Genomic DNA, 144,179 nt, shown 5'->3' on the forward strand with positions numbered 1-144,179 from the left:
TGCTGCAACTTCTATCCACACAATGTGGTTCAATACTCAAGTACAATATAAAATAAAAGACAAAATACAATAGCGCAATACATTCAACATAATAAAAAAGACAGCCCACACTTCTATTTAAGAAATTCTTGGGAAAATAGTATTGATTATAGCCTTTTCCAGACAGGGAAAAATAATACATCCACCAGACATCAACTGATCTACCCTTACTTAATTTAATTTGTATTGAAAATTAGGCCTTCCTAAACTATATCTCTTTATAAAAAGAATAAAATTCAATTTAATTTGTATTGAAAATTAGGCCTTCCTAAACTATATCTCTTTATAAAAAGAATAAATAAAAAAATCTACTGTAGTGCAAAAAAATAATTATCAGCCAACACTTAAGGTAGGTTAACATTGTGTTTTTGCCTAATGGTGGTACCAACTAGACCACTTCCTACAGACCAAAATTATCCCAAAAATACCCAAAATACAGTGTACACAGTCACTATGTCAAATACTTTTTATGTTCTAAACCAGTGATGTGAAACCTTTGTGCCTCTAGCTGTTGTTGAACTACAGATCCCAGCATGCCCTGCAACAGTTCTGCTATTTGACCATGCTAAAACTGTTGCAGGGCATGCTGAGATGTGTAGTTCAACAACAGCTGGAGGGCCAAAGGTTCCCTATCCCTGTTCTAAATGATCCTTTCGATTTCAAATAAACTCGCCGATATAATGTTTCCACACAAGAGACATTGGGTCGAGATCCATACATACTGCATTTTCTGAATGATATCAAAATGACATGAATGACATAGTGAGTGTAGCACTCACTATATCGGGAGTAAGAACAACAGCTTTTTGACTGACCATCGGTTCCTGCTGCTGTGTACACACTACACAATTATCGTCCCTGAGGGTCAGATATAACCACGTTATGGCAAAAATTGTATAATGTGTGCCCATCTTTAGTATAAAAATGTTAGAATCTTTAATTGCTCCACTCACATTTTTACATTTGAAGATAAACTCAATTAAAGTGATTAAAATTTTGAGCAAGTAAACTTTTTGCTTTCACGAACAGGGCCCTCTTCCGTCATGCTCTTTTCCGTCTCTTACTTAACCTATCTTCTTTTTAATACTCCCTTTGATGGTACCAAATCCTTCTGGTATTCCGCTGCCCTGATATTTATTTCAGTGTCGTCTGCTGATGCAGCTATGTTTATATACTGTACCTCATACTTGCCTACTCTCCCGGGAAGGCCAGAAGGCTCCCAAAAATCGTGTGGCACTCCCGCCCCCCATCCCGGGAAAGTGGGCAAGTCTCCTGCATGGCGCTCACCCCCCACCGCACCCCACTGCACGCCGTATATCATGGTCACAGCAGCATCTCATCACAAAGAAGGGGGTGGGGCGATGACATGATTCATGTTAAATCGCGTCATCATAGCCCTGCCCTCAGCTTTACTATGCCGGTAATGTGGGCATTGTAAAGTGGAGGGCTGGGCTACGATGATGCGATCGCAGTACCATGCCACATACCGCCTCCTCCACGCCTCCTTACATCTTCCTCCACACCCCCTCCTAAGTGATCAGCCACAATGTAGGCATGCAAGTCACTGTTTTCTTGTTTTGCTTATTTGTTTATGTACTCTGTAATTAGGTGCTGCGGATCCCATGTGGTGCCATAAAAATAAAGGATAATAATAATAATAATAATAATAATAATAATAATAATAATTATAACATACACGCACATTGATATATAGATATACATGTTCAATTGTTCATACAAGTGAGATTCTTTACATGGTATTTGTATTTTACAACCTTAAAAGCAAAAGTGAAACTCAAGTGTTGAGTTTATCTTCCGGATTTGAACATTAGCTGGGTGAGTGCAGACGAGGGTCAGTGTAGATATTAACTGTGTATTTCCAGCACTGATATCTTCAATGCTACAGGAAGACTTTCAACAGGACAAACAATGAACTGTGAGTAAAGAAAAATTATCATTGAATGGGCTGTTTATGAACTTTTGCTGAAAGTACTATATTGAACAATGTTTTCACATGTTATTTCAATAGAATATTTCTAATAGAGCTAGAAACATCATTTATATAAATGTAATTAAGGCAAATACAACATACAACCATGTAAAATAAGTAATTTTACCATATATAACAAAAAAAAAATTGTTTTGTAATTTAACTACTTGAACAATGCAATTTACAGCACACTGGCAAAATGAAAATAAAACAAAATTGACATAAAAAATGTTTATACATACTACTGTTAGTGTATTCTTATGTACAGTGTATGATGCAATGCTGTGTATGGGATTGTGAATGTAAATAAAAAAGCAGAAAAGCTAATCCCCAGCCTGACTGCTGTGCAGCCAGATCTCTGTCAGACTCTACGTATACATATACAGTACTGTACGCATAGCCAGATTAAGGGGAAATGCAGGGCATACTGTGTCCCAGGCTCCCGTTTGTTAGGGGACCCCCTGGCCTGGCCAGAGCACACTGACATCACTAGCTTTCCCTCTTAAACAGCAGCAGAATCAGCAGCCAGAATGCGAGCAGGACAGTATGCAGTGAATGCAGAGACACAGGAATATCATGTTTCATGAGCTACCGACAGAGCTTTCCAACTAGAGGAGAGATAGGAGGGTGGAGAGAGCTGCAAGTAACACAGGGATCCCAGCTTCTCCTCTTCCCTGCTTGGGTGTTTGAGTGTTTTCTAAACTGTTACATACCCTCCAACATGACCCATTCCATTAGGTACAAAATGCTCTGTTCCTGGGCTTCCTTACCAGTGGCAGCTCCAGAGGAGGGTCTGCAGCATAGTCCAAATTTCATATAGGGGAGCCACACCAACTGAGTGAACAGAAATGACTCGGGTGGAAGTTCCGGGTCTACGACCCTGCTCTCTACCAGGGTTTTTCCCGTGTACGCCCTGGGTTGTCTGTAGTGTGAATGCATCCAACCTGGGTTTTTAGACCCATATTGGAAGAAAAGTTACATAGTTACATAGTTGTTGAGGTTGAAAAAAGACACTTGTCCATCGAGTTCAACCTATAGTGCTATATACTGTATTATCTCCAATTTACTTATAATCTTCGATGCTATTTTTCCACTAAAAATTTCTCTTATTCTTTCTTAAATGCCTCAATTGAATCCGACATTACCACTCTCTCTGGCAGTGAATTCCATAAACTCACTAGAAAAAGAAAAGGCAATACTTCCCTGCGCTGGAAGTGGAGAGGCTGCAAACGAGTATATGTTCCGGAGTTATCAACTGGAAAAACAAACAATATCACAATACAATATATACAGAATGCGCTTCAACACTGGATAAATGGAATGCTTCAGACCGTTTTTTTTCCCCAAAGTCTTAGAGTCTCTGATCGATGTCTCTGGGAATTTTCTCCGAAAAGCAAGTACATAGAGGAAAAGACAAGAGAAAATTTCCAATGTGTGGTAATTTCTTTCAGATGTGACAGATATCATACGGAGGAACTATGGGATATAGAATTTCCCCTCCTTGGTGTCTTTAAAGAATGTTCTGGGATCACCCGGAAAGTGTGTCAATCATAAACGCAGAATGCTCACTTTCTTGCTTACTTCAACATACGTGTGTGGACTCCTATAAAGGTATCTTTTGGATTTTCAGGTAACACTTCACTCCAGGGGGTTCCTAATTCACCGTTTTTTTCCCCCTCCAGCATATGGGACATGGCGGGGGGGGGGGGGGGGGGGAACAAAGATAGAAAATCCAATATGTAGTGGTTCTTTGCAACCGTGAAAATGAGGATATAGGGGATATATATAGATGAATAAAAATAGACCCCTTCTCCTCTGTCGTTGTATCACGTTAGGGGACCACCCAAACAGATGTGTGCTGATCACAAATGGGAGATGCTCACTTTGAGGCTTACATAAAATACGGCCTTTGTAAACATGTAAAGGTATCTTTCAATGCTCACTTTCTTGCTTACTTCAACAAACGTATGTAGACTCCTATAAAGGTATCTTTTGGATTTTCGAGTAAAACTTCACTCCAGGAGGTTCCTGATTTACCAGGTTATTCTCCAGCATACGGGACATGGAAGACTCTGCCGGTACAGTATGCCGGCTGCCAGGCAGGGAAGAGCTGTAGGAGCTAGTAGCTGCTGTGACCGATAACTTGGTCCCCGAGACAGGAACCTGTGATGTCTGGAAGAACCACCACACATTGGATTTTCTCCCCTTGCTTTCCCTTCCATGTCCCGTATGCTGGAGAATAACCTGGTAAATCAGGAACCTCCTGGAGTGAAGTTTTACTCGAAAATCCAAAAGACACCTTTATAGGAGTCTACATACGTTTGTTGAAGTAAGCAAGAAAGTGAGCATTGAAAGATACCTTTACATGTTTACAAAGGCAGTATTTTATGTAAGCCTCAAAGTGAGCATCTCCCATTTGTGATCAGCACACATCTGTTTGGGTGGTCCCCTAACGTGATACAACGACACAGAGGAGAAGGGATCTATTTTTATTCATCTATATATATCCCCTATATCCTCATTTTCACGGTTGCAAAGAACCACTACATATTGGATTTTCTCTCTTTGTTCCCCCCCCCCCCCCATGTCCCATATGCTGGAGGAAAAAAAAACGGTGAATTAGGAACCCCCTGGAGTGAAGTGTTACCTGAAAATCCAAAAGATACCTTTATAGGAGTCCACACACGTATGTTGAAGTAAGCAAGAAAGTGAGCATTCTGCGTTTATGATTGACACACTTTCCGGGTGATCCCAGAACATTCTATAAAGACACCAAGGAGGGGAAATTCTATATCCCATAGTTCCTCTGTATGATATCTGTCACATCTGAAAGAAATTACCACACATTGGAAATTTTCTCTTGTCTTTTCCTCTATGTACTTGCTTTTCGGAGAAAATTCCCAGAGACATCGATCAGAGACTCTAAGACTTTGGGGAAAAAAACCGGTCTGAAGCATTCCATTTATCCATAAACTCACTGTCCGCACTGTGAAGAAACCTCTCCTACGCTTGGTCTTAAACTTCCTCCCCTCCAACCTAAGGGGATGACCCTGTGTCCTGCGTACAGAGCTCTTAATAAGTAAATCGCCTGAAAGTTCCTTATATTGCCCCTTGATATATTTGAAGATATTAATCATGTCCCCTCTTATGTGCCTTTTTTCCAGCGTAAACATATCCAGCCTAGTAGTCTTTCCTCATAATCTAATGACTCTAGCCCTTAACTAATTTTGTAGCTCTCTTCTGAACCCTTTCTAGTTCAACTATGTCTTTTTTTATAGTGCGGAGCCCAAAATTGTACACAGTATTCTAGATGGGGCCGTACCAATGCTTTATACAGTGGCAGGATTACACTTTCATCCCTGGTCTCTATTCCCCGTTTTATGCATGCTAGTACCCTATTGGCCTTTACTGCAGCATCTCGACATTGCGGACTGCTGCTGAGTCTATTATCTATGCTCACCCCTAAATCTTTCTCCAGTAATGATTTTCCAAGAATTACCCCATTCAATGTATAGACTGCCTGTTTGTTTTTGATCCCGAAATGCATAACTTTACATTTCTCTATATTGAACCTCATATTCCACTTTGTTGCTCAACCCCCCAGTATAGTGAAATCATCCTGAAGAGAGCCAATGTCCTGATCTGATCTAATTATCCTACACAGTTTAGTATCATCTGCAAAAATTGATACTTTACTCTCAATACCATTTCCTATATCATTTATAAATATATTAAACAGCAGTGTGCCTAGTACAGACTCCTGAGGTACACCAATTAATACTTTAGTCTAACTAGAAAATGTTCCATTGACTACCACTTGCTGTTCTCTATTTTCCAACCAATTTTTGACCAAAGTACAAATCCTGTTACCAAGCCCCAACTCTCTTAATTTAAGACACAACCTCGTGTGAGGTACTGTGTCGAAGGCTTTTGCAAAATCTAAGAAGACCACATCACAGCATTTCCATTGTCTAAATTTGCACTTCTTCATAGAAGTTAATGAAGTTAGTTTGACATGACCTGTTTTTCCCATGCTGGTTCGCGCTAATTATGTTAAGGCATCCCAAATACTCCTGAATCCTATCCCTTAACACTCCTTCCATTATTTTCCCCACTATAGATGTTAGGCTTACTGGTCTGTAATTCCCGGGATTAGGTTTAATTCCCTTTTTAAAAAGTGGCACCACATCTGCAATTCGCCAGTCCCTTGGAACCTCGCCTGTCAAGATGGAAGCTTTAAAGATGAAATGTAATGGCCTTGCTATTTCTGAGCTTATCTCCTGGAGAACCCTTGGGTGCAGTCCATCTGGCCCCAGTGATTTGTTGATCTTAATTTTAGTCAGTCGTTCTTTGACTACATCCTCATTTAAACTCGAGAAGTAATTCCTTAACCTTACTTTTATCTTGTTCTATTCCTACCATTTTTTCCTCTATAGTAAATACCGACGAGAAGAATTTATTCAATAACTCTGCTTTTTCATAGTCACTATTTAACAATCCTTTGCAATCAGTTTTTAATTTTCTATTTTAGCTGCTCTAATTTCCTTTTTGCATAGTTTATTACACTCTTTGTAGTAACGGAAGGTCTCCAGACTCCCGTCTGATTTAAATGCCTTAAATGCTCCCCTTTTCTTGTCCATCAATTCCTTTACATTCTTATTTAGCCACATAGGTTTGAACCTGCTTCTCTTACTTTTGCTGCCCTTTGGAATGTATTTATGCATAAACTTGCACAGCAACGTTTTAAAGGTGACCCACATTTCTGCAGTACTCTTCCAGTAAACATTTGGTCCCAATCTACGCCCTTTATCGATTGTCTGAGCAAGGTAAAATTAGCTTTACTAAAATTAAAAGTTTTAGTCAAACCCTTATAATGCTGTTTTTGATGACCTATTACGAATGTGATCATATTGTGATCGCTATTTGCCAAGGGCTCCCTTACATCAATGTTAGTTATTGTCTCTACATTATTTGTTATCACCAGATCTAGTATTGTGTTGTTTCTAGGTGGTTTCTCAATCACTTGGGACAAATAGTTATCTTTAAGTACATTTAAAAAACGCCCTACCCCTTGCTGTTCCACCTGCCTCCAATAACCAATTAATGTTAGGATAATTAAAGTCCCCTATAATTAACACTTCTCCCATTTTTGCTGCCTTTTCAATTTGCTGGTGGAGTTGTACTTCGTCAGCCATAGTTATATCTGGCGGTTTATAGCATGTTCCTATTAGCAGTTTCTTAGGATATTTACCCCCAAGTATTATTTCCACCCATATCGACTCAATCTTATCACTTCCATCCTCGTAATCAATTTCCCTTAGGTATGGTGTAGGACTAGGCTTGACATAAAAACAAACTCCGCCCCCCTTTTTATATTCCCTGTCTTTCCTGAATAGAGTGTAGCCCTCCAAATTTACTGCCCAATCGTGGGAATCATCCCACCATGTTTCAGTGATAGCTATGATGTCATATTGCTCGCTCATTGCTATTAGTTCCAATTCCCCCATTTTTCCAGATAGGCTTCTTGCATTTACAAGCATACATTTTACATTATTGACTATTAATCTGTGTTTATTTGTTTTTTGATTTTATTGACTTTCCTTGTTTATGTATTGATCACTAGGATTAAGAATTTCTTTAATTTTCTTTTTTGGGGCTGTTATACTCCACCCCCCTTCTCCACCTCCATTTATCTTACTATACCCCTCCTTTCTATTCTCACTGACTCTACCGTAAATTCTTTCTACTCCCTCCCCCCAGACACCTAGTTTAAAATCTCCTCCAACCTTCTAACCATCCTTCCTCCAAGCACTGCTGCTCCCTCCTCGTTTAGGTGCAATCCATCCTGACAAAAAAGATGGCACCTAGCCGAGAAGTCTGCCCCAGGCCCGGCGCAACCCGTTCACCGAAGGGATGCAGTGCAGGGAGGTGTTGGAACGGAGAGGTGCTCCCCCTGCTCTGCATCCCTTCTCTGCTGCTGCGCTGTCCTGTCCCCCCTGCTGCTGCTGCCAGCTGATGTGCCTGTCACTGTATGACAGGCAGCGGCGCTGGCAGCATGAAAAGTCTCCTCCCCTCACCTGTGTGACAACGGCTGTATGGATCAGAGAAAGGGGTGGAGCTACACGGGACGGTAGGGTGCAGGGCTAAACAGGACAGGAGGGGGCAAAGCTACACAGACCAGGCTGCTGTAGAGAGGGACAGCAATTACAGTGGCGGCCAGCCAGACTTAGGTAAGTGGAGGGTGAGAAAGAAATGTGTGTGTGTGTATGGAGGGTGTGTGTGTGTGTGTGTGTGTGTGTGTGTGTGTGTGTGTGTGTGTGTGTGTGTGTGTGTGTGTGTGTATGTGTGTATATAATATGTGTGAATTGTGTGTGCGAGGTATGTCTGTGTGCGCACGCATTATGAATGCTACTACTGGGGGGCCATTACATGTAAGGATGCTACTACTACTACTGGGGTGGGGCAATATGTATAACGACGCTACTACTGGGGGGGCCATTATATGTAAGGACGGTACTACTACTTGGGGGGGGGGCATAAGGTATAACGACGCTACTACTGGGTGGGCATTACATGTAAGTACGCTACTACTACAGGGGGTGGCATTACGTATAACGATGCTACTACTGGGGGGTCCATTACATGTAAGGACGGTACTACTACTTGGGGGGGCATAACGTATAATGACACTACTACTGGGGGGGCATTACATGTAAGTACACTACTACTACTACAGGGGGGGGCATTATGTATAATGATGCTACTACTGGGGGAGCCATTACATGTAAGGACGGTACTACTACTTGGGGGGCATTACGTATAACGACGCTAATACTGGGGGGGCATTACATGTAAGTACGCTACTACTACAGGGGGGGCATTACGTATAACGACGCTTCTACTGGGGAGGCCATTACATGTAAGGATGCTATTACTACTGGGGGGGGCATTATGTATAATGACGCTACTAGTGGGAGGGGGCATTACATGTAAGTATGCTACTACTACTGGGGGGGGCATTACGTATAAGGACACTATGACTGGGGAGGGGGCAGTATGTATAAGGATGCTACTACTGGGGGGCATTACGCATAAGGACGCTACTATTACTGAGGGGGCATTACGTATAACGATGCTATTACTACTGGGGGGGCATTACGTATAAGGACGCTGCTACTACTACTGGGGGGGCATTATGTATATGGACGCTTCTACTACTGGGGGTGCAATACGTATAAGGACACTACTACTACTGTGGGTGCATTATGTATAAGGATGCTACTACTACTGGGGGGCATTATGTATAAGGATGCTACTACTACTGGGGGGCATTATGTATAAGGATGCTACTACTACTGGGGGGCATTATGTATAAGGATGCTACTACTACTGGGGGGCATTATGTATAAGGATGCTACTACTACTACTACTACTACTACTGGGGGGGCATTATATATGAGGATGCTACTACTACTACTGGGGTGCATTACATATAAGGATGCTACTACTACTACGGGTGGGGCATTACGTATAAGATGAATAAGATTTTGCTACTGTTTGGGGTAAATTTAAATGGTTACTATTGTGTGGCCATGCCCCTTACTTGTGAGACCACACCCCTTTTCCTGGAGTGCGCAGAAGGTGCGCGCTGACCCTTTGTCGAACATGGGAGGGCGCAAATTTATAGTTTGCAGGGGGGAGCCTAACACCCTAACACCGGCCCTGGTCTGCCCAATGCCCTAAGAAAATGAATCCCTCCTTCCTGCACCAATCCCTAAGCCACACATTTACCTCCCTAATCTCCCTCTGCCTCCCTGGACTAGCGCGTGGCATGGGTAACATTTCAGAGAATATTACCTTAGATGTCCTTGCTTTAAGTTTCTTTCCTAAGTCCCTATAATCTTTAAGGACATTCCAACTTCCACTAACTTTGTCATTGGTGCCAACGTGCACCAAGACCACCGGGTCTTTCCCAGCCCCTCCCAATAATCTTTCTACCCGGTCCGTGATGTGCCGTACCCGAGCACCCAGGAGACAATAGACTGTACGGCGATCAGGGTCCCGGTAGCAGATTGCCCTATTTGTCTTCCTGATGATAGAATCCCCTACCACCACAATCTGCCTAGGTACCTCACTATCTTTCATCCCATTTGTGCTGGAAGGACCGCACCTCTGGTTGCTAGAGGGAACAGTCTCCTCCAGCTCCATCATTTCCTCACTACCATCCACCGAATCTACGTCCAATCAGGCGAATTTGTTGGGGTTTGGTAGTTCAGAGATGTCGTGCCTCCCCCTCTTTTTCTTCCTTCTAACTGTGACCCAGCTGGCTACCTGGTTGTCCTCCTCTACCGGTGTCCCCCCCTGCAACTCCTCCACTGTCTAAACTTTGCTCTAGATTGTGAATATCCCTCAGTCATGTAACGGTCTGCTCCAGATGAGTTACCTGGGCTTCCAGGGCAGCCGTTCGCACACACTTCGCGCAGATGTATTCACACTAGGTCGGTTGCTCCAGGTGTGCATACATCTTACACTGCACTGAGTGAGCGTTTCAATCACGGCACCACCCATTTGCTTGAAAACTCTAACTCCCTACAACCTTCAGAAAAATAATAAAACAATTACATTCAAGCCATGCGATACAATATTATACTATGGCCTAGCTGTGAAGAGAACAGTATTCACAACAGAACAAAAATAGTAATTCAATAAAGTAGGTAATCAATACTTATCTGAGTGGGGCCCCTCCTGCTTCACTGCTTCTCCTCTTAACAGTTGCTCAGGCACCTCCTTGTTGCCTTGCAGCCGGCTTCCGGCACTTTTCACTTCTCCCCGATCACAGTCCCCTCTTCCAAGGGCTGTTGCTGCAGCAATAGCAGTCCTCACACACAGTCACTCACCCAGCAGCTCACTAACACTCCCACAGCAGCAGCCTTATCCCACTTTCACTCTCTCACACCCACACAAATGTGGCCCCTCTCACATACACAACATGGCCCCTCTCACACAAATAAATGTGGTCCCGCTCACACACACACAAATATGGCCCCTCTCACACACAGGGGACCACCAGTCACATTACCTCCCCCTACATCCCGCACCCTCACAGTCCCGACGGTCAGCATGCTGACCAACAGGGACTGTTCCCACTTCTGGGTGTCCATGACACCCATAGAGTGGGAATAGAACCTGTGGTCGCCACTGAACCCAGAGCGTGATGAGCTTGCAAGGGGCTTGTTGTGCTCACCCCCCTTCATCGGCATACCACTGCAGTAGATCCCAGTAATTGTGTCATAAAGACGTGAGGTGTACAGATGGACCTGATTGCTTGTACATGTGAAACCTGGTGCCTCAAGACTCAGTGATGTTTTTAGTTGTGCAGGGGTGGATTTAGGGGTGAGTGCGCACCTAGGCATAACAGTAATGGCCGCCCCCCCCACCTGCCTAATTTTATTATTTTTATTGATTGCTTATCGGCCCTCATTTGATGATTGACAATTTAATAGAATAATAAAAAAGCCACTATGACATTTATTTTTAATTATGTAAACATATTTACTAAGTAGAACAGCATACAGGAGCAGTATGTTTACACTCCATTCAAGATGCCATATGGTACAGTCAGTACAGTGAAAATATTTTGCAGTTACTGGTATTTTTTGGGCTGACAGCACCAACACAAGCATCCAAGTGCTGCCACCAAACAAGTACCACCCCTAGGCACGTGCCCTGCATGCCTAATGGTAAATTTGCCACTGTAGCTGTGGCCAACACTGATAGCACCCAAAGGATTACGTTATTAATAAGAAAAGTTTAAATTTAGAAAATTACAGAAGTAAATGTTTCATGTTCTTAAAAAACAACAACTTTTTTTCTGTATAGAGTAGTCAATTTCATGGCACCCTCCAAAAATTGCTGTCCCTATCATGCACCCAGAGACTTTCAGTGGAATTGTGCAATGTTGGGATGTGTTAATGTAGCTTGGTCATGTCCTCATCATACTTTTTTTAAATGCTCTAATACATTGACATAGCCAATGTGTTTATCAGTTTAAAATATGCTAATTATCCTATTTCCTTGCATTAGAAAAATATGACAGGAGTCATATGTATATAATTTGCATATATCATGCATTTTAAGTCCTGCTGGAGAAAAGGGATATATAAATAAAATGTTAATATTATTTAGAAATAGACTCAGGCAAAATGGCTGATTGTGTCCTGGTATTATTATACAGGAATTGTACATTGTAAATTGTACATTGTCGTATAACTCTACCACATACCCTCTGAACTTGTGCTAATATTGCTTATACAGTATACAAGTACTATCAACTACATTAGAAAATGTACTTCATTGATCTGTATCTAAAGTACAGCTTTTTGACAAATTGTTAATGTTATATACATGTTAGGTTTATATTTAAGCATGTAAGCTTTTGTAGGGTGTATCCTATGCATATCTGTTAATGGTTAGCAGAATTCCATTCCAACAGAATATAATACATGTTAATGATAAACTTATGTGGTGCTCAGTTTTATTTTTCTAATACTCTTGTAGTGTGTCATCAAGGGTTATTACAGGAGTAATGTTGTTGCTCTCCACAAAGATTTATGATTTGGGGGCCTGTTGCATATGTTAGTACATATGCGATAAGTATCCATGCGGAATGTGGTGGAATGTGACAACTGTCTTAGTACATCCCGCCCCCAACTCTAGTTTCCCTTCACAGCGGCCAGCGGCAGCGGGGGGCACAGCAGCAGCGGATCTTGCCCTGGTGCGGCGCCCTCCGGAAGGCGGCGCCCCGGGCAAAAGTCCTGCTTGCCCGTGGCAAGATCCGCTACTGCCACTAGGCCAACTTCTCTGAGCTGCATGTCACATCAGATTGCTCTTGAACTCTCTCGGCAGCTTCCAGTCAAGGGACGCTTCAGATGAATCTGATGCGATACATCTGAAGTAAAAAAAAAAAAAAAAACACTCCTGTGTGCACCGGATTTCATCAGATTCAGATAAATCCCTGGTGCAGCACCAAAGATCTATAGCTCAGACATATATGAACGTGCAACGGATGGTCGGAGACTTTTCAGCAGATTTTTTGGTCAGATGCGTCAAAATTAGTGATGAGCGGGTTCGGTTTCTCGGAAACTGAACCCCCCCGAACTTCACCCTTTTTACACGGGTCTGAGCCATACTAGGATTCTCCCGTATGGCTCGGTTAACCCGAGCGCGCCTGAACGTCATCATCCCGCTGTCGGATTCTCGCGAGATTCGGATTCTATATAAGCAGCCGCGCGTCGCCGCCATTTTCATTCGTGCATTGGAAATGTTAGGGAGAGAACGTGGCTGGCGTCTTCTCCGTTTATTCATTGTTGAGTTGATGCAAATATTTGTGCTTGCTTATATCATTGTGGGGACTGGGGAGCAGCTTTATATTAATATAGGAGGAGTACAGTGCAGAGTTTTGCTGATCAGTGACCACCAGTTTTATCCGTTCTCTGCCTGAAAAAAACATTCCATATCTGTGCTCAGTGTGCTGCATATATCTGTGCTCACACTGCTTAATTGTGGGGACTGGGGAGCAGCTGTATTATATAGCAGGAGTACAGTGCAGAGTTTTGCTGACAGTGACCACCAGTATACGTTGTCTGCCTGAAAAACACTCCATATCTGTGCTCAGTGTGCTGCTTTATTGTGGGGACTGGGGAGTCGGGACCACCAGTATAATATTATATAGGAGGAGTACAGTGCAGAGTTTTGCTGACACAGTGACCACCAGTATATATAGCAGTACGGTACGGAAGGCCACTGCTGTACCTACCTCTGTGCAGTCATTAGGTATACTATCCATCTACATTCTAATTCTATACCTGTGGTGCATTTTAGTTTTGCAGTTTGCCGACACAGTGACCACCAGTATATATAGCAGTACGGTACGGAAGGCCACTGCTGTACCTACCTCTGTGTTGTCATTCAGTATACTATCCATCTACATTCTATACCTGTGGTGCATTTTAGTTTTGCAGTTTGCCGACACAGTGACCACCAGTATATATAGCAGTACGGTACGGAAGGCCACTGCTGTACCTACCTCTGTGTTGTCATTCAGTATACTATCCATCTACATTCTACACCTGTGGTGCATTTTAGTTTTGCAGTTTGCTGACACAGTGACCACCAGTATATATATAGCAGTACGGTACAGAAGGCCACTGCTGTACCTACCTCTATGTCGTCAAGTATACTATCCATCTACATTCTATACCTGTGGTGCATTTTAGTTGTGCGCAGTATATATAGTAGTAGGCCATTGCTATTGATACTGGCATATAATTCCACACATTAAAAAATGGAGAACAAAAATGTGGAGGTTAAAATAGGGAAAGATCAAGATCCACTTCTACCTCGTGCAGAAGCTGCTGCCACTCGTCATGGCCGAGACGATGAAATGCCATCAACGTCGTCTGCCAAGGCCAATGCCCAATGTCATAGTAGAGAGCATGTAAAATCCAAAAAACAAAAGTTCAGTAAAATGACCCAAAAATCAAAATTGAAAGCGTCTGATGAGAAGCGTAAACTTGCCAATATGCCATTTACGACACGGAGTGGCAAGGAACGGCTGAGGCCCTGGCCTATGTTCATGGCTAGTGGTTCAGCTTCACATGAGGATGGAAGCACTCATCCTCTCGCTAGAAAAATGAAAAGACTTAAGCTGGCAAAAGCACAGCAAAGAACTGTGCGTTCTTCTAAATCACAAATCCCCAAGGAGAGTCCGTTGTGTCCGTTGCGATGCCTGACCTTCCCAACACTGGACGGGAAGAGCTTGCGCCTTCCACCATTTGCACGCCCCCTGCAAGTGCTGGAAGGAGCACCCGCAGTCCAGTTCCTGATAGTCAAATTGAAGATGTCACTGTTGAAGTACACCAGGATGAGGATATGGGTGTTGCTGGTGCTGGGGAGGAAATTGACAAGGAGGATTCTGATGGTGAGGTGGTTTGTTTAAGTCAGGCACCCGGGGAGACACCTGTTGTCCGTGGGATGAATATGGCCATTGACATGCCTGGTCAAAATACAAAAAAAAAAAAAAAAAAAAAAATCAGCTCTTCGGTGTGGAATTATTTCAACACAAATGCGGACAACAGGTGTCAAGCCATGTGTTGCCTTTGTCAAGCTGTAATAAGTAGGGGTAAGGACGTTAACCACCTCGGAACATCCTCCCTTACGTCACCTGCAGCACATTCATCATAAGTCAGTGACAAGTTCAAAAACTTTGAATGACAGCGGAAGCAGTCCACTGACCACTAAATCCCTTCCTCTTGTAACCAAGCTCCTGCAAACCACACCACCACCAACTCCCTCAGTGTCAATTTCCTCCTTACCCAGGAAAGCCAATAGTCCTGCAGGCCATGTCACTGGCAAGTCTGACGAGTCCTCTCCTGCCTGGGATTCCCCCGATGCATCCTTGAGTGTAACGCCTACTGCTGCTGGCGCTGCTGTTGTAGCTGCTGGGAGTCGATCGTCATCCCAGAGGGGAAGTCGGAAGACCACTTGTACTACTTCCAGTAAGCAATTGACTGTCCAACAGTCCTTTGCGAGGAAGATGAAATATCACAGCAGTCATCCTGCTGCAAAGCAGATAACTCAGGCCTTGGCAGCCTGGGCGGTGAGAAACGTGGTTCCGGTATCCACCGTTAATTCAGAGGCAGCTAGAGACTTGATTGAGGTACTGTGTCCCCGGTACCAAATACCATCTAGGTTCCATTTCTCTAGGCAGGCGATTCCGAAAATGTACACAGACGTCAGAAAAAGAGAGTCACCAGTGTCCTAAAAAATGCAGTTGTACCCAATGTCCATTTAACCACGGACATGTGGACAAGTGGAGCAGAGCAAACTCAGGACTATATGACTGTGACAGCCCACTGGGTAGATGTATTGCCTCCCGCAGCAAGAACAGCAGCAGCAGCACCAGTAGCAGCATCTCGCAAACGCCAACTCGTTCCTAGGCAGGCTACGCTTTGTATCACCGCTTTCCAGAAGAGGCACACAGCTGACAACCTCTTATGGAAACTGAGGAAGATCATCGCAGAATGGCTTACCCCAATTGGACTCTCCTGGGGATTTGTGACATCGGACAACGCCAGCAATATTGTGCGTGCATTACATCTGGGCAAATTCCAGCACGTCCCATGTTTTGCACATACATTGAATTTGGTGGTGCAGAATTATTTAAAAAACGACAGGGGCGTGCAAGAGATGCTTTCGGTGGCCCGAAGAATTGCGGGCCACTTTCGGCATTCAGCCACCGCGTACAGAAGACTGGAGCACCACCAAACAATCCTGAACCTGCCCTGCAATCATCTGAAGCAAGAGGTGGTAACGAGGTGGAATTCAACCCTCTATATGCTTCAGAGGATGGAAGAGCAGCAAAAGGCCATTCAAGCCTATACATCTGCCCATGATCTAGGCAAAGGAGGGGGAATGCACCCGACTCAAGCGCAGTGGAGAATGATTTCAATGTTGTGCAAGGTTCTGCAACCCTTTGAACTTGCCACACGTAAAGTCAGTTCAGACACTGCCAGCCTGAGTCAGGTCATTCCCCTCATCAGGCTTTTGCAGAAGAAGCTGGAGACATTGAAGGAGGAGCTAAAACAGAGCGATTCCGCTAGGCATGTGGGACTTGTGGATGGAGCCCTTAATTCGCTTAACCAGGATTCACGGGTGGTCAATCTGTTGAAATCAGAGCACTACATTTTGGCCACCGTGCTCGATCCTAGATTTAAAACCTACGTTGTATCTCTCTTTCCGGCAGACACAAGTCTGCAGAGGTTCAAAGACCTGCTGGTGAGAAAATTGTCAAGTCAAGCGGAACGTGACCCGTCAACATCTCCTCCTTCACATTCTCCCGCAACTGGGGGTGCGAGGAAAAGGCTAAGAATTCCGAGCCCACCCGCTGGCGGTGATGCAGGGCAGTCTGGAGCGAGTGCTGACATCTGGTCCGGACTGAAGGACCTGCCAACGATTACTGACATGTCGTCTACTGTCACTGCATATGATTCTCTCACCATTGAAAGAATGGTGGAGGATTATATGAGTGACCGCATCCAAGTAGGCACGTCAGACAGTCCGTACGTATACTGGCAGGAAAAAGAGGCAATTTGGAGGCCCTTGCACAAACTGGCTTTATTCTACCTAAGTTGCCCTCCCTCCAGTGTGTACTCCGAAAGAGTGTTTAGTGCAGCCGCTCACCTTGTCAGCAATCGGCGTACGAGGTTACTTCCAGAAAATGTGGAGAAGATGATGTTCATCAAAATGAATTATAATCAATTCCTCCGTGGAGACATTCACCAGCAATTTCCTCCAGAAAGTACACAGGGATCTGAGATGGTGGATTCCAGTGAGGACGAATTAATAATCTGTGAGGAGGGGGATGTACACAGTGAAAGGGGTGAGGAATTGGAGGATGATGATGAGGTGGACATCTTGCCTCTGTAGAGCCAGTTTGTGCAAGGAGAGATTGATTGCTTCTTTTTTGGTGGGGGCCCAAACCAACCAGTCATTTCAGTCACAGTCGTGTGGCAGACCCTGTCGCTGAAATGATGGGTTCGTTAAAGTGTGCATGTCCTGTTTATACAACATAAGGGTGGGTGGGAGGGCCCAAGGACCATTCCATCTTGCACCTCTTTTTTCTTTCATTTTTCTTTGCATCATGTGCTGTTTGGGGACAATTTTTTTGAAGTGCCATCCTGTCTGACACTGCAGTGCCACTCCTAGATGGGCCAGGTGTTTGTGTCGGCCACTTGTGTCGCTTAGCTTAGTCACACAGCGACCTTGGTGCGCCTTTTTTTTTTTCTTTGCATCATGTGCTGTTTGGGGACTATTTTTTTGAAGTGCCATCCTGCCTGACACTGCAGTGCCACTCCTAGATGGGCCAGGTGTTTGTGTCGGCCACTTGTGTCGCTTAGCTTAGCCATCCAGCGACCTCGGTGCAAATTTTAGGACTAAAAATAATATTGTGAGGTGTTCAGAATAGACTGGAAATGAGTGGAAATTATGGTTATTGAGGTTAATACTATGGGATCAAAATGACCCCCAAATTCTATGATTTAAGCTGTTTTTTAGGGTTTTTTGAAAAAAAAACACCCGAATCCAAAACACACCCGAATCCGACAAAAAAATTTGTGAGGTTTTGCCAAAACGCGTCCGAATCCAAAACACGGCCGCGGAACCGAATCCAAAACCAGAACCCGAAAAATGTCCGGTGCACATCACTAGTCAAAATCTGATGAAAAGTGCCAAATCGGACTACTGGATGGGTGCCTACTTATAATGTAAAGGCCCCCATCCACTAGGCTGACTTGTCTGTGCTACATGTTGCATCACATTTTTCTTGAACTCTCATTGTAACTTCCCAGGAATCGGATCGTATCCTGGGCTTAAATTTTCACTAGATTCACTTCAGATATATCTGATGCGATCTATCATGTGCCAACAGATCACATCAGATATATCTGATGCACACATGCTACATTTGATCTGATGCGATATTTAAATATAATAGGCTGGGCCAGTGTTTTCCAAACTTTTTGGAATCACGGCGCCCTAGAATATCAGAATTTTTTTCACGGCACCCCTAGGCCAAAAAGGTCTTATTGAGAAATTTAGAAATAAATATTACATTAAGTAGATCGCGTTTATATGTCATCCTTAGGGTCAGTTGTGTGGTGAGGGACGGGATTTGCTTCTCTTTGGCCACATATTTTATGACTGGCAGCCACCAGCACTGGTTTTGTCTATTATATTGACCATAAATAATTTGAATTGGTCCTGGACCACCAACCCAGGGCACCCCTGCAAGTGTCCCGAGGCACCCCAGGGAGCCACGGCACACAGTTTGGGAACCACTGGGCTGGGCTACTAGATGCCAGTCAAGTGACGCTTCAGATGAATCTGATGCGATACATCTGAAGTAAAAAAAAAACACTCCGATGTGCACCTGATTTCTTCAGATTCAGATAAATCCTTGGCACAGTACCAAAGATCAATGGCTCAGACATATCTGACACGGGACCGCACATCGGATTGGAGGAACCATCCGATGTGACACTATCAGATTTTTCGGGTCAGATGCGTTGAAATATGATGTAAAGTTCCAAATTGGACCAGTTAAGTAGGTTTACCATACTACCCCTTTAAACCAGTACACTCACAGGGGGTAATTCCAAGTTGACCGCAGCAGGATTTTTGTTAGCAATTGGGCAAAACCATGTGCACTGCAGGGGAGGCAGATATAACATGTGCAAAGAAAGTTAGATTTGGGCGGGGTGTGTTCAATCTGCAATCTAATTTGCAGTGTAAAAATAAAGCAGCCAGTATTTAACCTGCACAGAAACAAAATAACCCACCCAAATCTTACTCTCTCTACACATGTTATATCTGCCTCCCCTGCAGTGCACATGGTTTTGCCCAATTGCTATCAAAAATCCTGCTGCGATCAACTTGGAATTATCCCCACAGTTTACACAGGTTCTGTAGCTGATTAAAACTGGGTGAAATGCAGGCTTGAAGTCAGCCAGCCACATAACATGTGTATCTTATTAGTATCCTGGTTTAAAGGGATAGTATGGTAAGCCTACTTATAGGCCAGAGGTTCCCAAACATGCTCCTCAAGGCACCCCAGCGGTCCAGGTTTTAAGTATATACATGCTTGGCCACAGGTGACTTAATTAGTACTTTAATCAATTCGATTTAACCATCTGTGCTGAGACATGGATATACTTAAAACATGGATCATTGGGGTGCCTTGAAGACTGCATTTGGGAAACTCTGCTATAAGCTATGCAGACATCTTTAAAAAGAACTATTAGCTTCACAGTCACAAGTTGCATGAGGATTGCAAATTGGACTATTTCAGATTGGGATGAGAGAACAAAAGAGAGACTCATTTGATCTACTAAATAGAGGAATGTGATTACACCTTCCTTTTTTACTATTTTATATTGTAAGCTTAGTCAAAGTGCTAGTGGGTAGCATTACTCTTTTTGGTAAAGTACAAAACTCATTAGAACAAACAACAAATAAACAAACAAAAACAAAAAACTCAAGTATGTGAAATTGCAAGTTTTATTTATAAATATGAAATTGGGATATTTAAAAATCAATTTAATTAGCTGTGAGTCGCCATATGCCGTATTTATGGTAGCCCTGGACTCACTGATTTCTGTTTGCAGACAAATAAGCTCACATACAGTATAAGAATCTGCAAGACAAGTGTAAGATGGGGCAAGATGAGGTACCGTCCCTGGAGTTTCATTGCATTGGCACTTCACTATGCTCGCAGCTACTTGAAATTACCCCATAGTGTTGTCACATATTACATAATACCCAAGAAATATCACTATGCAGTTACTTATACATAATACACAAAGACTCTGGGGTAAATTTACTAAGCTGGGAGTTTTTTAGAACAGGTAATGTTGCCCATAGCAACCAGTCAGATTCTATTTAACATTTGTCTAGCTGCTTCTAGAAGATAATAGATACAATCTGATTGATTGCTATGGACAACATCACCAGTTCTAAAAATCTCCCACCTTAGTAAATTTACTCCTCTGAATCAGCTCAAACAAATGTGAGTTTCTGTTTGTCCTGCTTATCTGGTTGTGTCCTGTCTGTAAACAATTTACCAGGACGGTCACATAAGAATTGTAATTTTCTACAGCAGGCATTCAGCTACTATCAGTGAAAAATGCCATAAAACATACAGTATTTACTGTACTTCATTTTAGAATTCCCACTGTAAGTATTTGAGAATATAAAATGCATGCCTGCATGTATCTTGTCTTTTTACAATCAGAGATGAGCAGCTTTGGTTCACAGAGAACCGGCTTGGGACTTCCCGCCAGTCTCAGATCCCAGAACGCTGTCCGATTCTCGTGGGTTTTGGATTCCATATAAAGAGCCATGCGTCGCCGCCATTTGTGTGCTCTCTAGAGGTGCTGCCCTGTCACTGTGTTGTCCCTGTCCTGTTAGGAGGGCTGTCCTAGTTGTCACTGGTGACATGTGCTGTTAGGAGTGCTGCAGCCAGGGGCGGATTGGGATAGAAAACCAGCAAGGGAAATTTCTGGATGCAGCCCTACTGGAGGTGGAGTCTGTTGAGGGGGTGGAGTCTGTCACACGGGGACAGAAACTCGCTCCTCATAGGGCCTGATTCTGTTGGATGCAGTTGCAGCCTTCCTTGGGTCTTTTACAAACATTGGGTCTGCTACTTTCTGCTAATGCAGCTCCGTAGTGTACATCCGTGCATATGAATGACAAGGACTGAGACGCCGACTGTTAGTGTCTACAGACACTGCAATCATGCTTTGTGCATCATTAGATGCCACCATCGGTCACCCCACTGACACTTTCATCAGCCCTATGCTAGGTGCAGATCATCCGTCTGAGTATGGCCTCCAATGTGAGAAATTCAGTGTCCCTATACGTAACCACTATCAGCAACACGCCCGTGTCACTTCTATAACATGTCCATACTATGTTACAACTGCGTTTGATTAGACAACTGCCTGTAACTGCCTAGGAACGCCAAACAGCAATGTTGGCAGTTATGTTGGGCTTTGTGTCAGTGTGTGAGGTGCTGTGTGTACAGGGAGCTGTGCATCAGTGTGTGTGGTGCTGGGTGCAGGGGGTTGTGTGTGTGTCAGTGTGTGAGGTGCTGTGTGCACAGGGAGCTGTGTGTGTCAGTGTGTGAGATGCTGTATACAGGGGGGCCTTGGTCAGTGTGTGAGGTGCTGGGTGCAGGGGGCTGCGTTTGATGTGCTGGTGTGGTGCTGGGTGCAAGGGGCTGTGTGTCAGTGTGTGTGGTGCTGGGTGCAGGGGTCTGTGTGTGTGGTGCTGGGTACAAGGGGCAGTGTGTGAGGTGCTGGTTAGGGACTGGGTGCAGGGGGCTGTGTGTGTGGTGCTGGGTGCACGGGGCAGTGTGTGAGGGGCTGTGTGTGGTGCTGGGTGCAGGGGGCTGTGTGTGGTGCTGAGTGCAGGGGGCAGTGTGTGAGGTGCTGGCTGCAGGGGGCTGTGTGTGGTGCTGGGTACAGGGGGAAGTTTGTATGGGCTGGGTACAGGGGGCAGTGTTTCAGGTGCTGGTGTGGTGCAGGGAAGCAGTGTGTGAGGTGCTGGGTTCAGGAGGGCAGTGTGTGAGGTGCTGGTGAGGGGCTGGGTACACAGGGCTGTGTGTCAGTGTGTGTGTTGCTGGACATAGCTGGCCTTAGGCATAGGCAAACTAGGCAAATGCCTAGGGCATTTGCTAAGCCTAGGGGCACACGCAGCTTCTGCTGATTAAAATTATATGCAGCATGCCTATACTCTGTGTGTGACAGTGGCTATATTTGCATACGAAATGCTACAATACAGTACATTCCTGGAAGTCACTGTAACATAGCATTTTGTATGCAGATACAGCGACATTTGCACACACAATATAGGCATGCCGCAGATAAGACACATTTTCATAAAAAAAAGGAGCCCGACGTTAGCAGAGCTGCCAGCTGACTCACGCCAGGCATCTCCTGCTGCATTGTGCATCGAGGCAAGATGTATGAGGACACATCTGTGTGTGGAGGCAGAGGTCACAGTGTTAGTGGCCGTGTGAGTGCTGTGTGTGAGTGAGTTGGTTGTGCAATAGTGTTCAGCATATGTGTAAGGGGCATTATGTGTGTCATTACATGTATAAGGGTACTAATAATGTGCGGCATATGTGTATGGGACATTATGCGTGTCATGTGTATAAGGGCATTAATGTACGGCATATGTGTAAGGGACATTATGTGTGTAAGGGCATTAATAAAGGTTGGCATAATGTGTAAGGCGCACTATGTTTATAAGGACATTAATAATGTGGGTCATATGTGTAAGGGGCATTACTGTGTGGTATTAGGTGTATAAATGCATTACTAATGTGTGGCATTATGTGTATAAGGTGCTTTACTTTGTGACAGAACGTACATAAAGGGCACTACTGCGTGGTCTAATGTGAATAAAGAGCAATATGGCGTGGTGTAATTTGAATAAGGAGCAATTCAGTGTGATGTAATGTGAATAAGGGGCATTACTGTGAGGAGTAATGTTTATAAAGGTAAAGTGGTACTGCAGTGTGATGTATCGTGAATTTGGGACACTATCACATGATGAAATGTGAATATAGTTGCAGTACTGTGTGGCATAGGTGTAAGGGACATTATGTGTGTCATTATGTGTATAAGGACATTAATAATGTGCAGCATATGTGTAAGGGACATTATATGTATAAGGGCATTAATAAAGGTTGGCATAATGTGTAAGGTGTATTATCTTTATAAGGACATTAATTATGTGTGTCATATGTGTAAGGGGTATTACTGTGTGGTATTATGTGTATAAATGCATTACTAATGTGTGGCATTATGTGTATAAGGTGCTCTACTTTGTGACAGAACATACAGAAAGGGCACTACTGTGTGGTCTAATGTGAATAAAGAGCAATATGGTGTAGTGTAACGTGAATAAGTAGCAATTCAGTGTGATGTAATGTGAATAAGGGGCATTACTGTGAGGAGTAATGCTTATAAGGTAAAGTGGTACTACTGTGTGATGTAACGTGAATTTTGGACACTATCACATGATAAAATGTGAATAAAGTTGCAGTACTGTGTGGCATAATTTGAATTGGGGGTACTATTGTGTGGCCATGCCCCCTTGCTAGCGAAAACACACCCCTTTTTGGGCTGCGTGTCGAATGTGCGCACTGTTCCTATTTAAAATATAGGGGATAAGAACACCAAAATAAGGACTGCTATGGGTGAAGGGTGATGGTGCTTGGAAAGGGGTGCAGGGTCAGAGGCAGAAGTAGCAGTGGTGCTAGGGGGCACCAGCCAAAATATTGCCATGGGCATCATATTGGTTAGGGCCAGCTCTGGTGCCGGGTACATGGGGCTGTGTGTCAGTGTGTGTGGTGCTGGGTACAGGAGGCAGTGTGTGTGGTGCTGGGTACAGGGAGCAGTGTGTGTCAGTGTGTGTGATGCTGGGTGCAGAGGGCTGTGTGTCTGGTGCTGGGTACAGGTGGCAGTGTGTGTGGTGCTAGGCACAGGGGGCAGTGTTTGAGGTACTGGTGAGGGTCTGGGTGCAGGGGGCTGTGTGTGGTGCTGGGTGCAGGGGGCTCTGTGTGTGGCATAGGTGCTAATTTATGATTTTTGCTGGTGGGTGCTTGGCGGGAGGCGACAGCGGGAATGAACGGACGGCCGCGGCAGTGACTAAGGCCCATTACATATTATGCCACACACCGTAATGCCCATTTCACATTATGCAACACACCATGATGCCCATTACGCAATATGCCACACACCATAATGCCCATTACACATTATGCAACACACCATGATGCCCATTACGCAATATGCCACACACCGTAATTCCTATTACACATTATGCTACATACCGTAATGTCTATTACATGTTATGCTAAACACCGTAACACCCATTATGCGTTATGCCACACACTGTAATGCCAATTACATATTATGCCACACACAGTTATGACCCTGACACCATTTTATATCCCACACACAATAATGCCAATTACAAATTATGCCACACAGTAAGGCTACTAATTACTTTTAAATTACCTGCCTGTTGTCAGGAGTCTCATGCTTATTGCCAAGGGTTTCATGCAAGTTGCCAGGGGTTTCATGCTCTGGGTTGCATGCTCGCAGGGGTCTCCTGCGCATTGCCAGGGGTCTCCTAGCCGCTGCCCCAGTAAAGTTACCGCTAACCCCCGCAGTGTATTGAGATGTACTGGGGGCTGCGGAAGCGCTTCCATCCATTGCAGTGTAAAAAAACTCTTAAAATGCCGCCGCTGAGGAGACAGGCGTCTCTTTGGTGGCGGCCATTTTTGGTGGTCTTTTTACACTGCAATTGGACGGAAGCGCTTCCACAGCCCCCAGCGCATCTCAATTCACTGCGGGGGGTAGCAGTAACTTTAGAGGCTGGTTCTGTGGGTGCTCCTCATTTTCCGTGGGTGCTTGGGCCCGGGAGCACCCACGGAATTGGCAGGGCTGTGTTTCTGGTGCTGGGTGCAGGGGGTAGTGCAGGGTCGGCTCCAGGTCTACTAGCACCCTGAGAAAATTTGAAGTACCACCCTCCCTCCAACGTGCGAACTCCTGGAAAAGTGGGTGTGGCCTCACAATTTTATATCGATATCAAGCTATAAATATATAATCACACCCCCCTCTACACATGCACACACAATTAGCAGCTTTACACACAATGGGGGTCATTCTGAGTTGTTCGCTCGTTGCCGATTTTCGCTATATTGCGATTAGTCGCTTACTGCGCATGCGCAAGGTTCGCAGAGCACATGCGCTTAGTTATTTTACACAAAAGTTAGGTATTTTACTCAAGGCATAACGAGGATTTTTCATCGTTCTGGTAATCGGAGTGTGATTGACAGGAAGTGGGTGTTTCTGGGCGGAAACTGGCCGTTTTATGGGTGTGTGCGGAAAAACGCTGCCGTTTCTGGGAAAAACGCAGGAGTGGCTGGAGAAACGGGGGGAGTGCCTGGGCGAACGCTGGGTGTGTTTGTGACGTCAAACCAGGAACGAAACTGACTGAACTGATCGCAGTGGCAGAGTAAGTCCCGAGCTACTCAAACTGCAAAGAAATTTCTATTCGCAATTATGCGAATCTTTCGTTCGCAATTCTGCAAAGCTAAGATTCACTCCCAGTAGGCGGCGGCTTAGCGTGTGCAATGCTGCTAAAAGCAGCTAGCGATCGAACAACTCGGAATGAGGGCCAATGGGGGTTATTCAGACCAGATCGCTGTGCTGCTAATTTTGCTGTCCTGCATTCAGATAGTCACCACAAAGGGGAGTGTAAATTCACTCGTGCAAGTGTGCGATCACATGTGTACGCCATGCTACAAATGTCCCTCATTCAGCGGACAACTGCAAATCCATACACACCAAACTCACCATTGAATAATTTTACTAGTGTGTGCAGTCTGTGCACAGCCCAGGACTTACTCCTACAGTGCAATGAGAACAGGCTGATCGGGTCTGAAGCTGACGTCACACACCCTCCCTTAAAATACTTGGGAATACCTGCGTTTTCCCTGACACTCCCAGAAAATAGTCCGTTTACACCAAACGGACTCTTCCTGTCAATCAGCATTGTGAATGGCCGTGTGATCGAAATTTTTGCATTAGCCTGTTGCTGTTCGGCGATGCTTGTTGTTTGGTGATACGCGGGTGCATTGCGGTGCATAAGCAGTCTATCGATAATCGCCCGCTATTCGAAAACACACAGCAGCGATCAGGTCTGAATCAGACCCAATGCCCACATAATGTCCCCAGTATACCTATGCTCCCAGTATAGTGCCAGATACACCTATGCCCCCAGTTTAGTGCTAGATGCACCTATGCCTCCATAGTGCCAGATAAACCTATGACCCCATAGTGCCAGATGCACCTATGCCCCCATGGTGCCAGATACACCTGTGCCCCATAGGGCCAAATACACCTATGCCTCCATAGTGCCAGATACACCTATGCCCCCATAGTGCCAGATACACCTATGCTCCCATAGTGCCAGATACACATGCCCCCAATGCCAAATACAGATATGCCCCCAGTAGCACTGCTCACTGGGCTCCTCCTCAGCTGTCACCGCTGGCTGCCACCAGGCTCCTCTTCTCATGTCACTGCCGCTGAGCTCCTCTGCCGCTGGCTGCCGCTGGGCTCCTCTTCTCCTGACACTACCGCTGGGCTCCACTGATACTAGCTGCCGGCCCTGGGGCAGTGTGTGAGGTGCAGAGGGCTGTGTGTGTGGTGCAGGGGGCAGTGTGTGAGGGGCAGGGTTCAGGGGTCTGTGTGTGTGGTGCTGGATGCAGGGAGCAGTGTGTGAGGGGCTGGGTGCAGGGGGCTGTGTGTGTAGTGCTGGGTGCAGTGTGTGTGTGGTGCTGGGTACAGGGGGCAGTTTGTATGGTGTTGGGTACAGGGGGCAGTGTTTCAGGTTCTGGTGAGCGGCTGTGTGCAGGTAGCTGTGTGTGTGTGGTGCTGGTACAGGGGCAGTGTTTGTCTGTGTGTGGGGCTGTTTGTGTCAGTGTGTGAGGTGCTATGTGTGTATAGGGGACGTGTGTCAGTGTGTAAGTGTTGGAGCGAGCTATGTGGGCAGAAGCCAGGGTAGTCCTCTCCATGGTGGCCATGCTCCCTCCCACCTTCCCCCACAACGCTGGGCCATTTCATATTTTCTAAGTACAGCTGCTGCCACAGCGCAGCCACAGACTGGACTCATTGGGAAAGCGGCTATGAAGCTGCTGGGTGCCGCCCAAACCGTCCCGGCATCCCAGCATACCAATATGCCACTGGCTGCAGCTGTACATGGGTGTTGCTGTCCTTGCTGTCACTGTGCTGTACAGGGGCACTGTCCTCATGTATGCTGTGAAAATACAGAGGTGCTGGCCCTGTCTTGTATGCTGTAAAAATTCATGGGTGCAGTGAAAATAAATGTACACTGACCCTGTCTTGTATGCTGTAAAAATTTAGGGGTGCAGTGAAAATAAATGTACAGTGGCCCTGTCTTGTATGCTGTAAAAATGCAGGGGTGTAGTGAAAATAAATGTACACTGGCCCTGTCCTGTATGCTGTCAAAATTCAGATGTGCAGTGAAAATAATTGTACACTGGCCCTGACTTGTATGCTGTAAAAATTCAGGGTGTGCAGTGAAAATAAATGTACACTGGCCCTGTCTTGTATGCCGTAAAAATGAATGGGTGCAGTGAAAATAAATGTTCACTGGCCCTGACTTGTATGCTGTAAAAATTCAGGGGTGCTGTGAAAATAAATGTACACAGGTCCTACCTTGTATGCTGTAAAAATTCAGGGGTGCAGTGAAAATAAATGTACACTGACCCTGTCTTGTATGCTGTAAAAATTCAGGGGTGCAGGGAAAATAAATTTACACTGGCCCTGTCTTGTATGCTGTAAAAATGAATGGGTGCAGTGAAAATAAATGTTCACTGGTCCCGTCTTGTATGCTGTAAAAATTCAGGGATGCTGTGAAAAAATGTACACTGGCCTTGTTTTGTATGCTGTAAAAATACAGAGGTGTTTTTGTTAAAATAAAAGTACACTGACGAAAATACAGGGGTGCTGTTATAATAAAATTAGACTGGCCCTGTCCTGTATGCTTTAAAAATTCAGGGGTGTTTGCAAATAAAAGTACACTGGCCCTGTCCTATATGCTCTAAAAATACAGGTGTTCTGTTGTTAAAATAAAAGTACATTGGCCCCGTCTTGTATGCTGTAAAAATACAAGGGTGCTGTTAAAATCAAGTACACTGGGCCTGTCCTGTATGCCGTAAAAATGCAGGGATGCTGTTGTTAAAATAAATGTACACTGTCCCTGTATGCTGTAAAAATACAGGGGTGTTGGTAAAATAAAAGTACACTAGCCCAAATACAGGGGTGCTGTTAAAATAAAATTTCACTGGCCCTGTCCTGCATGCTGTAAAAATACAGGGGTGCTGTTTGCAAATAAAAGTACACTGGCCCTGTCCTATATGCTGTACAAATACAGGGGTGTTGTTAAAATAAAAGTACACTGGCCCTGTCCTATATGCTGTAAAAATACAGGGGTACTGTTAAAATAACATTTCACTGGCCCTGTCCTGTATGCTGTAAAAATACAAGGGTGCTTTTGTTAAAATAAAATTTTACTGGCCCTGTCCAGTATGTTGTAAAAATACAAGGGTGCTGTTAAAATAAAATTACACTGGCCCTGTCCTGTATGCTGTAGAAATACAGGGGTGATGTTGTTAAAATCAAGTACACTGGCCCTGTCCATTTTGCTGTACAAATACAAGGGTGCTGTTTTTAAAATAAAAGTACACTGGCCCTGTCCTGTGTGCTGTAAAATACAGGGGTGTTGTTGTTAAAATAAAAGTACACTGACACAAATACAGGGCTGCTGTTAAAATAAAAATTACACTGGCCCTGTCCTGCATGCTGTAAAAATACAAGGGTGCTGTTTGTAAATAAAAGTACACTGGCCCTTTCCTATATGCTGTAAAAATACAGGGGTTCTGTTGTTAAAATAAAATTACACCGGCCCTGTCCTGTATGCTGTAGAAATACAGGGGTGCTGTTGTTAAAATCAAGTACACTGGCCCTGTCCATTATATTGTACAAATACAGGGATGCTGTTTTTAAAATAAAAGTACACTGGCCCTGTCCTGTATGCTGTAAAAATACAGGGGTGCTGTTGGTAAAATAAAAGTACACTGGCCCTGTCCTATATGCTGTAAAAATACAGGGGGGGTGTTGTTAAAATAATAATTTACTGGCCCTGTCCTGTATGCTGTAAACATACAAGGGTGCTTTTGTTAAAATAAAAGTACACTGGCCCTGTCCTATATGCTGTAAAAATACAGGGGTGTTGGTAAAATAAAATTTCACTGGCTGTGTGTTGTATACTGTAAAATTACAGGGGTGTTGTTCAAATACGTGGGTGCTGGCCGTGTCCTGTATGCTGCAAAAATACAGGGGTGCTGTTAAAATAACATTTCACTGGCCCTGTATGCTATAAAAATACAGGGGTGCTGTTTGTAAATAAAATTACACTGGCCCTATCCTATATGCTGTAAAAATACAGGGGTGCTGTTTGTAAATAAAATTTCACTGGCCCTGTCCTGTATGCTGTAAAAATACAAGGGTGCTGTTAAAATAACATTTCACTGGCCCTGTCCTGTATGCTGTAAAAATACAGGGGTGCTGTTAAAATAAATGTACACTGGCCCTTTCCTGTATGCTGTAAAAATACAGGGGTTGTGTTGTTAAAATAAAATGACACTGGCCCTGTCCTGTATGCTGTAAAAATACAGGGGTGCTTTTGTTAAAATAAAATTACACTGGCCCTGTCCTGTATGCTGTAAAAATACAGGGGTGCTTTTGTTAAAATAAAATTACACTGGCCCTGTCTTGTATGCTGTAAAAATACAAGGGTGTTGTGAAAACAAAGCGGCACTGTTCTCTGTGCTGTAATAATAAAGGGGTGCTGTCCTGTGAAATGGAGAACAAAAATTTGGAGGATAAAATAGTGAAAGATCAGGAACCACTTCCCAGTTCCTAGTACTAGTGCTGAAACTGCTGCTGCTACCAGTCATGACATTGATGATGCAATTCCATCAACGTCATCTACTAAGGCCAATGTCATAGAGGGCATGTAAAATCCGAGAAGCAAAAATTAATAGTCAGAGGAAAAAAAAAATTATCTGATGAGAAATGTAAAATTGGAAAGACACGAAGTGGCAAGGAAAGGTTAGGGCCTTGGCCTATGTTCATGACTGGTGGCTCAGCTTTTCATGAGGCTGTAAGCCCTCCTCCCTCTCGAAAAATAAAAAAAATTAAGCTTGTTAAAGCACAGCAACCATGCATTCAGAGATATCATAAATCCCCAAGGAGAGTCCAGGTGTGTATGGGAGGCTCCTACCACCATTTGCACGCCCCCCTGCAAGTGCTGGGAGGAGTACTGCCAGTCTAGTTGCTGATATTGAGATTGAGGATGTCACTGTAGAAGTACACCAGGTTGAGGAGGATATTGGTGTAGCTGGGCTGAGGAGGAAGTTGACGATGAAAATTCTCATGGTGATGTGGTTTGTTTGAATAAGGCACCAGTGGAGACAGTTGTTGGCCATGGGATGAAAAAGACCATTGTCATGCCTTGGCAAAATACCAAATAAGCCATGTCTTCGGTGGATCCTTCCTCTTCGGAGGGTCCTTAAGTGGTACGCCTACTGCTGCTGCTGCTTCTGCTGTTGTTGCTGCTGGTAGTAGATCATTATCCCAGAGAGGAAGTCGGAAGACCACTTGTACTACTTCATCTAAGCAATTGACTGTCCAACAGTCCTTTGCGAGGAAGAAGAAATATGACAGCAGTCACCCTGTTGCAAAGCGGATTAATGAGACCATAACAATTATGCTGGTGTTAGACATGCGTCTGGTATCCATCCGCAATTAGTGCAGTGAGATTTAGACAGTTGATGGAGGTACTGTGTCCCCAGTACCAAATCCCATCTAGATTTCACTTCACTAGGCAAGCGATTCCCGGACTGTACAGGGACATTAAGAAAAATGTCCTCAGTGTCCTGAAAAATGCTGTTGTACCCACTGTCCACTTAACCACGGACAAGTAGATAAGTGGAGCTGGGCAAACTGAGGACTACATGACTGTGACAGTCCACTGGGTAGATTTATTGCCTTCTGCAGCAACACCGGTAGCAGCATCTCACAAATGCCAACTCGTTCCTAGGCAGTCTACACTGTTTATCACCGGTTTCCATAAGAGTCACACCGCTGACAGCCTCTTACGGAAACTGAGGGACATCAATGCACAATGGCTTACCCCACCTAGGGGTATATTCAATAACTGTCGGAAGCTGCCGTCTTGTCGGAAAGACGTCAGCTTTCGGCAGTTTTAGGTCGGAAGGGGATCCGACCTATTCATTACGGCCCCGTTTTTTCTGACATGTTGGGAAACCCAACTTGTCGGAATGCACGCTGAACAGCAGCTTAAGCCGCCGATCACCGTGCATTGGTGGTCATTCCGAGTTGATCGCTAGCTGCTTTCGTTCGCAGCGCAGCGATTAGGCAAAAACAAACACTTCTGCGCATGCGTATGGGGCGCAATGCGCACGCGTGTCATACCCTTACAACGAACAATGTAGTTTCACACAAGGTCTAGTGAAGCTTTTCATTCGCACTGCTGGCCGCAGAGTGATTGACAGGAAGTGGGTGTTTCTGGGTGTCAACTGACCGTTTTCAGGGAGTGAGCAAAAAAACGCAGGCGTGCCAGATAAAAATGCAGGCGTGGCTGGTGAAACGTAGGCGTGGCTGGCCGAACGCAGGGCGTGTTCGTGACATCAAAACAGGATCTAAATAGTCTGCAGTGATCACAAGCTAGGAGTAGGTTTGGAGCTACTCTGAAGCTGCACAAAATTATTTTGTAGCCGCTGTGCGATCCTTTCGATCGCACTTCTACTAAGCTAAGATACACTCCCAGAGGGCGTCGGCTTAGCATTTGCACAGCTATTAAAAGTCGGAAGCGGGGACATACCCAATAGATTTTAGCCCCATTTCCGACAAACTCAATCCGACTTGAAAACAAGTCAGATTGTGGTGAGGAGACGGGGAGCGGTGCGGCGGGCTACGGAGATCAGGGATGAGAGGTACCTTGACGGCCGTCCCCTGGCCAGGCACCTCTCTTCCTGCAGTGCCTCCCCCACCGCCACAGACCACCTCCGCCGGCTGTCGTAGCAGCTTCCCCCACCGCACGTAGCCGCCCAGCTCCCCCCGCAGCCATCCAGCTCCCCCCACCACCACAGACATCACCACCATCGGCCGCCGTGGCAGCTCCCACCACCGCACGCAGCCGCCCAGCTCCCCCCGCAGCAGCCCAGCTCCCCCCGCTGCTGCTATCTGCGCATTCGGCAGCCGCTGACAGCAGCGGCAGCACAGGACCCCCGGTACGGCTAAATCTGACAGTCGGATTTGGCCATCCATTGAATAGGGGTTGTTGGGTCCTTTCCGACAACTGCATGTCTGAATGGACCCGACTCTTATTGAATATACCCCTTAGACTCTCCTGGGATTTTTAATATCTGACAATGCCACCAATATTGTGCGTGCATTACATCTAGGCAAATTCCAGCACGTCTCATCTTTTGCACATACAATTAATTTGGTGGTGCAGAATTTTTTGAAAAACGACAGGGGCATGCAGGAGACGCTGTTGGTGGCCTGAAAAATTGCAGGCCACTTTCGACATTCTACGACTGCGTGCCGAAAACTGGAGCACCGGCAAACACTCCTGAACCTGCCCTACCATCACCTGAAGCAAGAGGTGGTAACGAGGTGGAATTCAACACTCTATATGCTTCAGAGAATGGAGGAGCAGCAAAAGGCCATTGAAGCCTATACATTAACCTATGATATAGGCAAAGGAGGGGGGAATGCACCCGACTCAAGAGCAGTGTAGAATCGTTTCCGTGTTGTGCAAGGTTCTCCAAGCCTTTGATCTTGCCACACGTGAAGTCAGTTCAGACACTGCCAGCTTGAGTCAGGTCATTCCTTTCATCAGGATTTTTCAGAAGCAGCTGGAGAAATTGAAGGAGCTAAGATGCAGCGATTCTGCTAAGTTTGTGGGACTTGTGGATGGAGCCCTTCATTCGCTTTGCCAGGATTCAAGGGTGGTCAATCTGTTGAAATCAGAGCACTACATTATGGCCACCGTACTCGATCCTAGGTTTAAACTCTATGTTGTATCTCTCTTTCCGGCAGACACAAGTCTGTAGAGGGGCAAAGACCTGCTGGTGAGACAATTGTCAAGTCAAGTGGAACGTGACCCATCAACAGCTCCTCCATTTTCTCCCGCAACTGGGACTACGAGGAAAAGAATAAAATTTCCTAGCCGACCCACTGGCGGTGATGCTGGGCAGTCAGGAGCAAGTGCTGACATCTGGTGCAGACTGAAGGACCTGCCAATGATTACCGACATGTCTACTGTCACTGCATATCATGCTGTCACTATTGAAAGAGTGGTGGAGGATTATATGAGTGACAGCATCCAAGTATGCATGTCAGACAGTCCGTATATATACTGGCAAGAAAAAGATGCAATTTGGAGACCCTTGCACAAACTGACTTAATTTTACCTAAGTTGCCCCCCCCCCCCCCCCTCCAGTGTGTACTCTGAAAGAGTGTTTAGTGCAGCCGCTCACGTTATCAGCGATTGGCGTAGGAGGTTACGTCCACAAAATGTGTAGAAGATGATGTTCATCAAAATGAATTAGAAATTCCTCCAGGAAGACATTTACCAGCAATTGCCTCCAGACAGTACACAGGGACCTGTAATGGTGGATTCCAGTGGGGACAAATTAATAAATCTGTGAGAAGGAGAAGGATGTACACACTGAAAGGGGTGAGGAATCGGAGGATGAGGATGACATCTTGCCTCTGTAGAACCAGTTTGTGCAAGGAGAGATGAATTGCTTCTTATTTGGTGGTGGGATTGATTGCTTATTTTTTTGTGGGGAATCATTTCAGCCACAGTCGTGTGGCAGTTCCTGTCACTGAAATGATTGGTTTGTTAAAGTGTGCATGTCCTGTTTTATACAACATAAAGGTGGGTGGGAGGGCTCAAGGACAATTCCATCTTGCACCTCTTATTTTTTTTCTTTGCATCATATGCTGTTTGGGGCCTAGTTTTTAAAAGTGCCATCCTGTCTGACACTGCAGTGCCACACCTAGATGGGCCAGGTGTTTGTGCCGCACATTTGTGTCGCTTAGCATAGTCACTCAGTGACCTCGGTGCACCTCTTTTTTTCTTTGCCTGATTTGCTCTTTGGGGCCTAGTTTTTAAAACTGCCATCCTCTCTACCACTGCAGTGCCAATCCTAGATGGGCCAGGTTATTTTGCCGCACAATTGTTTTGCTTAGCTTAGTCACCCAGCGACCTCGGTGCACCTCTTTTTTTTCTTTGCATGCATGATGTGCTCTTTGGGGCCTATTTTTTAAAACTGCCATTGTCTGTCACTGCAGTGCCACTCCTAGATGGGCCAGGTGTTTGTGCCGCCCACTTGGGTCGCTTAGCTTAGTCATCCAGCTACCTCGGTGCAACCTGTTGGCCTAAAAACAATATTTTGATGTGTTTAGAATAGACTGGAAATGAATGTTATTGAGGTTAATAATACTGTAGGATCAAAATTACCCCCAAATTCTGTGATTTTAGCAGTTTGTGTTTTTTTTTCTAAAATCATCCAGATCCAAAATCAAAACCTGAAAGGGTGGTTTTGGCAAAACCAATCCAGATCCAAAACAAGAGCGAGGATCCAGATCCAAAACACGAAAAGTGCCCACCGCACATCTCTGATTACAATATACTGTATGCTTTTTAGTGTTTTATTTAATGAATGTAATGCATTTCAATTTTTACAGGCAGAGGTTTTTCAAAAACATCAATAGATTTACATATGAAGCTTCTACTGATATCATCCATCTTGGCCTCAGGTAAAAATATAAATCAATCTATCTATCTATTTGTGTACATATAACACTGCACACTTCGACAGTTCTAGGAATTGGGTGTATTGAGGATACAGAAGAAAAAATGTAATGTAAAATTGATAAACAAAAAATTCACGAAAACAGCTCACCAAATTCCTTCCCACGCTATGGCAAAGAGCTAAAGTATTCAGGAAAGGTTGGGTTTGTGTGTTCGGCCGTTGGGAGACTGCCGATGGGGGCGAGCACAATGAAGCCCCTTGCGAGCTCACTGTGCTCGCCATGCAGCGGGCTCGGTGGCTCGCTGCACTGGCCACAGGTTCTATTCCCACTCCACGAGTGGGAATAGTCCCTGTTGGTCAGGTTGTTCCCTGTGCGGGATCCTGGCGGTCTCCACATAGCCGCATCCCATCAGGAATATACAAACAAATATACAAACACTCAAAACAAAATTGATAGCAGCCTTGCGTGAAAGAAACAACCTGTAAGTGTTTTTCCAGGAGAGAGACCGTACAGGGGATTTCTACGTGGCAATACCTATCACTTTTTTATTGCATTTATATAGAGCGCTAGTTCTTGGTATTTCTCTTTTTAAATATACAAACACCCTCTGTTCTTTTTACACTTTCATTCCTATATCATTTATCCAAGAAAGTTTACAAAGAATTGAAAAATTCTAGTTTCAGGTATCAGTAGGTCAGAAAATACTTCCATACTTTTGAGTACTAATGAACTAATGAAGATAAAAAGGACTGATTCAGAGGAGGATGCAATGACAATGTTTCTGCAGTTGATTGATTTTTTTTTTGCTACTGCATACACAGGAAATGCCCAGAAAACTGTGCATGTGTCCCCCTCACTGTACGCAGTGACCACTGTTGTGTGCGGAGTCACTGGAATGAGTGTTCCTGGGTGCTGACTGGGAGGTGTCCTGGAGTGAAAGTAAATAAAAGGGCAGTTTCATGAATGTGTTATGGACGCTTCTTGGTCATGTCAGTGTACGCGTCTGCATTCCCAAACACAGATCCACAGCCATAGAGGACATGTTTAGAGGAATTTCAGAAGCAGACAAGACACTGCATGCCATAGGCTGGTGCAAGTATCGATGGTTCACCCGATGGTACACCGATGGTGGAGTGTTCAGAACTGCCAGTGAACCTGCCCTGTACACAGGCATTGATAGTGAGTGTCTCAGGGCTTGTACTCTCCGGCACACACTAGCACACAAGGTGAAGGCTAATGTCAGAATTCGTTTTGATCTCCCAGTGTGAAAACATATTAGCAGGGACTGAGGTTCACAGAAAATAACTAGTTTATTAAAGCAACGTACAACTGTAAACAATAAATATAAAGCAGGAATAACTAGAGAACACCAGTGGCGTGCGGTGAGGTCAGTGGCTGGTGAGGCACTGCAGCCATAATGTCCGCCGAGACCTGCAATGACAACTACCACCGTGGAACCAATGCCTGCTACTTCCCCTAAGCTGATGCCTGCTACCGCCACCATCCCTGATGCCCGCTACCCCTGCCACTAATGGCCACCACCCCCGCCAATGCCTTACAAAATTGCACACCATCAACTGCCCAGGCCCCCTGCCACTAATCCGCATCTCAGACCAAACCGTCGCTGCCAATGCCCGCAGCCTGCCTGCTCATAAGACTTGTGATGAGTAGGCGGCTAATATATTGTACATTTTTATCAAATAAAAGGGTGACAGGAAGAGTGTGATGCCAGGGAGAGGGTGACAGCAGTGGGTGACAGGGAGAGGATGACAGCAGTGGGTGACAGGGAGATGGTGATGCCAGGGAGAGGGTGACACCATCAAGAAGTATGGATAAGTCAAGGACGCAATTATGCACACGCCGAAAGCGCGCGCGTGCTCCAGAAAAGGGGACGTGTCCAGTGTAGTAGAACCCCTTCTACTATCTAGTACTGGTGCCCCTTTCCCTTATAGCACACGGTACGAGCTGAAATTCACATTATAGCACACGGTACGTGCCGAAACTCACATTATAGCACACTGAATGAGCCACTTTCACATTATAGCACACTGAATGAGCCACTTTCACATTATAGCACACTGAATGAGCCACTTTCACATTATAGCACACTGAATGAGCCGAAATTCACATTATAGCATACTGAATGAGCCGAAATTCACATTATAGCATACTGAATGAGCTGAAATTCACATTATAGCATACTGAATGAGCTGAAATTCACATTATAGCACACTGAATGAGCTGAAATTCACATTATAGCACACTGAATGAGCTGAAATTCACATTATAGCACACTGAATGAGCTGAAATTCACATTATAGCACACTGAATGAGCTGAAATTCACATTATAGCACACTGAATGAGCTGAAATTCACATTATAGCACACTGAATGAGGCTAAATTCACATTATAGCACACTGAATGAGCTGAAATTCACATTATAGCACACTGAATGAGCTGAAATTCACATTATAGCACACTGAATGAGCCGAAATTCACATTATAGCACACTGAATGAGCTGAAATTGTGACAGCAGGGAGAGCCAGAGTGACAGCGGGGACAAGGAGAGAGTAACGACAGTGACAGCAGTGAGAGAGTGACTGTAGGGACAGGGACAGTAATGACAGGGAGAGAGGGTGACAGCAGGGGAACATTACCTGACTGTGGTTGACGGAGGCACCCATGAGCAGTGGTGGTGAGGTTCCTCTGACCGCCATTTGTTGCGGCTGGTGGCGGTGGGCGGCTGGCGGCAGCTGGCAGCGGTGAGCAGCGGGCGGAGCACCATGTGAAGCAGGATGGCCACATCCCTCGCCTCCTGCTGCACTTTAATTTCTGGGTCAGTGGAAGAAGTCGCGGTATACCATACCACCGTATACCGCCCCACTTTGACCACTGATTACAGGAGATAAATATCTTAATTTCTTTTCAGAGCCGAGTGATACTTATTGCAGTGAATTTTTATGCTGCTCCACGAAAGAAAGAGAATGGGTACATAGAACATACAAGCACATTGGTCTCTTCCCAATGATAAGGAGCGCTAAAAAATTTTTTAATATCAAATTAGTTTATTAAATAATATAGATACAAGAGACAGAATTGTCTGATCACTTACAGGGCTGGAAACCCTCTGGGTAGTTGCCTGCAGGAGACGCACACAGAGTAAGTGTCATTGGCGCTGGTGTCCGGCACCGCACCGCTTCACAGTACAGGGAAGAAACAGTAGATAAACTACAGCTCCCAGCAACCCTTGCAAGGGTTGCTGGGAGCTGTAGTTTATCTACTGTTTCTTCCCTGTACTGTGAAGCGGTGCGGTGCCGGACACCAGCGCCAATGACACTTACTCTGTGTGCGTCTCCTGCAGGCAACTACCCAGAGGGTTAAACAAGGTACTGCAGCATGTCAGGACGCCCTCCTCTACGCGGCGCCCTACTCACCCGCGTATGCGTTAAAAAGGCCCTCCGGCGGTGTCACAGGGGGAGTGAGGATAAGTCTGATCAAGGTGAAGGTACACTCTCTGGCTGTGCCCTGTTCCTGGTCCAACAGCAGCCCCCTCTACCGTGTATGTCACTGTGCAGGGGGACAGGCTGCGGGATGGGCTGGGGGACGGACGGGAGGAGGCTGCCACATATTTACTAGATGACATGGGGGGGGTATGTTCCTTGGTGCCCCCCTCCCTGAATCGACCAGTGACCAATCAGAACCTGACTAAGTGACAGGGGCGTGCTTTCATATCGGCTGAAAGCACGCCCCTGTCAAAGCGGCACTTGTACTAGGTGCCGCTTACAGGGCTTTTTTCAATGGTTTTTTTTCTGCCCAATTCTTGGCCCTGCCCCCCGCTTCCAGCCCTTTAATACTAACAGCGGGAGGCACCGAGAGCGGTGCCTCTGAAACCTTTTTAAAACAGTTTTTTTTTTAGAAAGATAATGATTCAAATAATATAAAGGCTAAAGAAGATACTTATGACACAGAATATGTGTTATAAGTATCTTCTTTGTATTATTTTAATCATTAATGACAAGGGAGGCACTGCCTCCCCTGACTGCACGTCCCTGGAGAACACAAAAGGGAAAACTGAGGGGACATGGGATGCCAGGAAACTGAGTACATGAGAATGATGTAGACTGTGGTAGAGTATGCACGTACCAGGGTTGCAGGATTGCACTGTAGCCGGACTGCAGGACTGCACTGTAACTGGAACACAGGATGGCACTGATGATTTGCAGACTTGTAAACGGTGACTGAAGATGCTGATGAGTTAAGGAACTTGTGAATGATGATTGAAGACACTGGTGATTTGCAGACTTGTAAACGGTGACTGAAGATGCTGATGAGTTAAGGAACTTGTGAATGATGATTGAAGACACAGGTGATTTGCAGACTTGTAAACGGTGACTGAAGATGCTGATGAGTTAAGGAACTTGTGAATGATGATTGAAGACACAGGTGATTTGCAGACTTGTAAACGGTGACTGAAGATGCTGATGAGTTAAGGAACTTGTGAATGATGATTGAAGACACAGGTGATTTGCAGACTTGTAAACGGTGACTGAAGATGCTGATGAGTTAAGGAACTTGTGAATGATGATTGAAGACACTGGTGATTTGCAGACTTGTAAATGGTGACTGAAGATGCTGATGATTCCAGGAACTCGAGAATAACAATTAAAGACACTGGTGGTTTGCAGAGTAGTACACGGTGACTGGAGACACTGATGATTCTAGGAACTTGAAAATAATACTTAAAGACTCTGAAGCAGACACTGACTCCCAGCACACTGATGACCGAGACACATTAAAGTCCAGAAACTGCTTGAGAACGCTGGAAGCTGTGCAGCAGTTAATGCTGGAAGCACCGGAGACACTGGGGTAGACTGCGGAGAAACTCGCCGGGAACAAGAGCACTGGCAGTTCTTTGGTCTATTTAGCAGCAGAGATCAGCAGGACCAGGACCAGGAGCTGTAACAATCTTGACTCGATGAACTGGCACCAGGGAGCCTGTGTGGCTGGCCTAAGTAGTGAGTACAGGTGCTGCTCACAGCTGTGGTAGCAGCTACTAATCAAGATGCAGATACAGAGCAGAACTCTGAACACCAGAGCAGAGAGCGCCACCCCAGGCATGGAGTAGAAACTACATGGGATTGTGACAGCTAACATTAGCATTTAAATATTATCATTCCCTTAGTTCCAACAGAGGGTGCTATTGTGGACCCAGTAATGTCCACCTCTGAATCCGGCCTATCTACATGTATGTGCCTAGGGAATATAATCAGAGAAGTATTGAGCATTACATGTTTCTAGTGGAAACAGTGTACAGTCAGTGGCATATTTATAATGGGTGCAGTGTGTGCGGTGCACACGAGCCCCTAGGGTCCAGGGGGGCACATACTGCAAACACTGGACCCATTTTTGTTCAATACTTACCCTCCAGAGTCCCACGTCGACAGCAGCAACGATGCAGGAATCACCAGGAAAATGGCGCAGTGACCATTTTCCTGATGACTCACACATGTGCAGTAAGAAAATCTCTGGGAAAATGGCTGCCATGCCATTTTCCTGGAGACCTGTGCATTTGCACTAGACTCTTAGACGTGCTAGGTCCCCTAATGATTCTAGTGCCCAAAATCTACAACGCTGCCGGCACGAGTGGAGGGGACCCAGACGGAATCGGCACACGGGCCTCCTCCTCTCTTGATACGCCCCTATGTACAGTTATGGAAAATTGGAAAACAGCGGAACAGTAATGGATACCCATGTTTTAATGGGCCCATTTATGAAGGATTGCATATTGAATGTGATCTGGGCAAGATCTTACTGCCCAGGATTGCATTGCAATATGCGATTACATTGGGTGAATGTATAAGCCGGTACCTGCAGGGAAAGGGGCTCCAAAAGGAGCCCATCACTCCGATATGCTCTGTGGGCTTTCGGGGATTCTGCGTAAGTGCAGTCACGTGTGCACTGAGGCATTTCTGGCAGAGGGTTCCGGAGAACCCAGCTGGATCTATTATCCGCGATATGTAGCCCATAGGCTACAATGGGCTACCACAATCAAAAGACTGAGGTAGCTGCAGGGAAGCACACTGAAAGAGTAGACTGAGAAACAGGGGTGTATTTAGGGGTCCGAGCACCCCTGGCAAATAAAAGGACTGGTGCCCCCCCATATTTGAATTGGGGAAGGCACGTTTGCCAAAAAAGGGGCGTGGCCACTCAATAGTACCCCAATTTAAATTACACCACAGTAATGTACATTATTCACTTTATGCTACACAGTAGTACCCCTTATACACATTATGCCATATAGTAGTGCATATATATATGGGAAGGCGTGCATGCTCCTGGGAAAGTGGGCGTGGCCTCACAATTATAAATATATAATCACACCCCCTACACATGTGCGCACACACGATTAGCAGCCTTACACACAATACCCACAGTAGTTCTTACACATAATGTCCCAGGTATAGTGTCAGATGCACATAATGTACCACAGTATAGTGCCAGTTGCACATAATGACCCCAGTAGTGCAGTGCCAGATACACATAATGCCTCCAAGTATAGTGCCACATACACATATGCCCCCACAGTGCCAGATAATTGTATGCCCCCACAGTGCCAGATACACGTATGCCCCCACGGTGCCAGATACACGTATGCCCCCACAGTGGCAGACACACATATGCCCCATGTTGATTTTACTATTAAAGGCAGCACTTTTAGGCAGTTTCACTTTTAGAGGCGGCAGCTATTACCCCACCCCCGTGTAGTTCCTCAACAGCAGGGATGCCCTTTAATGATCAAAGAATGCAGCAGCAGCAGCAGCCACTGTAATTGGCGCTGGGGTCCAGCACTGCACCACAATACAGACAAGAAACTCTACATAAACTACACCCCCCAGTAGCCGCTGCGATCATTACTGGGCATCCCTGCTGGTGAGGAACTTCACCGGGGGTGGGGGGATAGCTGCTGCCTCTAAAAGTGAATCTACCTACTGCCCGCGGTTGACACCTCTGGACGACGCCCCTCCTCGTCTGGCGCCCCTGGCGAGTGCCATCCTGGCCAGTGGCAAACGCAGGATTTCTAGAGGGGGGTTTCCAAATGCAATCCACAATCTCCCACTTGGCGGAACATGGAATACAGTATTAATATTTAACACAATATATGGTCTATAGCAGTGATTTTCAACCTTTTTCAACTCGCGGCACACCGGCAAGACTTTACAATTGCCAAGGCACACCATCAGTGCGCCACGGGGGAAAAAAACATTGGCCCCCATAGTAATTAAACAGACACACTGGCCACCACAGTAGCACAAACACATTGGCCCCCAAAGTAATACAAATACATTGGGCCCTGCGGTAATAAAAAAAAATGCTGTCACCCCCACAGACTTATAATAATGGAATGCAGTTAAAATACCGGCTGTCGGGATTCCGGCGTTCAGGAGACCGACGCCAGAATACCGACAGCCAGTGAAAGTGGAAAAAGTGGAATCCCGACCTCTGCAGGGTATTCCCACTCGGGTTGGTGGGTCCACGCCATAAACTGAGTGGGAATATAACCTGTGGCGAGCTAAGCAAGCCATCGGGCTTAAAGTGTGGCGAGCGCACTCACTGCTGGAATTGCAACAGACGGGAAGCCGCTGTCGGTATACTTACAGCCAGCATCCCGTCTGTCGATAAAACATATCAATATTATAATAATGGTACACACTTTTCCCCCAGTAATTCCACTCGCTGCCCCCCATAGTAATTCCACTCCCTGCCCCCCATAGTAATTCCACTCGCTGCCCCCCATAGTAATTCCACTCCCTGCCCCCCATAGTAATTCCACTCCCTGCCCCCCATAATAATTCCACTCCCTGCCCCCATAATAATTCCACTCCCTGCCCCCATAATAATTCCACTCCCTGCCCCCCATAATAATTCCACTACCTGCCCCCCATAATTCCACTCACTGCCCCCATAATAATTCCACTCACATATTAATTCCACTCACTGCCTGTCCGCGCCCGCCCCCCCCCCCGTATTTTCAGACATTGTACTTGCATCCAAACACCTACAGTAATTCCTCACACAAATACATGTTTTTGTTTTTTTTTAAATATACTGTATACCTGCAACTGTGATGAGCGCTGAGAAGGCAGCACGAATTGACGAGCAGCACTGGCCCGTGGGCGGGCGGGCACTCCAGGCAGGAATGCAACGTGGCCTGCGTGACCTATGAGTCACAATAGGTCACAGGCCGCTCGCAGAAGTGCACAGCGCTGGCTGCGCTGCCCAAGCCGGCTATTGATTGCGGCGGCCGGACTCTCTGGCTAGTGGCAGCGGATCTCCCTGGCGGGCGGCGGCACACCTAGAGACCGCTCGCGGCACACAGCGGTTGAAAATAGCTGGTCTATAGTATAGGCTGCATCAAACATATTTAAATAATATAAATAAGATAAGTGGTCAGGAAAAGGTTAAACATACTATAAATAAATAAATACATAAACATAATAGAACCAGTACTGCACTTTCTATGCAAACATTCTCACACCTCATGGTAAGGCTCCTGTCTCTTCTTCCTGGTAGCTACTCTCTGGTCCACTGCACTGATTGAGGACTCAGAAACACACACACAGCAAACTTGGTAGAAGAAGCTTCTATCACTGGGCATGTGCAGCAGCTCTTCTCTGTCCCTTAAATTACATGATGTGGCGGTAGCTCTAGTAATCGTCTTATATACCATTGCTATTTTTGTTATAATTTGCGCAACTTGCCAAGAGGAGGGGGGTTTCTGGGCAACCAGAAACCCCCCCTGCATTTGCCTATGCTGGCCAATAGGAAGATACACCCCTGCTGAGAAATGTGTTAAGTGCATGAGCCACACTGAGCCACTGTAAAACCCTAGATTATAGTGACAAAGTTATATGATTATAGTAAATATATTCTATGTGGTGTTGTTTTAATAATTTTATGTATAACACCTGCCATGTGTAGATTGTATTGTATTTAATGTTTTAGGATAAACAAAAAAAGTTAAATTGGATTGACTGCGCTTTATTTTCTGTATGTTTGTTTGATATTGAGAGCCAGCTAGTGCCATTTATCTTGTTCATGGTTGAAACTTTTTTTTATCCTTAAATAAATGTACTGAGTTCAGTTCTTATATAGAGTCTGCTCTGTTTACATGCAAAGTGTTATTCAATCTATGGAATGTGGAAAACAGAATTGTGGGGGTCATTCTGAGTTGTTCGCTCGCCAGCAGATTTTAGCAGCATTGCACACGCTAGGCCGCCGCCCTCTGGGAGTGTAGCTTAGCAGAATTGCGAATGAAAGATTAGCAGAATTGCGAATAGAAAATTCTTAGCAGTTTCTGAGTAGCTCGAGACTTACTCCTACACTGCGATTAGCTCAGCCCGTTTCGTTCCTGGTTTGACGTCACAAACACGCCCTGTGTTTGGCCAGCTACTCCCCCGTTTCTCCAGACACTCCCGCGTTTTATCTTGGCATGCCTGCGTTTTTCCGCACACTCCCAGAAAACGGCCTGTTTCCGCCCAGAAACACCCACTTCCTGTCAATCACACTCCGATCACTTCAACAATGGAAATTCTTCATTCGGATGTGAGTAAATCTACTAAGTTTTGTGCTAAAATACTTAGCGCATGCGCACTGCGTACCATGCGCATGCGCATTTTCGCCTTAATCGCTCCGTTGCGAAAATCGTCAACGAGCGAACAACTCGGAATGACCCCCATAGTGATGGAAAGTGGACTGCGCATATGCAGAATGAGTACTGCATCCTCGCAGCTCGCAGGCTGCTAACAGTTGGGAGCGGTTGGGTGACTGGAGCTGTCCGGTATGTCTTGCCCCCATTTTCTGGGTGTGGTGAGGCCAGGGTCTGTGTCTTCAGATGCAGATTTCCTAACCCCAGCTGAGCAGTTTTCAGCGGTCATTCTTAATAGGCTTCAATTTGTTCAGATGACTGATGCTACTAACATGGTCACAATACTGCGTCTTCAGCAGTGGCACTGGGATCGCAGATGCTGGCAGGAGGTGTCTTTTTCCTTCAGAGCCTTCTGCAGGCATTAGCAAATTTTTATACGAAATCTGCATCCAAAGACGCAGCTGCTGCCCAAAAGTGTCCACCTCTGAATTAGACCCAAAGGGGGTGATTCAGATCTGATCGCTGGGCTGCGTTTTTTGCTATCCTGCAATCAGATAGTCATCATATCCAGGGGAAGTGTATATTCGATGTGCAAGTGTGCGATCCTATGTGTACGCCGAGCTGCTAAAATCCAGTGTATGCAGTCTGTGCGCAGCCCAGGACTTACTCCTACAGTGCGATCACAACAGGCTGATCGGGGCCGGGGCTGATGTCAGACACACTCCTTGAAAACACTTGGGAACGCCTGCGATTTTCCGGAAAATCCCAATAAATGGTCAGTTACCACCCACAAATGACCAGCGATGCCCGTTGTTGATGGCTGACGTGCGTGCGCATTGCGGTGCATACGCATGTGAGGTTAGTACCAGATTGCCCGCTGTGTGAAATCGCACAGCAGCAATCAGATCTAAATGACCCCCAAAGTCTCTAACCTAAAATAATGGCTTCCACCTGCTTTAGCGCTGATCAACAGAAATAAATATATTTACTGTACATGATAAATACATTTGCACAATTCATGTATCTGGGTAGATCTGCATTGTGTGAGTATGTAAGAAGAATGTGGCTCAGCAGTTTTCCTTCAAGATCAGGGCACTATCTTTAGACATAATAGTAATAGTGGCTAAAATTTAATATTTAAATTAATTATTCATGTCTTGGTGTACTTATTAATAGTGATGTGCACCGGAAATTTTTCGGGTTTTGTGTTTTGGTTTTGGATTCGGTTCCGCGGCCGTGTTTTGGATTCGGACGCGTTTTGGCAAAACCTCCCTTAAAAATTTTTGTCGCATTCGGGTGTGTTTTGGATTTGGGTGTTTTTTTTCAAAAACCCCTCAAAAACAGCTTAAATCATAGAATTTAGGGGTAATTTTGATCCCATAGTATTATTAACCTCAATAACCATAATTTCCACTAATTTCCAGTCTACTCTGAACACCTCACACCTCACAATATTATTTTTAGTCCTAAAATTTGCACCAAGGTCGCTGGATGACTAAGCTAAGCGACCCAAGTGGCCGACACAAACACCTGGCACATCTAGGAGTGGCACTGCAGTGTCAGACAAGATGGCACTTAAAAAAATTGGCCCCAAACATCACATGATGCAAAGATAAATAAAAAAAAGAGGTGCAAGATGGAATTGTCCTTGGGCCCCTCCCACCCACCCTTATGTTGTATAACCAGGACATGCACACTTTAACAAACCCATCATTTCAGCCACAGGGTCTGCCACATGACTGTGGCTGAAATGACTGGTTGGTTTGGGCCCCCACCAAAAAAGAAGCAATCAATCTCTCCTTGCACACACTGGCTCTACAGAGGCAAGATGTCGACCTCATCATCATCCTCCGATTCCTCACCCCTTTTACTGTGTACATCCCCCTCCTCACAGAGTATTAATTCGTCCCCACTGGAATCCACCATCACATGTCCCTATGTACTTTCTGGAGGAAATTGCTGGTAAATGTCTCCATGGAGGAATTGATTATAATTAATTTTGATGAACATCATCTTCTCCACATTTTGTGGAAGTAACCTCGTACGCCGATTGCTGACAAGGTGAGCGGCTGCACTAAACACTCTTTCGGAGTACACGCTGGAGGGGGGGGGGGATTAGGTAAAATGTAGCCAGTTTGTGCAAGGGCCTCCAAATTGCCTCTTTTTCCTGCCAGTATACGTATGGACTGTCTGACGTGCCTACTTGGATGCTGTAACTCATATAATCCTCCACCATTCTTTCAATGGTGACAGAATTATATGCAGTGACAGTAGACGACATGTCAGTAATCGTTGGCAGGTCCTTCAGTCCGGACCAGATGTCAGTTTTCGCTCCTGACTGCCCTGCATCACCGCCAGAGGGTGGTTTTAGAAATTTGATCCTTTTCCTGACGGCTCCAGTGGCGGGAGAAAATGAAGGAGGAGCTGTTGGCAGGTCACGTTCCACTTGACTTGACAATTGTCTCACCAGCAGGTCTTTAGACATCTGCAGACTTGTGTCTGCTGGAAAGAGAGATACAACGTAGGCTTTAAACCTAGGATCGAGCACGGTGGCCAAAATGTAGTGCTCTGATTTCAACAGATTGACCACCCGTGAATCCTGGTTATGAAGGGCTCCATCCACAAGTCCCACATGCCTAGCGGAATCTCTCCATTTTAGCTCCTCTTTCAATCTCTCCAGCTGCTTCTGCAAAAGCCTGATGAGGGGAATGACCTGACTCAGGCTGGCAGTGTCTGAACTGACTTCACGTGTGGCAAGTTCAAAGGGTTGCAAAACCTTGCACAACGTTGAAATCATTCTCCACTGTGCTTGAGTCAAATGCATTCCCCCTTCTTTGCCTATATTGTAGGCAGATGTATAGGCTTGAATGGCCTTTTGCTGCTCCTCCATCCTCTGAAGCATATAGAGGGTTGAATTCCACCTCGTTACCACCTCTTGCTTCAGCTGATGGCAGGGAATGTTCAGTAGTGTTTGCTGGTGCTCCAGTCTTCGGCATGCGGTGGCTGAATGCCGAAAGTGGCCCGCAATTCTTCGGGCCACCGACAGCATCTCTTGCACGCCCCTGTCGTGTTTAAAACAATTCTGCACCACCAAATTCATTGTATATCCAAAACATGGGACATGCTGGAGTTTGCCCACATGTAATGCACGTACAATATTGGTGGCGTTGTCCGATGTCATAAATCCCCAGGAGTCCAATTGGGGTAAGCCAATCTGAGATGATGTTCCTCAGTTTCCGTAAGAGGTTGTCAGTTGTGTGCCTCTTATGGAAAGCGGTGATACAAAGCGTTGCCTGCCTAGGAACGAGTTGGCATTTGCGAGATGCTTCTACTGGTGCCACCGCTGCTGTTGTTGCTGCGGGAGGCAATACATCTACCCAGTGGGCTGTGACAGTCATATAGTCCTTAGTCTGCCCTGCTCTACTTGTCCACATGTCCGTGGTTAAGTGAACATTGGGTACAACTGCATTTTTTAGGACACTGGTGACTCTTTTTCTGACGTCTGTGTACATTCTTGGTATCGCCTGCCTAGAGAAGTGGAACCTAGATGGTATTTGGTACCGGGAACACACTACCTCAAGAAATTCTCTAAGTCCCTGTAAACTAACGCACGTATAACACCAACACAGCTGCCGAAGCCTGAGTTATTTGCTTTGCAACAGGATGACTGCTGTGATATTTCATCTTCCTCGCAAAGGACTGTTGGACAGTCAATTGCTTACTGGAAGTAGTACAAGTGGTCTTCCGACTTCCCCTCTGGGATGACGATCGACTCCCAGCAGCAACAACAGCAGCACCAGCAGCAGTAGGCGTTACACTCAAGGATCCATTGCAGGAATCCCAGTCAGGAGAGGACTCGTCAGACTTGCCAGTGACATGGCCTCCAGGACTATTGGCGTTCCTGTCTAAGGAGGAAATTTACACTGAGGGAGTTGGTGATGTGGTTTGCAGGAGCTTGGGTACAAGAGGAAGAAGGCATTTAGTTGTCAGTAGACCGCTTCCGCTGTCACCCAAAGTTTTTGAACTTGTCAATGACTTCTGATGAATGTGCTCCAGGTGACGTATAAGGGAGGATATTCCTAGGTGGTTAACGTCCTTACCCCTACTTATTATAGCTTGACAAAGGCAACACACGGCTTGACACCAGTTGTCCGCATTTCTGTTGAAATAATTCCACACCGAAGAGGTGATTTTTTTGGTATGTTGACCAGGCATGTCAATGGCCTTATTCATCCCACGGACAACAGGTGTCTCCCCGGGTGCCTGACTTAAACAAACCACCTCTCCATCAGAATCCTCCTGGTCAATTTCCTCCTCAGCGCTAGCAACACCCATATCCTCATCCTGGTGTACTTCAACAGTGACATCTTCAATTTGAATATCAGGAACTGTACTGTGGGTGCTCCTTCCAGCACTTGCAGGGGGCATGCAAATGGTGGAAGGAGCCACCTCTTCCCGTCCACTGTTGGGAAGGTCAGTCATCGCAACCGACACAATTGGACTCTCCTTGGGGATTTGTGATTTAGAAGAACGCACAGTTCTTTGCTGTGCTTTTGCCAGCTTAACTCTTTTCATTTTTCTAGTGGGAGGATGAATGCTTCCATCCTCATGTGATGCTGACCCACTAGTCATGAGGAACATAGTAGAGGGCCTTAGCCGTTCCTTGCCACTCCGCGTCGTAAATGGCATATTGGCAAGTTTACACTTCTCCTCAGACACTTCTAATTTAGATTTTTGGGTCATTTTACTGAACTTTTGTTTTTTGGATTTTACATGCTCTCTACTATGACATTGGGCATCGGCCTTGGCAGACGACGTTGAAGGCATTTCATCGTCTCTGCCATGACTAGTGGCAGCAGCTTCAGCACTAGGTGGAAGTGGATCTTGATCTGTCCCTATTTTACCCTCCACATTTTTTTTATCCATTTTTTAATGTGTGGAATAATATGCCAGCTGCAAGATACAGCAATGGACTACTGCACTGTACTACTATATACTGGTGGTCACCACAATGCAGCACTGTACTACAATATACTGGTCCCCACAATGCAGCACAGATATTGAGCACTGATCAGGAGAATAGAACTGAGTCTGACACGGAGCTGCAAGATACAGCAATGGACAACTGTACTGTACTACTATATACTGGTGGTCACCACAATGCAGCATGTACTACTATATACTGGTCCCCACAATGCAGCACAGATATTAAGCACTGATCCGGAGAATAGAACTGAGTCTGACACGGAGCTGCAAGATACAGCAATGGACAACTGTACTGTACTACTATATACTAGTGGTCACCACAATGCATCACTGTACTACTATATACTGGTCCCCACAATGCAGCACAGATATTGAGCACTGACCCGGAGAATAGAACTGAGTCTGACACGGAGCTGCAAGATAACGCTATGGCCTACTGTACTGTACTACTTTATACTGGTGATCACAACAATGCAGCAATGTACTACTATATATACTGGTCCCCACAATGCAGCACAGATATTGAGCACTGATCAGGAGAATAGAACTGAGTCTGACATGGAGCTGCAAGATACAGCAATGGACAACTGTACTGTACTACTATATACTGGAAGTCACCACAATGCAGCACTGTACTACTATATACTGGTCCCCACAATGCAGCAAAGATATTGAGCACTGATTCGGAGAATAAAACTGAGTCTGACACGGAGCTGCAAGATACAGCAATGGACAGCTATACTGTACTACTATATACTGGTGGTCACCACAATGCAGCACTGTACTACTATATACTGGTCCCCACAATGCAGCACAGATATTGAGCACTGATCCGGAGAATAGAACTGAGTCTGACACGGAGCTGCAAGATAATGCTATGGCCTTCTGTACTGTACTACTATATACTGGTGGTCACCACAATGCAGCACTGTACTACTATATACTGGTCCCCACAATGCAGCACACATATTGAGCACTGATCCGGAGAATAGAACTGAGTCTGACATGGAGCTGCAAGATACAGCAATGGAGAACTGTACTGTACTACTATATACTGGAGGTCACCACAATGCAGCACTGTACTACTATATACTGGTCCCCACAATGCAGCAAAGATATTGAGCACTGATCCGGAGAATAGAACTGAGTCTGACACGGAGCTGCAAGATACAGCAATGGACAACTGTACTGTACTACTATATACTGGTGGTCACCACAATGCAGCACTGTACTATTATATACTGGTCCCCACAATGCAGCACAGATATTGAGCACTGATCCGGAGAATAGAACTGAGTCTGACATGGAGCTGCAAGATACAGCAATGGACAACTGTACTGTACTACTATATACTGGTGGTCACCACAATGCAGCAATGTACTACTATATACTGGTCCCCACAATGCAGCAAAGATATTGAGCACTGATCCGGAGAATAGAACTGAGTCTGACACGGAGCTGCAAGATACAGCAATGGACAACTGTACTGTACTACTATATACTGGTGGTCACCACAATGCAGCACTGTACTACTATATACTGGTCCCCACAATGCAGCACAGATATTGAGCACTGATCTGGAGAATAGAACTGAGTCTGACACAGAGCTGCAAGATACAGCAATGGACAACTCTACTGTACTACTATATACTGGTGGTCACCACAATGCAGCACTGTACTACTATATACTGGTCCCCACAATGCAGCACAGATATTGAGCACTGATCCGGAGAATAGAACTGAGTCTGACACGGAGCTGCAAGATAACGCTATGGCCTACTGTACTTTACTACTATATACTGGTGGTCACCACAATGCAGCACTGTACTACTATATATACTGGTCCCCACAATGCAGCACATATATTGAGCACTGATCCGGAGAATAGAACTGAGTCTGACATGGAGCTACAAGATAACGCTATGGCCTAGGCCTACTGTACTATACTACTATATACTGGTGGTCACCACAATGCAGCACTGTACTACTATATATACTGGTCCCCACAATGCAGCACAGATATTGAGCACTGATCCAGAGAATAGAACTGAGTCTGACACGGAGATGCACGATAACGCTATGGCCTACTGTACTGTACTACTATATACTGTGGTCACCACATTGCAGCACTGTACTACTATATCTGGTTCCCACAATGCAGCACAGATATTGAGCACTGATCCGGAGAATAGAACTGAGTTTGACATGGAGCTTCAAGATAACGCTATGGCCTACTGTACTGTACTACTTTATACTGGTGATCACAACAATGCAGCACTGTACTACTATATATACTGGTCCCCACAATGCAGCACAGATATTGAGCACTAATCAGGAGAATAGAACTGAGTCTGACACGGAGCTGCAAGAGACAGCAATGGACAACTGTACTGTACTACTATATACTGGAGGTCACCACAATGCAGCACTGTACTACTATATACTGGTCCCCACAATGCAGCAATGATATTGAGCACTGATCAGGAGAATAAAACTGAGTCTGACACGGAGCTGCAAGATACAGCAATGGACAGCTGTACTGTACTACTATATACTGGTGGTCACCCCAATGCAGCACTGTACTACTATATACTGGTCCCCACAATGCAGCACAGATATTGAGCACTGATCCGGAGAATAGAACTGAATCTGACACGGAGCTGCAAGATAACGCTATGGCCTACTGTACTATACTACTATATACTGGTGGTCACCACAATGCAGCACTGTACTACTATATATACTGGTCCCCACAATGCAGCACCGATATTGAGCACTGATCTGGAGAATAGAACTGAGTCTGACACGGAGATGCACGATAACACTATGGCCTACTGTACTGTACTACTATATACTGGTGGTCACCAAATTGCAGCACTGTACTACTATATCTGGTCTCCACAATGCAGCACAGATATTGAGCACTGATCCAGAGAATAGAACTGAGTCTGACACAGAGCTGCAAGATAATGCTATGGCCTACTGTACTGTACTGTACTACTATATACTGGTGGTCACCACAATGCAGCACTGTACTACTATATATACTGGTCCCCACAATGCAGTACAGATATTGATTGCTGATCCAGAGAATAGAACTGAGTCTGGCACTGAGCTGCAAGATAACGCTATGGCCTACTGTACTGTACTACTATATACTGGTGGTCAACACAATGCAGCACTGTACTACTATATACTGGTTCCCACAATGCAGCACAATGAGCACATATATTTAGCTTTTCAGGGAGAGAACGTAGCCACGTCCTCTCTGCTCAATCGACAATGCACGAGTGAAAATGGCAGCGACGCGTGGCTCTTTATATGGAATCCGAATCTCGCGAGAATCCGACAGCAGGATGATGACATTTTCCCCCGTTCGGGTTTTGCGTGTAAGGCGGGAAGAACTGAGGCTGCCTCGGACCCATGTATACCACGTGAAGTTCGGGGGTGTTCGGATCTAGACGAACCAAACCCGCTCATCTCTAGTTGAATCACCTGTCTTATCAATTAAATCATTCAACACAGGTGACACCAATCATATATTAAGAGGGAAGTCCAGGTAGAGAGCATTTTGACCCTCCTGGGATGGGTCATGTTGGGAGGTATGCATAATCTTATTTACCCCCCTTCCACCAGGCCCCCCCTGTTTTAAGTGCACTGGGCACCTTCAAGGCTTAATCTGTCCCTGGATGGTCATCGTCAGCACTCTTGGCTTCAGAACCTAGAACCCGAATGTTCACCTACTGGTACTCGTGCACCAGGTGGAGAGTCAACCTTGCACCAGAGTGCAAGGACCACTGTCCATCCAGAAGGAAGGTAGATAGTTAGGAACACACACACATACAGGGACTAACAAACAGAGATGGTTTCACCATTGTCAATCTTGTACTCCACCTGCTTCTCCACTTACAGGTCCCTTAAGGAGACAAAAACACCACCTACATGCAGGGCCTAACTCTACCTTTGTGTAACACCACTACACTAGGGGGTAATTCCAAGTTGATCGCAGCAGGAATTTAGTTAGCAATTGGGCAAAACCATGTGCACTGCAGGGGAGGCAGATTTAACATGCGCAGAGAGAGTTCGATTTGGGTGGGTTATTTTATTTCTGTGCAGGGTAAATACTGGCTGCTTTATTTTTACACTGCAAATTAGATTGCAGATTGAACACACCCCACCCACATCTAACTCTCTCTGCACATGTTAAATCTGCCTCCCCTGCAGTGCACATGGTTTTGCCCAATTGCTAACTAAATTCCTGCTGCGATCAACTTGGAATTACCCCCTAACTTCAACAGCAGAGCCCTCAAATTAACTCTGTGTGTGAGGTGCGACACAATTTCTAAACCTTTTTTCCCTTTTCGATAGACCACTAGCTAACCACAGCTTGGGAAACACTGTGCAGTTGGAGGTACTTCCTTATTCTTCAGAATATAAGGTTCTTCTGAAAACACTTAAATTGTCTCAAAGCAAAAGTGACATTTAGAAACTAATTGAACCATCCAGCTTCCATCTTATTCAATTATTCATATCAATGTCATCTAGATAGGCTGTGGCATGCCCCTGGTGTTGCCTTAGTAGGCGATCCATGGCTCACTGGAATGTCGCTGTGACCCCATGAAGGCCAAAAGGTAACACTTTATACTGATATAGGCCATCAGGCGTCGAGAAGGCAGTCTTCTCCTTGGCAGAATCAGTCAGAGGTATTTGACAGTATCCCTTTGTGAGGTCTAGGGTCGTAAGGTACCAACTACATGCCACATTTTCTACCAGTTCATCCACACACAGTGGCGGGTATGCATCGAACCAGGAAACTTGATTTAGATGTCTGAAATCATTACAGAAATGTATTGCTCCTGTAGGTTTGGGGACTAAGACAATAGGACTGGACCAATCACTCCTTGACTCATCAATGACTCCAAGCTGAAGCATCTCCTTCACTTCTTGTCTGACAGCTTTGCACCATGCCTCAGTAATGCAATATGGTCGATGCTTAATGACCCCCCACTTCAGGGGTATGTATGTCATGCTTCACCAGGTTAGTGCACCCTGGCAGAGGAGAAAACACATCTTGATTGTTGTAGAGCATGAGCTCAGCTTCTTTTCATTGTTTCAGTGACAGTGTATACACCAATGGGACATTCGAAAGTCCAGGTGAACCAGAAAGATGCTCAGGAACCAGATTGAAGCTGTCATCTGTCAGCTGTCCACAATCCAGAATAAGGGTATCTTTATTCTATATTAGTTGCTCAGAGGTTCCCTCTCCGAAGAGGACTGGTCATGTTCTTCCATTCTTCTCCAGTTTATGAGGTATGGCCTTGGAGACTTTAGACTTGCTTTGTTTCTGAGGTTCCTAAAATATAAGCAAAATCAGGGAAATTGCATCCCAATAATGAGTGGATAAGGAAGCTTGAGTCCAACTGCAGCTACCACCTCATAAGTGCGCCTCTTTATGGTATGACTCACTCGCACATGAGAGAAGTTTTCCTTGGAACCATGTACACAGAGCACCTAAACTAACCCTGGCCTGGCTGGGACAGCTTCTGAGATCAGGGTTAGCTCACCCCCTGAGTATATAATAGCCAGTAGTTCTCAGCCATTCAGCAAAACAGACTCGGACATCAATGGGGGTCTGGAGTCCAGTGGTACTATAGTATAGAAGGCTGGATACATTACCACATTTTAGCCACACCATGGTGGTCATTCCGAGTTGTTCGCTCATTGCCGATTTTCGCTATGCTGCGATTTGTTGCTAACTGCGCGTGCGCATGGTACGCAGAGTGCATGCGCTAAGTTATTTAACACAAAACTTAGTAGATTTGCTGGTGTTCGAGCAACGATTTTCAGTCGCACTGCTGATCGGTGAATGATTGACAGAAAAGGGGCGTTTCTGGGTGGTAACTGAGTGTTTTCCGGGAGTGTGCTAAAAAAACGCAGGCGTGTCAGGGAAAAATGCGGGAGTGTCTGGAGTGGCTGGCCGAACGCAGGGCGTGTTTGTGACATCAAACCAGGAACTAAACGGACTGAGCTGATCACAATCTGTGAGTAAGTCTGGAGCTACTCAGAAACTGCAAAGAATTATTTAGTAGCAGTTTTGCTAATCTTTCGTTCGTAATTCTGCTAAGCTAAGAAACACTCCCAGAGGGCGGCGGCCTTGCGTGTGCACTGCTGCTAAAAGCAGCTAGCGAGCGAACAACTCGGAATGAGGGCCCATATTCTATAGTCTCTGACTTCTATGGACAGGCTTGCCTTTTGTGACCTTACTCCACACTCATAACAGATGACAATGGGGTCTTCGTTGGGGTCTCCACGAACAGTGGGTGTATACGGGGACACAGGTCAGTGGGGTACCAACTTAACAGGACGCCCATTCCCTGGTCTTTATTCTGGCCTTTTTGCCATACTTTCTGTGTTTTCATACCGTTCCAATACTGTAATTAACCTCTCCAAGTTTTGAGGATGAGTATGTACCATCCAGCACTGCATACTTCGCCTCAAGGTCCTTATGCACTGGTCGATAACTACTATTTCTACAATCTGGGTGGCAGTGTGGACCTCCGACTGGAGCCAACTCCACCCCTGTCTGACGAGTTCTGCAACTTTCTTCTGAATTGGGACCCCTGGTAGTAGGGCCCACTCATGAAAGCGCTGCACCTTCCCAGTTGGAGTAAGTCCTGACCAGACCAAAATGGCATTTTTACCAGGTTATATTTTCCACATCAGCACAATATATATCAGCATGCACCTTTTAGGCCTCACCAGTAAGATAGGGGGCAAGTTTATCAGTCCAAGAAGCAGCTGCCCATTTTAAACGTTGTGTGACCCTCTCAAATATTAATAAGTATTCCTCTGGGTCGTCTGAGGAAGACATTTTCTTTAAGTGTCCTGCAGCTGTTGTTTCTACTGACTGGGATACCAGCTGTAACAATTTCTCCTCTTTCCTCCGGTAAGAGGCCAACAAATTTTGCTATAGTGCGAAAAACTTCCTCCATTATTACTGCTAGGGGTGTATGCAGAACTTTAAGTACTTTAAGTGCTTTTAAATAAGGCAATGAGATGCCAGTGTTCTCTAACAACAAATATATACAGGTATGGAGTAAGCTTCTATAACTTCTCAAACAAACACTGTTCCCTCTTCCAGCAATGCAACAGTTAACAAAGTTTAGCACAGAAAAATAAACTCTTCATTTTTTCCCCTTTTTAGCAATGCAGTGGTTAATGGAACTTAAATAAGGTGAACATTGCTCTCAGGCAGCATGTGGATTTTAACAATAAAACAAGGGTAGTCCAAAAGAAAAATAAGGTCTGTGATATATTCTTGCTGTCCCCTCCAGTGGAATGAAACACCGTCTCGGGAGACAAAAAAAGAGATAACACAATTTTGTTATATAGACATCTCATAGTCACTTCCACTCATATGGATCCTCCTCTGTGAACTCACCTAACTACAGTGAGATGTGTTTCTATAAAGGTATCATTAAATCCCTCTAATCAATTTGGATGCACAATGGGGTTTAAATTCTGACTAACACAGTCCCCCCTTAAGTAAAAGCTCACCTGGAACAGGTATAGATGTTCACGTAAGGCAGGGTTGGCCAACCCGGTGCTCTCGAGCCGCATGCGGCTCTTTCTTTGTGTTAACGCGGCTCTCGGCTCACTGGCTGCCACTGCTCACCATTACACACATGAAGCCTCCTCTGACTGACGTTCAGCAGTTCAGAGATGGCTTCATGTGTATCTCAGCTCATCTCTGCTCGGCTCTGTGTGTCCAAAGTGACTTCATGATGTCACAGCCGCACAGTGCTTGAGACGTGGAGCCGCAAGGAGGACGGATCCCAGGAGCAGGAAGACTGCAGACAGTGGGCGCTGTCTAAGAGCGGAGGGGGGTAGGGGTGCTGTGTGAGAGCTGGGGGAGGGGGAGGAGAGAGGTGCTGTGTGAGAGCTGGGGATGGGGGGGAAGAGAGATGTGCTGTCGGAGAGCTGGGGGGGAGAGGAGAGAGGTGCTGTGTGAGAGCTGGGGATGTGGGGGAAAAGATGTGCTGAGAGCTGGAGGGGAAAGGAGAGGTGCTGTGTGAAAGCTGGGGATGGGGGGGAAGAGAGATGTGCTGTCTGAGAGCTGGAGGGGAGGAGAGAGGTGCTGTGTGAGAGCTGGGGGGAGAGGAGAGAGGTGCTATCTGAGAGCTGGGCATGGGGGGGAGGAGGAGAGAGGTGCTGTCTGAGAGCTGCAGGGGGGGGAGAGGAGAAAGGTGCTGTCTGAGAGCTGTGGATGGGGGGAGAGATGTGCTGTCTGAGAGCTGGGGGGAGAGGAGAGAGGTGCTGTCTGAGAGCTGGGGGGGAGAGGAAAGAGGTGCTGTCTGAGAGCTGGGGATGGGGGGGAAGAGAGATGTGCTGTCTGAGAGCTGGGGGGGAGGAGAGAGGTGCTGTCTGAGAGCTGGGGATGGGGGGAGAGGAGAGGGGTGATGTCAGAGAGCTGGGGGGAGAGGAGAGAGGTGCTGTCTGAGAGCTGGGGGGAGAGGAGAGAGGTGCTGTCTGAGAGCTGGGGATGGGGGGAGAGGAGAGGGGTGATGTCAGAGAGCTGGGGGGAGAGGAGAGAGGTGCTGTCTGAGAGCTGGGGGGAGAGGAGAGAGGTGCTGTCTGAGAGCTGGGGGGGAGAGGAAAGAGGTGCTGTCTGAGAGCTGGGGATGGGGGGGAAGAGAGATGTGCTGTCTGAGAGCTGGGGGGGAGGAGAGAGGTGCTGTCTGAGAGCTGGGGATGGGGGGAGAGGAGAGGGGTGATGTCAGAGAGCTGGGGGGAGAGGAGAGAGGTGCTGTCTGAGAGCTGGGGGGAGAGGAGAGAGGTGCTGTCTGAGAGCTGGGGATGGGGGGAGAGGAGAGGGGAGGGGTGATGTCAGAGAGCTGGGGGGAGAGGAGAGAGGTGCTGTCTGAGAGCTGGGGGGAGAGGAGAGAGGTGCTGTCTGAGAGCTGGGGATGGGGGGAGAGGAGAGAGGTGCTGTCTGAGAGCTGGGGATGGGGGAAGAGGAGACAGGTGCTGTCTGAGAGCTGGGGATGGGGGGAGGAGAGAGGTGCTGTGTGAGAGCTGGGGGGGGGTAGAGAGATGTGCTGTCTGAGAGCTGGGGGGGAGAGGAGAAAGGTGCTGTCTGAGAGCTGGGGATGGGGGTGGAGAGAGGAGCTGTCTGAGAACTGGGAGTAAGGTAGGAGAGAGGAGTTTTCTGAGAGCTGGGGATGGGGCGTGACCTTGTGCCAGCTGTCGGAGTTGCTGGCACAAGGGACCCATTTTTACTAGGCCACACCCACTTTTGCACGCGTGCCTACGGCGCACGCATGATACCGGCTTAATGTTCCCTCTAGAAATGAAATGGGGCAGGGCGCCGGACTCCGGGGGCACATTTGCGCACGCGACCATGTAAATTAGGGGGCGTGGCTATGCCTACGTCATTTTAGTGGGCAGTGCGGCCCACAGGCATTGCTGTAGGGGGCGTCCGTTGCCGGTGTCGTCACTGTTGGGGGAGTGCCCAGCACCTCCGTCAGTGCTGGGTTTCCCCCAGCTCACTCCCATAGCGTAAATGGATGCCGTGCGCATGCGCACGGCATCTTTACATGCTGGGAGGGCAGGAAGCAGGCGACTGTTCTAGCAGGGCGCCGCAAAAGGAGCAGGGTGGGTTTTGCCTTTTAAAAAATGGGCAGGGAGCGGCGCCCTGCTAAAACAGCCTAGAGTGAACACTACGGCTCTTCAGCTTTCTTGGAGACAATTCTGGGCTATTTGACTCTGACTAGTTGGCCACCCCTGACGTAAGGGTTTCTTTAGCATATGGTCAGGACATTTCGTCCCCTCAGGCAATAGTTCCTTTCAGTGGTATATCAGAAACAGGATCCAACAAATCCACTTTGTTCAACGAATGAACATTTATTCCATATCCAAAAAAAAAGTTAAAAATACACAAAAATGTAAAAACATATTAAGAAAAAAGTCCCCAAGGGAAGGCCCCATGCAGAAGTGAACCTGAAAAAAACAACACAGTACTGCTTCCTCCCATCCGGTCTGAGTGGGGCAGGGCTGTCTTTAGAAGATGTTAATACAGGATCAGATCCAGGTCCACAGGTGCATGGGGCTTCCCTCTCTCCACCAACACGTTTCTGACACTGGTTCTTCCTCAGGGTGCATGTTGATTTTAATTACACAGCATGCAATCAACACTTGGAGAACAGGCTAACAGCATTTGGCTTGAAAATGTGTTTAAGCAACACAGTAAGTAAAGAAAAATAAACTTGTTTTTTTCATTACACTCAACAGATTTCACAGAGCACAGCAATTCATATAAAATTCTATATAATAAAAAACAGCATAAACTGCATTTTTTTAAATCGCCTGCCAGCCATACTCACATATACCGGAATGCTCGGCCTTGTTAGATCCTTTGCCACACTGGAAGACTCACAACAGGTAGGTCCTCATGAAGCAGTGTCTTTAATGGCAGCAGACATTGCACTTTAACATGCATAGACATATGCCTGGACAAACAGGCACATTAAATAAATATACAAACAGGTGCAAAACAAATGTCCCAGCACTAGAGTGCTTAATAGTCAGTCTGCTGCAATGACATGCAGCCACAATCCGCTATGCTCCTCTGGCACAGCTAATAACATCAGTCCCTGACACTAAGGGGACTCTGGCCTACTAACTGACACTATTTGGTGTCAGTGTCCAGATCTGTGGGTGAATGGGAGTTTTAAACTCATCCAGTTCCCTGGTGATGATTCCCAGATGACTCTGGGAAACCTGAAAAACCCACAATTCCAAACCTCCACTGTTAGTGCAGACTGCACAGGTTTTACTTTAGCCTCCATTAGGGGGAGCTCATCCACAGGAATATGGGTAATTCAGGTGAGAGACAACCCGCCTCACCACAATATTTCTATATCCAGCAAATCGGCAGCACTCAAAGTGACTTGAACAAAAGACAAACTGCTCTGCTAATACATATCAACATTTCAGAATTATTATTCTTTCATCAGGATAGAAATGTAAAGTGAAAACAAACTTCCCTTTATAACATAGAACACCAGTGAAAGAGTGCCAGGATCCTGCCGCAGACTCGGATTTCCGACGACATCATAATGTGACAAACCCATCACCACAGCAACACACAGGCAACTAAATAGAAGCCTGCAGGGTACTTAGTTAAATAAAAAGTAATCACATATAGATCAGTGCAGCAGTAAACCATAGGGTTTAAAGTGTATTAAACCTTATTAGAATTCTAGAAATCTCAGTCGTATATAAAGTCATTCATAAAAACTACAAATACTAGATATTATTGCTGCAAAAAGAGACTTCAATCAAGTATGGGTGCTTTTGATAAACGCAATATGCTTTATGAATATAAAACAATGCTTTACAAAGAGCCAGTGCTTGGCCTCAAACTTGATGAGGCGCATCATGTATTTAAACTAGGTAGGGCCTCAGATCACTCATGTGTTAAATAAAGTACTTAAATAGTAACAATAGCAAAATGCAGAAATGAATAACTGATGTCTTACATGTAGTAGTAGATGGTAACTGTAACAAAATACAGAAATGGATAACTGATGTGTTACATGTAGTACTAGATGGTAACTGTAACAAAATACAGAAATGGATAACTGATGTGTTATATGTATTACTAGATGGTAACTGTAACAAAATACATGAATGGATAACTGATGTGTTACATGTAGTACTAGATGGTAACTGTAACAAAATACATGAATGGATAACTGATGTGTTACATGTAGTACTAGATGGTAACTGTAACAAAATACATAAATAGATAACTGATGTGTTACATGTAGTACTAGATGGTAACTGTAACAAAATACATAAATAGATAACTGATGTCTTACATGTAGTAGTAGATGGTAACTGTAACAAAATACAGAAATAGATAACTGATGTGTTACATGTAGTACTAGATGGTAACTGTAACAAAATAAATAAATCGATAACTGATGTGTTACATGTAGTACTAGATGGTAACTGTAACAAAATACAGAAATAGATAACTGATGTGTTACATGTAGTACTAGATGGTAACTGTAACAAAATACATGAATGGATAACTGATGTGTTACATGTAGTACTAGATGGTAACTGTAACAAAATACAGAAATAGATAACTGATGTGTTACATGTAGTACTAGATGGTAACTGTAACAAAATACATAAATAGATAACTGATGTGTTACATGTAGTACTAGATGGTAACTGTAACAAAATACATAAATAGATAACTGATGTCTTACATGTAGTAGTAGATGGTAACTGTAACAAAATACAGAAATGGATAACTAATGTGTTACATGTAGTAGTAGATGGTAACTGTAACAAAATACAGAAATGGATAACTGATGTGTTACATGTAGTACTAGATGGTAACTGTAACAAAATAAATAAATCGATAACTGATGTGTTACATGTAGTACTAGATGGTAACTGTAACAAAATACAGAAATGGATAACTGATGTGTTACATGTAGTACTAGATGGTAACTGTAACAAAATACAGAAATAGATAACTGATGTGTTACATGTAGTACTAGATGGTAACTGTAACAAAATACATAAATAGATAACTGATGTGTTACATGTAGTACTAGATGGTAACTGTAACAAAATACAGAAATAGATAACTGATGTGTTACATGTAGTACTAGATGGTAACTGTAACAAAATACAGAAATGGATAACTAATGTGTTACATGTAGTAGTAGATGGTAACTGTAACAAAATACAGAAATAGATAACTGATGTGTTACATGTAGTACTAGATGGTAACTGTAACAAAATACAGAAATGGATAACTGATGTGTTACATGTAGTACTAGATGGTAACTGTAACAAAATACAGAAATAGATAACTGATGTGTTACATGTAGTACTAGATGGTAACTGTAACAAAATACATGAATGGATAACTGATGTGTTACATGTAGTACTAGATGGTAACTGTAACAAAATACAGAAATAGATAACTGATGTGTTACATGTAGTACTAGATGGTAACTGTAACAAAATACATGAATGGATAACTAATGTGTTACATGTAGTAGTAGATGGTAACTGTAACAAAATACATAAATAGATAACTGATGTGTTACATGTAGTACTAGATGGTAACTGTAACAAAATACAGAAATAGATAACTGATGTGTTACATGTAGTACTAGATGGTAACTGTAACAAAATACAGAAATGGATAACTAATGTGTTACATGTAGTAGTAGATGGTAACTGTAACAAAATACAGAAATAGATAACTGATGTGTTACATGTAGTACTAGATAGTAACTGTAACAAAATACAGAAATAGATAACTGATGTGTTACATGTAGTACTAGATGGTAACTGTAACAAAATACAGAAATGGATAACTGATGTGTTACATGTAGTAGTAGATGGTAACTGTAACAAAATACAGAAATGGATAACTAATGTGTTACATGTAGTAGTAGATGGTAACTGTAACAAAATACAGAAATAGATAACTGATGTGTTACATGTAGTACTAGATAGTAACTGTAACAAAATACAGAAATAGATAACTGATGTGTTACATGTAGTACTAGATGGTAACTGTAACAAAATACAGAAATGGATAACTAATGTGTTACATGTAGTAGTAGATGGTAACTGTAACAAAATACAGAAATAGATAACTGATGTGTTACATGTAGTACTAGATAGTAACTGTAACAAAATACAGAAATAGATAACTGATGTGTTACATGTAGTACTAGATGGTAACTGTAACAAAATACAGAAATGGATAACTGATGTGTTACATGTAGTACTAGATGGTAACTGTAACAAAATACATGAATGGATAACTGATGTGTTACATGTAGTACTAGATGGTAACTGTAACAAAATACAGAAATGGATAACTGATGTGTTACATGTAGTACTAGATGGTAACTGTAACAAAATACATGAATGGATAACTGATGTGTTACATGTAGTACTAGATGGTAACTGTAACAAAATACAGAAATAGATAACTGATGTGTTACATGTAGTACTAGATGGTAACTGTAACAAAATACATAAATGGATAACTGATGTGTTACATGTAGTACTAGATAGTAACTGTAACAAAATACAGAAATAGATAACTGATGTGTTACATGTAGTACTAGATGGTAACTGTAACAAAATACATGAATGGATAACTGATGTGTTACATGTAGTACTAGATGGTAACTGTAACAAAATACATGAATGGATAACTGATGTGTTACATGTAGTACTAGATGGTAACTGTAACAAAATACAGAAATAGATAACTGATGTGTTACATGTAGTACTAGATGGTAACTGTAACAAAATACATAAATGGATAACTGATGTGTTACATGTAGTACTAGATGGTAACTGTAACAAAATACAGAAATGGATAACTGATGTGTTACATGTAGTAGTAGATGGTAACTGTAACAAAATACAGAAATGGATAACTGATGTGTTACATGTATTACTAGATGGTAACTGTAACAAAATAAATAAATCGATAACTGATGTGTTACATGTAGTACTAGATGGTAACTGTAACAAAATACATAAATGGATAACTGATGTGTTACATGTAGTACTAGATGGTAACTGTAACAAAATACAGAAATAGATAACTGATGTGTTACATGTAGTACTAGATGGTAACTGTAACAAAATACAGAAATGGATAACTAATGTGTTACATGTAGTAGTAGATGGTAACTGTAACAAAATACATGAATGGATAACTGATGTGTTACATGTAGTACTAGATGGTAACTGTAACAAAATACATAAATGGATAACTGATGTGTTACATGTAGTACTAGATGGTAACTGTAACAAAATACAGAAATGGATAACTGATGTGTTACATGTAGTACTAGATGGTAACTGTAACAAAATACATGAATGGATAACTGATGTGTTACATGTAGTACTAGATGGTAACTGTAACAAAATACAGAAATGGATAACTAATGTGCTACATGTAGTAGTAGATGGTAACTGTAACAAAATACAGAAATGGATAACTAATGTGTTACATGTAGTAGTAGATGGTAACTGTAACAAAATACAGAAATGGATAACTGATGTGTTACATGTAGTACTAGATGGTAACTGTAACAAAATACAGAAATGGATAACTGATGTGTTACATGTAGTACTAGATGGTAACTGTAACAAAATACAGAAATGGATAACTGATGTGTTACATGTAGTACTAGATGGTAACTGTAACAAAATACATGAATGGATAACTGATGTGTTACATGTAGTACTAGATGGTAACTGTAACAAAATACATGAATGGATAACTGATGTGTTACATGTAGTACTAGATGGTAACTGTAACAAAATACAGAAATAGATAACTGATGTGTTACATGTAGTACTAGATGGTAACTGTAACAAAATACATAAATGGATAACTGATGTGTTACATGTAGTACTAGATAGTAACTGTAACAAAATACAGAAATAGATAACTGATGTGTTACATGTAGTACTAGATGGTAACTGTAACAAAATACATAAATGGATAACTGATGTGTTACATGTAGTACTAGATAGTAACTGTAACAAAATACAGAAATGGATAACTGATGTGTTACATGTAGTACTAGATGGTAACTGTAACAAAATACAGAAATGGATAACTGATGTGTTACATGTAGTAGTAGATGGTAACTGTAACAAAATACAGAAATGGATAACTGATGTGTTACATGTATTACTAGATGGTAACTGTAACAAAATAAATAAATCGATAACTGATGTGTTACATGTAGTACTAGATGGTAACTGTAACAAAATACATAAATGGATAACTGATGTGTTACATGTAGTACTAGATGGTAACTGTAACAAAATACAGAAATAGATAACTGATGTGTTACATGTAGTACTAGATGGTAACTGTAACAAAATACAGAAATGGATAACTAATGTGTTACATGTAGTAGTAGATGGTAACTGTAACAAAATACAGAAATAGATAACTGATGTGTTACATGTAGTACTAGATAGTAACTGTAACAAAATACAGAAATAGATAACTGATGTGTTACATGTAGTACTAGATGGTAACTGTAACAAAATACAGAAATGGATAACTGATGTGTTACATGTAGTAGTAGATGGTAACTGTAACAAAATACAGAAAAGGATAACTAATGTGCTACATGTAGTAGTAGATGGTAACTGTAACAAAATACAGAAATGGATAACTAATGTGTTACATGTAGTAGTAGATGGTAACTGTAACAAAATACAGAAATGGATAACTGATGTGTTACATGTAGTACTAGATGGTAACTGTAACAAAATACAGAAATGGATAACTGATGTGTTACATGTAGTACTAGATGGTAACTGTAACAAAATACATGAATGGATAACTGATGTGTTACATGTAGTACTAGATGGTAACTGTAACAAAATACATGAATGGATAACTGATGTGTTACATGTAGTACTAGATGGTAACTGTAACAAAATACAGAAATAGATAACTGATGTGTTACATGTAGTACTAGATGGTAACTGTAACAAAATACATAAATGGATAACTGATGTGTTACATGTAGTACTAGATAGTAACTGTAACAAAATACAGAAATAGATAACTGATGTGTTACATGTAGTACTAGATGGTAACTGTAACAAAATACATAAATGGATAACTGATGTGTTACATGTAGTACTAGATAGTAACTGTAACAAAATACAGAAATGGATAACTGATGTGTTACATGTAGTACTAGATGGTAACTGTAACAAAATACAGAAATGGATAACTGATGTGTTACATGTAGTAGTAGATGGTAACTGTAACAAAATACAGAAATGGATAACTGATGTGTTACATGTATTACTAGATGGTAACTGTAACAAAATAAATAAATCGATAACTGATGTGTTACATGTAGTACTAGATGGTAACTGTAACAAAATACATAAATAGATAACTGATGTCTTACATGTAGTAGTAGATGGTAACTGTAACAAAATACAGAAATGGATAACTAATGTGTTACATGTAGTAGTAGATGGTAACTGTAACAAAATACAGAAATGGATAACTGATGTGTTACATGTAGTACTAGATGGTAACTGTAACAAAATAAATAAATCGATAACTGATGTGTTACATGTAGTACTAGATGGTAACTGTAACAAAATACAGAAATGGATAACTGATGTGTTACATGTAGTACTAGATGGTAACTGTAACAAAATACATGAATGGATAACTGATGTGTTACATGTAGTACTAGATAGTAACTGTAACAAAATAAATAAATCGATAACTGATGTGTTACATGTAGTACTAGATGGTAACTGTAACAAAATAAATAAATCGATAACTGATGTGTTACATGTAGTACTAGATGGTAACTGTAACAAAATACATAAATGGATAACTGATGTGTTACATGTAGTACTAGATGGTAACTGTAACAAAATACATAAATGGATAACTGATGTGTTACATGTAGTACTAGATGGTAACTGTAACAAAATAAATAAATCGATAACTGATGTGTTACATGTAGTACTAGATGGTAACTGTAACAAAATACAGAAATGGATAACTGATGTGTTACATGTAGTACTAGATGGTAACTGTAACAAAATACAGAAATAGATAACTGATGTGATACATGTAGTACTAGATGGTAACTGTAACAAAATACATAAATGGATAACTGATGTGTTACATGCTGTACTAGATGGTAACTAACAAAATACAGAAATGGATAACTGATGTGTTACATGTAGTACTAGATGGTAACTGTAACAAAATACAGAAATGGATAACTGATGTGTTACATGTAGTAGTAGATGGTAACTGTAACAAAATACAGAAATGGATAACTGATGTGTTACATGTATTACTAGATGGTAACTGTAACAAAATAAATAAATCGATAACTGATGTGTTACATGTAGTACTAGATGGTAACTGTAACAAAATACATAAATAGATAACTGATGTCTTACATGTAGTAGTAGATGGTAACTGTAACAAAATACAGAAATGGATAACTAATGTGTTACATGTAGTAGTAGATGGTAACTGTAACAAAATACAAAAATGGATAACTGATGTGATACATGTAGTACTAGATGGTAACTGTAACAAAATAAATAAATCGATAACTGATGTGTTACATGTAGTACTAGATGGTAACTGTAACAAAATACAGAAATGGATAACTGATGTGTTACATGTAGTACTAGATGGTAACTGTAACAAAATACATGAATGGATAACTGATGTGTTACATGTAGTACTAGATGGTAACTGTAACAAAATACAGAAATAGATAACTGATGTGTTACATGTAGTACTAGATGGTAACTGTAACAAAATACAGAAATGGATAACTGATGTGTTACATGTATTACTAGATGGTAACTGTAACAAAATAAATAAATCGATAACTGATGTGTTACATGTAGTACTAGATGGTAACTGTAACAAAATACATAAATAGATAACTGATGTCTTACATGTAGTAGTAGATGGTAACTGTAACAAAATACAGAAATGGATAACTAATGTGTTACATGTAGTAGTAGATGGTAACTGTAACAAAATACAGAAATGGATAACTGATGTGTTACATGTAGTACTAGATGGTAACTGTAACAAAATAAATAAATCGATAACTGATGTGTTACATGTAGTACTAGATGGTAACTGTAACAAAATACAGAAATGGATAACTGATGTGTTACATGTAGTACTAGATGGTAACTGTAACAAAATACATGAATGGATAACTGATGTGTTACATGTAGTACTAGATAGTAACTGTAACAAAATAAATAAATCGATAACTGATGTGTTACATGTAGTACTAGATGGTAACTGTAACAAAATAAATAAATCGATAACTGATGTGTTACATGTAGTACTAGATGGTAACTGTAACAAAATACAGAAATGGATAACTGATGTGTTACATGTAGTACTAGATGGTAACTGTAACAAAATACAGAAATAGATAACTGATGTGATACATGTAGTACTAGATGGTAACTGTAACAAAATACATAAATGGATAACTGATGTGTTACATGCTGTACTAGATGGTAACTAACAAAATACAGAAATGGATAACTGATGTGTTACATGTAGTACTAGATGGTAACTGTAACAAAATACAGAAATGGATAACTGATGTGTTACATGTAGTAGTAGATGGTAACTGTAACAAAATACAGAAATGGATAACTGATGTGTTACATGTATTACTAGATGGTAACTGTAACAAAATAAATAAATCGATAACTGATGTGTTACATGTAGTACTAGATGGTAACTGTAACAAAATACATAAATAGATAACTGATGTCTTACATGTAGTAGTAGATGGTAACTGTAACAAAATACAGAAATGGATAACTAATGTGTTACATGTAGTAGTAGATGGTAACTGTAACAAAATACAAAAATGGATAACTGATGTGTTACATGTAGTACTAGATGGTAACTGTAACAAAATACAGAAATGGATAACTGATGTGTTACATGTAGTAGTAGATGGTAACTGTAACAAAATACAGAAATGGATAACTGATGTGATACATGTAGTACTAGATGGTAACTGTAACAAAATAAATAAATCGATAACTGATGTGTTACATGTAGTACTAGATGGTAACTGTAACAAAATACAGAAATGGATAACTGATGTGTTACATGTAGTACTAGATGGTAACTGTAACAAAATACATGAATGGATAACTGATGTGTTACATGTAGTACTAGATGGTAACTGTAACAAAATACAGAAATAGATAACTGATGTGTTACATGTAGTACTAGATGGTAACTGTAACAAAATACATAAATGGATAACTGATGTGTTACATGTAGTACTAGATAGTAACTGTAACAAAATACAGAAATAGATAACTGATGTGTTACATGTAGTACTAGATGGTAACTGTAACAAAATACATAAATGGATAACTGATGTGTTACATGTAGTACTAGATAGTAACTGTAACAAAATACAGAAATAGATAACTGATGTGTTACATGTAGTACTAGATGGTAACTGTAACAAAATACATAAATAGATAACTGATGTGTTACATGTAGTACTAGATGGTAACTGTAACAAAATACAGAAATGGATAACTGATGTGTTACATGTAGTAGTAGATGGTAACTGTAACAAAATACAGAAATGGATAACTGATGTGTTACATGTATTACTAGATGGTAACTGTAACAAAATAAATAAATCGATAACTGATGTGTTACATGTAGTACTAGATGGTAACTGTAACAAAATACATAAATAGATAACTGATGTCTTACATGTAGTAGTAGATGGTAACTGTAACAAAATACAGAAATGGTTAACTAATGTGTTACATGTAGTAGTAGATGGTAACTGTAACAAAATACAGAAATGGATAACTGATGTGTTACATGTAGTACTAGATGGTAACTGTAACAAAATAAATAAATCGATAACTGATGTGTTACATGTAGTACTAGATGGTAACTGTAACAAAATACAGAAATGGATAACTGATGTGTTACATGTAGTACTAGATGGTAACTGTAACAAAATACATGAATGGATAACTGATGTGTTACATGTAGTACTAGATAGTAACTGTAACAAAATAAATAAATCGATAACTGATGTGTTACATGTAGTACTAGATGGTAACTGTAACAAAATAAATAAATCGATAACTGATGTGTTACATGTAGTACTAGATGGTAACTGTAACAAAATACAGAAATGGATAACTGATGTGTTACATGTAGTACTAGATGGTAACTGTAACAAAATACAGAAATAGATAACTGATGTGTTACATGTAGTACTAGATGGTAACTGTAACAAAATACATAAATGGATAACTGATGTGTTACATGCTGTACTAGATGGTAACTAACAAAATACAGAAATGGATAACTGATGTGTTACATGTAGTACTAGATGGTAACTGTAACAAAATACAGAAATGGATAACTGATGTGTTACATGTAGTACTAGATGGTAACTGTAACAAAATACAGAAATGGATAACTGATGTGTTACATGTATTACTAGATGGTAACTGTAACAAAATAAATAAATCGATAACTGATGTGTTACATGTAGTACTAGATGGTAACTGTAACAAAATACATAAATAGATAACTGATGTCTTACATGTAGTAGTAGATGGTAACTGTAACAAAATACAGAAATGGATAACTAATGTGTTACATGTAGTAGTAGATGGTAACTGTAACAAAATACAAAAATGGATAACTGATGTGATACATGTAGTACTAGATGGTAACTGTAACAAAATAAATAAATCGATAACTGATGTGTTACATGTAGTACTAGATGGTAACTGTAACAAAATACAGAAATGGATAACTGATGTGTTACATGTAGTACTAGATGGTAACTGTAACAAAATACATGAATGGATAACTGATGTGTTACATGTAGTACTAGATGGTAACTGTAACAAAATACAGAAATGGATAACTGATGTGTTACATGTAGTACTAGATGGTAACTGTAACAAAATAAATAAATCGATAACTGATGTGTTACATGTAGTACTAGATGGTAACTGTAACAAAATACAGAAATGGATAACTGATGTGTTACATGTAGTACTAGATGGTAACTGTAACAAAATACATGAATGGATAACTGATGTGTTACATGTAGTACTAGATGGTAACTGTAACAAAATACAGAAATAGATAACTGATGTGTTACATGTAGTACTAGATGGTAACTGTAACAAAATACATAAATGGATAACTGATGTCTTACATGTAGTAGTAGATGGTAACTGTAACAAAATACAGAAATGGATAACTGATGTGTTACATGTAGTACTAGATAGTAACTGTAACAAAATACATAAATAGATAACTGATGTGTTACATGTAGTACTAGATGGTAACTGTAACAAAATACATAAATAGATAACTGATGTGTTACATGTAGTACTAGATGGTAACTGTAACAAAATACATAAATGGATAACTGATGTGTTACATGTAGTACTAGATGGTAACTGTAACAAAATACAGAAATAGATAACTGATGTGTTACATGTAGTACTAGATGGTAACTGTAACAAAATACAGAAATGGATAACTGATGTGTTACATGTAGTACTAGATAGTAACTGTAACAAAATACATAAATAGATAACTGATGTGTTACATGTAGTACTAGATGGTAACTGTAACAAAATACATAAATAGATAACTGATGTGTTACATGTAGTACTAGATGGTAACTGTAACAAAATACATAAATGGATAACTGATGTGTTACATGTAGTACTAGATGGTACCTGTAACAAAATACAGAAATAGATAACTGATGTGTTACATGTAGTACTAGATGGTAACTGTAACAAAATACAGAAATGGATAACTGATGTGTTACATGTAGTACTAGATGGTAACTGTAACAAAATACATAAATGGATAACTGATGTGTTACATGTAGTACTAGATGGTAACTGTAACAAAATACATAAATGGATAACTGATGTGTAACATGTAGTACTAGATAGTAACTGTAACAAAATACATAAATAGATAACTGATGTGTTACATGTAGTACTAGATGGTAACTGTAACAAAATACATAAATGGATAACTGATGTGTTACATGCTGTACTAGATGGTAACTAACAAAATACAGAAATGGATAACTGATGTGTTACATGTAGTACTAGATGGTAACTGTAACAAAATACATAAATAGATAACTGATGTGTTACATGTAGTACTAGATGGTAACTTTAACAGAATACAGAAATGGATAAAGTGAAAAGAAACAAAACTATCTATGTATTATATACAGCAAAATTGTCAAAAACAGTATTATAAAAAGCACTATAAACCAAGTTGTTCATTAAGACCTTTTGAGACTAGTGTTTCTAGTTTAATAATCCAGCGCAATTCTACTGTAATTGTAGCAGGCAGCATGACCTGTCACTGCCACTAATTAACGGCGGCACTTGATCTATTATCCAGTGCACTGAAAGTTGGTGTTCCCAACATGCTTCTGCGGGACTTGACTCCGCCCAAGTTATGCAACACAATCTGCAGGGAAACCTAATTGCGGCAGAGATTCTAACGGATTGTGGTGCAGGTTTGACTGTATTTCTACCACATATACCCTTTTTCTTTTCAGTTCAATGATCTGCAGTTTTCTGTAAGCATCTGCTTCTCTTTGATTATCAACAAGTCATAGAGGCAAATGCATAGGGCTGCAGACGTAGATCTCAGGACCAGCTGCTCCTCCCATGGGCAGCTGTACGTGGCTTGAATTAGTAGCCCCAAGCATCTTTTTGTGTTAATTCCTGTAGAAAAAGTGGAAATATTGTTTACAATTTTTTTCTGTGCTCAATGTGTACAATATAAAATATACATAACAATACAGGTTGAGTATCCCATATCCAAATATTCCAAAATACGGAATATTCCGAAATACGGACTTTTTTGAGTGAGAGTGAGATAGTAAAATTTTTGTTTTTTGATGGCTCAATGTACACAAAATTTGTTTAATACACAAAGTTATTAAAAATATTGTATTAAATGACCTTCAGGCTGTGTGTATAAGGTGTATATGAAACATAAATTAATTGTGTGAATGTAGACACACTTTGTTTAATGCACAAAGTTATAAAAAATATTGGCTAAAATTACCTTCAGGCTGTGTGTATAAGGTGTATATGTAACATAAATGCATTCTGTGCTTAGATTTAGGTCCCATCACCATGATATCTCATTATGGTATGCAATTATTCCAAAATATGGAAAAATCCAATATCCAAAATACTTCTGGTCCCAAGCATTTTGGATAAGGGATACTCAATCTGTATTAGCTGGCACTACTCTCATTGTAAAATTAGTTCAGCTGAGTAATTACAGACATCCACGTGAGTGAAGCAGTTTGTCTTTTTATTGGGCATGTGAAGGGTGATATAGCACTGAAAAAAAGCGCATGTGTATGGGTGTGGTATTGAAGGTCGACAGTAAACTAGGTCGACAATGTCTAGGTCGACCACTATTGGTCGACAGTAACTAGGTCGACAGGGTGTCTAGGTCAAACATGTTCTAGGTCGACAGGTCAAAAGGTCGACATGAGTTTTTAATGTTATTTTGGTGTCGTTTTCTTCGTAGAGTGACGGGAACCCTAGTTAGTGCACCGCGTCCCATCGCATGGCTCGCTTCGCTCACCATGCTTCGGGCATGGTGCCTTTGCTCCGCTACCGCTTCGCTCGGCACAGATTACCGTTCCAATCATAGTCCACGTGGATTATTAAGTATGAAAAGGTTCAAAAAAAGAAAACAATTGTGAAAAACTCATGTCGACCTTTTGACCTGTCGACCTAGAACATGTCGACCTAAAGACCCTGTCGACCTAGACACCCTGTCGACCTAGTTACTGTCGACCAATAGTGGTCGACCTAGACATTGTCGACCTAGTTACTGTCGACTTAGAGACCGGATTCCCATGTGTATAATGTCTTCCTCTTCTTCTAAAGAATTGAAAACTTCTTGTTTTTCAGCCTCTAGCAACAGAATCGTCACTGGGATTATAGATGAGAATGTGATTCTGCCTTGTACTGTCACACATAAGGAGGACTTTTCATATAATACAGTGAAGGTTATGTGGAGAATGAAAGACCTTCGGGTGCACTATTTTATTTCTGGAGTATTTAAGGAGGACCTTCAGTGTAAGACATTTTCAGGAAGAACTCAACTTTTTCCAGAAGAGTTTCCTAAGGGAAATATGTCACTGTTACTTAAAAATATACAATCATCTGATGCTGGGACATATGATTGTTTTGTACTTCTTCAGGAGTATCCTTTTCATTTTGTAACAAACGTGGAACTTGTGGTTCAAGGTAAGAAAGGCTATATATGGTACAGTATAAACTTTAGAATTGATATCATATCAGTGATAAATTTTGCTATGTATAAACTCCCCTAAATAATTATGGTGCATAAGCAGTGAGTTAAACATAATTTACAGTAGGGAATGCATTATCCTTTATACAATGTATGTATTATTAACAACATATTAACCTTATGCATTTTTACAATTTAATTTCCAATATAAAATATATAGCAAGAGAGTAACTAGATCCATAGAGGTCCCAGTAACTGCTACTGGGTCTGGCAAAACAGGGGGCATGTAATTTGGAAAATAACAATGACAAAATGACTGCATATATAGTTCAGACTAATTTTCCATATTCGCGGCTAATCCGCCGATACCTAAAGAAGTCAGAAAATGCCGTTATTCCGACTTGTCGGAAATTCTGACACTAATTGAATAGACCCATAAAGCAATTATTATGTTGCCATATTGAGTATGCACTGAGATGGAGTAGACATCACAGTTTGTAAGCATTAACCCTTAAAAATGATTTGATTAGAACTTGTCTTGGGTGGTCTTCAGTATGCCGGCTCTTGGGATCCCGGCGCACAGTATACCGGTGGCGGAATCCCGACAGCCGGCATACCAACACTTATTCTCCCTCGTGGGGGTCCACGACCCCCCTGGAGGGAGAATAAAATAGCGTGGCACGCGTAGCGCGCCACCGTGCCTGCAGTGTGGCAAGCGCAACGAGCCCGCAAGGGGCTCATTTGCGCTCGCCACACTGTCGGTATGTCAGCGGTCGGGCTCCCGGCGCCGGTATGCTGGTCACCGGGAGCCCGACCGCCGGCATACCATACTACACCCCTTGTCTTGATAAGTAAAACTTTAACAGCACTAATTTCTCTGATTAAAAAACTGTTTTTGTATTTCCTACAGTTATAGTTGAAAAAAAATAGGGTGGGATTTAACCTGTTATTTCAACAATACAGAGTCAATGATAAAAGTTAAATAAAAAAATTAGGCATTTCATTATTTTCATTCAACACTGCAAGCCCTTGGTTTTGCACTTGAGTGACATAGCGGTCTGCTCGAAACTATCAATGATTCATGCAACTAAAAATGCGTCTCAATGTGTGGAGTTTCAGTAAAACCTTGAATATCTGTGCTGTTTAAGACTTAGTTGTCATATCAAAGTCACTGCTCCATCATTTGGAGGGTACACCACAGTAACATTTACATCACAGAGCTCTGTTCTTGGAGATATGACCAGCACATGACCACAGTTTAATGTCAGCTGCGGCCCTTTCACAATGACACTGATATAGATTGTGCATTGCATTTCAGTTTTATATAACCGTCCCACTGTATAAGTTCACCCTGCTTCAAATTTACAGAGCTGTGATTGAAAGATAATTCTTATGCCACCTCAGTGCCTAGACTGAAGACAATATTGGGGTGTTACCCTAACCCAAAAATGATAACAAATAGGAAAGCTGTAGTACTACTGTAGTATTGGGCCACAGCATATGCAAGTCAACAATAAATGTACATATTACAGAAATACAGAATTTGCTTAAATTAGACAGTAGTCTTCACTTCCAATGTTTCCTTCAAAGAACATATGTCCATTTAGCACCTTCTTCTATGCATTTTCACCACATGGAAATATGGGATGCAAAAGAAAAGTGTCACACCTTAGGGTTGGGTTTGGTTTGGACATGCGTTTGTGGATGGAGCTGACACAGAGGAACTTTAAATGAATTGAGGAGGCTTTAACTAGGTATGGTGCATAGACTTGAAAGAACCGTTGTGTTTTAGCAGTGACAAGCCCAGAGGCAATTATAATAAAGAATAAAACCTTTATTAAAGAACAACATCCATGATTCACTGCAGTTACTGTATGCTGACAGAAGATACCAGGTTAGCCACAGGAAGGATGACTGGAATGAAACTGGATTGGACTGAAGAAACAAAGTTCAAATAACAATAATATCCTGAATTGGACTCAGTGGTGTAACTTCATCCCAGTTTCTCAGAGGCAAGATAAATGTAGTGCCCCCCCCCTTTTACAAAAAATTATTTGTATTTTAACTGACTCCATGCCCTGTGTGAGCCATGTTCCCCTTCCCACTCTGTGAGCCATGTTCCCCTTCCCACCCTTTGAGCCATGTTCCCCTTCCCACTCTGTGTGCCATGCCCACCCTTCTGACTCTGTGAGCCATGCCCACCCTTCCCACTCTGTGAGCCATGTTCCCCTTCCCACTCTGTGAGCCATGTTCCCCTTCCCACTCTGTGAGCCATGGTCCTCATCCCCTGTGTGAGCCATGCCCGCCCTTCCCCTATGTGAGCCATGCCCGTCCTTCCCCAGGTGAGCCATGCCCGTCCTTCCCCTGGGTGAGCCATGCCCACCCTTCCCCTGTGTAAGCCATGTCCCACTTCCCACTGTATGAGACACAGAGACAGGGAGAGGGAGAGAGACACAGAGACAGGGGAATAGAGAGAAAGGGAGAGAGACAGGGAGGGAGATAAAGACAGTGAGAGAGACAGAGATGGAGAGAGAAGCAGAAACAGGGAGAGAGACAGAGATGGGGAGAGAGAGACAGATATTTGGAGAGAGAGATGAGGGAGCCAGAGAGACAGGTAGAGGGAGAGAGAGACACAGAGACAGGGAAAGAAAGAAAGAAAGGGAGAGAGACAGGGAGGGGAGATAAAGACAGGGAGAGAGACAGAGATGGAGGGAGAGAGACACAGAAACAGGGAGAGAGAGATAGAGATGGGGAAAGAGAGAGAAACAGAGATGGGTAGAGAGAGAGAGATAAGGGAGAGAGACAGGGAGAGGGAGAAAGACAGGGACACAGAGACAGGGAAAGGGAGATAGAGACAGGTAGAGGACAGAGATGCAGAGATGGAGAGAGACAGAGATGGGGAGCAAGACTGAGAGAGACAGGGAGAGAGACAGGGACACAGAGACAGTGAAAGGTAGATAGAGGGAGAGGGAGACAGAGAGAGATGAGGGACACAGGATGAGGTGGCCGGAAATGTCTGCCGCTCTGCGGGACGCTGGGAGATGAAGAGGGCACCAGGGGTGCCACACACTGGCGCTCCTCCTAATGTGGTGGATGTGGTCTCACCCTAGAGTTGGTCAGCTTTCTCCACACTTACCCTGCTTGTGTGCCATGGTGCCCACTGGGAGCTGCGCTGATGCTTTCTGCAGTGTGTCTGATGCGGTGCTTCTTCCAGTCTCGCTGTCTGTGCCATGTCCCCCTCTCTCAGGACGGCTGGTCACGGTGGCAGCTCCTCCTCTGTGTCTCCAGTCTCTGCCCTGATCCTCCCACTATTGTTTCCACCTCCCCTTATCTTGCGTATTCTACAGCACTTTTATGTGTCCTCGCTTTCGGAGCCGTGGTTCCTGGGGTGTGTTGAATGCACACCAGCATTGTTCCGTTGTCCCATGTCTCCTATGCTTCCGGGTCTTGCAAGAGGGGGTCTTTTAGTGACGTCTTCCCCTCCACTAAGAATCAAAGTCTCAGAGGGAGAGTGGCCCATTGATGCTAATTGGTGCTCCCCATCTGCTCTGTGGATCTTCTACTGAAGCAAGAAGGGTAGGGTTGGGAGACAATGGAGGAGACAGGTACCCAGAACAGACTCCATTGCCTGCAGGAGTTCCGCCCCTGATTGGACTGTAGAAGACAAATTTCAAGTAACAATAATATCAGAAATGAAACTGGATTGGACTGTAGAAGACAAAGTTCAAATAACAATAATATCCAAAATGAAACTGGATTGGACTGTAGTGCTGACCGGGCTTGATCTGGACTCTTGACACTTGACAGTATTAAAGTAAGACACAGTTCAAATGACAATAGTATCCGAAATGGAACCAGAATGGACTGGAGTGTTCACCGGGCTTGATCAGGAATCTTAACACTGGCAGTATTGCAGAAAGACACTGAAGTAAGGCAAAGTACAAATAGCAATGGTATCCGGAATGGAATCGGGACGGACTGGATCATACAAAGTCACTAGAATGAAGGAGCTCAGCACAGAGCTGTTATTTCCTGGATAGAGACTGTTGTACTGATGAAGTGGTAAGCCCAGGAAGTTACCTTTATACGTTGCAGTGTGTATTCATTGGATGTTGCAGTCAGCTGACGAAAGGAGCTCCAGGATTGGACAATGGAGGATCAGATGATGGCATCCAAGATGGCAGTGCCCATGTCTGAATTTGGTGGGAAACTGTGACTAGGCCCAAGCACCAGGAAGTGAGCACAATGAGAAATAAACACTGAAACAATGGAAGACAGTGCTGTGAAGTGCTATGCACAGAAGACTTAATGCTGGATCAGTGCTGGTGGACTTCTGAGAGCGATGTGTGAATACAGCGTGCATGGACCTTTGCGCCAGCCAGGACAGACATTGCATAGGTAAGAAAGTACTTTTAAAAGTCTGAAGTGTGACAAGAAGATAAATCCAAAAATGTTGTATTGCTGATTAATAACACACCCAGTGCTTGAATTGTGTAAGATAATAATAATAATTATTGTTTATTTATTTGGTTCCACAAGGGTTCCACAGTGCCTAACAAAGTACATAGACAAATGAGCAGAACAAGAAAACAGTGAACAGAAAACAAGACATTGCAGGATAAGGACATGGTTTATAAACATTGCTGCTTCAGTTGTCATACGACTCAAATACACAGCAGGGATACAGCAACCAAGGGTTAGGTGCCATTGTAAGAAGTATGAAGTAGATGATAATGTAAGTAAGAGAAGGAAAAGCACATGAGGAGAGAGGACCTTGCATGTGAGAGCTTACATTCTAAAGGGGAGAGACAGACAGGAGTGACACAGAAGGGGTAAACAGTGAGCATGGAACAGAGGTTTAGGATGAGAGGTGGATGGGTTTGCTGATGAAGTGGGTCTTTAGAGCCTGTCTGTAGTTTTCTCGAGAGGTGGAGACACTGATAGGGAGAGTTAGAGAATTCCAAAGATAGGGAGCAGTAGTGTAAAATCTTGGAGGTGGGAGTTGGAGGAAGTACTTAGTTGGCAGAAGAGATAGTATGCATTTGTGGAGTGAAGAGGGCAGAAGGGAGTGTGAAGTGAGATGAATGCAGATATGTAAATGGAGAGTGATGGGTAAGGGCTTTGTAGGTGAGTGTGAGAAGCTTAAATTGGATTCTAAAGGGGGAAGGTGAACCAGTGTAGGGCTGGTAGGAAAAGGGGAAGCAGATGTAGTACATTTGGAGAGGAAGATGAGTCAGGCAGCAGCATTGAGGACAGATTGGAGTGAAGAGAGACAGTAGTCAGGGAGGCCAGATAGGAGGAGGTTACAGTAGTTACAGTGGGATATGCTCTTCCATCACCCTTTCCTAATGTGAAGTGAAAGCTATGTACATTGGGGGATGGCCGTCCCATTTTCAGTATTACACTCCCTGATTTCAAATGAAGTTGAGAAGTTTCAAGCCTTACCTTATACTGTTGTACACAACTTACCCTTCTTTTCTGGTAAAGCCTCCATATCATAATGTCAATGTAGACAAATTCACCATATCACGGTTTAAGGAGATAAACAGTGCTCACATAAAAAGCAAACCTTAATTAACAATGCAAGTAGAAAAGTATTGCAGTAAAATATAATTGCAGGGTGATCTTCTACCAGAGATAAAGATGTAATCAAAGCTCCAAAAGGTTTCTGTGTTCCCGAGTAAAATCACAGAACCAAGGAGGGAGATCCTTCTGCTGTACCAGACTCTCCTCTCCTAATGTGTTTTCATTCTTGGATAGGTCTTCATCAAGGTTATCCTTGAGGAAAACCTCTCAAAGGTCTAAACACATTGTGGGATGGTAGTCTAGGGCTGTAATTATTCAACTATAGCATGCTAAGGGGCATGATATAGTATACAGTACTTACTATAGTAGTCTTCTTGAATAGAAATTTGAATGTCTATGGTGAATCTTATTAGTCAATAATAAACAATAAATCAGATTTCTTTTGACATGAGGTAAACTATATTTGTGAGATACCACTAAACTGGCATCTACCTGATATACAACAAATACATTTTAAGGGTCTACTACTATATCCCAGCTGTCCGGATCCCAGCACCCAGCATACCGGCATTGGGATCCCAACCACTGGAATGCCGGCAGTGGGGCATGTACAAATAAACCCCTTTCGGCTCACTGCACTCACCATGCTGCAGGCACAGTGGCGCACTACATGCGCCATGCTATTTATTCTCCCTCCAGGGGTGTCATGGACACCCCAAGAGGGAGGATAGTTTTCGGTCTCCCAGCGGTCGGGATCCCGGCGACAGTATGCTGAGCGCCAGGATCCCGACAGCCGGGATATCGAATGCTTCCCACATTTTAACTAGCATGTACATTGTTATCGATGATGCTAGTAAATCAGACTGTTTCATTGTTGTGAAATCACATCCATTTAAATGTTTTGAACAATAATATGGCTGATATACTAAAATACACTTATTGAAGGAGACATAAGTGCAGGTTACACAGAAACTGCAATATATTCATTACACCATGGGGGTCATTCTGAGATGATCGCTCGCTGCCGTTTTTCACAGCCCAGCAAACAGGTTACTACTGCGCATGCATATGCACTGCAATGCGCAGGCATGTCGTACGGGTACAAAGCGGATCGTTGCTGGGTGATGGATTTAATTAAGAATCCATTTGCACAGCCAATCGCAAGGAGATTGACAGGAAGAGGGTGTTTGTAGGTGGCAACTAACCATTTTCAGGAAGTGTTTGGAAAAACGCAGGCGTGTTCAAGCGTTTGCAGGGTGCGTGTCTGACGTCAATTCCGGGACCAAAAAGACTGAAGTGATCGCAAGGGCTGAGTAAGTCCAGAGCTACTCAGAAACTGCAAAAAAACTTTTTTGTCCAGCTCGGCTGCACACGCGTTCGCACACTTGCAAAGCAAAAATACACTCCCCCATGGGCGGCAACTATGCGCTTGCACAGCTTCTAAAAGTATCTAGCGAGCGATCAACTCGGAATGACCTCCCATGTTCCACTAAATTGGGTCAAATGTGGTTGGTTTTGGAGATAGACAGACCTTATATTTGTTAGAAAGATTGTTTCTGACTTAAATATAAGATTGGATGCTCTACCCCCTTAAATTCCAGACACAATTCAGCCCTCAAGCCATCATTAGAAGCCTCCATTTGGACATGAACTGTTAAGAGAAGTCAGGAGGTTTCAACACTGGGCTTACAGAGCAATTGTTTGACTGAGTCTAAAGCTAAGTCACATTCAGGATTTATTTCATAAATTTGTCAAGCTTGCTAGCATCAGTGAAATAACCTGAGTAATAAACCTCCTGTAATATCCTGCCAGTAACAGAAAAAAACACAACTTCTTCTTTGTGGTGGGCACAAGCCTGCATCTTATTTATCAAAGGCTTAAAACAACCCTGCCTGCCATGTAACCCAAGTATTTGGTCTTGTATCATATTGAGACTACAGTACACTCACCTTTCTAAAATCCACACAGAAACAGATACTCCCATCAGCCTTGGGAACAACTCAATGAGGCTACACCATTCACCATTGGACTTTTCTTTTACCCCTACTTTTAACAATTCTTTCACTTGTTAAATAACTTGTTCACACTGGTCAACTGGTAACCTATTATGCCTTTGGTGAACAGCCATCTCAAGTGGGTCACAATGTTATGTTGTATCAAAGTCATTATCTGCCAAGTATCTGAAAATCGTAATATACAGTATCTGGAAAGCCAGATAACTTTTCTGTTCTAATGTTTAAAAAGTCATCCACAACCCAAGTCATTGGCAAAATATTCATGGACAGTTGACCTAGATCACTTCCACCCTCAGCGGGATGAGCCAACAACGGCTCCTGTTCTTTCTATGCCTTCAATCATGGTTTTCCGCTTTGGGTATCTGGTTAGCAAATATCATAATTTTAGTCTCCTATTCTATGAATTGCAGAAAGAGAACCCTGACATGTTACTAATTGCTAATTGACCAACCAAATATAAGCAATTTTGCATGTCCATAATGTACTGTAGGACACACTGTCCTGTCAGCTGTTCCTTCCAATAATGTCGCAAGAAATCTATAACAACACACCCCTAAGGAAACTCAAAGAATGAAAACCTAATAGAAGCTTGGGGTACCTCTCAGACAGCAAACAGCAAGTAAGGAAAAAGTTCATGTCAGTGTCTCTCTGTCTCCATATATTGTCTCAACATGGATTGCCAAAGTCAGTTTCTCCATGTGATGAATCCTGACCTATTATGCCAGTTGTGGTGGAAGTATTTAAATAAACTGCTGTAGCACAATCACCTCCACTAATTGTTCAGGAGTACTATGTGCAGGCTGCAATCACTTAGAAGCATAGTGCATCAATCGTTGTACCAAAGCCCATGGCCTGACGAAGAATTATAAAACTCAGATCGGAATCTCTGGATCAACTTAGAGGTATTACATTATAGTAGTTTTGCAGTATAGTAGTATCATAACATTAGTGGTATCAGCATAGTGGCCCTCATTACGAGTTGATTGCTCGCTAGCTGCTTTTAGCAGCAGTGCAAACGCTAGGCCGCTGCCCTCTGGGAGTGTATCTTAGCTTAGCCGAATTGCAAACGAAAGATTAGCAGAACTGCTACTAAATAATTTGCTGCAGTTTCTGAGTAGCTCCAGACCTACTCCTAGACTGCGATCACCTCCGTCCGTTTAGTTCCTGGTTTGACGTCACAAACACGCCCTGCGTTGGGCCAGCCACTCCTGCGTTTATACCTGGCACGCCTGCGTTTTTTAGCACACTCCTTGAAAATGGCCAGTTTCCGCCCAGAAACACCCACTCCTGTCAATCACACCATGATCACTCGAGCGAGGAAAAAACGTAGCTCGAGCTTGTGTAAATCTACAAAATTTTGTGTGAAAGTACTTAGCGCATGCGCGCTGCGTACCATGCGCATGCGCGCTGCGTACCATGCGCATGCGCATTTTTGCCGTTTTTTTTACTTAATCGCTTCACTGCGAAAATCGGCAGCGAGCAAATAACTCGGAATGACCACCAGTATTAGCATAGCATTATCACAGCATAGCAGGATTCCAGCATATTACTTAAAGATTTACTATATAGGCCTTTTGTCCATCACAGAACAAACACAATTTAACCAATAGCCTTAAGTAGGGCTTGAAATAACAGTCATTTGGTTTTTCTTCTATCTTTTTTTTATTTTTATTTGGCTAAAGCAAAACATTCTAAACTCATATATTAAGATAATGGGGATTATTCAGAGATGAACGCAGATTTGTTCATCTCTGCACATGCTGAGTGCCGCCCAGCACAGGACAAGGTCAACCAGCATGTGTGAGGCCGCCCTCCAATGCGTCTGCAATTAGATTGAGAACGCATTGGATCTAAGGTTGACTGCGCTGTTTTTTATCAGAGCAGCTGCGTGGGATGTCACGAATCTGCCCCATAAAACGGTCCTGGCCTCCCCCGTTCGCCCCACCCCGAACCTCCAACAACATGTCACCGCCCCGCAAATGTCCACCGCTGTCAACCATATTGAGGTCGCATACATCGGGGGATATGACTACAATGTGTGTGTCCGCTGAGCTGATGCGCATGCGACAATGCTTCCATTCCCGCCCCCCCCCCCTCCAGGTCTTAAACTGCGTTCTGAAGAGAATTCAGTTTAGGACCTTGCACATGAGCGTACCGGAGTACGCACATGCACAGATGTGCAAAAATCACTTCATAGCGATTTTCACACATCAGCGACGGGCTCTGAATTAGGCCCTAAATTCTAATGTACCCACTTAGATCAAGCAGAGGTGATCGCAGCCCAGAGATGCTCATAGCATCTCACTGGGCTCCCAGGGTGCACACGCGCAGTCCACAAAAAGATTCAGCCTGCAATCAGTGCCACTGCAGTGATCCAGTCTGAATTAGCCCCATTAACTGCTGGCGGACAGCCTCCCTCTCCCACCCTCTCTTCCTCTCCTACACCGACTACCCTTTCCATCACATACTGTACACACGTGATATATTTTATTTCACTTGGTTTCTTTGCTGTCAGTTCCTTGCTATTAGATAGCCTGTGAATTTGCTGTTCTTCATTTGTCTTTAATGTACTGTATCTTCTATTATTGCAAACTAATAAAGACATTTTGTATGATAATATGATTGTGAAAGTAGTTTATATAATATGGAATGTCATTTTATGAATAACATCACCAGGAAATCATCAGCAGTGTGTCTACTTACTGCAATCTCAGAATTCAGAAGTTTTGTTTCAGTTTTGTATTTAATGGTGGAATAAAGTAAGTTTTATTAATCATCTTACTCACATTTCTCTATCATTTATACTATAATAACCATTTACTGTGCTTTCATTTGCAACACTATAAAAAATGGTGCAACATAAATTTGTGTCCAAGGAAAATGGCTAAAATGGTTGTCTTTTCAATTATTTTTCAGATAAAACATATGGATGTGCAAATGAAACTTCACTTTCACTTGGCGTGGCAATTATCTGTCTTATCCTGGTACTGTGTGTGTTACTACGGAGAAGGAAGAGGAGCAGAGGAAGAACTGGTTGGTAGAGCTTTAGTTCACATTACAGTACATTTATGGATAGTACTAGAAGTTTGTTGTCTCCACACAGAAAAACTGAGCAGGTCCCCCATGTACATGCATGCTGTGTGGAAGCACATTTCTCTGACGTCCTAGTGGATGCTGGGAACTCCGTAAGGACCATGGGGAATAGCGGCTCCGCAGGAGACTGGGCACAAAAGTAAAGCTTTAGGACTACCTGGTGTGCACTGGCTCCTCCCCCTATGACCCTCCTCCAAGCCTCAGTTAGATTTTTGTGCCCGGCCGAGAAGGGTGCACACTAGGGGCTCTCCTGAGCTTCTTAGTGAAAGTTTAGTTTTAGGTTTTTTATTTTCAGTGAGACCTGCTGGCAACAGGCTCACTGCATCGAGGGACTAAGGGGAGAAGAAGCGAACTCACCTGCGTGCAGAGTGGATTGGGCTTCTTAGGCTACTGGACACCATTAGCTCCAGAGGGACCGAACACAGGCCCAGCCTCGGAGCTCGGTCCCAGAGCCGCGCCGCCGGCCCCCTTACAGAGCCAGAAGCAAGAAGAGGTCCGGAAAAATCGGCGGCAGAAGACATCCTGTCTTCACCAAGGTAGCGCACAGCACTGCAGCTGTGCGCCATTGCTCCTCAGCACACTTCACACTTCGGTCACTGAGGGTGCAGGGCGCTAGGGGGGGGCGCCCTGAGCAGCAATAAAAACACCTTGGCTGGCGAAAATACATCACATATAGCCCCCAGGGCTATATGGATGAATTTTAACCCCTGCCAGATTCCACAGAAAAACGGGAGAAAAGGCCGCCGAGAAGGGGGCGGAGCCTATCTCCTCAGCACACTGGCGCCATTTTCTCTCACAGCTCCGTTGGAGGGAAGCTCCCTGGCTCTCCCCTGCAGTTACTACACTACAGAAAGGGGTTAAAAAAGAGAGGGGGGCACTAATTAGGCGCAGTATAACAATACAGCAGCTATAAGGGGAAAAACACTTATATAAGGTTATCCCTGTATATATATAGCGCTCTGGTGTGTGCTGGCATACTCTCCCTCTGTCTCCCCAAAGGGCTAGTGGGGTCCTGTCCTCTATCAGAGCATTCCCTGTGTGTGTGCTGGGTGTCGGTACGTTGTGTCGACATGTATGAGGAGGTAAATGAGGTGGAGGCGGAGCAATTGCCTGTAACAGAGATGTCACCCCCTAGGGAGTCGACACCTGAGTGGATGAGCTTATGGAAGGAATTATGTGACAGTGTCAGCTCTTTACAAAAGATTGATGACATGAGACAGCCGGCGACTCAGCCTGTGCCTGTCCAGGTGTCTCAAAAGCCATCTGGGGCTCTAAAACGCCCGTTACCGCAGATGGCAGATACAGACGCCGACACGGATACTGACTCCAGTGTCGACGATTAAGAGACGAATGTGACTTCCAGTAGGGCCACACGTTACATGATTGAGGCTATGGAAAATGTTTTTACACATTTCTGATAATACCAGTACCACTAAAAAGGGTATTATGTTGGGTGAGAAAAAACTGCCTGTAGTTTTTCCTGCATCTGAGGAATTAAATGAAGTGTGTGATGATGCGTGGGTTTCCCCCCGATAAAAACTGTTAATTCCTAAAAAGTTATTAGCATCATACCCCTTCCCGCCAGAGGATAGGGCACGTTGGGAAACACCCCTTAGGGTGAATAAAGCGCTCACACGCTTGTCTAAACAGGTGGCACTACCGTCCCCGGATACGGCCGCCCTTAAGGAACCTGCTGACAGAAAGCAGTAAAATATCCTAAAATGTATATACATTCACACGGGTGTGATACTGCGACCAGCAATCGCCTCAGCCTGGATGTGCAGTGCTGGGGTGGCTTGGTCGGATTCCCTGACTGACAATATTGATACCCTAGATAGGGACAGTATATTACTAACTATAGAGCATTTTAAAGGATGCATTTCTATATATGCGTGATGCACAGAGGGATATTTGCCGACTGGCATCAAGAGTAAGTGCGCTGTCCATTTCTGCCAGAAGAGGGTTATGGACAAGACAGTGGTCAGGTGATGCTGATTCCAAAAGGCATATGGAAGTATCGCCTTATAAAAGGGAGGAGTTATTTGGGGTAGGTCTAACAGACCTGGTGGCCACGGCAACGGCTGGAAAATCCACATTTTTACCCCAGGTAGCTTCTCAACCTAAGAAGACGCCATATTATCAGGCGCAGTCCTTTCGGCCCCATAAGGGCAAGCGGGCAAAAGGCGCCTCATTTCTGCCCCGTGGCAGAGGGAGAGGGAAAAGGCTGCAGCAAACAGCCAATTCCCAGGAACAAAAGCCCTCTCCCGCCTCCGCAAAGTCCTCAGCATGACGCTGGGGCTTTACAAGCGGTCTCAGGCACGGTGGGGGCCCGTCTCAAGAAATTCGAGACGTCTCCCCCTCGCCGTTTCATAGAGTCTGCTTTACCGACGTCTCCCTCAGACAGGGAGACAGTATTGCAAGCCATTCACAGGCTGTATTCCCAGCAGGTGATAATCAAGGTACCCCTCCTGCAACAGGGAAAGGGGTATTATTCCACACTATTTGTGGTACCGAAGCCGGACGGCTCGGTGAGACCAATTTTAAATCTAAAATCCTTGAACACTTACATACAAAGGTTCAAATTCAAGATGGAGTCACTCAGAGCAGTGATTGCAAACCTGGAAGAAGGGGACTATATGGTCTCTCTGGACATCAAAGATGCTTACCTACATTGTCCCAATTTACCCTTCTCACCAAGGGTACCTCAGGTTTGTGGTACAGAACTGTCACTATCAGTTTCAGACGCTGCCGTTTGGATTGTCCACGGCACCCCGGGTCTTTACCAAGGTAATGGCCGAAATGATGATACTCCTTCGAAAGAAGGGAGTTTTAGTTATCCCTTACTTGGACGATCTCCTGATAAGGGCAAGATCCAGGGAACAGTTGGAAGTCGGGGTAGCACTATCTCAGATAGTGCTGCGGCAGCACGGTTGGATTCTCAATATTCCAAAATCGTAGCTGATCCCGACGACACGTCTTCTATTCCTAGGGATGATCCTGGACACAGTCCAGAAAAAGGTGTTTTCTCCCGGAGGAGAAAGCCAGGGAGTTATCCGAACTAGTCAGAAACCTCCTAAAACCAGGCCAAGTGTCAGTGCATCAGTGCACAAGGGTCCTGGGAAAAATGGTGGCTTCCTACGAAGCAATTCCATTCGGCAGATTCCACGCAAGAACTTTCCAGTGGGACCTGCTGGACAAATGGTCCGGATCGCATCTTCAGATGCATCAGCGGATAACCCTGTCACCAAAGACAAGGGTGTCTCTCCTGTGTTGGTTGCAGAGTGCTCATCTTCTAGAGGGCCGCAGATTCGGCATTCAGGACTGGGTCCTGGTGACCACGGATGCCAGCCTGCGAGGCTGGGGAGCAGTCACACAGGGAAGAAATTTCCAGGGCTTGTGGTCAAGCCTGGAGACATCACTTCACATAAATATTTTGGAGCTAAGGGCCATTTACAATGCCCTAAGCCAAGCAAGACCTCTGCTTCAAGGTCAGCCGGTGCTGATCCAGTCGGACAACATCACGGCAGTCGCCCACGTAAACAGACAGGGCGGCACAAGAAGCAGGAGGGCAATGGCAGAAGCTGCAAGGATTTTTCGCTGGGCGGAAAATCATGTGATAGCACTGTCAGCAGTGTTCATTCCGGGAGTGGACAACTGGGAAGCAGACTTCCTCAGCAGGCACGACCTCCACCCGGGAGAGTGGGGACTTCACCCAGAAGTCTTCCACATGATTGTAAACCATTGGGAAAAACCAAAGGTGGACATGATGGCGTCCCGCCTAAACAAAAAATTGGACAGGTATTGCGCCAGGTCAAGGGACCCTCAGGCAATAGCTGTGGACGCTCTGGTAACACCGTGGGTGTACCAGTCAGTGTATGTGTTCCCTCCTCTTCCTCTCATACCAAAAGTACTGAGAATTATAAGATGGAGGGGAGTAAGAACTATACTCGTGGCTCCGGATTGGCCAAGAAGGACTTGGTACCCGGAACTTCAAGAGATGCTCACGGAGGACCCGTGGCCTCTACCTCTAAGAAGGGACCTGCTCCAGCAAGGACCCTGTCTATTCCAAGACTTACCGCGGCTGCGTTTGACGGCAGGGCGGTGGAACGCCGGATCCTGAAGGAAAAAGGCATTCCGGATGAAGTCATCCCTACCCTGGTCAAGCCAGGAAGGATGTAACCGCAAAGCATTTTCACCGCATTTGGCGAAAATATGTTGCGTGGTGCGAGGCCAGTAAGGCCCCGATGGAGGAATTTCAACTAGGTCGATTCCTGCATTTCCTGTAAACAGGAGTGTCTGTGGGCCTAAAATTGGGGTCCATTAAGGTTCAAATTTCGGCCCTGTCAATTTTCTTCCAGAAAGAACTAGCTTCACTACCTGAAGTTCAGACGTCTGTAAAAGGGGTACTGCATATACAGCCTCCTTTTGTGCCTCCAGTGGCACCTTGGGATCTCAATATAGTTTTGGGGTTCCTAAAGTCACATTGGTTTGAACCACTTGAATCTGTGGAGTTAAAATATCTCACATGGAAAGTGGTCATGTTGGTGACCCTGGCCTCGGCCAGGCACGTGTCAGAATTGGCGGGCTTTATCCTGTAAAAGCCCTTATCTGATCTTCCATTCAGACAGGGCGGAATTGAGGACTCGTCCTCATTTTCTCCCTAAGGTGGTTTCAGTGTTTCATCTGAACCAACCTATTGTGGTACCTGCGGCTACTAGTGACTTGGAGGACTCCAAGTTGTGGGACGTAGTCAGGGCCTTGAAAATATATGTTTCCAGGACGGCTGGAGTCAGGAAATCTGACTCGCTGTTTATCCTGTATGCACCCAACAAGCTGGGTGCTCCTGCTTCTAAGCAGACTATTGCTCGTTGGATTTGTAGTACAATTCAGCTTGCACATTCTGTGGCAGGCCTGCCACAGCCAAAATCTGTAAAAGCCCATTCCACACGGAAAGTGGGCTCATCTTGGGCGGCTGCCCGAGGGGTCTCGGCTTTACAACTTTGCCGAGCAGCTACTTGGTCAGGGGCAAACACGTTTGCTAAATTCTACAAATTTGATACCCTGGCTGAGGAGGACCTGGAGTTCTCTCATTCGGTGCTGCAGAGTCATCCGCACTCTCCCGCCCGTTTGGGAGCTTTGGTATAATCCCCATGGTCCTTACGGAGTTCCCAGCATCCACTAGGACGTCAGAGAAAATAAGAATTTACTTACCGATAATTCTATTTCTCGTAGTCCGTAGTGGATGCTGGGCGCCCATCCCAAGTGCGGATTGTCTGCAATATTTGTACATAGTTATTGTTACAAAAATCGGGTTATTATTGTTGTGAGCCATCTTTTCAGAGGCTCCTCTGTTATCATGCTGTTAACTGGGTTCAGATCACAGGTTGTACGGTGTGATTGGTGTGGCTGGTATGAGTCTTACCCGGGATTCAAAATCCTTCCTTATTGTGTACGCTCGTCCGGGCACAGTATCCTAACTGAGGCTTGGAGGAGGGTCATAGGGGGAGGAGCCAGTGCACACCAGGTAGTCCTAAAGCTTTACTTTTGTGCCCAGTCTCCTGCGGAGCCGCTATTCCCCATGGTCCTTACGGAGTTCCCAGCATCCACTACGGACTACGAGAAATAGAATTATCGGTAAGTAAATTCTTATTTTCACATCATAATCCAGAGCTCAGATTCCCTATTACTTATTTGCAGTCACAATTAACCTTGTGTTTCATTGCCAGTTCCAGCACACCTTTTAGTGTATGATCTGCATTCTGTAACCTCCTGGTATAATTTGTTCTGATTGCAGAAGACTATTCTGTATATGTTTTCTTAGTCCTGCTATATACTAAATAATCTTCTCTATTGCTGACGGTCCTTTCCCTGGGGGTAATTCTGAGTTGATCGCAGCAGCAAGTTTGTTAGCAATTGGGCAAAACCATGTGCACTGCAGGGGGGGCAGATATAACATTTGCAGAGAGAGTTAGATTTGGGTGGGTTATTTTGTTTCTGTGCAGGGTAAATACTGGCTGCTTTATTTTTACACTGCAAATTAGATTTCAGTTTGAATACACCCCACCCAAATCTAACTCTCTCTGCACATGTTATATCTGCCTCCCCTGCAGTGCACATGGTTTTGCCCAACTTGGAATTACCCCCATTGTCTATTACACAATGAGGTAGATTTACTGAAACATCTAAAATGAAAAGCAATGATTCAGATAGCAACTAATCAGATTCTAGCTATCATTTCTCTATTGTATCCCAGAAATTCATAGACAGAATCTGATTGGTTGCTAAGGGCAACAACACCACTTTTCATTTTTAGACGCTTTATTAAATCTCCACCTCATCAATCTGTATGTTCATTCTGAATCTCCTGGTGACTGGCACTGAGTGCAGGAGTGGCAGGAAAATATAAAGCACTACATGAGGGACTTGATGTAACTTATTCAATTATTTGGGTACCCACAACATTTTGTCTCTCTAGGTTACCTAATGGTAGTACCAGTCCTGACTGAACAATGTTGAGGATAGGTCTAAACACTTGGACAGTAGTCCATAATGTCACCTATATGCTACCCAGGGCACCTAGCGATAACACAACTTTGACTGAGAATTCTAGAACTGAGATTATTATTATTATTCTTTATTAACAGTTTCTTATATAGCGCAGCAAATTCCATTGCACGTTACAATTGGAAACAACAGTGATAAAACAAAACTGGGTAATAACAGACAGTCATTGAGGTAGGAAGGCCCAGTTTGCAAGCTTGCAATCTACAGAGAAATAGGCATTGATACACAAGGGTAGATGTTATTCATTTCATAATGGTCCACCAGATTGCAAAGGTTCTTGGTGGGTCGTATGATATAGTTACACAGCAATGTTGGCCTGGGGTTGGGAAAGTAAACAAAGAGAAAATGTGAGGATATGTGTGGAATGTACAGTAGAGATGCAATTGGATAGTAAAGTTTATGAAGGTTATGTGGGCAGTTCTGATATTTGCTAAGCTTACCTGAAGAGGTAAGTTTTCAGGGAAAGCTTGAAGGTGGGGAGACTAGAGGAGAGTCTTATTGTGCATTGTAGGGCATTTCACAAAGTGGGGCAGCCCAAACACAGTCTTGCAATCGTGGATGGGAGCAAATAATGAGTGTGGATGAGAGACGTAGAGCTTGTGAAGAACAAAGAGGTCAGGTTGTGAGATATTTTGAGATAAGCGAAGAGATGTACGTTGATGTAGTTTGGTTAATAGACTTGTGTGTGAGTAAAAGTATTTTATAATTAATACAGTAGAATGCAGGTAACCAAAGGAGGGACTGACAGAGTGGATCCGCAGACGATGAACATCTAGCGAGGAAGATTAGCCTCGCAGAGGCATTCAGAATGGATGGTAGTGGGAGATAATGAGAGCATGGATCAGAAATTTTGCAGTGTCCTGTGTAAAGTATGGTCATATTCTGGATATGTTTTTTAGATGCATGTAGCAAGATTTAGAGACAGAATGAATGTGGGGAACAAAGGACATTTTAAAGTCAAGGATTACACCAAGGCAGTGAGCTTGGGGGTAGGAGTGATTGTTAAGTTCTCGGCAATGATAAAGATATCAGGTTGGTAACTACCATTGGTCGGTGGAAATAAAATTAATTCTGTTTTGGAAATATTAAGTTTGTGGTAGCGATATGACATCCAAGTTGAAATGGCAAAAAGTCATTCAGTGACAGGGAACAATATAGATGGTGACAATTCTGGGGAAGATAGGTAGTATTGAGTATCAGCCGCATACAGATGATACTGAAATCCAAAAGAGCTGATTAGTTTGCCAAGAGATGTGGTGTAGATTGAGCAAAGCAGATTGCCTAAGACTAAGCCTAGTGGCACTCCAACTAATAGAGGTAGCAAAGAAGAGTTGGATACAGAGAAGCAGACATTGAAAGAGCCATTAAATAGGTAGGATGAGAACGAAGAATGAGCTGTGTCTGGAAGATCTAGGGATTGTTGTGTTTGTATGAGAAGAGAGTTGTCAACAGTGTCAAAAGCAGCAGAAACATCTAGAAGAATATGAAGTGAGTAGCGGCCTTTGGACTTAGCAGTGACCAGATCATTCACTACTTTAGTTAGTGCTGTCTCTGTGGAATGTTGGGAACGGTAGCCTGATTGAAGTGGGTCCAGTAAGTTGTGTGAGTTAAGAAAGTGTGTGAGGCGAGGGTAGGCAAGTTTCTCAAGTAGCTTGGAGGGGCATGGGAGCTGACAGATGGGACGGTAGTTTAAGAGACAGTGTCAGAATTTAGTTTTTTCAGAGTGGGAGTAATCATTGCATGCTTGAACAGTGAAAGCGAGAGAGAGAGAGAGAGAGAGAGAGAGAGAGAGAGAGAGTACAGATTTTAGATAAGGTTGGGAAGAGCACAGGAGACAGAGCTTTAGTTATTTGTGTGGGTACAGGATCAAGAGGAGAGGTAGTAGAGTAGGATGATGAGAAGAGCATAGATACAGTACTTCATTTTCATTTGTGAGATCAAATAAAGTGAAGGTGCCAGAGGGTTCAGGTAGGGAATTGATCCGGTCACTGGCTGAGGAAGAGCATACCATTGACATTGAATGAGAGGGTTCTTTCAGCACATTTACTGTATTTTGGCTGTATTCAGTGAAGGGCAGAGCTAGTGTAAGAGGTAGCTGCTTGTGTTTTACAATTTTTAAAGATCATACAATTTTTCACTAAATGCTGCTTACCGTGAAGTGATCGCTTCTTAACTTTTAAGACCTATAATGTTATCTTGTTGGTATAGTCACTGAAAAGTTAACATTATTTGTTTTGTTTTCAGGAATATCATTAGGTAACGAGAAACAAGAAATGAAAAAGACCTTGTAATTGCACATTATACAACACAGATTATCTACAACCCAAACGAAAGAAAAAGGATAAAAGGAATCTCAAAATATGTTGTGCAAGTATTCTGATGAATAAATAAAGGAAACAAAATTTTTTAAGGCCCTTTCAATGCCCGTTGAGGACCCTTCTACTATGTCATCTATTGGAGCTTGATTTGAAGTGAGTGAAGCTCTCCTCACCCGATTTTTGTGATGGGCGTGTTGCTCACCATTGAGAGAGCTCCGCTCTGATCTGCTCCAGAGGACAGATGCTGGCAGGGAGCAGGTGCTGTCAGCTCTGATCCTGGGAGTGAAATCTGTCATCCCTGCTACCCATGTGCCCTTCCCTGATGAGTTCTGCTTAGTGCTGGGCTCCCCTGCCAGGCTGCCACTACACCCAGGAGGATGTTACCTTTTCACTGCTAGACCTTGTCCCTGCTAGGCTTTCCTGACCAGCCCCTATAGCAACCTTACCTATGGGGAGCTTGGTGCCATCACAAGCAGGTAATATACACTGCACACATTAATCTTGCTCTGCTTAGCGTGCAACATAAATAGATAGATAGATAAATAGATAGATAGATAGATAGATAGATAGATAGATAGATAGATAGATAGATAGATAGATAGATAGATATGCCTCCTGGTCGCACTATCTGTCCAGAAATCTTTGAATCTTCCATACATTTAGTTTAGTTTAGGTCTTTCTTCTGATGTTTCTCCTTGCGCTCATCCCTACTTTCCAACATATTCAATGTGGAATTGATAATTGGTAATTCAGAGCAGAATATTCCTCATATCAAAATTTACAAAGAAATAAAATTGAAACAAAAATTAATATTCATGTCTTGAAGCAAACTAAGTAAAAGAACATGGCAGGTCCATTTATGCTAAATCACTTTCTTCAAAATGCATGGAACCTCACCTATTATAATATGACTTTCATTTAGAATAATCAGTGAACAGAGGTTAAAAACCTTCTTTAGTATTCCCACTGAAGTATCACTTGAAATAGAAGACTGTCTTAGTTTGTTACATTCACACATTCATAGACTCGTGCTTGCGCTGTAACACAATTTTAATTTACATATACAGTATTTTAGTCAATCATTATCAACATAGTTCACATATGAAACTTTTATGTACTTAACATTTTATTTACTTAACATTCATGCATGTGCTTACCCTTACATGGTGTTTTAGGGGGCATTAGTTATAGTGTGCACAGAGCAAGGTGTCTCTTGTTTCACCTGCCTGAGGCAGGTGAAACAAGATCCCCAATAAGCCGGTGTGAGGCGCTGCCTTATCGAGGTTAATTGTCCCACTGGGGGCTAACCAATAAGCCCAGATAAGGCCGTGTCTCACGGTTTGGTTTTGCCTCAGGCAGGCAAAACCAAATCCCCGGGAACAGCCCCATTTTCTGTTTCTACCGGTAATTAAGTGCCGATAATTGGATACCCCCCTATATCTCTCCAAGACTTAGTACATAGACCCCTGTGTCTGAGATGATTCCAAAATGTAATTTGAGGCCTGATTCAGAGACAGACACAATGTCAATGTCAGGTGCAGTGGTTTTATGCCACGGAGTATGCGCCACACCTGCCCCTGTGCCTGATGGTCTTTCTAGGGTGGTTGTAGTGCGAATGTATTTGCAAAGTAATTAACAGTCAGGTACAGTTTGTGGGCGGTAATGGGTTTGGCCACTCACACACAGGCATGACATGACCGTGTCACTGGCGTATCACAGTACAAATCCTGGCTGCTGCCACATTGCATATTTGAGATCTTAGCTGTGACAGCATTAGCAGCCATCTCTGAATCAGGCCCTCAGATGGATAGACATAATCAATAATGGGCAACAATGACTGAAAGTAAATATTACTGAGCTATAATATTTGTGAATTAATTTGAAGTACAAGGCCACAGATAAGCAGGTACTCTACTGTACCCCTCAAACACTATGTTGTAAGCCACAGTATATGTCAAACCTAAGATTGTGTACTGAGATTAGTGCAACTAACACAGATGAAAGCTCAAAGCTAAAAGTTAAGAGGCAGCAAAGGAAACTGATGGGATTCCATCAGAACAGACTAGTTCTATTCTCTGAGCCTCACACCACCCTTATGTACAGATTTGTCCACCAATGGAGTCACTAGGGGTTTGTGGACCACATCCAAGTGTCCCCCTTCGAGGAGATGACACCAAACTGCTGGCTCCTCCTCAGTGACAGGAAGCCAGGTGCTGCACTGTGAGATTATGGTGCAGTGCCTGGTTCCTGTCACTGAGGAGGAGTTGGCAGTGTAGGCAGAGTCTCCAGGGGCAGCTTAGCATCTCCAGTCATACCCTACCCACTTGAGGTCATGCCCCTTCCCTGATGCCATGCCCCCTTTTTGGGCACTGAGGGGGTTTGTAGTGCAATACTTCAGATGGTGTTTGTTATCAGAACCCCATTCCTTCTTATGAGAAAAAGTTTGGGGGATGCGAAGAGGGATTTGAGGAGGATGGAATTGCATTTCTACCATTCTGCCAGCTCTGTGGAGTTCAAGCATCGCCAATGCTTGCAACTTGCCTGATGCAAAAAAGCTGGCGATCAATTGTGCAGGAGCTAGCAGCCAGAGTGCTCAATGCTGCAAGAGATAGTACCTAGTGCCTGCTCTCAGAGTGCTCAATGCTGCAAGAGATAGTACCTAGTGCCTGCTCTCAGAGTGCTCAATGCTGCAAGAGATAGTACCTAGTGCCTGCTCTCAGAGTGCTCAATGCTGCAAGAGATAGTACCTAGTGCCTGCTCTCAGAGTGCTCAATGCTGCAAGAGATAGTACCTAGTGCCTGCTCTCAGAGTGCTCAATGCTGCAAGAGATAGTACCTAGTGCCTGCTCTCAGAGTGCTCAATGCTGCAAGAGATAGTACCTAGTGCCTGCTCTCAGTGACACCAGGGCAAAGCTAGCAAATGGCTATGTTACAGCTTCTCACTGTGTAAAACAGGGTTAATGCCATAAAAATTATTTCTCCTGCGTTATACTACTTTCCAAACGTTACCTCTGCTCTGTAGCAGGGGCGTTTTAACAGAAGGGTGTGCAGTCTCAGGGTGGGCCCCCTCCTCTCCACCTAGCAGTAGTTGCCAGAGTCTGCTGAGCAGGAAACATGGCGCCCGCAAGACTAATCACTACCTGGAGACTAATCACTACTGCGCATGTGCACCTGCCATTTTGTTGTTGATTGTTGTCATAACTGCAGAGTTGATGAGGGACTCTGGAAAGATCTCTTGAAAGATCACTGGGTGCAGTGTGTGTGGTGTGGGCCCCCCTGGACCCAGGGTCCCATGTGAACAGTACACATTGCATCCATTAAAGAAATGCCAATGCTATCTAGACCTCTACTGGCATGGCGAGTTAACTCAATTTATCAAGTAGTGAAAAGCCTAGGTTTTCTTCCATAAGTAATGCCATCAGTGGTCGAAGTGTGGCGATATACAATGGTATGGTATACTGCCAGTTTAATCCAGACTGAGCCCAGAAACTATACCATCCAAGACTACAACTCCCAGAAACCCCCAGTTCTGGCACAGTGAGGGAAGCATTCTGGGAGTTTGCTAAGAGCTGCATGCCTTTTGGCTGTGCGACCAGCCCCAGAGTTGGTGTGTGCTCAGCAGTATCCATGGAAAGTTGGAGCTGTCTCATCATGAGTATTGCGGGAAAGGATGGAGTGAGAGTTGTAAGGGTGACAGAGGGAAAGAGGGAGTGAGAGCTGTAGAGGTGATAGAGGGAAGGAGGGAGTGAGAAGTGTAGGAGTGAAAGATGGAAGGAGGGAGTAAAAGATGTAGAGCTGACAGAGGGAAGGAGGGAATGAGAGATGTAGAAGTGATAGAGGGAAAGAGGGAGTGAGGGGTATAAGGGTGACAAAGGGAAGGAGTGAGTGAGAGATGTAGAGGTGATAGAGGGAAGGAGGGAGTGAGAAGTGTAGGGGTTAGAGATGGAAGGAGGGAGTGAGAGATGTAGAGGTGATAGAGGGAACAAGGGAGTGAGAGATGTAGAGGCGATAGAGGGAAGGAGGAAGTGAGAGGTGTAAGGGTGACAGAGGAAAGGAGGGAGTGAGAGCTGTAGAGGTGATAGAGGGAAGGAGGGAATGAGAGATGTAGAGGTGATAGAGTGAAGGAGGGAGTGAGAGGTGTAAGGGTGACAGAGGAAAGGAGGGAGTGAGAGCTGTAGAAGTGATAGAGGGAAGGAGTGAGAAGTGTAGGTGAGAGAGGGAAGGAGGGAGCGACAGATGTAGGGGTGATAGAGGGAAGGAGTGAGTGAGAAGTGTAGGGGTGAAAGATGGAAGGAGGGAGTGAGAGATGTAGAGGTGATAGAGGGAAGGAGGGCGTGAGAGATGTAGAGGTGATAGAGGTAAGGAGGGAGTGAGAGGTGTAAGGGTGACAGAGGGAAGAAGGAAGTGAGAGATGTAGAGGTGATAGAGGGAAGGAGTGAGTGAGAAGTGTAGGGGTGAAAGATGGAAGGAGGGACTGAGAGATGTAGGGGTATCAGAGGGAAGGAGGGAGTAAGAGATGTAGAGGTGACAGAGGGAAGGAGGGAGTGAGAGATGTAGAAGTGATAGAGGGAAGGAGGGAGTTAGGGGTATAAGGGTGACAGAGTGAAGGAGGGAGTGAGTGATGTAGAGGTGATACAGGGAAGAAGGGAGTGAGAAGTGTAGGGGTGAGAGAGGGAAGGAGGGAGAGAGAGATGTAGAGGTGATAGAGAGAAGGAGGGAGTGAGAGATGTAGAGGTGATAGAGGGAAGGAGGGAGTGAGAGATGTAGAGGTGATAGAGGGAAGGAGGGAGTGAGAGATGTAGAAGTGATAGGGGGAAGGAGGGAGTTAGGGGTATAAGGGTGACAGAGGGAAGGAGGGAGTGAGAGCTGTAGAGGTGATAGAGGGAAGGAGGGAATGAGAGATGTAGAGGTGATAGAGTGAAGGAGGGAGTGAGAGATGTAGAGGTGATAGAGGGAAGGAAGGAGTGAGAAGTGTAGGGATATCAGAGGGAAGGAGGGAGTGAGAGATGTAGAGGTGATAGAGGGAAGGAGGGAGTGAGGGGTATAAGGGTGACAGAGGGAAGGAGGAAGTGAGAGATGTAGGGGTGATAGAGGGAAGGAGTGAGTGAGAAGTGTATGGGTGAAAGATGGAAGGAGGGAGTGAGAGATGTAGGGTATCAGAGGGAAGGAGGGCGTGAGAGATGTAGGGGTATCACAGGGAAGGAGGGCGTGAGGGATGTAGAGGTGATAGAGGGAAGGAGGGAGTGAGAGGTATAAGGGTGACAGAGGGAAGGAGGAAGTGAGAGATGTAGAGGTGATAGAGGGAAGCAGGAGCTAAAGTAAGCCGGAATGGGGCGGAACTGCGTACCGTCAGTTCTACTTGGAGACGGTACCCAGTTCCGCCTCCTCCGGCTCACCTAACACACTGTGTGCAGCGCGATGCCGGGCGCCCGCTGATTGCGTTACCAGTGGGCGCCCGGCGGCAGCCGGAGGCAGGAGCTCAGTCCTGAGCTCCTGCTTCCGGCGCTGTCACTGTGCGCTATGGGAGAGACGTCATGACGTCTCTCCCATAGTGCCGAGGAGTGGGCGGCGAGAGAGGACTGCAGCGGTCTGGAAGTGGGAGCGGGGCACTGTAAGTATTGTGAGTGTTTTCTTCCTTAGCTGCGCATCTACGGTGGGCATCTACTGGGGCAAACTACTGGGGGGGCATCTACAGGGGGCAAACTGCTGGGGGCAAACTTCTGGGGGGCATCTACTGAGGCATTACTACTGGGGGGCATCTACTAGGGGGCAATAGTACTGGGGGCCAACTACAAGGGGGCAAGCTACTGGGGGCAAACTACAAGGGGGCAAGCTTCTGGGGCAAACTACAAAGGGGCTAACAACTAGGGGCAAACTACAGGAGGGCATTACTACTGGGGGCAAACTACAGGAGGGCATTACTACTGGGGGCAAACTACAGGAGGGCATTACTACTGGTGCAAACTACAGGAGGGCATTACTACTGGGGGGACATTATTACTGGGGGCTAACTACAAGGGGGCAAGCTTCTGGGGCAAACTAAAAAGGGGCTAACTACTGGGGACAAACTACAGGAGGGCATTACTATGGGGGGGGCAAACTACAGGAGGGCATTACTACTGGGGGCATAACTACAGGAGGGCATTACTACTGGGGGCATAACTACAGGAGGGCATTACTACCGGGGGCATTACTACTGGGGGCGTAACTAGGGGACAATAGTACTGGGGCCAACTACAGGGGGCAAGCTACTGGGGGCAAACTACAAGGGGGCAAGCTTCTGGGGGCAAACTACAAAGGGACTAACAACTGGGGTCAAACTACAGGAGGGCATTACTACTGGGGGCAAACTACAGGAGGGCATTACTACCTGGGGGGGGCATCCACTGGGGGACATTAATACCTTTGTTACATGGGCGCCGTGGGGTGGGGGTTGAGTTCCACCACCTCTGAAGGACCACTTTAAGCACTGGAGGGAAGGAGTGAGAAGTGTAGGAGTGAAAGATGGAAGGAGGGAGTGAGAGATGTAGGGGAATCAGAGGGAAGGAGGGAGTAAGAGATGTAGAGGTGATAGAGGGAAGGAGGGAGTGAGAGGTGTAAGGGTGACAGAGGGAAGGAGGAGTGAGAGATGTAGAGGTGATAGAGGGAAGGAGGGAGTGAGAGATGTAGAGGTGATAGAGGGAAGGACGGAGTGAGAAGTGTAGAGGTGATAGAGGGAAGGAGGGAGTGAGAGATGTAGAGGTGATAGAGTGAGAAGTGTAGGGGAGAAAGATGGAAGGAGGGAATGAAAAGTCCAAGGTTAAAAAGTGATAGAGTGTATGAGAGGTGCAGGTGATAAGTAAGGGAAAGAGGACGGAGATAAAGTGCCAGCCAACCAGCTCCAAACCCAGTCTGTGACATGGCAGTTAGTAGCTGATTGGCTGGTACTTTATCTCCTTCCACTTTATCTCCATCTAAGGCTTAGTAAATAGACCGCTTAGCGTCTTTATTTATTTGTAATTGTTTGTGTTTTATTCATTAAACTCTAAAATATTGATACCAACTTGTTTCGATCGTTATAAAAAGTGTGTTTGTTAGCAGTGAACACAGCATTACATTATTGTAGGTAATTTGCCTCCCAGCTTAAATTTTAACTTCCACCATATCAGCAGGACCACTTTATCACATTCTGTCACTCACAGGGGAGATTGCTGTGAGAGTTATACAGAACCTCAGGGATATGCACATTTGGGGGTAATTCAGACCTGATCGTTGCTGTGCGATTTGGCACAGCGGGCGATCAGGTCCAAACTGCGCATGCGTATGCACCGCAATGCACAGGCGAGTCACACGGGTACAAAGCGGATTGTCGCTCAGCGATGGGTTTGTGCAACGGATCTGTTCGCACGGCGTTTGCAAGGAGATTGACAGGAAGAAGGCGCTTGTGGGTATCAACTGACCATTTTCAGGAAGTGTCTGGAAAAACGCAGGCGTGTCCATGCGCTTGCAGGGAGGGTTCCTGACGTCAATTCCGGTCCTGGACAGGCTGATGTGATCGCAGCGGCTCTGTAAGTCCTGGGCTGCGCAGAGACTGCATAAAATCTGTTTGTACAGCTCTGCTACACATGCGCTCGCACACTTGCACCGCTAAAATACACTCCCCCTGTAGGCGGTGACTATCTGATCGCAGCAGTGCAAAAATCGCTTGCTAGAGATCAGATCTGAATTAGGCCATTGTCTGTAATACTGCTTCTTGATTTACGTTTCATACTAAAATAAGTCACATTCTCTACACTAGGTGAACCCTAGCAAATCATATCTATAATATTTACAACAAATTTATTTTATTTTTTATCATTTCTATTTCATTTCATTATATAATCTGTCACAATCAATGTCTTCTACATTTTTTTTATGACAAAATATATTAAATCACAATGTTAATAATATAAAATAGAAATCAATTTATTGCAACTTATAAAACATGATTTTAAACATTTAAGTAATCTTGTTGACAGATGAATGAAGTAAGTAATGGCAAGCAAACTAGGGAGCCACAAGGAGTGTCACTTACAAATATTTCTTTTGGGATAGCTGTTCTGTATAGGTAGCATTGGCCTAAAATGTGCTTATGAAGTGTGGCATTGCTATCGGCAAAACTGCTTTTCTGGATGACACTCGATGTCACTTTTGAATTTTGCTTTGGCATCTATAAAATTACATTTTCATCATATTGAAAGATCAAGCTCACTGTTCTGACTCACATGGGTCAACATTTTGCAAATGACTGAATTTACCACTTGAACCTTAAACCCTTTGTGAATAATTTTGCCCATTGATGTTTGATAGCCAGGGGCACAAATGTTAATTTCCAAACAAGGGAAGAAGTGTCAAAGCATAATGAATTTTATTTTACTGTATGCATACTAAATTATTCAATTCTATCTGTCTGCTTCAAGAACGGAGGAAGTGATTCACATATCATAGATTTACAACAATATAGAGAACTGAATTAAAATCTAATAGATTCTCAGATTTAAATTTACACTTATGTTCGAGAATGGCAGGTATATCAATCTGTCATTTGTGTGTTTACTAAGATATAAATGACATGCATAATTCTAGTTACATATATGTTAATGGACAATAGTAGAAATATGGACAATGAACATAGGTGGTCATTCCGAGTTGTTCGCTCGTTGCCGATTTTCGCTATGCTTCGATTTGCTGCTAAATGCGCAGGCGCATGGTACGCAGCGCGCATGCGCTAAGTTATTTAACTAAAAACTTAGCAATTTTGCTGGTGTTCGTACGACGCTTTTCAGTCGCACTGCCGATCGGTAAATGATTGACAGGAAAGAGGCGTTTCTGGGAGGTAACTGAGCGTTTTCTGGGAGTGTGCTAAAAAACGCAGGCGTGTCAGGGAAAAACGCGGGAGTGTCTGGAGAAACGGGGGAGTGGCTGGCCGAACACAGGGCGTGTTTGTGACGTCAAACCAGGAACTAAATGGTCTGAGCTGATCGCAATCTATGAGTAGGTATGGAGCTACTCAGAAACTGCAAATAATTATTTAGTAGCAGTTCTGCTAATCTTTCGTTCGCTATTCTGCTAAGCTAAGATACACTCCCAGAGGGCGGCGGGCTAGCGTGTGCAATGCTGCTAAAAGCTATGAGCGAACAACTCAGAATGAGGGCCATAATACTGTAAATATTCTAAATATCAGATATGGCTAGATATGATATGCCTGATGACTGTCTGATGAAGCAATGGAGCCGAAAAACATGTTGCAAGAATTCAAATAAGTGAGACTCATTCTGCTTTTATTATCTTATGTGTAATTTATTCTTTTAAGTGTCTCACATTTTTAAGTGTTTGCATCTATTTGACTGTTTGGTGCCAACAGCCTAGTTAAATGTATTTTATTTTATTTTATTAAATAAAATAGTAATTTTCTGTTATAGTAACTTTTGAGTTCCAATACATATTTGTATCCTAGATACTGTATAATTTAAAATAAAGAAATTTCTTTTGCACCTAAACCAATTATGAGGACAATTCTCCTTTTCTTGTGTACACAGGTTGTTCATTAGAAATACAAAGTTCTGGTCATACGGGGCACTATCCGCATTTAAGGTGCTTACACAAAGTTACATTTATATACTGTACACTATAATCAGCGCATTATAGTCGCTATACTGTGTCGTTTATTTTTCTTGTTGAACTATACCTTATTTTATGTGTTATATGTGACAATATGTTGTATACTACTGTATCTCTATTCTCTTAGTAAACGTTATTCTACATATATGGCCTTGTGTTTATGATAACTCAGATTAAGAATGATTGAATGATTAATTTGTATGCATACTGTATTACAATATAATTAAGTTAATAAAGTTACTTGACATGTTTTGTCAAGATGTGATACTTGCGTGGCCTAAGCCCAGTAAAAGTGTGTAGCTCACATGGAACTATAGCATTCTGTGTGAAACAGCTGGGACCTTCAGTCTAGGTTTGTAGTGGTACAAGGTGACCATCTACTAAGATTGTATGGGAAGATTTTTAAGATTAGCTAAATAGTCTTATACAGTATGGGCCTAATTCAGATCTGATCGTAGATGTGCTAAATTTAGCACATCTACGATCAGTTTCTCAGACATGCGTGGGATGCCCAGTGTAGGACTAGTCCGCCCACAGTGTAGGACTAGTCCGACCCACATGTCTGGCTCCGCCCCCCCCCCCCCCCCCCCCACACACACACGGGGGCAAAAGCATTGCACGGCGTCCGGCGAGCAGCTCCCTGCCAGCGCAGCTCCTGCGCACTGGCAGGTGGCTACCCGCTGCATCCCGGGTCGCAGTGGCTGCATGTGATGTCACGCTGCCACCGCGGGCCCACCCCCGCAATGGTCCAGACATGCCTGTATTGTCCGGATTGAGCCCCGCAGCATCTCACTGGGCTCCCGGGCTGCACAGGTGAACTCCACAAAAGGATTCAGACTACAATCGCTGCTGCTGCAGCGATCCAGTCTGAATTGCCCCCTATGTCATATGATCAGACATAATGAAATGAAAGGGTAAAATATTGTATCAGTTCTAATAATTAACTAGAAGTTATTACTAGCAGACCCGGTGACTGGTGGGTACAAAGGGTACACTTGTCCCAGGCCTTGAGGTTCTGAGGAGCACAAAATGAAGCCACGTGCCTAAATTTGATTTATATAATGGCCACACCAGCCGGCCACCTAGAGCCTTGCAACTGGCCAAACCCAAACAAACAAACAAACAAACAAACAAACAAACAATGAAGCCGACCAGGGTAACACTACCTGACTACCCCTGTCAACTTGTGTGTGCTGCGCATAATGTATAGTAATGAATGATGCAGCAATGCTGCGCCCACAACGGCTCTTCTAGGCCACTCCCTGCCTCTGTGGCCACCTAAACTTAGGAAGAACAGAATGAGGGGAGAACAACCTTGTGAACCAACCTGGATGCAAGCCCAAGAAGCAAGTTGCAGCAGCACCACCACTCTCTGCTCTGCTGTCTGCAGACACTCTCCCCACCCCTGAGGTAGCCGCAGCAGCAGTCTGCAGCATTGTCAAGAATAATAATTGGAAGAGAAGAGTGTGTAGTAAGTGTATTTTTACTTTATTTAAATTTTATTTGAGGGGGGTGGCCCCGAGATATCAGTATACCAGGCCCAAGTTTCCATTTCCGGGCCTGATTACTGTTCCAAAGCAGATTTTGTGTCATTAATAGACCATCAGGGACTGATTCTGAGTGGGGCGGGCTCAAGTGGTAATATTTTGCGTACAGCCCATGCATTCATGTGAGTTTACTTATTTTTGCGTATATATGCCCTATTGTGAGTCTGACAGAACTTGGCCAGATCTGTCTTTCCATGCAATCGCACAGGACTGCCCTGACTTGTGGCAGTGTCATAGTCATGAATCTACTGTTAGGATCTTTACTGTCAGGAACTGGGACCACTGGGCTATATTGATGAAGCCGCTATGAGTATACGAATGATGCTACTCACTGGAGAAGACTCTGGGGTAATGAAGCAATGCACATAACCAGGCTGGAAGTCAAAGATACTAGAAGTCGATACTGGTGATGTGATGACCAGACTGGAACTGGAGGATGGTGGAGGCCGGACTGTAAACGGTGGACACTGGAGGCCAGACTGGGATCGGTGGATGCTTGAGTCTGGAGTGGGACTGGTGGATGCTGGAGACCGGATTGGGACCAGAGGACACTGGAAGCTGGGTTTGGACTATCAAACCCATTTCATGCACTTAGCACAGTGCATGAAATGGGTTTGATAGTCCGGGTTTGTGGATGTTGGATGCCAGCTAGACTGGAACTAGTAGTGCTGGGTTCAGTAGTGCTGCAGTGCAGCTTAGAAAGTATAACTGGACTGACCATGCGGGAACTAGTATTGCTGGAAACAGAAGTGCTGAAGAGAAGGTCATAGCTGGTATCTGAACTAACCAGGCTGGAACTGGTATTGCTGGAAACAGTAGTGCTGCAGAGCAGGTTATGACTGGTGACCAAATTAACCAGACTGGAACTGGTATTGCCTGAAGCAGTAGTGTTGCTGGTCAGGCTATGACTGGTAGCTAAATTTACCATGCTGGGATTGGTAAAGCATAGAAGAGTCTCAGAAAACTTGAAGACTGCACCTGTGTATATAGTGCTTACACTGTAATAATAAACTGTGGAGATGAACACACTATAATATGTGCACACTGCAGAGGAATACAAGAGATATCAGTAGATCACTGTGTTAGCAACACAGAAATGTAGAGATAATGTCCAGTTGAATGAGCATTCAATAATAAGGCTGGAATTTGCACATGTAGCAGATGGATAACTTGCTTGCAGGAATATCAAAGGTAACTGCACACAGACATCCAGGAGATCTGCAGAAGATGATGGATGCACTATTCCAGAGAGTAGAATACAAGTGGCAGAATAGCAGATAAGAGCAGAACTTCGCAGAACTTGAGAACAGAAGGCAGGAGCACACTGGTGTTAAATTAGCTGAAGCTCCACAGATGTAAAGCACAATTAGGAGACTCACAGCAGCACTAAGATGCATGCATATAAACAATTACATAGAATTGGGGAATAGCTTACAACAGAGCTAAATACTTTCTAACACAGCAGAGTCTTGTAATCAGTGAGGTGCGGCTGGCAGCAGCACTAAGCTTGAGGCACAGGTAAAATTGTAAGTATGAGAGAAATAGAATCCAAGCAATGCAGAGACACAGGAGTCATAGGTAATCACTGTAAGTTGGAGAGCTGAAGCTTTAGCAGGTTCAAAGCACATGAATCACGGGGAATACTTGTAGCTTGGAGAGCTGGAGGTCACAGCAGTGCTGTCACAGTAATTGGAAGCAGAGATTAGCAGCTGAGGATTCCCAGCAAATCTAATACACAAGGAACGCAGTTGGAGACTGCAGATTAGCTGCATAACAGGAACCAGGAATTCAGCAATGCGACTTGTCGATCTGGCAATGTGGTTGGGAACAGAAAGGGTTTAAAAAGAAGCTGCAGGTCACAGAAAGGAAGCATTCTGACTGGTGGAGATGCAATTCAACATGGCAGCACCCATGCATTAGCTCCACAATACAAGTATAACTGGAAAACCTGACCTGCGGGACAGGTAAGTGATAATCACTTAGAACAGTGCATGAAATGGGTTTGATAGTCCGGTTGTGACATCTAAATCTTATGGGTATGGGAAAGATAAGATTGTTTCTGACAGATCTCTTGCACCTAGCTTGGCGTTCGTACACATGTTGAGGTTGGCATAATTTTATTAGGTCAGCACGGCTTTATGCTTGCCCACGCATTAGCTAAACAGAATCTCACATTAGCATAGGGTAGTAAATCTGGCTTCTACGGCTGCCCGTGACTACAGACACTTTGCTTGCAACTCAGAATCAGCCCCAAGGTTTTAGGAGCAGCAAGAATATACTCATTCTTCCACTTCAACAGAGTCATACAACTCACATCCTGTAATTGCATAGGACTTGTTTGGGAGCATGTGCAAGTGGAAGAACACAAGGTTACCCTAAGTTTTGTAAATAAACAATATTACCTGCATCTATCACCAATAAGTTTAACAAAGCAATATGGTTCTTTGGATTACATAAAGATTAATTAACTAATTTGTCAGATCAGATATATTCACTGTACTGTTTAGCAAGCCATTGAAAAGCTTAATTAAAAAAAACCTAACCCAAACCTTCCCTTTCTGCAGCCTAACCTAACATCCCCCCCCAACAGCCTCAACCTAACCCTCTCCAGTGGTGTCTAAACCTATCACCCCTTTCCAGCAGCCTAATCCTAACCCTCCCTTCCCTGCAGCCTAGCCCAAATCCTCCCTTGGGGTGCCTAAACCTAACCCCCCTCCATGCAACCTAACACTAAGCCTCCCATTCACAGAACCCAAACCTCCCCCAGCAGCCTAAACCTAACCTCCCCCTGCATGGCTTACCTGTCTGCAGCCCCCGCAAACCCTCATTCGGGATCCCAGCAGTCGGACTATGATCCTTGTCGGGATGCCAGCATTCCAAGCAGTGTCGGGATGCCGGCGTCGGTATTTCAACTGCCGTTATTCCGACTGCTGGGTCTGAATCTGAACTTATAAGACAGTCGGGTGTGGATCATAGGGTCGACCACACTTAGGTTGACAGTGTCTATGTCAATCACTATTGGTCAACAGTAAAGTAGGTCGACATTGTTTCTAGGTCAAAAGGGTCTCTAGGTCGACATGTACAAGGTTGACATGACAGAAGGTCGACATGAGTTTTTAAAAAAAAGTTGGTGTCATTTTCTCTGTAGAGTGACTGGAAAACCAAATTAGTGCATCGTGTCTCCTCGCATGGCTCGCTTCACTCGTTACCATTCCCGATTGTTGTCCACAAGGATCGTAAAGCATGAAAAAGTTAAAAAAATGGCAAAAAATTTGAAAAACTCATATCAACCTTCTGTCATGTCGATCTAGAACATGTCGACCGAGAGACCATGTCGACCTACTTACTGCCGACCAATAGTGGTCAACCTAGACATTGTCGACCTAAGTTTGGTCGACCTAGAGACCGGATACCAAGACAGCCATGTTGTTTGATCTCATGCTATGTCAATGCTCTCTTGTAGTTTGCAAATACTGTGGTTTTCAATGTCACATCTGTATACTGGTGTTATGGAACAAAACTAATGGCTGTCTGTAGTGAATGCAATTCTTTTCTCAGCAAGATGGACTGGATTTCTAAACTGTGATTTCCTTTGAATTATATGTGTGTATCATGATAGTGAGCCTGATAAAAAAAAAGCAGTGGGTGCTTTATTTATACTGCCTGAAATAACTTTGGGTTTTGCACAACTTACTGTTCTGATAAAAAAAGCAGGAGAAAATCTAAAGTAAAAGAAATATACAGACGTCATTTGGAAAAAAATAGAAATCTTTTTTTGTCTTTTATAAAGCACTAAGTTATATTTTAATTATTTTTTACAATTTGCATTTGATATCAAAGATATAAATATTTGCTTTTATTAGTGCTGAGAGACCTAGGGCCTAATTAATGTTTGTACGTAATGGCTGATGTTCATGCAATGGAGCGATTATTGGCAAACTGCGCATGGACTGCAATCACAATGTGCATGCGCGAGTGCTGCTGCAATCCCGCTCACACTGAGAGTGATTGACAGAAAGTGGCTGTTTGGAGGTGTTAATGGGGAGTGGTTGGAGAAACGCAGGCATGTCATGGGCATTTTCAGGGGGTATATCTGCAACGTATGAGTAAGAGTCGCTACTTCTGTGTCCTGTGAAGTTCAGTTTATTTCTTTAACATAAATAACAAGTAATGATATATACGGTGGACGCAAGTTACATCTCTATAAAATAAAAGTGTGCTAAATGTGGCAGCACTATGTCCCTTAGAGAAAGGAAGTGATCGCACGCACTCAGTTTTGCTGAGTTCCAACACTCAAGTACTGTATATTTGATTAAAAAGGTATTCCAACAATATTACAAGTATACAGTTATACATTCAATATATCAGTCAGAGTTTTAACATACAGTATACATATGTTCCTATACGCTCCCTGGATTCAGAGTACAGTCGTCACTAGATGACCTGGTAAAATCAGCTGCTTGCCTTTGAATCAGGGAAGCTTTATTTTATACAGTAAAATAATGGGTGTATACAACAGTGAGTTTCATTTTCTTCCACTGGTCCATAGGCCAGACCTCTCTATAACTCGACGGCTCATAGGTCAGTCCACCTGGGGATGTGGACCTTTGTTCTTTGCTGCAAGGACATGTGTTGCCCTCAGGGTCGCTCTCTGAAACTGGATTGAACTAACCAGTATGCACAACTTGCGCTGCACATTATTCCATACATATCTTATATTACTCATATCTTGCAGTCGCAGTGTGTGACTGTTTATCCATAATGACCGGATTACTGATGGTAAAACACTGATTAATATGAGAATAAACATGATGCGACAATCTGGTCTTAACCCTGGAATAAGTATATAGCTTCTTTAATGAAACAATACTAATTACTGTGTATTTTATATACCTTGTTTTTGGACTTGCAATGACTATGTGTTGTATAGATATATGATTGTGTGTGTCTTTATGGCATTTCTCAGTGATTGCACATTTTACCGTATATACACTCACCATGCGGCAACACGCACACTATGTGATTCTATGCACAATGCGCGGTAAGGCGCATGGTGCATCCATATTCGTCAATTGTGTCTTTACGCCACCACTGAGAAATGCCACTATATGTGTAGTTTGTATGTGTATTTTTTCCCCAACTTTGACAGTCCAGTCTGCATAGCCATAGACCAACCCTTACCTGTTCTTTGTAATTGCGTATAGTTCACTAATGTGAGTGTGACTGAGTTTGCAATGCGTCCGGTGGGCGTCTCTTTTCATTCCTGGGTGGCAGTTTCACTTGCTAACATGGGGGGTCATTCCGAGTTGATCGCACGTAGCAACTTTTTGCTGCCCGTGTGATCAACTAGATGCCGCCTAAGGGGGAAGTGTTTTTTTGCATAGCAAGGCTGTGATTGCTTGTGAAGCCCTACTATACCAAAAACGTTTTGTGTAAAACAAGACCAGGGTAAGACTTACTTACCCTGTGTGATGAATCCAGCGTTGCAGGTACCGGAATTGACGTCAGACATCTGCCCTCAAAATGCCTCGACACGCCAGCGTTTGGATCTTCACGCCCAGAAAACGGTGAGTTGCCACCCCGAAATGCCTTCCTCCTGTCAATCTTCTTGCGGTCGCTGCTGCGACCACTTTCTTCGCTAGTAGAATCGCTGCCTGGTGAGCAACGACGCACCTGTGCAATGCAAGCATGGCGCATGCGCAGTTCCAACCTGATCGCACGGCTGCGACGAAGTGCAGCGTGAGATCGGGTAAGAATGTCCCCCATTAGCAGATCTGCAGTATAGAGAATTGCAATTGTTTTTGTGTGCTGTCAAAGTCAAAAATATTACATACACACAACATACAAACTCCAAACAGAGTGGCCTCTGTTTGTGCGCGTTACCGCCGTGCGTACGCATACACACACGTTACGTACACAGGTTATACGGTAGCATACGCATTTGCACAAAAAAGCCACAAAGACATATATAACATCTTATTCATATAGTGCATGATTTACACATAGGGGTAAATTTACTAAGATTCGTATTTTCCCGTTTCAGGTCAAAGTTCAATCACGAATGACATCGAAAGTGTAAAACTGCAACTTTTTGAATTTGTTACGATGGATTTACTAAGCTGTCGTATTCGGGTTTTTCTTTTCTTCCGATGTCGATGTCATTCGTGTTTTTTTTTTGTTTTTTACGGCAGTGATTAGCAAAACACTGCCGACTTTTTTACAATTAATCTCGGCCGGATCTGTGTGATCCGTGCTGGGGTTCTATTTTTTTTTTTTAATTAAACACTGTAAAATTTAAAAAAAAAATTGCGTGGGGTCCCCCCTCCTAAGCATAACCAGCCTCGGGCTCTTTGAGCCGATCCTGGTTGCCGAAATATGGGAAAAAAATTGACAGGGGTTCCCCCATATTTAAGCAACCAGCATCGGGCTCTGCGCCTGGTCCTGGTTCCAAAAATACGGGAGACAAAAAGAGTAGGGGTCCCCCGTATTTTTAAAACCAGCACCGGGCTCCACTAGCTGGACAGATAATGCCACAGCCGGGGGTCACTTTTATATAGTGCCCTGCGGCCGTGGCATCAAAAATCCAACTAGTCACTCCTGGCCGGGGTACCCTGGGGGAGTGGGGACCCCTTCAATCAAGGGGTCCCCCCCCCCAGCCACCCAAGGGCCAGGGGTGAAGCCCGAGGCTGTCCCCCCCCATCCAATGGGCTGCGGATGGGGGGGCTGATAGCCTTTGTTGTAAAAGAAAAGATATTGTTTTTAGTAGCAGTACTACAAGTCCCAGCAAGCCTCCCCCGCATGCTGGTACTTGGAGAACCACAAGTACCAGCATGCGGCGGAAAAACGGGCCCGCTGGTACCTGTAGTACTACTACTAAAAAAATACCCAAAAAAAGACAAGACACACACACCGTGAAAGTATAATTTTATTACATACATACACACATACATACATACTTACCTTATGTTCCCACGCAGGTCGGTCCTCTTCTCCAGTAGAATCCAAGGGGTACCTGTTGAAGAAATTATACTCACGAGATCCAGGGGTCCAGGGTCCTCGGGGAATCCAGGTGTAATCCACGTACTTGAAAAAAATAACAAAACGGACACTCGAGCCACGCACTAAAAGGGTACCCATGTTTGCACATGGATCCCCTTTTCCCGACTGCCAGAAACCCACTCTGACTGATGTCTAAGTGGGTTTCTTCAGCCAATCAGGGAGTGCCACGTTGTAGCACTCTCCTGATCAGCTGTGTGCTCCTGTCCTCACTGACAGGCAGCACACGGCAGTGTTACAATGTAGCGCCTATGCGCTCCATTGTAACCAATGCTGGGAACTTTCTTGCTCAGCGGTGACGTCACTTTAGGTCAACCGCAGGGCAGAAAGTTCCCAGCATTGGTTACAATGGAGCGCATAGGCGCTACATTGTAACACTGCCGTGTGCTGCCTGTCAGTGAGGACAGGAGCACACAGCTGATCAGGAGAGTGCTACAACGTGGCGCTCCCTGATTGGCTGAAGAAACCCACTTAGACAGAAGTCAGAGTGGGTTTCTGGCATTCGTGGAAAGGTGACCCATGTGCAAACATGGGTCCCCTTTCAGTTCGTGGTCGGGACAACCGTTTTGTTATTTTTTTCAAGTACGTGGATTACCCCTGGATTTCCCGAGGAGCCTGGACCCCTGGATCTCGTGAGTATAATTTCTTCAACAGGTACCCCTTGGATTCTACTGGAGAAGAGGACCGACCTGCGTGGGAACTTAAGGTAAGTATGTATGTATGTGTGTATGTATGTAATAAAATTATACTTTCACGGTGTGTGTGTCTTGTCTTTTTTTGGGTATTTTTTTAGTAGTAGTACTACAGGTACCAGCGGGCCCGTTTTTCCGCCGCATGCTGGTACTTGTGGTTCTCCAAGTACCAGCATGCGGGGGAGGCTTGCTGGGACTTGTAGTACTGCTACTAAAAACAATATCTTTTCTTTTACAACAAAGGCTATCAGCCCCCCCATCCGCAGCCCATTGGATGGGGGGGGACAGCCTCGGGCTTCACCCCTGGCCCTTGGGTGGCTGGGGGGGGGGACCCCTTGATTGAAGGGGTCCCCACTCCCCCAGGGTACCCCGGCCAGGAGTGACTAGTTGGATTTTTGATGCCACGGCCGCAGGGCACTATATAAAAGTGACCCCCGGCTGTGGCATTATCTGTCCAGCTAGTGGAGCCCGGTGCTGGTTTTAAAAATACGGGGGACCCCTACTCTTTTTGTCCCCCGTATTTTTGGGACCAGGACCAGGCGCAGAGCCCGATGCTGGTTGCTTAAATATGGGGGAACCCCTGTCATTTTTTCCCCCATATTTTTGCAACCAGGATCGGCTCAAAGAGCCCGAGGCTGGTTATGCTTAGGAGGGGGGACCCCACGCAATTTTTTTTGACAAAATAAGCACTTTCCCACCCCTTCCCACTGATATACATGCACGGATCTCATGGATCCGTGCATGCCTATCTAATCACGGGAAAAAAAATAAGGTCTGTTTTTTTTTAGCACTTTTTTACGAGTTGTAATTTTTCACGGCAGTGTTTGTTTTTTTTTTGCTTTGCACTTCTTAGTAAATGACCGAGATTCATACTTAAACAGCCGCGTTTTGACCGATGGTGTATTCATTCGTAATTTTTTACTTGGACTTGCAAAAAATTACGAATGCCCTCATCTCTGCCGTGAATGAATGAATGAATGAATGTTGATGAAAAAACGGCATCTCGGTCAAAATCGGGAGCTTAGTAAATTTCCCCCATAGTCTCCATCTATGTACATTGTCAGCGATTTGCATACACTTTAAAGGTAAAACAACGTAGCTATTAATCTTTACATGGTGTGAGGGGATGGAGCAGTGTTAGGACTTAGTATTTGGTATCCAGATGTACAGTTTTTTATGATCTACATTCCGGTGGATATTTACAGTTTATCGCATGTTTCTGCTTATAGATATACGCAGAAATGTAATATTCGCAAACTGCTATTGTACTGTACTTATGATGTTCGGCAGGAAACTAGAGGCTAACATCTGCAAGTGCACCATGGACCAAGCATCGCCCATTTATTCAAACCAACCTATGACCCCTCATGTACTGTAAATGACTAGCCTCCTGATCTATGAAAGAAGAGCTTACATTCCCCTTTGTACTGTATTTGGACAAACTGTATAAAAGAGAAGCCTCCAGACCAGGCTCAGCCCCTATTCCCTGAGGTCATTTTGCCAAGACTGACTGAGGCCTGGATCCAGGAGCGCTCGCGATTTAAACATATGTATTATTGGCTGTAGCTCTTCTCTGTATAATGTTGTACTCTTTTATCTGTATATTCTCAAGTAAATACTGTTGATTCGTTGGACCACAACATTACATTTAACTACTGGGGTCGCATTCCATTCTTGTTTGGGGTAAAGTCTATTCAGCCACACGTGTCGCTATATCGTGCGCATAACGTGTCGGTGTGTATACGTAGGGTATATACACAATTTAGCTGTTATATGTACTGTATATGATTAGCAGCCGCAGTGGCTCAAACCACAGTGTGCGTATGTATTGCTTTTCTTTGTAAGTTAAACAAACTTAACAGGTAGGGGCTCTGTCCGGTTCACCTCACACTCGCGGACTTGCAGGGCCTTACAGACTTTGGTCTAACAACAAAGGGTGGAGGACGCATCTAAAGTAAAACAATTTTGTTTTGAATTAAAACTACCTAATGTTGTTAAACCACATCTGTCCTGTATAGTCTCAGATGTGCTGGTGCGAACCGAGGGACAACATAGAAATGCAATTTTTCTTTGGGTCTGTTGGCGAAAAAATATGCACAAGCGTACAGCTTGTCAAAGTCAAAAAATATAGCGACCTATGATGCCTTGTACTAACCCCATGCGCTTGCCCGCTGCACGTGCACATTCTCTCCCGTGCGTGCACATATTCGCAGTTGCGTGACGGCGCCTCCACGGTCGTGCGCTTAGGCGCGTGGTATGTGCATTTACGGTAGAGTTTGTGTGCGTCTGGTGGGCGACTTGATCGTTACATATTTAATCCAAATAATGTATTTTATAGGTAATATTCCCTTTAATAATATCTGTAAGTATGATTAGTGTAACTGGTTCAGGGACAGAGAGATTCCTCTTTGCATGCTGGGAGGGCTCAGACAAAGGTTGGAGGGTAGTGTATGGTGTCCAGCTGTGGGGTATTGAAGGGGTGTTGTGCCTATGATAATTGGGAGGGATTCGCATAGTTCCTGCTCATGGTTATGCACAGAAGTAGAAAATAAGATTAATTGCATTCCGAATAAATTACACAAGTGCAGGGTAGGTGAATAGAATTCAGTCATTTATTTCCCACAGACTGAATACAATAGCCTTATTTACAATAAGCTTTGAGATTCTATGAAGAGGGCTTACACCTTTGTTTATGAATAGAACCAGGTTTCTCTCCAGAATAATGAGTGCTGAGTTGTCAATTGTCTCAACTGAAGGTGGGGTAAACAAAGCCCAGAGACCGAGTTTGTTTGGAAGATCCAAAACAAATAGCTTTCCACAAGAGGAATTTAGAATACTAACAAGTCCTAGCCATCGCCCACTTCTTGAACTAACCAATGATCCCAGGTGCAGTACATGTCCCACCCCCTAACCAATGGAAAGAGAGCACACAGTATCTATTGTAGTATGTCTTGAGTTAGTAAATAAATATAGCTTGCAATAGGCTTGGTGACACAAGACTCTCTCTCATCAACAATTATCAGTCGGATAATTGGAGGACTGGATCCGGTTGCGCTAGCGAGTGTTTCCCCGTATGGTATGTTTCTCTGTGGCCACTTTGTTACCCGGTTAATGTATGCCAATCATTCTCATTCTATGTATCTGTATTTCCAATCATTTGTTAATGTTTGTATTTATGTCTAGATATTCTGTTTAGGTATTAAAGTTAGATCTGTAGTGTATCAGATGTATTGTTTTCCCCTTTTTATACTAAAAGAATCATCCACCTGGTGTTAGAGCCGGAGTGGTTTTTAAATCTACATCAGGTCTTGTGTATTTCATCATTTATTACTAAGGTTTTCTGAGCGTCTCAATCGCTCAAACAGCTTGCTTATTATCAAGGTTAATCAGCGTTACATTGTGGTAATATTACAGTAATAAGGTTTACAGCGTAAGCATACCCTTACAGTGTATTGTTACAAGGTTGTCTGTGTGTAGATCTGTGAGCGTCAGCGCCGCTTGTATCCCGCTCTCGCGGTACAGCGTCCACTACGCTAATAGCGTAGCATTACGGTACTCGGACCGCCTATAGCGTGCCCGATACCAAAAGCGTAAGCCGTGAGCGAACGTGCCGCTCGTGCGTCTCGACCACGGCCTAGCATCTGTTACGCTAAGTGCGTACCATTACGGCACCTCGTGCGCCTATTGCGTATGTTGTCTTTAATAAGTATGTAGCTTAAGTTCAAGATAAATAATCAGGTATTATCAATTGGGGGCTAGTCCGGTCCACCTCATATCCGCAGTCAGGCGAAAACAGCAGACTTTATCGATCAGCAAAAGGGCGGATAGGTAGTATCTTGTAGTGCTGATCGGATGTGCGTCTGTGTCTGCTTCTCTTGGTTTGTAGGGATGCTGGTGGAATCCGAGGAAGGTAAGAACATACAGCTATTGTTAAATCTGTTTTTTTTCTCTCTCTCTCTCTTTCTCTCTCTCTCTCTGTTTGGCGCCAATTGCGCACACAATACATGCACATACACCTGTATTTTATTTTGTGTATTTTCGCATAGTCACTCTTGTTGCCATTAGAATTGATTGTTAGACACGTACTGAGGAAATTTATTTGGTGTATCTGGACTTTGTGCGTATGTGTTTTGGGCAACGTGCGAGATTACGTACGTGACGCAAAGGCGTACACACGTGGCGTACATTACGCAACCTGCGTACGGATACACCCACTGAAACTCAGATCACATGATAACATTGTTTTAGTGTGGGTGGTATAATAGCCACCTGATAATAGCACAAGTTTGTTCAGTTGCCAAAAAGTTTAGTTTAAAGAGAACCTTTTTCTATTGCAAAACCCAGGAATTGGACTACTGCCTGTATGAAAGGAATTTCTGTACAGAAAGATTAGAGTGTATATGAATGAACAGGAGTGAGTGTGGAAATAAAGGTATTCTTTTGTGAACCCAGAAATCGGGATCCCGTCGGAGACCACATCAGGTGAGTGGACACTTGGTGGCGTGGGACTGGCTTGCCCGCGTTAACATTATATAAGGTAAAGGAGCAAGTAGTATTCGCAAACAAAAAAAGAATTGCGAAGGTTGAAGCGCAGCCCAGGGGGTTTGCGTAGTACCCATATAGACACAAGTTGAGCTCCGGCTGAAGGTTTCACAGCCTAAACAAACGATTCCGCTGGTCGTAAGGCGTATAAATAATAGTTATTTATACGAAGTGCGACTGTACCGCATGTAATTGTGTGCATTAGTTTGTTACCTTGATACCCATTAAAAATTTATTGTGGGATCATAAACGCTATTTGTACATTCTAACGTGATTTGTGTAGGTTTTTGTTGTTTTAAGGGAGTTTCGCTGTTCACTCAGGAAATCTCCAACAACCAATACTTACTGGGGAGGGTAGCATACTCCCACACGCCCCAGTAAATAGAGGTTACAAGAAAAAAAAGATCCCGCGAATTGGGTACGACCAGTGGTGGGCACATTGCTGGAACTCGTATTGGCCAATTGGGGCGTAAGTGAGTGAAGGCACTAGTTGAACTTTCACCGTCGCCTTACCAAGGGGAACTTGGTTTGTTTTGTAAGAATTTGCTACAGCAATATCTGCAAACAATGGGGGCCAGTTGCTCAAAGAAGGGACGTCCAACAAGGGTTCACGTTGGTATTTGTTGGCCCAAAGGGTCAGCACGGTATATAATGTGTGAGACGGATCACACACACAGGTTTTATGCAAAGAATGGGAACGAATGACTGAGAATGATGGGGAACAGTTTCCCCGGGTGGGCAGTTTGAATCCTGAGGTATTGCAGAATCTAAGAAAAAGGATAGGTCTAATAAAGTCTGCAAAGCAGAGGATTAGACATTATGATTGTTTACAGGTATGGCAACAAGAGAGTGAAATACAACAGAAATTAGCTCAAAAAGCAAATTCACATCCTGGTAGAAGTCTGATGGCAACGGCACCACCACCGTATATAGTAGGGAAAAAAGTGGCTGCAGAGAATGGCATACGGGTACACGAAAAGGGTGCACTTAACCAATGTAGTAGTGATAAGAGTAAAATGAATATTAATGATAAGAATAATTGTAACAAATGTAATAATGATAGAAGGAAAACTGATAAATGTACAAATTCTAACCCATGCAAGTTGCACTCCATGTTAAACTTCCCTTAGGATTACAAGCAAGAAAGTAAGCCCAGCACGATGTCGGCACCTTTTCCAGCAGCCATCATACAAGACATCCAGGTGGACGCGACCAATTCGGTAAAGGCAGTAATCAAACCCCCTAACGGAGGGTCAGGTGAGGTCGTGTCCACAGGTAAGTACGGTGTTATATATCATGCACAAACAAATGTACCTCATATTGTAGAGCCAACACAAGATGATGTGGTTGAATTTAATCCTGTCAGGGTGATCACAGTCCCAAATGGACAGACTGACGCTCTGGGAATCACTCCCGCCAGGAACAGTGCAATGCACCGTCCCTGGTCCCGGACAGAATTAGGAGCAATTATGTCTGAATTCCCTGATCCTAGGAAAGATCTAGTTGCATGTCAGAGGTTTATTAAAGAACTAGGAAACTCCACAGAACCCACCAATAAAGGTTGGCGGACAGTGCTGAGGGCATGTTTGCCTTCCAGTGTTGACCCTGCAGAATTTATTACTGATTGTAAATTAGACACAGAAGTACCTCGTACGGAGGAACACAATCAGGAATGTATTAAGCAGATCAACCGACAGTTAGGAGTATATTTCCCAGCCGTTGTCGAGTGAAATTTTTTTTTCTCCATAAGACAAAGTGAGGGGGAAAGTACTTCTAATTATTTCAATCGAGCACTGCGAGTAATGGCTAGAGATACTAGGATCACGGACATTGAGAAAAATACACAGCATAGAGATATAGCGGTTAAGGTATTAATGGATGGTTTAAAGGTAGTATTGAGAACAAGGGTACAGACCACCAACCCAAACTGGAGAAATATCTCGGTGGCTGCATTAAGAAAGGCTGCTATGGGGCATGATCAAAACATCAGCAAGCACAGGGAGTCACAGGGAGGTAAGAAGCCTCAGATCCCTGTGGGTAAGTCAAAGGTGATAAGATGTTATAGCTGCCAGAAGGAAGGTCATTATGCACGAAGTTGTAGGTTTAAAGATCCACAGAAGGTATATCAACCCCCTAGACAAAAACATGAGCAAAGTCATGATACACGAAAATTGTAATCAGGAATCACCTAGGAAGAAGTTTGGGCCGCACCTGTAATATGCAGTCAGGAAAGTTGATCATTAGGACTGGTAGTAAACCTGAGGTTACAGTTAATGATATTGGGAGGTCAGTTCCTTGTAGACACAGGAACGGCCGGGTAAACTTTGTAATTTATCTGTAAATGTTTATTTTTCCCCATCTCTGACGTTCATCGGCAGAACTCAAACATCACATAGCTACTTGGTCTTTGCAGAAGTCTACCTAACCCCAGTATGTCTTACCACATCGTAGTGTTTGGCCAGACGCAAAGGGTGGAGAGGGGAAATACTGAGGGGGGGGGGGAGATTATGCAGAGATACTGGTGGACATGTTGATATGACAGCCTGCTGATGAAAATCTGACAATGTTTTTTTTGTTGTGGCTTATATAACATATATATATATTGTTCTCTCTCTCTTTAGTTTTTTTCTCATGTTTTCATGCTTTACAGATGGTATGTCACACAACAGTTAGACAAATGGTAATGCAAGATTTTTTGCTCCTTACAGAAAGATCGCTGAGTCGGAAAGAATATTGCATCACCGGAATGTTCATTTGGAAGACTGAGAGACAGCACCTTTGAGATGACGACAGAGCAAGAAGAACAACAAGACTAGAAGACATCGTAACCTTTTTCTTTCCCCTCAATTATTTTCTGTACCCCCATTACAAATTTCTCTTTCTCCTCCTGTAAGATGGACTCGCCTCAAGAAGACTGCAGTCCGTGTTTTCCTATTGACCCTGATGTTGACCAGAGCAGTCTGTTTCGGTGAGAGTTCCAGTGAGGTCGAGAAAGGATCTATAATGGAATCTGATGACCAGGATGGAGGCGTAGATTTCCAAGAGCAACACAATCACAGAGTAAAGGCGAGTACCAGAAAACGATCCAGTAGCTATGTTATTAATAGACATTGTGAAGGATTGTTAGCTGAAGAGAACTGCATCTGTAGGCATTGTGACAATATAGTTGAGGATGGGTGCATCAAGAAATGTCAGTCCAGTTTTAATATCCACATGGACCGGCATCCATTGAGTGACTATCACTCCTTAGTGGGTAAAGTGTTAAACCAGACAGACTGTTGGGTATGCTCTCAAGTACCTCAAGGTCATAGCAAATCAGGACTAGTACCATTCCCTTTAACTGTAGGAGAGGTACTTGAGTTAAGTGGTGGGAGGCCGGTGGACAAGAGGTTTAATATCTCTAGTCCTCCTAGTTTGAAGCTCCACCAATATCATGTGGATAAGTCCTTAGTATGCTTTAACATTTCCAATCCCCGAAAGCCGGGAAATTGGGAAGTGTCATGGAGTGATCAAACCATGACCTTTTCACACAGAGCCGACAGAATGCCCATAGATACAGAGCTTATGCGCCACATAGTCAACAGTGGAAAATATTTCCGGTATAGGTACACTCTAGGAAGTAGGACCATGCGAGTTGGAGAAGTATCACCAGGATACTGTGCACATATCATACAACCAGATACGTGTACTAGACAGATGGGAGAATTAGAGTTAGGAGATTTCACATGGAAAGTTTGTAACATGGTTATGTCATACTCAGTCCCATATGTTCTCCCCGATGATGCATATTTCATATGCGGGAGGAAGGCGTATAAGTGGCTTGCCCCAAACTCAGAGGGATTGTGTTACATTGGAAAAGTACTGCCTGAAGTAATGACTGTATCCCATATCAAAATGAAAGACATACACCGTGGTGCCCAAGCTCCTTATACTCACACTCATTACGAGCACATCGTTAAACGGCACCTGATAGAGGACAGAGCATCCGGCCTCTGATCTGATCCATGAATCCACCGGGATTCAATTCCTACTCGCGTTAGATATCACTCGTACCGCCAGAGGAATGATAAATTATAGATATATATCTGCGCTAGCGAATTTGTTAGACAATATCACCGAAATGTATGACGACACATTCAGGTACATTGGGAGAGAGTTACAAGCCTACAAAACAGAGCTGGTTCAGCATAGGATGATTCTCAATTATCTCACAGCAGTGACAGGCGGGTATTGTGTTACCCTAGCAACTCAATATGGAGTAAAGTGCTGCACGTATATTACAAACAGCACTGAGGACCTGGCCGAGGTCATAGACCAAAAGATGGATGACATTTTGCAATTGAAGTGGGAGTTTCGAAGGAAACACAATCTCACACTCGCTGCTGTGGGTAATGAGCTGACCAGTTGGGTGTCATGGTTGAACCCACGAAATTGGTTCTCTGGTTTAGGAGAATGGGCCCAAGGTATTATAATGGACGTAGAGAAATTTCTCTTGTGTATTCTGGGAGTCGTCATATTGGTTGGTCTGATATTTAGATGCGTTCGGGCTTTAACGAAGTGTAAAGGTAATACTAGAGTGATGAGTCTGAGGAGCGAGGACACTGTTATAACAACAACTAATTTGATTTATGACCCAGCGATAGAGACAATGTTGTGATGAAAATGTGATTCCACGGTCCGTTTCTTTCACCCGTTTCTCCTTTGTTTTCCTCTAAGGTACAAAGACATCCGCTTGGAAGAAGAATTTGACAACCTTTTTTATACAGACCATTGATGAACTATGTCACAGACCCCCAATATCCCTAGTGACTTTAACTTTTTACGAAAGCCCAATACTTTAGAGACTATAATTTTATGGACAATGGAACAGCCTTTGCTCGCTATTTATAGCAAAAGCACCGAGAGACATCAGACAACATGTACATCAGACAAGACATCAGACAAGACCTCAATCGGCGACTGTTTATTTAAACTCACATAGTTTACGACTGCATTTATAACGATTGTTTCTTATCTTCATCTCTACAACCTCCAGGTAGTATCTCACATAGTCGACAGGTGATTCTCACATAGTAGCATTCACATGTTCCCCCCCTTCATGTATCATCAACTAAATGTGCTCCCCCATTTGTTCCACCCAAAAGTTGAAAAGAGCTCGGTAGAGTTTGACAGCCCATCCACAGACCCTTGATACGGGATAAGAAGGATTCAAATGTATACTTCGCAATACCTCGAAGCTTGATTTAGAACACGTACGGCACGATGATACATGACCCCTCAGACATGGATTCATACTCACATGCTTTACTATCTCACTAGGTCATATCTTTCCCACCTTCTCCTCTCCTCCTTTTACCCAATCATAAAAAGGTATTTACATGATGACATATATTTTTCTGTTTGAATTGTTTAGGAAGTGGCAGTTATTGGTGACTGCCAAAGGGTGGACTGTCAAAGTCGAAAAATATAGCGACCTATGATGCCTTGTACTAACCCCATGCGCTTGCCCGCTGCACGTGCACATTCTCTCCCGTGCGTGCACATATTCGCAGTTGCGTGACGGCGCCTCCACGGTCATGCGCTCAGGCGCGTGGTATGTGCATTTACGGTAGAGTTTGTGTGCGTCTGGTGGGCGACTCGATCGTTACATATTTAATCCAAATAATGTATTTTATAGGTAATATTCCCTTTAATAATATCTGTAAGTATGATTAGTGTAACTGGTTCAGGGACAGAGAGATTCCTCTTTGCATGCTGGGAGGGCTCAGACAAAGGTTGGAGGGTAGTGTATGGTGTCCAGCTGTGGGGTATTGAAGGGGTGTTGTGCCTATGATAATTGGGAGGGATTCGCATAGTTCCTGCTCATGGTTATGCACAGAAGTAGAAAATAAGATTAATTGCATTCCGAATAAATTACACAAGTGCAGGGTAGGTGAATAGAATTCAGTCATTTATTTCCCACAGACTGAATACAATAGCCTTATTTACACTAAGCTTTGAGATTCTATGAAGAGGGCTTACACCTTTGTTTATGAATAGAACCAGGTTTCTCTCCAGAATAATGAGTGCTGAGTTGTCAATTGTCTCAACTGAAGGTGGGGTAAACAAAGCCCAGAGACAGAGTTTGTTTGGAAGATCCAAAACAAATAGCTTTCCACAAGAGGAATTTAGAATACTAACAAGTCCTAGCCATCGCCCACTTCTTGAACTAACCAATGATCCCAGGTGCAGTACATGTCCCACCCCCTAACCAATGGAAAGAGAGCACACAGTATCTATTGTAGTATGTCTTGAGTTAGTAAATAAATATAGCTTGCAATAGGCTTGGTGACACAAGACTCTCTCTCATCAACAATTATCAGTCGGATAATTGGAGGACTGGATCCGGTTGCGCTAGCGAGTGTTTCCCCGTATGGTATGTTTCTCTGTGGCCACTTTGTTACCCGGTTAATGTATGCCAATCATTCTCATTCTATGTATCTGTATTTCCAATCATTTGTTAATGTTTGTATTTATGTCTAGATATTCTGTTTAGGTATTAATGTTAGATCTGTAATGTATCAGATGTATTGTTTTCCCCTTTTTATACTAAAAGAATCATCCACCTGGTGTTAGAGCCGGAGTGGTTTTTAAATCTACATCAGGTCTTGTGTATTTCATCATTTATTACTAAGGGTTTCTGAGCGTCTCAATCGCTCAAACAGCTTGCTTATTATCAAGGTTAATCAGCGTTACATTGTGGTAATATTACAGTAATAAGGTTTACAGCGTAAGCATACCCTTACAGTGTATTGTTACAAGGTTGTCTGTGTGTAGATCTGTGAGCGTCAGCGCCGATTGTATCCCGCTCTCGCGGTACAGCGTCCACTACGCTAATAGCGTAGCATTACGGTACTCGGACCGCCTATAGCGTGCACGATACCAAAAGCGTAAGCCGTGAGCGAATGTGCCGCTCGTGCGTCTCGACCACGGCCTAGCATCTGTTACGCTAAGTGCGTACCATTACGGCACCTCGTGCGCCTATTGCGTATGTTGTCTTTAATAAGTATATAGCTTAAGTTCAAGATAAATAATCAGGTATTATCAAGCTATTTTGTGTATATTCTCATACATTGTTGCCATAGGTTGTAGTAGTCATTAAAGATCTGCATAGAATCGGATAAGTTATTTGTTATACATTTTTTGTATTTGGTTAAGTGGTTACTTGTAAAGCACATAGAAGACTCGGTTTCTGCCTAAAAGTTTGGGCAACACTCAACGGAAGTTATCCACGTGGGTGACTTTCAGTGTGTGTGGGGAACAAAGGAAGTATTGTGTATTAATCAAAAGCAATAGAAGCACAAGTTTTGTTCTATTGCTTACAGTGATTAATATAAGTGTGGTTGCTGCGTATATTCATACGCAGGAATACGTAATTGTAAATGCACGGTACACACGTGCCACAGTATAAAGGTATGTGAAGCGTGCGTACGGGGACGTGCACATATGCACGATTATGTACACTGTTGCGTAATTAATTACGCAAAATTGCGTAAGTTAGCGAGCGCAAGTTTGACAACACAATAAGAATTACATTTTAAGGTGGGATTAAAGACTTATAGTTATACATTAACAAGTTACTAGCTGATTTTAGACAGATTACTCAAAATCTTATTATAAGTGTACTACCTCTGGGGCAAGTTATCAATCAAAGGAAGTGTTGTTTTTTTTTGTACAGAAAATCTAAAAGTGTGGGTTGTTGAGAAGTGTGAGTGGATTGAACCCCGAAAAGCGGGATTCCGTCAGTGAGGCACTGAGTAAGCAGAGGCCTGGTGGCATGGAGGTTAGCGACCTCACATATTTATTGGTATTGAGGCACGTAGTGTGTGTGTTTTTAAAGGTAAAATGTGTGGAGGAGCGTGATATTTGGTGTTACGCTCTGGCTGTGGAGCGCAGCTAGTGAATTTGACTCCCGTGATCGTAGGGCGTATAGATAACAAGTATCTATAAGCCGTGCGATTGGACCCCACGTGTGTGTATGTGATACGCGGCGCAACGTGATACCATTTGCGTAATTTTGTGCAATTGCGGCATCATACGCGCTGTGTTAGCATATGCAGATGTGATTTGTGTAAAGAGAAGGAATTTTCGCTGACTCTCTCAGGAAATATTCCTGGTGGAACTCCATAGGAAAGCTTGGTGACGTTTCCCAAGCGGAATTCCTGTGGAAAGAAGCCAAAAAGATCGGGCTTTTAATCTCCACTGAAAAAGGCGGGGTATTAATTTATTGCTGTTAATACGTCATACTTCCAGTGCTGAGGGGTCTGATAAGTTCCTCACTGGGTACGCGGGGAAATCACTACAGGAGTGGACAGTGGTACTGTCCAGAGGAGACGGAGCGGGTGAAAAGCGCTCAGAGGACTTTTCACTGCCGTCTTGCATTGGCCACTTAGTGCTTGTGTTTAAAAAGTCCACAATAGGAGCTACAGATGTGTCCACATACATCTTTGCTATATCCCGCCATGTATGGCACAGTTTTGCATGCCATATGCTCAGAGATTTAGCCATGCCTTGTGATTTTTCTTAATTTGCTTCTTTAATATGTTACTTTAATATGTTCAATTATGGCAAACAAAAATTTTAAAATTCATCCACTCGCTACTTGTGAAAAACAGCTTAGCCGTGTTTTGCATGTTGTGCCAAATTTGTAAAAAAGCAAAGATGTAAGTGGACACATCTGTAAGTGTGCACCCGAGAGGTGTTCAGGAGCCAGGGTTAAGGCTGAGGAGCAGGGGCTGAAAGGGTCTGCTGGTTATATTATGTGTAGGAAGTATGGTCCTTACGCGGAGGCTTTTTGTGATGAATGGGCACGAATGACTGTTGAAGATAGGGAATCATTTCCTAGGGTTGGTAGTTTTGACCCAGATGTGCTGCAAAATGTTAGAAATAGAATATATCTGATCAAATCCAAGAAACAGAGGATCAGACACAACAACTGTTTAAATATATTGCAACAGGAAGGAGAAACACAAAGAGAACTTGCTTGTGCAGCGAGGTCAAAACCAGACAGGAATGTGAATGTGAGTGCACCACCACCGCCATATGTCGATAGAGAGAGGGCTGCTACAACCAATAGTATACTAGGAAATGATAAAAATGCATTTGTAAAATGTATTAACCCTAACCCTTGCAAATTGTACCCTATCCTAAGTTCTTCCAAGGATCATAGTTCAGAGGAAGATGACGAACCTAGTCTGATCTCAGCCCTCTCTCAGGCAGCCACCATGCGGGAAACCCAGGTGGGCACAGCCCAACTGGTAAGAGCGGTGGCTGTATCTACCACAGGAGGGATGGGTGAGATCATAGCCACTGGTAAGTATGGGATTGTACATTACGCAGAGACAGTAGCTCCCCACAGCGAGTCAAATAGGAATGGAGTGGTTGGATTACACCCTGTCCGGGTAATAGCAGTTCCCAATAGGAGAACTGACAGCCAGGGAGTAACCCCCATCAGGAATATTGCAATGTATTGCCCATGGACCAGATCGGATCTGCGGTCAATCATTTCAGAATTCCCCGATCCCAGGAGAGATTTAGCTGGGTGCCAGAAGTTTATTAAATATCTGGGTAATGCCCATGAACCCACAAACAAAGATTGGTGGACAGTGTTAAGAGCGTGCCTACCCCCTAATATTGAAACCCCAAAATTTATAACAGATTGTAAGATAGAGGCAGACAGTCCTCTGACAGATGAATATAACCAGGAGAACGTAAAACAAATCAATATACAACTAGGATTGTATTTCCCCACAGTTGTAAAATGGAATAGCACTTTCACTATCAAACAGATAGAAAGTGAACTGGCATCCGAATATTTTCATAGAGCTTTACAAGATATGGCTAAATATACTGGGATAAGGGATATAAAAAATGATGTGAACCACAGGGAGGTGGCTGTCTCTGTGCTGATGGACGGACTGAAAGAGGCATTGAAAGTCAGGGTACAAACTTCTTTGCCTAATTGGAGAAGGGTCACTGTAGATGCTCTGAAAGAATCTGCTATTGAACATGACAAGAATATCTTTAAACATAAAAATGGCAGGGGGAGAGGTTGATGACGGTGAGTATACAGGCTCTGGAAGGTCAAACTATACAACCTATTCCCCAGGTATTTGAAGAACTGAGAAGGAGAGTAAACAGGTGTTACACTTGTGGAAGGGAGGGACATTTCTCCAGGGACTGTACACAGAAAAGACAACAAGCCCCTAGACACGAGCCACGTACACAAAACTACTCTACACATAGACGGGACCAAGGGACAAATAGGAGGGCTTTTGAGCCACATAATGGGGAAACACATAGATTTCCCCCAAGGAGGGATGGGCAGACCTCCAACTCATCACAGTTACTTCCCTCACGTATGATAGCTGCCAACGCCTTCTGGGGAAACCAACAATACAGGCAATAGGAAGGGGGTCACACCTGTATTCTGCAGCCAGTGAGGTTGACTAATGAACTCAGAGACGAACCTGAGGTCATGGTCAATGTAGCTCGTACAAGACAACCTTTCCTTGTAGATACAGAGGTGGCCAGATCTCTATTAACCTCTTCAACAGGAATAATGACCACGGGCAAAACTATTTTGGCAATGGGAGTAATGGGAAAAGTGCAGCAGTATCCATTGACTAGACCTGCAGAGGTTACGATAGGGCCCTTGCATACCAAACATTCTTTCTTGTTGGCTGCATCGGCTCCAACTAATCTATTTGGCAGAGACTTATTAAGTAAGATGCGGTGTGTTATATATTGTACCCCTGAGGGTGTGTTTTTAGATATCCCTGAAAACCATGCACAGGAAGTGCAAGATATGTTAGACACCCCTCAAAGGCTAATGTTGCACTCTACCATTCTAGACACATGTCCATCGCAGGTGGAGTAATTATCTCGCAAATACCGGGTTCCCTATGGACTAAAGATGGACAGGACACTGGATTGATGGCAAATGTAGCCCCAGTAGTTGTGCAAATAAAAGATGGCAGGATAGCTCCAAAAATCCCCCAGTACCCTCTGAAGCCAGAGGTGGAATTAGGAGTATACCCTGTCATAGAATGGCTGCTACAGCAGGGCATCCTAGTCAGGACATCCAGTACAGCCAATAGTTCCATCTTCCCTGTAAAAAAGAGTAGGGAAAGGGGTTACAGGCTAGTAAAAGATTTAAGGGGGATAAACAAAATAGTTGAGAGCCAATTCCCTGTAGTGCCCAATCCAGCTGTCATTCTGATGCAGATCCCCTCTACCTCTACCTACTTCACTGTAATTGACCTCTGCTCGGCTTTCTTTTCTGTCCCTCTTCACCCCAACAGCCAGTACCTCTTTGCTTTCTCTTACAGGGGAGTGCAGTACACCTGGACCCGTCTCCCCCAAAGTTTCATTGACAGCCCAAGTATTTTCTCCCAGGCCCTACATGACTGTTTGCAATCCTTTCAGCCTGAGAATGGGTCGGTGCTGATACAATATGTTGATGACTTGTTGTTATGCTCTGATTCATTTGAGTCGTCCCTGGCAGATACTAAACAGCTTTTGTTTCACCTCTCCCAGACAGGACACAAGGTTTCTAAGGATAAATTACAGTTGTGCCGGACAAGGGTTAAATACTTGGGACATTGCTTGACACAAGGACTAAGACACCTGACCACAGACAGGATACAGGGGGTGGTTTTCATGTGACCGCCGGTCAGCTGACTGACAGTCACATGACCTCCTCCACCAGCCCGATGGGTCAATGTCCCGATGGTCGGCATGCCGACCAACAGGGACTATGTCCACTCGTGGGTGTCCACGACACCCATAGAGTGGGAATAGAACCCGTGGCGACCGCAGGTCGCCACCGAGCCCGCAACGTGGCGAGCGCAGAGAGCCCACAAGGGGCTTGCTGCACTCGCCCCTCCCTACCGGGATCCCGGCATCGGTATGCTGCCGGGATCCCGGCGTCGGTAAGCTGACCGGCGGTCAGGAGACCGCCGGTCAGCCGTACTACACCCGATACAGGCCATCCGTGACATGACTCTGCCGCAGACTCAGCAACAAATTTGCACATTTTTTAGGAATGTGTGGATATTGTCAGAATTGGATTCCGGGGTTCTCTATTTTGGCACTACCACTGCAAGAAATGGTCTCTTCAAGCAAACCAGAACGTGTCTTTCATACTGAGGAGTCCAAACTAGCGTTTGAGAGATTGAAAGAGTGCTTGTCAAAAGCACCAGCATTGGGGATATCAGATTATGAGAAACCTTTTGAATTATATGGTACCGATAGTGCTGGGTGCGTGGCAGAGGTCCTAACACAAAAACATGGTGATGCCAGCAGACTGGTAGCCTACTACAGTGCACAGTTGAACACTGTAGCATGGTCTCTCCCCACTTGCCTACAAAGTGTTGCAGCAATAGCTTTGTTGATAAGTAAGAGTGAAGACGTAGTGCTAGGGCATGAACTGACAATCCATACACCTCATGCAGTATCAGCCTTGTTAAACTCCGCCCAAACCAAACATGTCTCATCCACTTGGTTTACAAGATGGGAACTGTCACTGATGGCCCCTCTAAACATCACTATAAAAAAGGTGTAACACCCTAAATCCTGAAATGTATTTGCCAAGTGTGCCTGGTCAGGCACAAAGGGTGGAGGATGAGCATGATGGTGAAAGAGGATTTAGTACAGACACTGATATGCATGACTGTATGGAATACTTGAATCAGACCTTCACTGCAAGGTCTGACATCAGTGACAATCCACTAGAAGATGTAGATCTTACCTTTTACACAGACGGTAGTTGTCACAGACAGACGGATTCAGGAGACCTGTGTACTGGATACACAGTGGTAGATGACGAAGGTATTATAGAAGCTGAACCCCTTGGCCCACCTCACTCAGCACAAGTCGCTGAGCTAGTGGCACTGACCAGAGCATGTGAGTTGGCAAAGGGTAAGTCAGCTAATATATACACGGACTCTAGATATGCTTTCAGAGTAGTGCATGATTTTGGGGCCCTGTGGCACCTCAGAAATTTCATGACGGCAGCTGGCACACCTGTGGCGCATGCGTCACACATCAAAAGACTGCTGACGGCCATACAAGAACCTGACAGAGTGGCTGTTATCAAGTGTAAAGCACACACTTACAACCAAGACCCAATTTCACTTGGTAACAGCCGGGCGGACGAAGCTGCTAAATGGGCAGCAAGCACCACTACACAAATTACCACCACACAACTGATGACATTCAATACAGTAAATACACAACAGTTAATTGAAATGCAAGATTTGTGTTCCCTACAGGAGAACATACCAAAAACAATAATGGAAATACCACCAATACTCCCGTCGCAATAATCAGTAATTAGTCTATTTCACTTAGGTTCAAAATTCACCAGCTGCATAAACAAAGGCTTTGCAAGAGCCTATCTTAGATACTATATAACACAAGAAGTAAGTGTGGATGGGTAATCCTGAACAAAGTAAATGATTAACAGGTGTTTGCTTTCACTCACAGAATCCAAGAGACTTGTTTAAAATACAAATGTTTACTATAACACATACAATGTTACAATTTAAAAATATTTGAAACAAATGTAGCAGCTACAATTAGCACACAAAAATCAGTAATATATAATAGCATATGTTAAAATTATGCAATGAAAAGCCAGTAAAACTGGTGGATAATTCAACCAGTATATTTAACAAGAGTAGTCTCTCAATATATAAAAAAAACTCAGTGTCTCCTATATCAGCCGCTGATACCGCAAAGAATATACACGTGCCTATAATCAGGAACAAATGTAGTCTCACAGTTATAAGTGAAATAGTGTCTCCAATTTACCTGTCACTGGCGTCCCAGTGCAGGATATATTTCTCACTGTAATTTATTATCCGATCGATGTGCAGCTTAAAGATAGAAGCAGCAGGAGACCTCAATGTATGGCACACAGGCAGCGGCTGGAAAGGTTCAGAAGAACAGTACTCCAACGGGTGGTGACCTCAATGCGTTTCGTCCCGTTAATTCTCGGGACTTTCTCAAGCTGCACATCGTGGTCTCCAGCTGCTTCCACTGCTATGCCGCCCGCTCACTGGGTTCCTGCCACCTCTGATCTCAGGCCGCCCACTGCAGTCACTGGCTGCTTCTAATTGTTGCCCACCAGCTGGAAATCTGGAACGGTATCCACCAGGACAAAGATCCCTGCACTAGTGCTAAAGTGGAAATATATCTCCAGAGGGGATAACTATTGACAATAATCCCGCTTGATCGGGTAATAAATTACAGTGAGAAATATATCCTGCACTGGGACGCCAGTGACAGGTAAATTGGAGACACTATTTCACTTATAACTGTGAGACTACATTTGTTCCTGATTATAGGCACGTGTATATACTTTGCGGTATCAGCGGCTGATATAGGAGACACTGAGTTTTAGGGTTTTTTTATATATTGAGAGACTACTCTTGTTAAATATACTGGTTGAATTATCCACCAGTTTTACTGGCTTTTCATTGCATAATTTAAACATATGCTTTTATATATTACTGATTTTTGTGTGCTAATTGTAGCTGCTACATTTGTTTCAAATATTTTCTCTAACGTCCTAAGTGGATGCTGGGGACTCCGTAAGGACCATGGGGAATAGCGGCTCCGCAGGAGACTGGGCACATCTAAAGAAAGCTTTAGGACTATCTGGTGTGCACTGGCTCCTCCTCCTATGACCCTCCTCCAAGCCTCAGTTAGATCTCTGTGCCCGAACGAGAAGGGTGCACACTAGGGGCTCTCCTGAGCTTCTTAGTGAAAGTTTTAGTTTAGGTTTTTTATTTTCAGTGAGACCTGCTGGCAACAGGCTCACTCCATCGAGGGACTAAGGGGAGAAGAAGCGAACTCACCTGCGTGCAGAGTGGATTGGGCTTCTTAGGCTACTGGACATTAGCTCCAGAGGGACGATCACAGGCCCAGCTTGGATGGGTCCCAGATCCGCGCCGCCGGCCCCCTTACAGAGCCAGAAGGCAGAAGAGGTCCGGAAAATCGGCGGCAGAAGACGTCCTGTCTTCAACAAGGTAGCGCACAGCACTGCAGCTGTGCGCCATTGCTCTCAGCACACTTCACACTCCGGTCACTGAGGGTGCAGGGCGCTGGGGGGGGCGCCCTGAGACGCAATAATAAACACCTTGGATGGCAAAAAATGCATCACATATAGCTCCTGGGCTATATGGATGCATTTAACCCCTGCCAAAATACATAAAAAAACGGGAGATAAGGCAGCCGATAAAGGGGCGGAGCCTATCTCCTCAGCACACTGGCGCCATTTTCCCTCACAGCTCCGTTGGAGGGAAGCTCCCTGGCTCTCCCCTGCAGTCACTACACTAACAATGTATGTGTTATAGTAAACATTTGTATTTTAAACAAGTCTCTTTGAGTGAAAGCAAACACCTGTTAATCATTTATTTTGTTCAGGATTACCCAAGCGCACTTACTCCTTGTGTATATACTACAGGAGAAGGCAGTCTGGAAGGCGAAGGGGTTTCCTCAGGACTCTGGAGAGAAGGACAAGGTAAGCCAGTAGCCCCCAGGGCGTACCTCCTAAGCCTAGCTGAAGCGGCACATGGTCTGACTCATCTGGGCAAGGAAGGCATGTGCAAATTAGTAAGAGCTTACTGGAGTGCACCAGGGTTCTATTCTCAGTCTGGCAAGAAAGCAATGACATGTCTTACTTGCTTGAGGAAGAACATTGGTAGAACAATACCGATGGAGCCACCCCATATCCCTCCTACAGACGGACCTTTCCAGGTAATACAAATCGATTTTATACAGCTACCACCCTGTAGGAATTTAAAGTATGTATTGGTGTGCACTGATGTTTTCTCAAACTGGGTATAGGCGTTTCCTGCCACCACAAATACTGCTGTGTTTACCGCAAATAAAATTGTGCAGGAATTTGTGTGTAGATATGGTATTCCTAAGATCATTGAGAGTGATAGGGGTACCCATTTTACTGGTGAAGTCTTTCAGGTTATGTGCAAACTTATGGGTATTAATAGCAAACTTCATACTCCCTACCGACCACGGGCCAGTGCAAAGGTGGAGAGAATGAACAGCACTATTACAAACAAGCTGAGCAAAGTGATGGCTGAAACTGGACTGTTGTGGCCGGAGGCACTGCCACTAGTGTTGTACAGCATCAGAACCACTCCCAGGTCATCGCTTAACCTATCACCCTTTGAAATTCTTTTTGGACGACAACCCCACGTAATGATAGATCCTCAGGATGATTTGAAATGCAATAACGAGATGACTGTGCAATACTTGGTTAGGATGAGCCAACAATTGAGAAATCAACAAAGGAATTTGAAACTGGCTATTCCTGACCTACCAAACAGTAACTGTCATGAAATTGAACCTGGGGACTATGTGATGATTCAAAATTTTCTACGCTCAGGTTGCCGACAGGTGGGAAGGACCGTATCAAGTTTTGTTGACCAGCACGACATCACTGAAGGTTGATGAAGGAGACTTGGGTCCATTCATCCCATTGCAAGAAAGTCGCTAACCTGGAGAAAGCTGGTGAGAAAGAGAAAGGTGAAGAAAACATGATATCATTGGAGAATCTGTTCCGGGAAAGCTGAAAGGCAGAACTGTCGAACTGTACCTGAGCGTGGTAAAAAAAACAAGATCAACGACTGTTTTCTTCTTATTTTTTCTCTCTCTCTCCTCTCCAACACCCCTCCCTTATTTCAAAATGGATTTGCATCGAGAGACCGTGTTATCCCTATTCCGGATTTTGATTGTGCCTCTATTTTTGATAAGGACAATTTGTTTTTGCAAGGGCCCCCGAGAAGTTGAGCAAGGATCTGGAATGGGTTCTGATGAAGAGGATGAATTCATAGGATCCCAGGATCAGTCCATCACTTTGGTCAAAGCTGGTATAAGTAAGAGATCTGGTAGTCATGGAGCTCGGAGACAATGTGAGGGGTTGTTGTCTGAGGAATACTGCATATGTAAGCACTGCGACCCCATAATTGAAGATGAGTGCATCCAGAGATGTCAAACAATAATATCAATATTGATGGACATCCTTTGAGTGACTATCACTCACTAGTGGGTACAGTCTTAAACCAAACAGAATGCTGGGTGTGCTCACAAGTACCTCAAGGACAGAGTAAATCGGGATTAGTGCCATACCCATTAACAGTAAATGAGGTACTTGAATTGCCAGTGGACAGAAATACAATATATCTAGACCCCCTAGCCTAAAGCTCCACCAATACCACGTAGACAGATCCCTACTTTGTTTCAATGTAACCAATTTCCGGAAACCAGGAAATTGGGAAGTGACTTGGAATAATCAGACAATGACCTTCTCACACAGAGCTGGTGAGGAGCCCATCAACTCTGAACTTGTACGTGGGATAGCCACAAGTGGGAGGCACCAGTGACGTGCGGTGGGGTGAGGCAGAGCTTTTCCTGTCATACTAACGTTTGTGTCAGAGTTTTGACTGTATAAAGTATATGAAAAATACAAAGAATATGTTTGAAATATCTTCCTCACATTATTCTAATCATTTTTATAAGTTAAACGAACTTAACAGTGCAAACATGAATTAGGCCCTTAGGGGTTGATTCAGGGTTGGGAGTAAAGCAAAAAAAAGCAAGTAACTGTGCAGATGGGTAAAACCATGGTACACTGCAAGTGGGGAAGATGCAACATGTGCAGAAAGAGTTAGATGTGAGAGGGGTGTGTCCAAACTCATCTCTGAGCATCCATTGCCAGTTCACTAGAAGACACGGGTCTGGTGTAAATGGTGACGATCCTTGAATATCCCAGGTCCATCACCCAGGTATGAATGGGGACAAGTACTGAATCCCCGGCTTCAACCCAAGTTTTGTATCTAGTTTAAAGCCGGGTTGATGCCAGGGTTTGTGTGTATATTTATTTATTAATAAATTATATATGAACTTGTCGGGCAATTTTGTAATGTTAATTGTGCACTGAATATAATGTTTTTTCCACAGTGCAATAAAGTTTTATTTTTGACCCGGCACTTATGATGTCATGCTGAAAAGTGAAAGGAGCCGTCGTATGAGCAACCAAAACAGAAGAAGAAGTGTCATGTCATGTGGATGATGGGGCTGGAAAGACAGAAGAGGACTGGATGGAGCTATACAGACAGAGGGGCCGGAGAGAAAGAAGGGGACTGGCTGGGGCTGTGCAGAAAGTGGTAGCTGCTCAATCAATTTAGTAATATTGAGTTGTCTCTCAATTTAGATATATTTTTGTATGTGATATTATCGTGTAACATAACAATAAGCACTTAAATGACCCAGAGTGGGTGCTGTTATGTAGCATTAGGGACCACCAGTATCAGAGTAGCCTTGATGCAGCCTGGAGGCTTAACCATATCTTTGTAAGAGCATTTTCTATTTACGGGCAGTATGGATGGTGTAATGGTTAGCATTTCTGCCTCACAGCACTGAGGTCTTGGGTTCAATTCCCACCATGGCCCTAACTGTGTGGAGTTTGTATATTCTCCCTGTACTTGCGTGGGTATCCTCCGGTGTGTCCAAACTCAGATTTAAATTGCAGTGTACAGATAAAGGGTCCGATATTTGTTGGATACCTGCAAAAGCAGCCAGTATTTACTCTGCATGCAATAAAATGTCATGTATTTGCTCCCCTTGCGTTGCAACTTCCAGATACAAGTTATGTGCTTTGCTCGCACCCTAGAATAATCCCTAATGGGCTGTGCTGTAACTACATAAATAAAAAAATGCAAATACAATTGCAAATACAATTACTATTATGAATATGTAAAAATCAATTGTAGAAAACGAAATAAATCTTTAATAGTAATATTTTACCCCTTTCAGATATAAACCCTGGCATCAACCCAGCTTTAAACTAGATACAAAACTTGGGTTGAAGCCGGGGATTCAGTACTTGTCCCCCTTCATACCTGGGTGATGGACCTGGGATATTCCCGGATCGTCACCATTTACACCAGACCCGTGTCTTCTAGTGAACTGGCAATGGATGCTCAGAGATGATGTCAACTCCTAGCGCTACTGTGGCTGCCAATGAACACCTTTTAGGCATGGCCATCAAGACCCGGGTCATACTTGTCACACATAAGCTGGGGCAATGACCCGAGTTACAAGTCCCAGGAATACCACTGGTCAATTGCAGGGTCGCGGACCCATGACTGTCAACCAGGTTTGATCCTTTCAGACATAAGCAAGTTTTTGATTATGCCTGAAAGGGTGTAAGTCAAACTAGTCAGCCAGTGTTTACCCTGCATGAAACAAATGTATTAGTACCCCTTGCACTACAACATGGATGGCAAGCTACAAAGCGGCTTGCTTTTTTTTTTTGGTTTGCTCCCAACTTACCCCACATAGTCTCATAACCATTATCATTTTAGAAATGCTATTATATTACAATTTATAAGGAACATACTTTATATCTCTACGAAAGATAAACATACTCAATATGTTCCACTCTATAATTATAATGAATACCTCAAAAAAATATATATATTTATTTATAGTGTTCTTAAAATATTGACAACATCCATGAGTGTGTAGGGCAACATACATACATCAGATACATACATATATTCTCTGCATTGCATGTTTTATGACAAACTCAAGATATGCTTTATAGTGTTCTTTCTTCAGTAATGGCTTCCTTCTAGCTGCTATGCCATAGAGGCATTTATTTCACATGTGATTTAATCTTTTTTTAAGCATGGTGACATTCCTTATCTGCAAAACCCTCAGTATTTACCATTCTTGATAATAGATTTCTTTACTCTGGGCTGCCATTGGGGGGATTCCCGGGACTAGTGTCCTGGGCCATGACACTTTGACCGAGAGCGGGGGCAACCACTGTATATGTGTGTATATTTATTTATTAATAAATGATATATGAACTTGTTTTGTAATGTTAATTGTGCACCGAATATAACGTTTTTTCCACAGTGCAATAAAGTTTTATTTTTGACCCGGCACTTGTGATGTCATGCTGAAAAGTGAAAGGAGCCGGCGTATGAGCAACCAAAACAGAAAAAGAAGTGTCATGTCATGCGGATGATGGGGCTGGATAGACAGAAGGGAACTGGATGGGGCTGTACAGACAATGGGGCTGGAAAGACAGAAGAGGACTGGATGGGGCTATACAGACAGTGGGGCAGGAGAGAAAGAAGGGGACTGGCTGGGGCTGTGCAGAAAGTGGTAGCTGCTCAATCAATTTTGTAATTACTGAGTTGTCTCTTAATTTAGATATATTTTTGTATGTGATATTATCGTGTAACATAACAATAAGCACTTAAATGACCCAGAGTGGGTGCTGTTATCATGTAGCATTAGGGACCACCAGTATCAGAGTAGCCTTGATGCAGCCTGGTAGCTTAACCATATCTTTGCAAGAGCATTTTCTATTTACGGGCAGTACGGATGGTGTAATGGTTAGCATTACTGCCTCATAGCACTGAGGTCATGGGTTCGATTCCCACCATGGCCCTAACTGTGCAGAGTTTATATATTCTCCCTGTACTTGCGTGGGTTTCCTCCGGGTTCTCCGGTTTCCTCCCACAATCCAAAAATATACTGGTAGGTTAATTGGCTCTCAACAAAATTAAGCCTAGTGAATGTGTCTGTGTGTACATGTGGTAGGGAATCTAGATTGTAAGCTCCACTGGGGAAGGGACTAATGTGAATGGGCAAATATTCTCTGTAAAAGTGCTGCAGAATATGTGTGCGCTATATAAATAACTGGTAGCGTTCAAGTCTTATTGCTGATACTTCTCGGTGTGCTGGGGGAAAACGTTTCTCTTTTTACTGTACAGACAGTGCAGGGCTGGAGACACAGAATGGGGGCTGGCTATTGAGACAGATGGGGGCTGGCTTGTGAGACAGAAGGAAGGCTGGAGCAAGAGAGACAGAAGAGGGGCTGGAGCTAGAGTGTCAGAAGGGGGCCTGGAGCTAAAGAGACAGAAGGGGACTGACTGGCGAGACAGAAGAAGTTCTAGCTGGTAAGACATATGAGGGTCTGGAGATAGATAGACAGATGGGGTCTGTCTCGTAAGACAAAATGTGGGCTGGCTGGATAGTGGGCTGGAACCGGAGAGACACTGGGGGTTGGAGAGACAGAAGGAAGCAGGAGAGACAGAAGGGGGGCAAGCTGTACCTGGAGAGACACTGCAGGGCTGTACCTGCAGAAACATGGGGGGAAGGGCATGGGCTACCCTGCTTATTTTGTCATTCCTGGGGCCCACAATTTATGATGACAGCCCTGTCTTTACTATACATATTATTGTTACATTTTTTGAGGTTCATTTTCATCTGGTTAGGTTGCATGTAATTGCTTTCTACAACATATGCAGAAGTAATAAAACAGTAAAAGAATTACAAGAATTACTAAGCATTACAATGATGCTGCTGTTTAATAGACGATGAATGTTGCATATCAACCTCTTTCGTGTACGACCTAAATGATTTTAGTATTTGTATCCCCACAAGCAGTTAGGTTTATGTTTTAATGACTTCGCAAATTACACAGAATCAGCACAGTGGCACTTAATAATTCTGAAATAAAGTAAAAGGACCCAATTGCATCTTTATTAAATATGCTAATTATTATATTTTATGCTTTTTATGATTCTCATTATGAGAGAAGTATTTATTACAATATTTCCTTTCCAAGCATCTATAAAGTTGTGCAATAAGCTGATAGCTTTTATTTATGTGGCACTTACAGAAAATAATATAGTTAGTGCTGATATACACTGTTATGTATGCAAATATTAGAGCAAGCATAAAGAAAATTGATAGAAATGAAAATATTATGTAAAGCTACTATAAACAGTAAATGTACCTATTCCTTTGCTTTCTGTAATGTATAGTATGAGTATGTGCATCCTCTTAAAGTAAAATGCATATTCTGTGGTGTTATTGTACTGAACAATTATTGCGGATCTCAGTAATTATATAGAATGTAGAGGTAGTTTCTCTACATACTCGAACATATAATAGTAGATATTAGATAACCAGAATAGTGGAAAATGTGTAAGAATGATACCCAATCTGTCCATACATAAAACAGAAATTAATGAATTATCAGATTACCCAAATGAATTAACCAATCAGATTATCTCTATCATTTCTTTATTGCATCCTAGCAAATGATTGAGAGAATCTTATTGGTTGCTATGGGCAACATCACTTCTTTTCACTTTTTTTTTTTCAAATAACGTTTTATTGGGTTTTCAAAGATTTATCCGATATACATTTCAAAGATACTACACGTATCCTTTGTGTCACAAAATTTTACAAACAAATACAATGAAAACATATCGAAGTATACAAAAGAGTGGAAAAATACACAAACAGGACAGACACAATGGGGGGGCTGGGGGGGGGATTATTATACCAGACTGGAATGAGTCGTATAGTGTTATCTTCATCCTAAATTGTACATTGAGCTAGTCATAGCCAGTTAACCCATTGTTGTTTAGGTAAAGGCTTAATATGAAGCATGTATATTCCAAGGTGCAGGACACCAATGGATAATGCATTTTCCCTGAACAGTAAAACATTTAGATCATGGATCAATATAATTATAAAATGGTTGCCGGCGGGATCAAAAGCATGCCCACCGCTCTGTACGTATGTTGAGAACCGAGATATTGGGTAATTAAGCTTCGAGACTGTGTGTCCAGGGAAGATATAAATAAATCCCATTTTTTATGGAAGTATGACTGCGAAATGTCATCATTTAGAAGGATGGATCTAATATCAAAATAAAGTATTTGCAATATTCTATTTTTGAGTTCTTGAATGGTGGGGGCTGTTTTTTTCACCCAGTGAATTAATATAAGCTTCTTAGCTAGGGTTAACACTATCACAAGGAAAGGTATGATTTTCCCAGAGTCTCTGCCCAAGTTCCAGGCTTTGAAATTAAATAGTAGGCAAGCCATTGGATCCGCCAGCAACCGACAACAGGCTGTAAGTATTGAAGGGTTTTATTCCAGAACCTGTATATTTTTGAACAACCCCAGAAACAGTGGAGAAACTTAGCATTTTCCATCCCGCATTTAACACAGCATCCTGATTCAGTGGATGACATATATTTACGTTGTGCAGGAGATATATACACTCTGTGTAAGAAACGAAAATGTACTTCTTGCAAATAAGCGGATCTGAGGATTTTGTATGATTTAGTGTATGTGTCAAGGATTTGATCCGATTCAAACATCCATGGTGTGATATCTGCTCTCCAAGTTGATAGGACAATGTCGGAGTATTGAGTAGTCGAGAGTCTCCCATCTGTTAGGGGGACATATAAATGTTTAATCTTATATGCTCTATTCCCATTAGCTTGTAAAGTCTTACGAAGTATATTCATGGCTTCTGGGGGTGTGGTAGGTAGGGGGAGAGACTGTATATAATGCCTGAGTTGTAAGTAGAAATAAAAATGCCTGTTAGGAATTGTGAATGACTGTTGTAAATCATGAAATGATGGGAAGGGCTTAGTGCCCCCTGGGTCGAAAACCTTGTTCACAAGAAGAATGCCCTTATTTTTCCACTCCTGATACGTGGGGTTATAAATTGAAGGGGAAAAACCCGGGTTGCCCCAGATGGTAAGATAGGGAGTATATTTAAAGTTCTCTCCAAATTTTTTATGTATGCTGATCCAGCAGAAGTGTGTGTCTTTAAACAAAATATTTGTGTATACATCTTTAGGTATGTCGGACGCTTTAAGATGAAGCAGGGCTGCCGGAGAGAAGGGGTGGAAGACAGCCAGATCTAAAGAGTTGTCAGTGTAAGTAGATTGTGACAGTAGCCAGTCACTGGCATATCTAAAAAATACAGCTAAAGTGTAAGCTTTAAAATCAGGTATACCCAGACCTCCATTGAGTTTTGGTGGAGTCAATTTATTATAGGCCAGGCGGGGCCTTTTCCCCTTCCATAGGAAGGAGGATATAGCTGATTTTATTAGTAGTATATCTTTGTTGGACAAGGCAATTGGCAGCATTTAAATAGCATAAAACAGTTTTGGGAAAATTATTGATTTGACTGCAGCAGTTCTGCCCAATAGGGAAAGAGGTAGGGATGTCCAGGTATGCAGAAGGGATGTAACCCTACGAATCAAGGGGGTGAAATTTAGACTGTATATTTTATCTAGCTTATTGGGGATATGAATACCCAAGTATTTGATACAAGGTGAAATCCGAAATTTCGAGAATACAACAGAAGACTGAAGATCTAAAGAGTAATTGCCAATAGGTAAAATTTCAGATTTGTCCACATTTATTTTGTATCCAGAAATTTTTCCAAAATCCGAAATCACATCCAGAATGTGCGGAAGGGAGCGCAGGGGGTCTGAGACATACAGCAGCATATCGTCTGCGAAAAGTGAAATCTTGATTTCCTGAGAGGAGATTCGTATACCTTTAAATTTAGGAGAGTAGCGAAGTGCTATGGCAAGGGGTTCAATGGCAATGGCAAATAATAGAGGGGAGAGAGGGCAGCCTTGCCTGGTACCTTTGTTAATGGGGAAGCAAGTAGAAATATGACCATTACATAGGATTTGGGAGGTTGAGTTGTTATATAACATTTTGATATAAGTGACAAATACAGGGGGAAAGCCAAATCTAGTTAAGGAGTCAAATAAATGGGGCCATTGTACCAGGTCAAAGGCTTTCTCCGCGTCCAAAGATATCACCACGCCAGGGGGGGAGTCTCCAGTGGTATGTTGTAATTTTTGAATCGCTGCTATCACCTTCCGAACATTAAGAACCGAGTGTCGACCCTGGATAAATCCAGTCTGGTCTAGATGTATAATGGATGGGAGAACAGTTTTTAGTCTATTGGCTAAGAGTTTGGTTAATATTTTGTAGTCAGAATTAAGTAGTGAAATTGGCCTATATGAACCTGGTAAAGATAGATCCCGTCCAGGTTTAGGTAATATTTTGATATAAGCATTGTTAAAATACAGTGGGATTGTTTCGGATGTTAGGATATGATTAAATGAGTCTACTAGTGTGGGCAAGATTTCTGAGTGAAGTGCCTTATAGAAGCTGCCTCCGAATCCATCTGGCCCAGGGGCTTTGGTGGCCTTAAGGGATGATATTATTTGTGAGACCTCTTTGGGGGTAACCGGTGTAATTAATGCTGCACTCATCTCCTCAGAGATGGTGGGGAAAGGTATGGTGGACAATGGGAAATCCTGATTTTCAAGAGGTACAGATGTGGGAGATGGGGGGGAGGCAGGGGCAGAATAGAGGTCGGTATAAAAAAGGGACATTTCCTCAACTATTTGTTTATTTGAAGTGGTAAGGCTTCCATCCCCTCTCCTGAGAGGGTGCACCGCTGCTGATGACCTAGAGCCGTTTAAAATATTAGTAAGGAGGCTACCTGTCTTATTCCCAAAACGATGATATCGGTAATTAACTCTATATAGATATTTATTTCCTCTTTTGTGAAGAAATTCATCAAAGTGAGTTTTTGCCTGCACGTAATTATGTTTGTTCGTTAGAGAAGGGACTCGTTGGAATGTTGAATAGGTGTTGGTAAGGGAGGATTGTAGGGTTAAATAGGTAGATGCATATGCCTTGTTCAACCTAGATACATAGGACACTATATTACCTCTAAGAACTGTTTTAGCCGTCTGCCAATAAAGTGGGGGGTTAGTCATTGCATAGTCTTTATTGTTCACTGCAAAATCTCTCCAGCTATCCACTAACATTGTTTTAAATTCTTTAGAAGCGAGAAGGTGGGTTGGAAAGCGCCAGGAGAAGTGAGAGGATTGTTCGTCTGATATTGTGATGTCTAATCTAAGAAGGGCATGGTCTGAAATAGATATAGGTTCAATTACAGCTGAGGACATTTTTGTGAACAAGGATTGCGAAATTAAAATATAGTCAATTCGTGAGAACGTTTGGTGTGCTGCTGAAAGGCACGTATATTCTCTAGATGTGGGATTAGTGGATCTCCAAGCATCTATTAGGGAAAGTTGAGCGGCTAGTTGTGGTATACCAAGCCTGGGTAATTTTTTTTGAGCAATCTGCGGTTTAGGTGGTGATGTTTTATCTAGAGAGATGTCTGAGATTAAGTTAAAGTCACCACATACCACCATAGGTTCATCCATAAATGGGGTCAGTTTTGCAATCAGAATACAGAGAAACTCTTTGGAGTAGATAGGAGAAGCATATACATTGCAAAAGGTGTATACCTTGGAATTAAGTGATAACCTTGTAATCGTGTATCTACCTTCCGAATCATTTTGAGAAGCAATATGTGTATATGAGATATTTCTTTTTATAAGAAGAGCAACACCCCTAGCTTTTGAGTTGTACGATGAGAAGTCTATTAGTTTCCACCCTAACATCTGCAGTTTCACCATCTCCGAAGGGATTAGATGCGCCTCCTGTAAAAAAATTACACTTATTTTCATTGCATTAAGGTAAACCAAAATCTTTC

General features: G+C 43.6%; 1 protein-coding gene across 2 annotated transcripts; it reads left to right on the forward strand.

The window, feature by feature from the left end:
* Nucleotides 1-1,884: 1,884 nt before the first annotated feature.
* LOC134935392 (CD276 antigen homolog) lies at nucleotides 1,885-94,295 on the forward strand. Of its 2 annotated transcripts, XM_063930484.1 has the most exons (5): nucleotides 1,885-1,975; nucleotides 35,035-35,106; nucleotides 74,353-74,691; nucleotides 85,153-85,269; nucleotides 94,138-94,295. In XM_063930484.1, exons 1-5 carry the CDS (start codon nucleotides 1,969-1,971, stop codon nucleotides 94,182-94,184), a joined length of 582 nt encoding a protein of 193 aa, XP_063786554.1. In that variant the 5' UTR covers nucleotides 1,885-1,968; the 3' UTR covers nucleotides 94,185-94,295. The 2 variants fall into 2 exon arrangements, with proteins under 2 accessions (XP_063786554.1, XP_063786555.1); XM_063930485.1 differs by lacking the exon at nucleotides 35,035-35,106.
* The last annotated feature ends 49,884 nt before the right edge of the window (nucleotides 94,296-144,179 follow it).

This window comes from Pseudophryne corroboree, chromosome 6 (assembly GCF_028390025.1).
Source record: "Pseudophryne corroboree isolate aPseCor3 chromosome 6, aPseCor3.hap2, whole genome shotgun sequence".
Classification (NCBI taxonomy): domain Eukaryota; kingdom Metazoa; phylum Chordata; class Amphibia; order Anura; family Myobatrachidae; genus Pseudophryne; species Pseudophryne corroboree.

Bases quoted from the DNA above. Each gene is read 5' to 3' on its own strand.
- LOC134935392 (XM_063930484.1), top strand. The intron at 35,107-74,352 runs GTAAAAATATAA...CTTGTTTTTCAG, and splicing joins ATCATCCATCTTGGCCTCAG to CCTCTAGCAACAGAATCGTC. The intron at 85,270-94,137 runs GTTGGTAGAGCT...TTTTGTTTTCAG, and splicing joins GAGGAGCAGAGGAAGAACTG to GAATATCATTAGGTAACGAG.